The sequence below is a fragment of the Glycine soja genome, chromosome 10, assembly GCF_004193775.1.
Source record: "Glycine soja cultivar W05 chromosome 10, ASM419377v2, whole genome shotgun sequence".
Taxonomy (NCBI): Eukaryota; Viridiplantae; Streptophyta; class Magnoliopsida; order Fabales; family Fabaceae; genus Glycine; species Glycine soja.
Window position 1 is genome coordinate 3305493 of NC_041011.1, and position 144179 is coordinate 3449671.

Genomic DNA, 144179 nt, shown 5'->3' on the forward strand with positions numbered 1-144179 from the left:
ACATTGAATGCCACGTTTCACTTTTTTTCCCTTAATTCAAAACTTGGTAATTAAAATGCCGGCTTAAATGTTTTTAGTCTTATGAAGTTACCAAATTTTGATTTTTGTCTCTAGCTATAATTTTTTTTTTCTTCCTAAAGTTTAAAATACTTTTCTGGGATTCTACTATAAAATAAGTGAATTTTATTTTAGTTCCGGTAAAATATTTTTCTTTAATTTTTATCTCTTTAAAATTTAAAATAATTAATTAATTTTTATCTCTTTTATATGTTCATTTTGAGATAAGTAAATAACATTTATTTAAAAGATTTTTTTCCAAAAAATAAAAGTATCACATATGTTGACATAATACTGGATGTCATTTGAAATGGTTATTTAATCTTTCGTTATAATTATAAATATATAAAAGTGTTGTTACATAATAGTAGAGATAAAAAATAATTATTTGAGATTTTTTAAAGAATAATATCAAAGAAAAAAAATTATAATGACTAAAATCAAAACTCACTTATTCTGTATGCAGTGAAATATATTTAAGTCCTTAAAATGTTATATAATTAATTAAGAATTGGTCTAATTAATTCTTGTACGTACAACAGAATTATGTTATGGGAAAATTTGTTGGATAGTTTTATATATTATAATAGTTTTGATGAAGATGAGTCTTGTATTAATAATTAGAGGAGGAGTAATTAAATTATTTTTTAATTAGAATATTTATATTTTATTTTGATAAAAAAATTATGGGATCAATTTTTCACCTTGTCGGTTAGTCCAACCTATTTTTTTTCCTAATATTTTGACATTTTTCATTCGTGTTACTTAGTCAAATCTTATCTAATATAAAAGACAAAATTCCTTTTTTGCATTGCTCGCTTTTTTCTCACCTCTCTCTTAATATATACATGTATCTTTTTCTTTCTTCACCTTTTTTTTCCTCATCCTTTTGTCTGAGCCTAAGTTGATCGATGAGATTTAATTATTTGTCATTCATTTTAAAAGAGCTTACTGTACTTTAGAAAAAATTCCCAATCTAAAAGTTAGCATTGTGAGGTGAATAAATCTTTAAAACAATGCTATCACATACTCTATATATAAAATTCTTATCCTCATCTTTAGGTTCAAATCAACCCATGCAAGTGATGAATATGTACTAATAAATCTATATTTTTCTAAATCTATACTAATAAATATATATTATGTTATTAATAAATATATCAACATTTCAGATATATTTTATAAAACATAAACGTGGATATGATTAAAAAATAAAAAAATTACTTTTTAATTACTATAATGATATCAAATTTTAGTTTTAATATTTCTAAAAAAATAAAAGTTGGTTAGTTTCCTAATTATGTTTTAAAAAAATGAACACTTTTGGTATCTACATTAATTGTTATACATCTATTAAATAATTACATGTCACTTTTGACTCACTTATATGGGTTGAAAAAGTCCTTTAACACATGAGTAGTTAATGAATTTATGGGAAAAAATTAAAAAGAAAAAAAAATATAAGTACTCACTTACGAAACAAATAAAAAATTAAATTTAGATGTATTGAAACTAAGATTTCACATTTATATAGAATCCAAAAATATTTTACGAACTAAAATGTAAATATGTAAAATAATTATAAGGGTGAAAGACAGAGGAAAAATATATATCAGAAAAAGACGCATGCCATTCGAATAGAAACGTATAATATCAACATAACCCACTCAAAAAAAATATAGAAGTAGATCAATATAAAACAAGAAGTTCAAAAAACATGTTTTAGCATCTAAACAACCTATCGTATACGTCTTATCGTGGAACTCTAATATGTTCTTTTGTAATATATATATATATATATATATATATATATATATATATATATATATATATATATATATATATATATACACACACACTAAGAATTTGACTTCATATATATATATAGGGAAGTTTTAAAATAATTTTCTGACTAGTTGCTGATATATAACATAATTTAGTTAGCTCCTATAGTTATAGTTTTGACGTTATATATTTCTCGTTTATCGCGCGAATCGAAACCTCTCACCAAACCCTGCTAGAGTCAAATTCAACAATTTTGTGCCATACGCCTACATTTTTAAGACTCCTTCCAGAAGCAATACTTAGTCTTTTTATAGTTTCCAATCCAAATTTATTCAAACAACATTTTCTAAAGGAGTAACCATTTTTTAATATTTTAAAAGGTATACTGAGAAACTTTTGGCTCCAAGTAATATTTTTTTATATGCCAAAAAAGAAACATATATAATTAATAGAAACTTTTGGCTCCACTATTAAAATTAATACCACTATTTTTTATAGAAAAACTAACACCACTAATAATTTATTGAAGTAATTTAATGTCTATTTATATAATTTGCACATTAGTAAATTAGTTTTTTTTTCTTACAGAATTTGTAAATTCATTTGTTCTTTCTAATTTTGATCTTGAAGTTATTGAACATTCAACAAATAAATTAGCACAGGAAAGCATTGATTAAACTATAACAATCTCGCATCAGTTTAGTGCTTAATAATAACATTAAAGGATACAATTTAACTAACGAGATAACCAATAACAATATTGATTAATGGGGGATATTATCTTTTTTTTTATTAATATGGGGATATTATCTCAATTATTACTATTATGATATGGATATGTATATTGATTAGCTTTGTGTTAATTTAAGGATCTTGTGTAAGACAATGGATTAATTAGTTCATTTCTCACAATATAAAAGAAAAAGGTTTCTTTTCCATAATTAACATTGAATTTCTTTCCTCAAACTTGCTTAAAATAAATTGTTGCAACGACCAATTATTTATCAGTAACAGTTAATAGTAAATATTATCTTATTTTATCATTTTGATCATAAGCTTTCATTGATTAGTTTACTGCTAACTTAAATCCTATATAAGTATAACAAAGGTTATAGGCTCTCTTCACTTTTTTATTTTATAAAAAATAAGGAATTTTTTATAGTCAAAATTAATTTCTCTTTTTCATTGCTTAAAAAAATATTCAAATTGAAAAAATAAAAATTTCACAAGATAGTGATTATATAATAATATTATCTAACCCAAAGGATTGACTTAGCAACATACAGTTCCGTTGCATTTATATGAATGAGACCCAATAATTTATTTAGCGGGAGAATCTCTACGATGTGTAAAGTTCCTTTTAAATGACAATTACAAATCTTGAGTCGCGAACAAAATCAATCTTTCACTTATTAAAAAATAATTGAATAATCTTTTATCCAATACCAAAAAATATGATAATGTTATATTTAGTAATCAATATTATCATTAGAATCATAAGGATATGATGAAAAGTTTAGTGCGACAATTAATTTGTTTTAAAATTAAAATCTTATGTTAAAACTAAAATAAATCAGTATAAAAAAAACTAAAATCAATCAAACCATAATCTTTTCCCTATAAATAACGTTGATTTTTTTTTTTTTCATTTTATCCACGGAGTCACGGACAATAAGAATGCATTGATCCTATTATGCATGTTGAAATTAATTTTTTATAGTACTGTTATTTTCTTCTATTGATTTTAAAAATTAAATTTTTACAATTCTTTGAATAAAAAGATATTTTTCTTATTTTCACAATTTATTTATTTATTTGGTTTTTTCTAATTTCAATAATAAATTTTCCTTTTGACTAGAAAGTTGATTTCAAAATTAAAAATTGTAGGCGCTCATCCAATACTGTGATTTTTGGTAAATTTTGATTTTGAATATTTCTATGGCAAGGAAATAGTTCGTAAAAGAATTAGGGTATTTAAAAAAAAGTATTTTTTATAGGACACATAATTTTATTTAATAGGGTTATTCAAATGGACTAAGTCAGATTAGTTGACTGAAATAGCTCAATTAATTATGTAAATTGGACTCTGAAAATTGAAACACAGTATTAATTTAGTCTAACCTAACTAAAAAATTAGCTTGAACATTCAGGCTGGACTAACCATTGGCTTGATATTTAAATTATTTTTAAGCGTTTTATATTTTTATAATCATTTAGAGCTTTATGTATTTGAACTATTTTTTAAGTAATATAATTTAAAAATAATAAATAAAAGGGATAAGTATAAAAAAACATTTGTGTTGAGTTTCTTTAAGTTAGATTAAATATAGTAAATATGTCGAATATTAACACGTAATATGTTAATGTAAAAGTTTGAAAATATTATAATTTGATAGGAAATTAATTTTTTTTATATAAATGATATATAGATATTATTAACTTGACTGCAATTCTTTTCTCAACTTGTAATTTAATTGGCCCAGCCTAAAAATATATTAACCAACAATGGAACAATGTATGCAATGATACTGATTTAAATTCATGCATCTATATAAATAGAGGTGGAAAATTAGCCAATTACACCAATACAATGTATACAATAATAATGATATAGGGAAAATGACAAGATAAAATGAATCATTTTCTTATTTTAAATTAAAATCAACTTATGTATCATAATTTTCTTTAAAAATTCTCTCATCTAATTCATCATAAGTTAAAATGCATAGGCACATTTAAACTAATAAAAAATTTATTTATTTATTTTCTTATCGTATAATTATTTGTCAAAAAAAAATTAAAACTAGATCTATAGCAAATTTTGATTGAGTGTGCGGATATTACTTTAGATTATTTATAAATAATAAATAATATGAAATTGATCGATTGCTTCATTCATTACATTAGTGAATCTTTATTAAACCCAGTTTGAATAGTTTGGTAGGCTTGAATGGGCTGGGCTCATTAAACAAAAATACAAAATGATGAAAATTGATGACAGGATTCTTTGCCAATTTCTATTTCCACTCCCTTATTTTGCTTGTACACTACCCCTTGTCATTTGTTTACCTAATTTACCCTGTAAAACTTACTCCCTCGTCTCTATTCCGGAAAGCAGAGACCCTTGGCATTTTCCGATCGCACCAGAAACGCACAATCTATCTAGATGCAAAATTGTCTTCATATAGTGAAGGCCAAATAAATCGAATTCATGAAGACGGGAAAGAGACATACATATTTGTATAGGGAGAAGTGGAAATTAAAAGTACAACTAAAAAAAAAGAACCCTTTGTTTATATTTGTATAATATTCTAACAAAGTTATTATAAAAGAAATTATCATCATAATGATTTTAGAATTTGAGGTTTTTTTTAATATTTTAAAGTGTAGTTGATGGTATACTAAGAAACTTTTTGATAATTGTTGTGTATAGCTAAATTTTGGGATTAAATCATATAAAAATTGTTAATTTTTCTCTCTTAATTCTTCCTTTTTTATTTGAATAATTGAAATTTTAACATTATTTAAGTTTTTGTACAAAAAGTGTTCAAATTTATGAATTTATAGTGTTTGGTGAATAATTACAACAGAAAAACAAAGTAAAACCCAATAAAGCAAATTAAAGATCTAAAGATGCTCATTTAGCGTGTCTTAGGCGCTTAGTGCGATGAAATTACTCAACGAGCAGAACACGCTTAGTGCAAAGAGTCACGTGGAGAAATTTGATCGTGAAGTCACGTTCAACGCAAGTCACGCGCTGAGCGCGAGGTTACCATCATACTTGCTAAGCGCGACAATCGAACTTAGCACGAATGTTGCATGAAATCTAAGCTGAACTACACTTATAAAAAGAGGAAGAGGAAAAGGAGAAAAGACACATAGAATATTCAAGAGAATACAATTTCTTGCAGAAGACAAAGGCTACAGGAGAATTAACCATTAGAAGTCATTGCTTCCCTCCATTCTCTTTCTTATCTACCCCCTTCACTACTCATTACCCTCTTGCAATTGTAAAGTCTCTCATGACAATAAGAGACTAAAACTCCTCTTGTTGTGAGCTTAGCAGGCAATTATTTTTATGTAAATATTCTTCCTATCTATTTAATTTAATTTCAATTTCATTGTTTCTCTTCTGTGCTTAATTTTATTGATTGTGGCTTGATCACCCATATTCATGATAAGTTTTAGGGGTAGCATTGGAAAATATTTATCTCTAAAAGAATTAGAAAAGAAAATCTAAATAATTCATATCTAAAGATAGAATGATTTTATTTAGCCTATTATACATATATGTTATTAATGCAATTTCATCGTTTTACCTCTTAAAGGAATTTGGGAGAGAAAACAAATAAAGTAAGTTTTTCACATGAGGGATCATAGTTAGAGTATATGAATAAATGCAGATGATAATTAGAATAAGATTGAATAAAAAAATTATTAATATTACATCAAGACTAGTTCTAGTAAGCTAGCCTCCAACATCTTCACATTATGAGTCAACTTCCGTTTCATTACTCCCCGTTTATTTTTCTTCTTTTGTTTATTTTAATATATTAATTTAAATTTATGTTCATTTTTTCTTAATTAGTTTGTAGCAAGTTATTTTATTATTCTTTTTGTAACTATTTAAACCAATTTATTAATTACTTGAAGATTAAATATACACCTACTTAAGTATAAATAAAGTTTTCCTGAACTTACACTCGAACTTACATTTTACTTTACTATTTATACAAATTGGTACACTTACCAATAAGTCAATACTTTTGATTCCACGCCAAAAGAAACATGTATCATTAATAGAAACTTTTGGCTCCAGTATTAAAATTAACACCGCTATTTTTTTATAAAGAAATTAACACCACTAATAATTTAGAGTCAATTTATATACTTTTTACATTAGTAATTATTTTTTACGGAATCAGTAAATTCACTAGTTCTTTCTCGTTATTGAACATTCAACAAATAAATCAGCACTGAATTTATTTTTTCCTTTATACAAACTGGTATTTTCACAGGATACATCTCACTCTGACTGAATTGGATATTACGAGTAGTACAAACTACATATCTAAAACTTTAACTCAAAATCATTTATTAAACTATAATAATTTTACATCAGTTTATCCACGTCCTTATTAATCACATTAATGAATGCAATTTAACTATTTAACTAACATGATAACCAATAACAATATTGATTAATGGAGATATTATTTCTTTCTATTATTAATATAGGGATATTATCTCAATTAGTACTATTAGGATATGTATATTGATCAGTTTTGTGTTAATTTAAGGACCTTGTGTACGACAATGGATTAAACACACCCCGATGTGTTTCATTCGTAATGTGCAGAGCATAGATTCTTTACAGAAACGTTAGCTTTTACTATCTACGATGTAGAACAAAGCAATAAAAAGTCTTTTGCCTTCCCGTACCAATAGTTTTGGGTTCCTAATTTTGACAGACATTTTCTAATACTAGGAAGAAAAATACTTTCCTGAACACTTTTTAAAATCATCAATTATCAAAGGTAGTGGCAAAAAATTAATTTAAAGCATTAGATGCGGTGATTATCAAACGATGGCCACAATCCTAACATGAACCATCTTCTCTCTTCGTTACATGAACCCTTCAATGTTCATCAAAAAATTGATCTGTGGGAAGTTTCATGTGTTCCTAATAACTACATTAAGTTGCTATGCTCAGCAGCAAGTCAGTCACCCATTCAATAAATACTGCTAGCTATCAATATAGAGTGACCAATTACCATAGCCATTGTTTTTAGCATTCATAATTCGAGTAATCTAATGTTTACAGAAGTAATAAAACTATGGAAAGACCTTCAAAAAAGCAGATCATATAGCAGCCACACAAAGACACAAAATTTCCATAGATTGTAGCCCAGTTGAAGCCTTTGATTTCTTCTTCTTGGATCCATTTTTGTTCACTTTTTTCTTGGGTTGTTCCTCTACTACCGGTTGTTTGTTCTGTACATATTCATGAGTGGCAGACAGTGGATCCACTTGAAAGGTAGGATCGTCGAGAACAGCAGAAATTCGATCTCTTTCACTCAATCTGATGAACAAGGACAACGGCTTACAATTTACAAATACAATTTCATATATCAAATGATAAGTTATGGGCAATGCAGTATTGAATAATGATGGGAAACACTCTCACACTAGCATCTGCCTGGATTTACACTTAAGTTTGCTGTCATTCTCGTAACCTGGTTTCTTTGATGCCTTCACCTCAGGAAGGGACTCTAAAAGTGAAGATAGATTATATGCCTTCAATTTCTTCTGCCACCTTTGTTGTTTGGTCTTTTTCTTTTTCTGACAGAAGACAGCATTTTCAGAAAATCAATAACACAGGACACATAAAAGTGATAAAACTAGAGGAGCACATATCTCTTAAACGAAACACGACTCAGTCAGTACAACAACAAAGCAATCAAATATTCAGGACATCCTCAATAAAGATTCGTCCAGAATATTCAAGAAAACTGGTAAAATCCATAAAAGATAAACCATCGGTTCAAGATAGTTCAAAAGTTTGCTACATTACATTGGAACATGAAAGTCTTCCTTTAAAAAGAAAAAAAATATAAAATGTTATTCTATTTTAAAATTTCTGAGTCTCAAATCCAGTGTCCTGTAAATCAATATTAAACAGGTATCCAGGTCATCTCATGCCAATGCATCAACAGTGTACACAACATTTCATCAACAATTACTTGTAGGAAGAGTAAACATGCTTTTTAAAATGAAACTAAAAACTCATCTGTTACTCATTGTTAGTTATATTAGTTGGTCAATTAATCAGTTTCCATTACACTCCTATGAATACATAAAGTTCCCTCTTGTATCATCATCTTTTCATATTAATCAATACAATGAGTTACTTTTATAGAATGTCCTCGTGTGTTCTTTAAGCCCTATGATGTGTGACCACATCAAAGGAGTGTTACTTGTATGTTGCATCACGATCAAAACTCCAATATCGTCCTAATATTTCCTTCAGCAACAAAATTACATGAATGCCAAATTATGACTGTGAGAGCAAGCATGTGTATTCAACATACGACAGAATGCCCAGTCTGTCCCTATCTAAAGTTGTAAAGTGGAGAACAAGAACAAGAACTTAGCTGAAAAGTCTTCAACATGTCCATGAACAATATAACATTTATTTAAACCAATGAATCCACCTTTATAAACCAAGTGAAGTTACTAGCAAATTTAATATATATATATATATATATATATAACAGAGGGAAAGGAATAATAATAAAACATATAATGAACGAAATAATAATTAAATAACAAATCAATTATAACAAATCACTTAAAACATAATACATAATATAATAAACTAAATAATATAATGAAATAAAATAAATAAAACAAAACATGTAATATGATAAACTAAAAAAGAAGAATAAAAATTAAATTAATATGTTTGAGTGAAGTTATTTTAATTTGTGATATGAAATTTTGGACTACTTTTATAATAGGTCATAAAATTTTAATTTTTTTTATATATATCTGATTAAATTTGGACTAATTAGTGACATACCAATTCAATTATTGATTCATTATTTTAATGCATATCAATTATTGGACCAATTTTTACATTAGTGATCCAAATCCAACATATAATGGCAATAAGATTTAAAAAGATTCCACGTAAACCATTACAAGTGATCACTCTTTAAACCAATTATTCTTTAACATCATCAGTGAGAAAGTAGAACTTAAAACCTAGTGCAAGTTACTTCTCAATATACTGTTCTGTTAAACCAATTCTAATGGCTTAAAAGGAGACAAAATGAGTGAACTTTTTTGTCCAGTTTTCCTCTTCATTATACTTCGCACTAAGCTATATGGTGATCTTCAACATATATACCCAATATTAAAATGGTGAGAGGCTAAGAATGAACGATTGCAAAATTCAACGAGCTCTATCTACTTTAAACCAGGACCCTAAAAAATGGACATGATGGAACATCGAAGTAGTTTGGGCTTAAAAGGAAATGCATATAGCAAGTAAATGGAGGACAAAGCGTGTGACTTTTATGCATTGATAATAACTAAGTCTTTTGACTTTGACCACTTTCATTAGTGACAAAACAAGTGTAATTATTTCTCTCTTCCAAAACAACACAAGCCCGGGGCATAAATGTATTTATCATCTTGTGAATTCTTTACGACAAAAAAGTGGGGCTTTCCCACAAATATACTCCCTTCATTTAAACACTGTTACTAGTACTAGTATCTTTTAAGGTAATTATATTATTCTACTGTATTGTTTATTGATATACCAATAACTAAGATGATTCATTTACCTTACTGCCTAATGCCTATTCTATTCTATTGAGAGATTTGAGGACACAAGCGGGGTCAAATTGAAAGGGAAATATAGGTTTATGAAATCATTATACATCAATTCTTATCTCAACCAATGTTAAAATGGCTTTTTTACGCTGATTTTTATTTGAACCAATGTAAAAATATCGTTTCTATTTCGATTAAGAAATAACCGATTTAAATGAGTTGACTTTAATTGCAAAACTTCATCATGTCACTTTCTACATCATTTTGTAAACAACCGATGTAGAAATGATAACAACATACAAAAAACATTTATGTGTGTTAGTACATGTGCTTCCATTAGTGAATGGACATACTTTTTAAAAAGAGGAATTTTCCTTAATAAAAAGGAAATGTAGATATAAAATACACATTGTTAAGACAAAGGACGAACTAAGAACCCTAAATGATTTGGTTTAACAAACAAATAGGTAAGTTTTCAAAGCTAAATTAAAAAATACATGTTTTTAATAAGACTACGACTTCGTTCTATTGTCTATTGAATAGACGATGCAACAACAAAACGTAGATTTTAATGTAATTTGCAATTGTAGTTTGAATATCTTTACAGGAAGCTTTATGAGCCCGTGATCTGATATATCTCAAATGTACACTTAAAATGCTAAAAAAACAAGGTCAACAAGGTATAAGCTACTGTAACTCCTAACAAGGTGTGCTTATAAGAAATAGAACTTGAACGTACTTTTCTGAATATAAAGTAAACATGCTAACTTCTAAAAGATTTCATGTACAAGAAAGGAGAGATAAACACAATGTTTTATCATATCAAAGTGACTAATTAGTGAAAGACATTTAATGCCCCCAACAATCATTTTCTCTCATTGAAGAAATAAAAATAAAGAAACTCAACAAAAGTCACGATGAATACCTTGAAGCCTTCCTATAAATACTAGAGATATCAAGCAAAAGCCAAGAGAATTTGCTGAAGTTTAACATTCATTTATTTGTCAGTTTGTATCGTGAGCCTAATTGGACCATGATACACACCCAAAGATATCAAGCCTAATTTCAGTCATGATCCTTTTCTTGGAGACGCTTTGCATATCAGTCCTTGTTATTTGGATATTCTTTTAGTGTGGATATATGTAATTGATCATAGTTGCGTTAAACTTAAGTATTACCAAAGCACAAAGTTAACTGACCTAAAACACTTTAACACCTATTGAGGATAGTCATTTTTCTTCCACCTTCTTTCCCACTTTGTGAAAAGTAAGAGCACAGGCCCTTATCCTATATAGGCATCATCCTTACTAAACCCTCATTATGTCTCAATCTCAAGTGAACTCAATATTTTTCACAGAATAATAATCATCTTGCTCCTAATGTGAAAGGAGTAAATAGGTGAGTAAACACAGTAACACCGTAATAAACCGAGCTAGAAAACAAGTTCTGTCAATCAATACCTTAGCTTTTATAGATGAAAAAATGATGTGGCAGGCTAGAGAAAATTGAATGAAACCAACTCCACTATTTATTACTTTCAAAATGCGAGAACATATTCAGTGCAGAAGTCTAAATTTCTGAAAGAATGTAGAAGAATGAATTAAACTTCGTGGTCAAGAATAATTACTCTAATGATCTAATTCAGCAGGAAGATTATAGGAAGAACTACACATTCCAATATCTATTTTCCCAAAATTCAAAGAACAAGCAGTACCTCAGGTCCCTATTATTACAACAAGATAGAGCAGAACCAAATAGAAAAAGAAATAATCAAACGGGAAGGGAAAGCTTTGGCTACAATTCCCTAGCCGAATTAAGGCACGGCTTTATTCTAGTAACAGATCACTAATAAACTAGAGAAAGACACTGAATTATTCTGTTGCCATTATTTTTACACCTTGGTCTCCTCTTCTTGCTCTCCCGAAATCTCCTCCAAGGATCTACCCTTGGCCTCAGGCACCAAGAAAGTGAACATGAAGCCTAAAATGTTAATCACACCCAACACAAGCAGTGAATTCCTCACACCAATACCTGCAGGGTACCCTGCATCTGCTTTGCTCGGGTCCTGATTCTGTGCCAAATATAAAAACCCGAATGCACCAACCATAGCCCCGAGCTTCCCAGATGCTGAAGATATTCCATGGCAAGTGGATCTAAATCTAGCTGGGAAAATCTCCGCCGGCACAACAAATGTGGTGGCATTAGGCCCAAAGTTTGCAAAGAAGAATGTGAGAGAGTAAATGACCACAAATCCAATTCTGTTCTCCCTAAGAGTCCAGTGATCATAGGGAATGGCAAGAGCAAACATGAAGATAGTCATAAAGAAGAATCCCATCAATTGGATGGCGAATCTTCCTATCCTATCAATGAAGGCCACAGTGAACCAGTATCCAGGAACTGTACTGCATAGAGCAATAAGAGTTTGAGCCCTTGCAATAAAGAAAACCTCCTCAAGAGCATTCATTGTTTTTGCCGGAGGAATCCAACCAATTGCGCTGAAGATATCCTTCTGGAAAAGATTTTGGCTGTAGAATGCAATGTCAAGCAAGAACCATGTGCTTGTTGTTCCGAGCAGATGCAGTCCATGGCGACTCATGAACTCCTTGGAGAACAATCCATATGATTTAGCTTGTGCCTCCTCCTCCTTCTTTGGCTCGGCTTGAATCTCCATGTTCATAACCTTAGACATATCTGCTGCAGCCTTCTCCATATTCTTGGCAACCAAGGCAGTGTAACGAGCGGTTTCTGGCATCTTGGATCGCGAGTAGTAAGTCATTGCAGCAGGAATTGCTCCAAACATGAGAATTATCCTCCAAACATAGTCTGCTTGTGGAACAGTCGAACCCAACGGATCAACCTCGTATGGTGGAGAATCAAACTTGGACTTGAACACAGATGCTATGATAATAGCAAACACACCTCCTGCCAAAATTCCAAAACCCTGCATGGCAAACACTGCAGCTATAAAGGCACCTCGAGTCTTCTTATTAGAATACTCAGACATTATGGTGGCCGAAAGAGGGTAGTCTCCACCAATGCCAAAACCAAGCCAGAAGCGAAAGAAGCATAGAGTTGTCATCACAGTCTTTGCATCGTGTCCGAAGGATAGACCCGAAGCAATGGAAGCTATAACCATAAGCGCAAGGGTCATGCCATAGACCTTTTTTCGGCCCATTTTGTCGCCGAGCCAGCCAAAGAAGAGTTGCCCTGAAAGTGTTCCAACAAAAGCTACACCATTAACTGCAGCTGACACATTGGGAGGCAATGAACCAGGCTTTGCAGCCCCATCAACGTGGTAGTAAATGCGACCAAGTAGCTTTGTGACTAGTGATATACAGAACAGATCATAAGCATCAGTGAAGAAGCCCATTCCAGCAATGATGATTGCTGTGAAATGATACCATTGTGTCTTTGCCACGTCCAGGGCATTCAGCACCTGAACTTGCTCCTTCCCCATCGCTACCAAGCTTTCCTTCTCTCTCCCTCCCTCTCACTCCTAAATGTTTACTTCTCTGCAAAAGTGGATGCAACAGATTACAAAGTATTGTGCTAAAAGTTCAAAAACATAGCACCAATATGCATATGCAGGGTCATTTTTCATTAGTGACTGCCATATGATGACCATGAACAGTACTAGAACCATAAAAAATACTAACTCAATCAGGCTGCGAGATAATCAATTATGTACAGATAGAATTTCAATTCTAGTTACACAACATAAGAAAGGTAAAAGCATGTTAAACAATACATGCAGAGTAATCCAGCTACAGCACCATGTGTTACCTTATATTGGAAAACTGGAAGGCCTTTCCAACCAAGTTGAGCGAACACGGTAGTTACATAAAAAATTAAAGCTATGCTAATTCAATTTTTTAATAACATAAAAGAAGAATATAAGATAGGGGCAATCAAACTAGTATTTAAGATATACCAAACTATACCCAATTATCTAATTAAGGTCGTACTCAAGATGCATACTAATATTTCTGAACAAATTTATTTTAATATGTATCCAATACGTTTAACAAAACGAAATACTAGTTCTCCACAACGTGACGAACCAAGGTTCGAATCCTCGCTGGGAGAGATGCCCACTATGAGTGCCCATCAGTACCTCAAATAGGATTGCCTCCGAAGGGGAAACGTATGAGGGAGAAAAAATGAAAAAGTATGCTTCAGATGTACCAAAATTCATTGGGAAAAATTGTAATCGAACAAATATGTCCTTTAGAAAGAAGACCAGGACATAAGAGAACAAACAGGTACAGGTGAATTCATATATGATAAACTAGCGCTGCTGCCACGAGAAAATGCAAAAGATATCACGATCTGAACTCAAAAAACAAATGACATACACACAAAATTAATGGTAATGTAAATATATTTGCTTTCAGTTTTCAATTTTCATGCAAAGACAATCATTAAATCCCTGCCAATATCTGCAAATCAATTCAGAAATCGTCTTGCTGAGTCATGTATGCTACGTCTAAATGGCACATCTATTAAATTAGGATAAGAGTAAAACAGAACATAAACAGGTAAATTCATGAAAAAACATGATATGAAATGGGATATAAAAGAAACATCAAGAGTAGACGTAGTGACATAATGCATGCATGGGGATGCGACAATATATAGAAGGATTCGATGCAACAAAAAGGACAAAAAGAATATTATTATGAATCTGACCTGCAGAGGTACGAGAGAAGTTGTGATGAATTTGGAGAGAGAAAGCAAAAGAGAAGAATTGGTTACACACTAAGAGGTGAATGGAGAGTGGCCAATGATTTATAGAATATAACAGAACATGGGAAAAGGAAAACCACACTTGTCCAAAATATTCGACAAGCATATACCTTAGCTTTTCGCGCTCTCTTCGCTCCATTCAACAGCTATTGTGCTCCTACGATGCCTTTTTCCTTAATTGCTCGTTGGATATTATTAACTCTCTAATTAATTTCTTTGCCAATTTTTTTTTTTTTTTTGCATTCACCACTACATAGTATTTTTACGTTTATTTCGGTGTGTTCCAATAATAATTCCTACACTCCAACTCACGAATAGCATAGTGTAACGTACTAATGTGCGTGCCATAATTGAAGTTTGCAAGCTGATTAAGGATTGGAAGAGACATTTTGTTTATATGTTTTCAAATACAACAGAGGTTTTTATCATCGTCACTATTATATACCAAAAAAATATTCAAGTTAATTAGATGATACCCTCGTGATCTCTAAGTATAAGATCTTTTCACTAATTCATATTTTTTAAGAAAATTGATTAATTTTTAGTAACATTAAATATTTTAGAAATTTCTATTATCTTTTCAAAATTACCCTTAAAATTATTGAGACTCATGTTTTTCTTTTCACTCAATTATTCATTATCTAATTAATGATTATATGCTAGTCTTATTCTTTAATCCTTATAAGACAAATAATGCATTTATCTTTTTAATTTATAACATTCATTGTAAAGTAATTAAAGATATTTCGATTAAAAAATATTTAATGCAAAAGACAACTTGAAAAAAGATCTTATAATGTAAGAGAAATATTAGTAACTTACACTTTAATGATTTTAGATGAATAAAGGCTTTTAAATAAATTTTTTGTTATTTATTAAAATTTATTAAAAATCATAAAATTGTGAATCTTTACTCTTTGTTTAATGAGTTTCATTTATGATTTTATAAAGTTTAACTATAATGATTTTATACTCCCTCTGTTTCTATCAATATTAAAAAAAAAAAACTGATTTAGTTTATATTAATAAATTTATCTTATAAATAAGAACAGATGAAGTAGTTTTTAATAAATTTTAACTTGTAACAAAATGCATGTTAATGATTAAAACTTAAAAACTCAAAATACAAGGGAATTTTGCGGTGTTTTGAAGAATGCCCTGCCGTGGCCAATTCACAGGCAGCAGTAGGCTGCAATCAGCACCACTATGGCAGCTACAATGGCTGCAACATCAAACTGCAATGCTAGTGTTCAAATGACTGATCTACTATGCCACTATAGCACGCCAAAAACCTCAAAAGCCAGAAGGAAACAGCAATCTATAGGCATCTAAACTCAAATTAGTTGAATTTATTTTCTTGTTCTGTACATAATTGCTACAACACTAACAAATCATGCTAAAATGGACAAGTTTAATAAAACAATCAACTAGCCAACAAAAACTTGTGCAAAGTAACATTTACGATATATCCTGACTGCCTGCCTTCCAATACCACAGGTCACCCATGCCTTCCATAAAACGTGAGTAAGTAGGCTTTGTTCACCCAAGATGTGCAAAATTCATAACTATGGGGACTAGAATAATAATATATACATTCAATGAGGAACCACAACGCACCAAGTGCCTATCCATTCAGAACCAAAGCAGATTTTACCAGGCGTTCACATTGCACAATGTATAACAGAAAGTTGGAGTGGCATTTTCAATCACAAGGTCAGGTCAGGATCATCTTCATAATCAAAATCTTGTTCACTTGAAGCCCTTGCTCTCTTTGCTTCTCTTGCCCCACCTCTACCTTTCTTTGGTTTACCCCTATGGTATACATGCAGATATTTTAGCTCACACATGCATACTTTACGTATGTGCAAAGATTTATGGGTCAGTATCTGTAAACTAAGCTATTATTTAATTAGTTAATTCAAATATAATAATGCAAAGATAAAATAGTTGAGTGCTTACTGTCCATTAGCATAAATTCCTCCACCTTTTGAACGACCAGGACCATAATCTGGTCTACCATCTAAGATAACAGAAATACAATGAATAAACAACAAAATTCATGCGGATCAAGTAATTGAAAAGCTTGCCTATATGAACTCACCATCTCGTCCAGCTGCAAGCTCTTCCGCCTATAGTAAACAGATGAAGAAAATGCATGTTAGTGTTACAAGTAAGAAAAAACCCTTTGTTGAAAAAATGTCGACATAAATAAATGGAACTTGAATAATTCGAATTGGATGAAAAAAAATAATCCTTCCAAAATAATTGAGATTGCACAGAATTATGGATGTACTTTAACCCAAAAGTGTCAGAAACTAATGCTTCCAAGTTTCACTCTTATTATCAAACAAAACTACTATGACCATTTTTCCTATCAATGATGTAAAAACTGAACAAGAGATGAATTCCAAGAGGTTATCTTTCTCCTATCCTTACATAGAAAAAAGTATATAGTGTTCACCAGGGCACATTCTTTTTTCTATTCCTGATTGGAAGCATATCACTGAATATCAGAAACATATTACTATTACATACCGCTGGCGAGGTCACTGAAGATAGTGAGAAGAGCCTATCTTCAGGTTGAAACTTTCTAGACCTTTTCAAGCTGCCATGAAGAAATTTGATTTACCAATGTCATGCAAACATCAAGATGGAGCTAAACTATGAAAAAAAATTATATCTCACTTAAAACATGTGAACACATGCATGCAAAAAAATTAAGTCATCTCTGACTCTGAGACTCTGATACATAAAAACACAGAAAGACATAAATTGATCATAAGAAAATAATCATGAATAACAAAACTGCACTGCATGAACTGTCCTTGCTTCTCAACATTTCAAACAATTCTATTTCATTATCCAAAATCTTGGTAAGATTCAATTACCAATGCATATAGGCAAGTCCCAGCCATTTTATGTGGAATATCAGCGATCAATACAAGTAACAAAAGTACCAGAGTCATGAGTTAGCTTTTCCCAACCATCTCATCAATGAATCAAGATTTCAGAACACCCATATTGAGGCCCAATAAATATGATCTGGTCTGTGATCAAGTATATAACAGATCACATACTTGAAAGTCCATCCTTAACACTTCCTATTTTCCTTAGGATACGAGAATCACAGATTCTGACAGAAAATATGTGTGCTATTTCTTTTCAGCAGAAATGAAATGAACTCGAGAAACTACGAGTACAGAAAGAAAAGGTTGTTTGATAGCAAGAAGTCAAAATATGGAATAAATTATTAGTGTCTAGAGAAAATAAAGAAAGACGGTCAGAGAGAAGAAATCCATACAGTGCAGTGTTCTTCGACGAAGATAGGAAGCCTTCAAATCCTTTTAATACATTCCCACATTGTCCAGGATCTTGTAAGTAACTCGTCTCCATATCATACACCTGTGTTAAGGGGAAAAAAGATCAGCTGCTGCTCGCTATGAATACATGGAATGTTCGTTTTACGAGCTTAACTTCACACTTTTTTTATGTAAACTTGACCAACTCAACCATGGGAATAGGGTTTTAGCCTCATAGGCATTGCACCAGAAGTGCATCACTACATGCCCAATTAAGCAAGAGACTTCATTTACATATAATTTAAAATAACGTGAAGTGCCCAATTTTAGGTTAAATAACATTTTTGCCCAATTATCCTATTGCACACGGAATTGGTTCAACCAACCAAACAATAAGCACACTTTTTAATAATTTAAAAACAAAAATTCACAATTTTAAAGGAACCAAAAAAAAAAGAATCATTGTAACCAGGCATACATAGTGAGAGAAAGTTTTCGCCCCTTTCGAAGGGCACCCAGACGCCAATGTTGAAAAATCTACCTGCTTTTCAATGCTGCGAAGCTCTTCGTGAAGTTTGGCTCTCCTACTAAGCAGAGACGCTAACATCGCGGACGGGTTCACCGTACCCTTTTGCCCTAAGACAAAACATTGTGTTACAGGTTTAATAACCCCAAAAAATAATCAATTCAATCAGAGAGTAACGGATATAGAGGGTTATTACCTTCCGATTCCATGTTCGAGAGAACGAATTGCTTGAGTAATATGATAAAGAAGAAGAAGAAAATGAAACCCTAATTCCTCAATTGATGCCTTGTAGTTCTAGGGTTCAATCTCCAAAGTCTATTTTCGCCTGCGCTCGATTTCTTCGCAACTCGGAGGATTAACCAATCATATTACGCCAAGTCAACAACTGCTATGAGAGTTAAAAATAAAACGAGTGAATAAAGTTGAGAAAGACGCGAGGATTAAATCACCAGTGGATCCAAGTCGAGCACTCCCACAGACGGTGGAGATTTATCGCTCGTGTGTGTCAAAGTTTTCAAAGATTGCAGTAGTGTTGATTATTTATTTATTACTGTAAAACTGTTTTCATTATTTAATTAAAGTAAAAGAACTAGCATTTATAAATTTTGAATATAATAAATTTTTTTATTTAATAAATTTATTAAACTTAAGAGGATGATTAATTATACTTTTCTTAAAAGTTACTTAAAATATGAATAAATTAATTTTATATATTAAAATGAGTTTTTTTTTAAGAATTCAATTAAAATATATTTACAGCAGTGTGATAAAATCATTAAATTTTATAATAATTATTTTAAAGATTATATATAAGATAATTTTTAATTAGTTGATACCCTAAAAATAATTATAATGAAAAATATGAAAATTAAATTCTTTACTTAAAATTTATAGGTAGTTACTACAAAGATTCAAAAAAAATTATATCATAAATTATTTCTTTCAAATATCATTCAAATTTTCAAATAATTTATTTTAATTTTGATACATTATTACTGCATAAAAGAAAGGTTTATGATGTTCATTTTATGTTTATTTTCCTCTCATTATGTCTATTGCATTGCAGATAATTTATTTTAGTGTTCGATAAAGAGACATGATAAATTCTTTTTTATGAAGACAAAATAAATTATTTATTCATCATAAACGCTGCCTATAATAATAATGTTAACTCATTCACAAATTAAAAGAATACTTTATTCTAAAAATTAATACTTTGTGATAAATAATAATCAATAATTCAATATTAGTAAGATATTAGTTTAAAATAAAAATTTATTAAAAACAAATTGTTAGTATTACCTATCAAGTATAAAATACAGAGAAAAAGTGTTATAGAGCATATTCATTCGATGATAAATTATACTATATGATAAGTTTTTTATTTTTAAAATAATAATTTTAATATAATTCAAGTGATGATTTATGATTGAATAACAATTTTGTACTGAAAACTATTTTATAATGTCAATATATAAATATTAAATTTTAAAATATAATATTATTATTTTAATAAAATGTAGTATTTCATTTTTAATAACATGCCTTTTGCAATTGTTAAACTAGACACATGAAAATTTTATGATGTATTTTAATATATTTTCTTTAGAATAATTTAATAGCACACATGGTAAGATACTCACAAGTAGGAAAATGATTCTCAAACAAGGGTGTAGGCATCTTGATAAAAAAAAAAAGATAAATGATTGATAAGAAAAATGTTTAAATATGTTTCAGAATATACATCTGATTTTTTGTTTTTAGTCCTGTATAAAAGAAATTCATTATTTTGAGTTTTTAATATATTAAAAATTTTGTTATGAATTCTTGTCTTTTCTTCTATATTAGTAATTGACATAGTATCGTATATCACTTGTAAAGGGAATATCATATCAAAGAAATTTAAGAGCAGTTTAACCTTAGCATCTGAAAAATGAAAAGAGTTCTCAACACGTGATCTTTGGACGAAGAAAAACTTAAATGAATAAATAAATTAAGGTGTAAGTTTGTCTTTATAGCGATTGGAAGGAAACAATGCACTGGAAGATGGATATATTGTTCATAAAAATGCTTTGGACGCTTGATTCTTATAAAGGCTCTGGACAAAAGTTCATTTTAGCGCGTTGTACACAAGTTCAACTAAAATCATTTTTAGCGTCTGAATGTGTTTGTAATTTCAAGAACCAAATCTAAAAGGTGTTTTCAAGAGATACACAATTTATTAACAATGGATCATTATTTCTAGAAGGCTTAAATATATATTTTTTATCCTTGTCACTTACTGTCTGTTTTTTCATCCTTTGTATTTTTTGTAGTTCCTGCAAATTAGGTTTGTTTTATTTTTTATTATTGTCGTTAGTCTCCGTTAAAAAATAATGAAGATGTGACAAATGGAATAATGGTATCATTTTTATCACATGATGATGTCATCCTATCACATTAGTATAAAGTACCACATCATTATTAATTTACAAGACGCAAAATCAAAGCAAACATAATTTATAGAGATTAAAAAAAAAATAAAAAATGACATATTTGCATGAATGAAAAATATTTAAATCTCAAGTTAAATATTAAAATAAAATCTCAAATTATATATTAAAATTTGTGCATTTAGTAATTGACACACTTAACACTATCAAGCTTTCGTAAATTCCTACCATGAAAATTACTGAGTGCATAGATCAATTGGTGTGTGGTTGTTTCAACTTAACCAAAGGACTCACGTTAAGTTTTGAGTATGCAACTGCATTAAATACTCGAAAGAAGAGCTTTGCTTCTCACAATGATACTACTAAGCTCAAACATGATTGTCTCCTCTTTGGTCTAAACAAAAAAACTCTATCAAGAAAAAAGACTAATCATCATTGTTATTATCATCACCACCATTATTATATTGTAGTTGAGACAACCACTATTGCCATTATCCTTGTCACCACCATTATAGTCGATCGCCATCATTGTCATTACTACTACAGTTGTCACCACAACCATTGTTATCATTGTCATCAACACTGAGATCATTATTTCGATTAATACCACCATAATGTAGATCACCACCATCATTATTACTTTCACTATCATTGTTGTTGTCATCACATTTGCTTGAAAGTGGTGAAGGGTGAAAAGTGTGAGAAACACAATGAATGAGTGAAGTTTGAAGGAAGATAGGAGAGAAACAAGAGGCAAGAAAAAGAGTTTGAATGTAAAAGGGTGTAGAGATTAAGATGTGAATAAATTAATATTCAAGCATTTATTTATTTTAATATGAAATTTTAAACTTATATATTCATGCATATTTTATTTTAATATGCCATTTTTTAGACTGACCACATGAAAAAAAAATAAACATAATTTATACATACTAAAATTAAAAAAAAATGTTAAAAAAGGATTAAAAAAAGCATTAAATTACGTGAATAAAATATATTTAAGCTTTTTTAGAATTATAAATTTTACTAACGATTTTATTAATTTCTACAACAGAAAGTGTATTGAAACTTAAAAAAACAATACAAAAACACATTAAAACTGTTTTAAAAAATTCATTACAATTTTTTTCCTCTATACAGAAAAAAAAAATCATTACAAAAATAGAGAGAGAGGAGTGAAAAACCGAAAACGTTTCATTCATTTTGTTAAAAAAAAAAAAAAACTTCATGAAAACTGAGTTCAAGTGCATGCATTTAGACTATTGATTTGACATCCATATTAGACTAATATATCAACGTTTTTTTTTATCGGTGGGAAATAAATATCAACGTTTTATTAGACTAATATGTAAAAAAAAAAAAAAACCAACGATTTATTTGATTATTAATCCGATTAATGAATTATAGATCATTCTTCTATTTTTTTTTTTTATAAATCACTCATGCAAAGTAGAGATGAATTTTTTATATTAGATTTTTTGTTGCGGAGACTTTTTTTACTAGTTTAAGGTACATTTTTTGAAAAAATATTATAAAATATGTGTTTTTGTTACTTAGTATTAGAACTAGGTAAATGGGCTCAGACTCATGAATCATCTGGTATCATATATGAGTTTTGTTTTTTTAGCCTATTTAGAAAATGGATTTTTTAGTCCGTTCTGCATAACCTTCATGTTAAACAGATTTTATTCACGGGCTTCACAGGACCCAAGTGTATTTTAACCTTTACTAAATAAATAAAATAATGAGTGATTTAACAAACATGAGATGTTTTAGCACTTAGACTTGTATTGTATTATTTGCGGTTAGACTTGTTTAAATTTAAACTTTAAACTTCACCTAATCTAAACTTAAGTATTTGATAATTGATATTACTTGTATTTATTTTATATATATTTAGAATAATTTATTTAAACAATTTATGATTTTTTAAGATTTTTAAATGTGTATGAATGCAAGCTGACTCACAAATCCAATAGACTATGCGGGATGAGTGTAGATTCAAAGAAACAAATTCATTTAGAATGTGGGCTTCATCGGCGGGCTTACTCGCATGCCATCTATTCTTAGTATAACGTTTTATTATTTTAATATTTTTAATGGTGAAAAAATGGAATACAGTAAATTTTTTTTCAGACAAAAAGAAAAAAAGCAACAGCTGTTTTATTTCATGACAGGTATATTTTCCGTCTGTGTAAGGGGTAAAACTCACCACATGTAAGCTCAATGATTAAAGTGGGATAAAATTACAAATAAATTACTAAAATTAAGTAATTTTGAAACATATTGTTGATTTTGTCATGTCATTCGAAAGGTCTCTTGTGATTTTTAATGTCGTGTATTTTTTTTTTCTTTTTTCATGAAAGTGACTTATTCCCGTTAAGGAGTGATTTGAGACCTTTTATAAGAGTTGACCTGATTAGAAGATTCTGCAATTAATCATCATGGTTATCTCCAATGATAAGTGATATTATTTGAGGGATTATTGTGTCTAATAATTATGACTAGTCAATGCCTTAGGACCGAGAGGTATATTCTTCTTCTTATTGTTGTTGTTATTATTATTTTTTAATTTATATATATATTGTATTATTATGAGAACAAACATTTAAATTTTTATTTTTTTAAAATCAATTTGATGAATATATCATATTCATTTAATATGTACCAAAGTTAAGATAGAAAATGTACCAAAAATATAATTTTAATAATATTATTAAAGTTAATTATATATTATATTTAATAAATTTAGTAAATTCATAATTAATAATTATATAAGGAAAAAAAAGGCTCTTTATATATTTATAAATAATTTATATATATTTATAATACATTATTAGCATTATTATATTACTTTTTTTTACTTATATATACATATATTTACTGTTTGTTTTTGGTTATTTTAAAATTATTTTTTATAAACATAATAATTTAAAATTAAAATTTTTGAAATATATATTTGAATTTGAAATCATTTATGTAAAATAATATTTAAATTTAGAAATCAATTATTTATTTACATATGTACATTTATCAATAATTTTTTATCTATAATATTAAATTAGACTTGCTATTTTGTTTGATTTTTTTTCAAACTTATTTTTAATAAAAAATAAAAATAATAAGCTTTTAATGTTTATTTTAATATACATGTCCGTACAACTAGCTATTTTTTTTAAAGAAAGGTATTTGGTTTTTTTTCCTTGAATACACTTTCTTTCGTATTTTTTTTTGTAATGTACATCACTTTACAATTTAATTTTCAATCTACACTAATTTGGATTTTATGCTTTGACTCACACCCACACTGCGAGAGAGACCTGACAGCTATAAACTTAAGTGAATACACTCTTTCTCCTTTTAGTTTTTTTTAATTTAAAATATTATAAAATATAAATATTATATTATATAATTTTTTAATTGGTTTTAAAATTACTTATTTATTAAATTAAATTTTATAATTTTGTTTTTATAACTTTTTTAAATAAAATGATATTATTAAATATAATTATTTTGTTTTTATTATTTAATTTACTAACATATCTCCATCTTAAGTTTTTCCTTAGCCAAGTGTAATTGTTTAAGTATTTTATTGATAATGTAATATAATTTTTTTCTATAAATAAATTAGTAAACAAAAAGTCTTATCCTTTTTAATTAAATCTAATGAAATAAACAAATTAATTATATTTAATAATATAATTTTATTAAAAATAATTATATTAGAAAATTCAGATTTTAAATAAAAAATATTAACCTAAAAAATATGTTAAGTAAATTAAATAATAAAATAAAAATAATTATATTTTATAATATCATTTTCTTTTAAAAAATAAAAAATTATAAAATTTAATTTAACAAATAAGTATTTTAAAACCAATTAATATATATATATATATATATATATATATAATATTTATATTTTATAATATTTTAAAATTAAAAAAAAAATAAAAAGAAGAAAGTGTATTCAAGTTCATCTGAGTTTGCAGTTGTAGATCTCTTTGGCCAAATTCATTTGAAAATGGTGTGAATCAAAACACAAAGTTTAAAGTAGTGTAGATTGGAAATTAAATTGTAAAGTGGTGTATATTGAAAAAAAAAAAAAACAGGAGGGAGAAAATGTTTTTACGAAAAAATACCGGTATTAAATTTTATAGCAATTAACTTTATTTAAAAAATAATTTTTTTGACTAAATCATCGATTGAGATGGAGCCTTTTATGGAAATCGAAATTTTATGGGTGTCTTTCTTTTGGAGAAAAAAAATTCCTGTTACTCAGAACAAACTATTACCATACATATATTACCACTCTTTTGTTATTTTTTTTTATATATTATCAGTATGTTTAATCGTTTTTGGTTAATTTAATTTTTTTTCCAAGGAATTGAATATTTTTATTATTGAAAATGATTAATAATTTATAATTTTATAACATTAATAACATTCATTCAGTGCATATAACCTGGGTCAGGTTTAAGGTTCAACGTTCAACCTTATTTTATTCATTTATTTATTTGTCTTTTTGGCATTTTTGCAAACAAATAAAAGCGAGGGCAGTGGTGCTTCATTTCCAGCTTGCGGGAATTAATAATAGTCACAACACAAATAATATGGGGAGAGCTCCTTGCTGCGAGAAAATGGGATTGAAGAAAGGATTATGGACTCAAGAAGAAGATCTGATTCTCATCCATCATATCAACACACATGGCCACAAAAATTGGCGTGCCCTACCCAAACAAGCTGGTAATTAACACTAAAGAGTCTTATTAGCACATTTCTAGTTAGCTAGTTCATGGTTGATGAAATTAACAAAGGGAATTAATTCAAATCGTTTCTGTACCTTTATTTTTTTTTTCTTCCTTTTTGCAATCTCCTCTTGTTTTAATTACCAATAGGGCTGTTGAGGTGTGGAAAGAGTTGCAGACTCCGGTGGATAAATTATTTGAAGCCAGATATTAAACGGGGCAACTTTACCAGAGAAGAAGAGGACATGGTAATCCAGTTGCATGAAACGTTGGGGAACAGGTATCATCTAACTATATACCTATCTACGTATTTCTTTTTGGTCTCTCTTAAACTGCATAGTTTTAAACTGTGGATGTGATCGTAGTTGCGCTTGTGGTCATAGTTGCGATTATTGTCCATGTGATAATGTAGATTGTGGCTGTAGCAAGTATTGCGTGAAATTATTATATGATTACACTAAATGTAAATGTGAAAAAAATATAAATTATTTTAATTATTGATATATCTTTTTGTTTTATAAGATTGTGTATATATATATATATATATATATATATATATATATATATATATATATTATTTTTTTTATCATTTTAAGATTTCATATTATTTGCCACCATCAGATACTCCCCAAAATCACACACAACCTCTGCCATTTGACCATTGACATTTAGAATATATAGAATATTGAAGTTTGAACCTTTAAATTTTTTTTACAAAAAGTGGTTTGGAACGGTGGTAATTGTGGTTTCCTTGTGGCTCCATTGTTCATACATTGCGGTAATTCATGTGATTTAAATCCACACTACAATTGTGGGTTATTGTTGCTGTGGGTAGATCAACGATCGCAATATTCTGGCGTCTGCAATTTAGAATCCTTCTTAGTACATTTTGAGCTACATATAAATCATGAGTACACTGTTGACACGAATTATAAAGGTAGTAAAATGATATATCAAAATAAAAAAAAATAAAGGTAGTAAAATGTGTAACATTTGTTGAGTTAGTATGAACCGACTTAATGAAAAGTAGAGTTTAGATTTTAAATTTTGACTTTGAATTAAATGTGGATTTATTTTGTCGGATTTGATCGATCAGTCTAATTTGGCCTTGGTCTGCAAAATTTTTACTAGAAGGTGAAAAAAAAAGGCTTTTACCATACTTGAACTATATTTTAGGCGGCATCTTTGAAGTGATATCCATGAAACACCATTTTTTTTTTTATAGTTATCATATTGATTTTGGACTTATGGTCTGGTGGTGAACCCTCAACACCATATTATTTCCCACCTCAAGTTGTTGACAGCAACAACGAAGCCCTCAATAGTCAACACCACCATCCCACCTCCGCTCTGAAACAACAACACCAAGCAAGACCTTGTCGGGAACACCATATCTAAACAACCCTTTGAAAAAGTCGCAACCTTTTTCTAAGAGGAAACCTTTGTGGCATGAAGGAGTATGTCTCGTCGGAGGATGACCATGAGTTCTCTAAGTTTTGTAGTGTGAAGGAAGGAGAAGAAGAAAGGAAAAAAAATAAAGAAGGGATTCACCGTCACTGGAAATCGCCTCTGAGTGGGATGAGCGGTGGCGATTTTGGTTTCCGATAGAATCGAACGGATGAGTGAGGGAGAGGGACACAAAAGAAATAATTTGGTGGAGGTGGGTATAGGGTGAAATTGTGCTCTAAAGATTATCCAAAAGCCATCAATAAATGGTACAATAATAATTGTACATGGTGAACCACTTGTTACAGGGGATCCACCTTAGATATGATCCAATATTTTAAAATAAGTTAAGTTTTTCTTTACCTTAGCTGCTATAACTAGAGACGACAAAATAGGCTACTCAATCCATTAGTGTTCAACATAATGCTAGTTGTGAGCATTTTAGGCCAGCCCAATATATATTTTTTATTCTTTGTTCATTTTATTTAACTTAAGACTATTTATAACACCAAATCAACCTTTATAACAAAATGCATAACACCCCTTAAAAAAGAACCTAGTTTTGAGTTTAATAATCCAAATGAGGCACTAAGTTGGTAATTATGTGCAATAATTTCTGAATAATTAACAATGCAGATGGTCAGCCATAGCAGCAAAATTTCCGGGGCGCACAGACAACGAAATAAAGAATGTGTGGCACACCCACTTGAAGAAGAGGCTGCCCCAACAGGCAAAACAAAAGCAACAGCAAAAGCTATCTTCCTTGGACACCCTAAATTCCAAACAACAACCCGTGAATCTTCCCACAGAGGAGAAGAAGCCACTATCTCCCCCACAGTGTGTAAGTAGTAGCATGTCAACCCTCACCACTAGTAGTGACACCACCACCAACGAGCATAATAGTAATCATCATCACGTGCCCATGATGAATAACAGTACTACTGCTCCTGAATCGCTGGACGATGATTTCTGGTCTCAAGTTCTCTCGGCTGATAATAATAATTCCGATGCCACCACCAGTTTTCCGGCCACTGGCACCGCGGCTGACGGGAAGTTCCAAGGGGTCCATCCATCAAGTGTGTACAATAATGTGGACTATTGGTTTGATGTTTACATGGGAGCGCAGGAATTTCAAAAATTTTGATGTTGCATGGCTACTCAAGTACTTATATATGTTGTCAATTAGTTTAATGGTTTTTTTAAGACAAATTAGTTTAATAGTTAATAGTTAATTACTTATAAATTGATTACCTTGTTAGTTTTTAGTATATAAGTTGAAGATAATTTTTGTTTTCATACATTTTTCTCATTTTTATTACTTTAATTTCACATTTATTTTAAATTATTTGCTTCCGTCCCAATATATATATATATATATATTGATCCTCACAGTGAATGAGTTTTGAATTTTTTAGGACGTTCCATTTTCTTTTCTTTTCTTTACTTTTCATCTCTTCAATTCTCACTATTACAAGATCTATTCGTAGTTTGAATCCTTTCAAACAAATCTCATCTTTAACCACCAATGATTAGTTCTTTGCTTTTCTTCAATCTATATATCCATGGATTCTTTATCTAAATTTTTGCAATCCTTTCATATGTCTTTGAAAGCCCCCAAATCAATTTTTAAAGCATATTTTAAAATATTAGATGTAACAAGACCATAAATATTTAAATTAGAGCGAAAACAAAAACTCCATACATGGCATGTACAAATGCAGATCTGGTTTCACATTTTGTGTGTTTTTTAATTCTTGTGATGTATGTATCAAGATAAGGCGCATATTGTCGTCTTCTGAGCGCATGATGCAATATGTTTCCTGGATGGTCCAAGGTAGAAGAAATTAACAACATAGTTAGTGGACTTCTAGATTATATTATATTTGTGTTCTGCTTTATCGGAGTAAATAGGATTTTTTTTGTCATATTATTATTATTATTACGAAATATACATTTAGCACTCTTTAAAGAGATCAGATCTAGTATCATTTAATCCGATATCATTTTGATCAATAACGTTAACTTATTGATGACCAAACAAAATTTGAGAACGTTAAATTAAGAACAATGTATAACTCGTGTTAAACAATGTGTCTTAATCTTTCCCTTCAAAAAAGGAGTATACTCTAAAATTTTGCATAAATTTTGCCTCCTAGATCCTGTCTTTGACAGTTTGGCGTCCATGTGTCACTATTTGTTCACTTGTACGTACTGATAATATTCTATGGGAAAAACAGAGAAAATATAGCATGAATTAATGATGTTAATGTCAATCATTTGTATGCTGTGTTTGCACTTTGCATGCGCTGGGAAAAATTAAAAAAAAGGATGTATTTGATCTCTTTTCATTTTATATTTTAAAAAAATTTAAAATTTGTTTGTTAAAATAAAAGTTGTTTTTATTTTCTTGTCATCACCATCTCTGCTCTCCAATCCTTCCGCTTCTTCCTTTAGCAAATAAAAAATAAAACATGTTTGATGGATTTATTTGCAATTTAAGTTTTGAAAACTATTTCAAAATATTTTTTTAAAATAAAATAATTGAAATATATTTCCTTGTCAATCTTTTTTTTTTCTTGTTTGTTATTTTCCATAGAATTCTTAAGCTTCTTTTTCAACTAATTGACCATAAAGTTAATTAGAGTCTAGACCGATGTTGCTGAAAAGCTTCCATGGTGGCGCTATGATGAAAATGGCAAAAATTCCTAAATTTGTTCGCCAAAAAATGGAAATGGCGTGGCAGGTTTTTACCCTGCACAAGTGTTCAAAGGAAGCTAGAGAAGAGATTTGGACACATCTTTGAGAGAGAGAGAGAAAACGAAGGCAACCCTGTAATTCCAAATGTTGGTCTATGATTTGGACACATCAACTAGTAGTAATGCTATAGGAACAAGAACATTGCTAAAAAATGGCCAATAGATTTGGCTTTGTAAAATTTCAAATATTGTAATTTTGAAGTGAAAGAAGGGGAAACTAAGATAGGCTAACATGTACATCTAAGAGGCATATGACAAAGAATCGAAGGTCAGGATTCATCATTATATTGCTCGTTTTTTGTACCATGTCAGCTTATCATTCAACCTTATTAAATTGAATACCTTTCGAGATATGATTTCAGCATTTAGTATTTATGATCCAAATGGTCCAGCTCCTAGTTATCATGATATTAAAGTTTCACTCCTCAATAAGGAGCTGTAATACACTAAAATTTTGTTGAAGGACCATAAGGAGCAATGGAATAAACATTGTTGTTCTATTATGTCAAATGTCTGGACTGACTGAAAGCAACATATATATTATGCTTGATTATTTTTTGGTGAGCTCTCCTACAGGGACAATATTTGTGAAATCCATTGATGGCTTTAAATGTGTGAAGACAGGTGAAAAGTTGTTTGAATTGCTTAATTTCTTTATGAAAAATATTGGAGAAGAATACGTTGTTTAGGTTATCATGGTTCATCGATAATGAAGCAATTATGTTTTAGCTGGTAAGATGTTGGAAAATAAAGGACCACATCTTTACTAGACTCTTTGTGTAACCCATTGCATAAACTTGATGGTTGAAGACATTCAAAAGCTTCATTTAAAAAAGGAGATAATTCAAAGGGGAGTTGATCTTGTTGGGTTTATCTATAGTCATTTTAGTACCTTGAGTTTGTTGAAACATTTCACAAAAAAGATGAAATTGGTAGACACGTGGTTATAAGATTTGTACATCATTTCTATCATTAGAAATACTTCATATAAAAATGTTTTTTTTTCTTTCTTAAAAAGAAAAAGACTTCATCAAGAGAAAAGAAATTTGAGAAAGATATTTACTTCTAATTATGAATGGAGTAAAAACAAGTTGTCTAAGCTAAGGGGGAGACAAGCAACAAAAGTTGTCCTTATGCCTTCATTTTCTAAATCATGTGGTTTTTACTCTCAACTTCATGCGCGGCTCCTCTTGTTTGAGTACTTTGTTTTTTAAAGGAAGCAAAAGATTAGGAATATCCACTTTTCTAGACTTTTTCCCCCCTTCTTTTTGGGAGATTAGAAATGACGAACCTGAATAGCATACCTCGTGGAGTCGTCGTCATGACTTAAAAGAGAAGGGTAATTTTACTTGTACCTTTTTTTTATTATTCTTTGCATCTCTCTTTTGATTTTTTTAATATTTTGAAGATTAATTTCTAAAATGTAGAAAATAATTCTAAAAACTAATTTCAGAATAAACTTTGAAAAAATGCCGAAAAAAATAACAAAAAGCATGTGTTTGAACACATTAAACAGCCTAACCAAATGTCAATTGGGCTTTTCTCTTTCCACCCTCTATTTGCTAAGTCCATGTTTAATTGTATATCATGTCACAAAATGCAAACACAACCAAAACAGAAAACATGTTTTCATTTTGTTAATTTTTTTTTAAAATTTAACACTATAAAAATATATTATTATTGTAAATACAAGTTACGTTTATTAAAAAATATGTAAATTTGGTTGGGCTAAATTTAATTCTTAATAATATTCTTTCGATCCCTAATTATAAGATATAATTAATTAATTAATTTATGTTTATTAAAAATATTAATTAATTTGATTGTTAACACAATTTTTTTTATAATTATAATATTTTTTTCAAAATTATCCTACCTTCTATTGGAAACCTACTAATTTTTTTTCAATCTCGACGGGGAAAAAGAGAAAATAATTCAAGGTATTTTAGTTATAAAATAATTAATACACACAAGAGATAAAACAAAGTCTTATAATAAAAATCAAAACAAATTTATTGACTATATCTTATAAATAAATAACTGTGAAAAGATGTGTATATGCTAGTTTAATGTTAATCAATTATTTTAATATGAATGATTTGAATAGTGTACCTTGAAGAGGACAACATATTGGGCACTGAGACCAAATTGGCGGAGGGCTGGGAGGGTGATGACCCGACCAGCGTTAGGGTTGTAGAAGTGAGCACGCGAAGGGCGAGCAATATTCTCCTGAAGCTTCAAGCTACAGATATTTTCCTCAATCCCGTTTCCATGTCGCCTTTCTCTACTGGGTCTTGGCTCATCTTCTTCGTCTTTGTCTTCCTCTTGTTGTTGTTGTTCTTGCCGTCATCTGGAGACTGAAGTTTCTCTGCTATGTCTTCGTTGATGCCGAAGGATTGTGCCAAAAAGTGCTTACTGAAGCCACTTAGCACGCTTCCATCTTCACCTTCCCCCTCCTGCTGCTTCTCGTGGTGTTGTTGCCTATGAAGCAGGGACATCCGAGTCGCTTGATGTGTCCGGTATCCGACATGACACTGACATCAACATCGACGTCCGTGTCTGAATTAAGTTTGATATGTTTAACTTAACAGATGTTCACATGTCCGTGTTCATATCAGTATCGATCCTTCATATATTATTGCATTATCTATGCAGGGTGCTCTAAATCTGGCTTCCCACCAAGGTAAAATACCTTAAAAAAAAAAACAACTCATACCTTATTAGCTAATTAGTATATAAAATATATTGTAAAATAGTTTTTTTTTTTAAGTATAGTTTTATTCTATAGAAGATTATGGCTTGATTGGGTTCTTGGACATGCCCACCCAACCAAGTGTCGTTAACTTTGTAGCTTTATTAAACGGTGTAACTATTATTAATTTGTTCTCATAAATTAAAAAGTTAAATATATGAACCATGGCAGTAATTCAAAACTATCTAATTATATTTATTGGTAGTTTCTTAATTAGATGAGTTATTTATTTTAATTTTATGTTTTCTTATAATTTTATATAAATTTAAATATTCTATACAAAAATTCAGTATAATATTAAGGTTATTAAAGTAAATGTTTAATTAAATTAATTTTGGGATCCTATAACACTTACAAAAAATGTTTTTTGGTATAATTTTATTAAGTAACGTACTCATAAATAACTACATATCCTCTATTCGAATGGAAAAAAAAAAGTGAAGAACTATTCTTATCAGAGACGTTCTAAGAGTGTGAATAAATAAACAAATGAGATGAATTAATTAGCATGTCTTTCTTTCTTCATAGTTAATATAGTAAATTAAAACGAGTTAATTACCCTGCGGTTTTGATCACTAACGGCAACAAGAGCTTCATCGCCAGTGTTATAGATCCAGAAAGGAACACCAGGAGGAATCAAGAGTATGTCTCCTTCATTGAAATGGTGCCTATCTTGTGGCTGCTGCGACCTTGAGCCTCTTCTCCGCCATCTAGATTGTCTTCTGGCTCCTCAAACGTTTCAGGACATCCCGGAATTGCAAGTCCAATTGCTCCCTTCCCTATATACCCCACACACATCAATCATCACCAAATAAAACAATCACACTATTATCAGCTAATCTCTTTAGTTATAATTGTTAAAAGTTCATCGATATAACTTGTAAAGATAGTCATCAATCTTATACATATAATAACAATTTGTGATTAGATATATAGATAATATTATTATTAGTTCTATAAAGATTAAATTAGTATTTAATTTGTCCTTTAATTCATTTTTTGATTTGATTCTCTATTTTTTTAGTTCAATTAAATCTTCTAATTAATAGATAAAAAAGAAAGATAAAAAACTACGTTGAAAATTAATCTTCTAATTAAATTTTATAATTAATAGATTAAATTAGTATATAATTACATTAAATACTGATGTAAATTAATCTTTCTCAAAATGAAAGATAAAAAGTTCAATAAAACTTAAAGAGATTAAAAATGTATTTAATATATGAATTTTGGATAGTGTACCTTTTAACCACATCAAAAGTTACTTCAAATTTAAAAAACTAATCCAAATTATTAAAATAAATAAATAAAATAAACACAAAGCCAAAAGACTTTCTCATAGGCATGACAACTAAATCTAAATTATTTGTAAGACCCACCTCATAAAAAATCCACTTTGACTAGGGTTAAAGCCAAGTATGAATTTTCCCCTACTTCTAAAATCGTGGTCAAGGTCAAGATCAAGCAAGGATTTAAACCTTCAATCCTCCATTGTTGTACCTGCCCAATACACACTCATACACAAGCGTCACACACACCTAACACAATATACATTTTCGCTCTAAACTGACGGATTTAGTATTTTCATCCATGTCTTTTTTATAAATCTGACCCTAAACCTAATTCAGATTGAAAGAGTCAAACTCACTCTCACTTTCACCCTGTCTCATTGACATATCTACTTCTTTACTCCGGTCACATGATCAAATGAATAGCTTATTAAAGTATTGCCGACATTAAAAATTTAAATATTTGATCGACTTATGCATTTGCTTTAGAATGCTAGGAGTCTTTTATAACTAGGACCTTAGAGTAAGATTTTTTTGTACTGAAAGGGTTAGAGTATGATGTTCGAATACAAATCTAAACTAAGAATATCCTATAGTTTAAATTATCATAAATCCAAAACCAAAAAATATTATTTCACTCTCGTGCATAAAGTAAAAGTCTGCTGATTTCTATTTTTCTATAATGACTCATATATATAATATAGAAATTCTAAATATTTAAAATTTCGAAGGACTTCTTATTAGCTCAAGTACTATCAAGCCTGTTGTCATCGATCACGTTCATCAATTGCGACTTATTAAACTGGGAATTTCATATTCGTAACCTTTGGTTTTTTTTTTATTTTTTACTTTGCACAGAATACCTTGCCTTATAATTTATCAAGACTTCCAAATTTTCTGTAAAAAGCAGCTCAATATATCTTCTCAGTAGGCACATTGTTGTAAATTAGAGGCTATTTCACGTATTTTATTAATTTATTAAAATAAGTTAAAAATATATTAAAAAATCAAATAAATATATGCATATCAAATTGAAAGATAATTTAATTTAGGTAAGTTGTGCTGATCTTATTATTTCATAAGAGGATAGAACACAAGAGAGCTCTTCCCAAAAAGACGATAGAACACAAGAGGTGCTCAAAATATTAAGAAAATATTTTAAATTAATTACTTCCGTTTATTTCAAACAAGATTTATATGGAGATCAAATAATTCCCCAGTAAACATATAATCAGTATTACTCATTTAAAAGTAGATAAAAGCTAGCTTGCCCACAAAAAAGAAAATAAACACAGAATAAAGACAAAACGTGAAGACTGACATTTTATTAAGGCGATTGAAAGGTACAACGCCACTCAGATATAAACATAGGCTCGCTGGGATGGTACATGGGCCATACTTTTTATTATCATACAAAATTTATTTATTTGTTATTATTTCATAAGATGGCCTCATCCTCACACCATCATGCTTGTCATTTATGCGACTTTAACACGGGGTGAGCCTTGTTGAGACTCAGGGTTGACCAAAGGACCCCAATTTCCTTCATACTTAAGCTCAGACACTTGACTCTGTCGAAGGTTGTAAGAATGGGCAAGAACCTCTGAGGGAATTGCCCTAAACACATCCTTCAAGTAGCTAGTGACTGCGTTGTGGTGTGTCTTGAATACTATGTATTCGAATCCTTGTTCTCCGGCTTGCTCCGCCACCACGAAGTTCTGTGGTACCACCAGCAATTGTCCCCTCCTAAGCTCACCGTCGAACACTGCATTCCCTTGGCAGTTCACAACTCTAACCTTTCCTTGTCCTCGAGTCACATAGATCACACTGTTTGCATTCAGATTCCAATGTGGAGAGTAAATTCCATTCTGCATGGATATAATAACATGTGTTACGTATCATCATCATCATTATTATTATATATTATATATTTACACCGATATTTTTATTAAAAGTAGTAGAACCAACAAGTAACTATAATTATTGTCAAATAAGTCTTCATTGACATGTTAAAGTAACTCATAAAAAATCAATGCACAATTTTAATACATTACAGTTCAACTACCCCTAGAGAATCACTAAAGAATTACCCATATCAAATGATATTTTAATGACATTTTAAAGGAATCCAACCCTACAACATACTTATTGACATTTTTATATGTCTTCTAAATTATTATATCATATGATTTATGACATAAAGATTTTTCCCTTTTGTGCTTTCTTTTTATTTCTTAATTTTCTCAAGATAGACTAATTGACAATTGAATATCCACGGAAAAATTACTATGGTAGATGTGTAAGTATGTACGTATATTAGTTTCATGTTGATTACTTAGTAATATGAATGAGGTGAATTACATACCTTGTAGAGGACAACATATTGGGCACTGAGTTGGAATTGGCGGAGGGCTGGGAGGGTGAGGCTGTTGAGGGTACTAATGCGACCAGCTTTAGGGTTGTAGAAGTCAGCGCGTGAAGGGCGAGCAATGTTCTCGTGAAGCTTCAAGGTGCAGATATTTTCCTCAACCCCGTTTCTTGTCTCGCATCCTCTTTCACGTGGTTCTTCTTGTCTAGGTCTTCTGGGTTGTGTCTTTTTCGATCTCCATTCGCGGCTCTTGCGAGGTTGATCTTCATCTTCATCTTCGTCCTCGTCCTCGTCCTGGTCTTGTTCACGCTTTCCTTGGCTTGGTCGACTAGGACGAGGTTTATCTTCATCTTCGTCCTCGTCCTCGTCTTGTTCACGCTTTCCATGGCTTGGTCGGCGAGGAGGGTGAGAGGGAATTTGTTCATCTTCATCATCTTCGTCTTCATCTTCATCTTCATCTTGTTGTTCTTGCCACTTGGGGCTGATAACGCTGAGACCTCCTTCCACTGTCACGATCTGCTTCCTTTCGTCGTCTGGAGACTGAAGTTTCTCAGCTATGTCCTCGTTGGTGTTGAAGGATTGTGCCAAGAAGTGTTTGCTGAAGCCACTGAGCACGCTGCCACCTTCTTCCTCTTCCTCCTGCTGGTGTTGCCCCTGCTTGCGTCCACCATGACTTTTCTGCTGTTGTTGTTGTTGCATGGTCTCTGGGTACTCTATATCTGGGTTCCCAGCAAGGTAAAATACCTGAAAGTGAAAAAATTAACAAGTGAGGAGAACATGGTTTTTGTTAATAGTAAATGAAATTGAATTGATAATTACCCTAGGGGTTTGATCAAGCTGGTTATTGAAGTTAGAGGTGTCAAGAAGACTGATGGCAACAACTGGTTCATCGCCAGTGTTATAGGTCCAGTAAGGAACACCAGGAGGAATCACGAGTACGTCTCCTTCATTGAAGTGACGAATCTTCTGGTGACTGTCCTGTAGCTGCTGCTTCTGCGACCTTGAGCCTCTTCTGTTTGATTGTTCTTGTGGCTCCTCAAACGTCTCAGGACATCCTGGAATTGCAACTCCAAGTGCTCCTTTCCCTGTACATCAATCATCACCAAACAAAACAATCACATTTTTATTTAATCAGATATCTTAGTTGATATATATAACTTAATAAAACTTTTAAGGTGATTGATATGTCAACAAAGTCATTCTATATATAATAATAATAATTTGTAGTTAAATAATCATGTAAAATTTACTATAGAGATACTATTTACTTAAATCATTATTATCTTTAGTAAATGATCTATGGTAATGTGATGTTGAAATTTGAACAAGTGCTGACAAATGGATTAATATACACTGAGAAATGCTGGTGATACTCTTTCTGATACGTGTGTTAGAAGCACTCCTTATATATGATTACCTTGGGCGATGATGATCATCCGGGGATAAGGCGAGTAAGATGGCAAGTGGAGGCCATTGCGGTTGAGGGTGAGTTTGGAAACAGTGACACCGGCGCATTTCAGCTCAGGGTGTTGAGAGTTCCATGTTTGAATCAAACCACCTTCGGACTCAACGCGGTGGTCGGGTTCCAACGCGTTGAGGTTGTTGAGTTGGCACTCGTTGAGCTTGCTGGAGCTAATAGCAAAGCATGCACTCGACAAGAGTAGCAAGCAAAGGGAAGAAAGAGAGAGAGTGAAGGGCTTCCCCATATTGAACTAAGGAAGTGTTAATAATTAAGTTTGAAGGAGTTGGTGAATTGGAAAGAACATGAGGAGTGGTGATTTATAGGTATGAGAGGAGAGTGACTGAGGGACACGTCAATGAATAAGGGTTGCTGAGTTTGTGACATTCTTCACCTTGCATGGCTATTGTTTCCAATTTTGTTACACCTCATACATAAGCATGCATGCTTCGTTTATATTTGCAATGGTACAATGAACAACACCAAAATTGGAGGCACTCTGAATGGTCCCCTCCTACAGATTCTCCGCGTCTCAAAGTCTATCCTCTTATACAATATGAGAATATCAGATCAATATTGTTCTATTCAGTTCATCATGTATATTTTTATACAATTTCGTTTATAAATGAGATAAGCTGATTAAAAATGTGAAATAAAATAAATAATATTACAGTAAAAGATAAAAGAAAAAGGTTATAGAAACTGTTAAATATTTTTCTTATAACCATTAGTATATATCATCGATCTTTCATATGATGCGTTAATTATTAAAAAACAAATCCACAATATATAATCTTTGCCTGAATCCTCCAGCATAATTGTCTCTGTAAAGATATATATTAAATACTATGGTGTGTTAAGAATCCTTCTCAATTTGAACTGTTTTACTGTGCATTTTGTCAGTACTATGATCTTATATTGTATAGTAACGGCGCCTCCTCTTTTCCCACTCAAGACTCAACGTTTGTAAATAATGATTTTTTCTTCTGCATTAAGTATATTTTCAGTTGAGAGATGAATCCTTGAATAATTATAACTATATACAAATTTTCTCTTTTATTTTTCTCTCTTTTCTTATCATATTATTTAGTACATTTTAATATTTCTCCCTTTTCTTTTTTATATCTCTCTCCCCGAAACAATTATCTTTTTAAAATTCTCTTAAAAAAATTGAAACAGATAAACAATTATTTCTTTAAATTGAAGAAACATTTAGTAAGTTTAATTTCATGCATTACTAGATAACTAGGAAGAGCACTCAAAATATTCACAGAGGATGAGAAGGTGAGTACACGTATAGAGGGTAACAGCTCTTCTGCACGTGTGCATATGCATGGCTATCATATGATATAAATTACGTACACGTGCCTCCCTTATTTTATTCGGATAGTGAATTTGGGCTACAGTCTAAAAAATACAGAGGCGTCGATTTTATGCGTATATATATACGATTGATCGGTGGATCTAGCTATCTGAGTAATGTTTGGATTACAGGATTATATAAGTGAGAGACAGAGAAGCATGAATAATTGATTAAAGACTGGGACCATGTCTGAACTATTTTATTCAATACAAGAGGAATAAATTAATGTTAACAGTGGATCACAAATTTAGTGATAATTTTTCAAAATTATATATAAATTACTTCGTTACTAATTTTATTTTTTCTTAAAAATTCACTTAGAATTATTCATATATTGAATTTTTTATATACGATTAAGTTAAATACTTTAAAAATAATTATTCTTCATACTAATTTTATTTAACTTAAATAGGATTACCTCCTCTTATGAACGATATCAACCCTTGTTAAACTTTAAAATAAAAAACTTTAACAATATTTTATGCTATCGATTACATGATGAGCATGCATGTTATATAGTTGATAGACACAAATTTTACTAGATTAAATATTTTTTAAGTCCTCAACGTAAGTGTCCTTCATTAAAAAAATTTACAAACAAAAAAATCAAACATAAATTCTTTTAATAAATTATATTATTGTGTGCATCTAACAAGATCAACATTCTATTCATATAGAATACTTTTGATTAATTTCTTTCATAAATGAGATAAATGGATATACAAAAATATGTTAAATAATATGACGATAAAAGATAAAAAAAAAAAAACAAATATACAAGTTGTTTTCCAGCTTGTTTTATAAACATAGTATCGTGTTCGTCTCTTTTATGAAAACAAGTAATTATACTACGTACGTTGTTGAGAATCCTTCACAATTTGGACTATTTTATTGTACAATATCTCACTATATATGCAAAAGATCTTATAAGCAAAGGCGTCTACTTTTTTTTTTTCCTCTCATCCAGACTACTTGACATTTGTAAATGATGAATTTTTCTACATTAATTAAGGACACATTTTCAGTTGAGATAAATCCTTTTTAGATAAGTGATTATTTTGATTATTTTAGATGAGTGATTACAATTAATTATATACCAATTTTCTCTTTCATCCTTTATTTATTTTACTTTTCTATCTTATCATATGATTTATCACGTTTTAAATTTTGCATTTTCTTTGTATTATTTTTTCTTTTATCTTTCTATATATCTTTTTTCCCTAAACATTTATCTTTTTTATATACTCGTATACAGTACAATCGCACTTTAGCGTGCAAATCCGTTGCTATCATATCATATTAAACTTACACGTGGCTCACTTATTTTATTTGGCTGGTGAATTTGAGCTATAATTAAGTCAAGAAAACATATAGAGGCGTCGATTTTATGCGTATATATACGATGATCGGTGGATCTAGCTATATAGTAATGTTTGCATTTCAAGCAGTGCGGATCCACACTTATTTGGGTTGTACATGTATATTTTATTTTTTAAATAAATTGTCTCTCCTAACTTAGATCTAAATCTATCATTATTTTAGGATTACATAAGCATATGCAGTATACTGAACAGTGAGAGAAAGAGAAGCAAGAATAAATCTTGAAAGAGTACGATCATGTCCGAACTATTATATTAGAAGAGGAATTATAATTATTGTTGGATAAATATTTATTTTACTCTTTTCAAAGTGGTAAGGATTCACAACTTGATTTTTAAAAAATGAAAATTTTGAATTTAATTTTTAAACGTATAAAAAATATAACAGATTGATTCCTAAAACATAAAAAATTTAAATTTAGTCCCCTGAATATATAAAAAAATGTGACAAATTGATTTTATTCTTAATTTTCTTATGTTATTTCTAACCTATATGCTTAAATAACACATTCAATGATAACATGAGAGTTGACAATTATCATGTGATTGTTCTTTTTTAATTTAGTTTTTAAACTTAACAATTTATTATCACTTTAACATTTGAATATAATCAATCACTTATCAACATTTTGGTATCTAAGATAACTTATTATCATTTTAATATTTAAATATAATCAATTACTAACATTTTCATTTCTAAGCTTAACTATGTATTTTCATTTTGATTCTTAAAAATATTTTTAAATTTTTAATTAAATCTCACATTACATATAATTATTAGCATACTCATCATCATATCCTCTTATTTTCATTTCACATCCTTCATTTTTCACTTTTCTCTTAAATAATTCATCTTTGACTTTATATTCATCATTTGTATTCAAAGTTGGTTATTTATTCAATTAAAACATCAATTTTAATAAGAAAATGACATAAAAACATCCTTAAAAATTATTTAATTTCCATCTTAATAGAAGTGAAAAAATGTTGTAATATTTATACTGACATGCAATATGAAACTTAATCATGAGTTTAAAAAATTCAAAGAACACTAACCGGAGACATTGAGTCTGTGGATTCTCTCCCAGCAGCAGGAACAACCTTGCCCCTGTTATATTCTTGCGTGGGGATGAAACCACTGAATCCCAACGTGATTTGCATGGAAGAATTTAAGAATGAAGATTTAATTTAACCATTTGGAGTGTCTCCATAAATTTCATTCAGTCTTGAACTAATTCTGGATGTACTTGTGATTATACTTTATGATGCATCCTGGTAAAGGAGTTTTAAAACTGCAGTAGGCTCAAGGTGTTTTGTTTTGGAAATTGGTTCCAGAAAATTTTGGTTGAGTTTGTTGCCGAGTTCTGCAATGGAATATAATTAATTTTAATTAACTTCCATAAGCAGATTCTTATTCCTTTCACTGACAAAAATTTCTTAATCCAGCAACCAGAATTAAATATGATTATTAATCATTTTTTATTCAGAAAACTTGATGCACCCTGATGCATTTTCCATTTTGCTGATGCAACCAATTGTCTGCATTTTGACTACGTTATTTGTCTATCTCAAGATAAACAAGTTATCCCCCAAAAATTATCTACAACTAATAGAAAAGGACGAGAGGTAAATATTACAGAAGTAATGTTTATATATCATTACTCAATATTACACAATCATTCAGTCAAAATTTTCATACAACCAATTGTTGGTTTTTACAATGAAAGTCATATTTATCATTTTTTTTGTTGATTAACAGTGTAACAATTTTTACACTGACAATGAAATTAATCTCAATAAAAAGAATGCAAGACTTCAAATAAATCAAACTCACTGTGGTTGAACTAGGCAACTAGCTGTAATGTAAAGTATGTAACATAAAATCTTCTATTCCATTAATTCATGGCTTTGTGTCCCAAATGTTAAAAAAAAAAACCCATTAGAAACATATGGATATGCAAAGAATCAATTCTAGCAGCCGTGAACTAAAACCTTTTGAATCTTTAGCAGTGAGTAAAAGGGGTCTATTCTGCCAGCAATTTCATGTTGGTATAACTGAGTGTGAATGTACAATATCTTCAAATCAAATTGCTACTGTAACAAGAAGAACATTGGAACAGTGGTTCTAGCTGTAAATCTATAGAACATTTTTTTCTTCTTATAGGTTCCATTTTCAACTGTTATCACTATCTTCCCAGGTTCACTGATGTAAAAGGAGTTTCTAGTGCTGCTACCATCTACACTTTGGTTTTGCAATAATACACTGTATGAGCCTTCATCATCTGGAATGAACTCTTCCTTGTAGGACACATTCCATCCCACCACAGTTACATCCCACATTATTGTCACTCCAAGCTAGACACATTCCAAAATCAAATTACAACAAATAAGCAAATTAGGTCAACATGATAAATAATAATAGAGTTTAATGTATATGTACTAGCAGTAAAACAGTTTTACACTGACATCCAATCACAAATCATCATTTTAATTACTTTATGATAAATGTGAACAAACTTATCATATATGATGGGTTGTAATTAGATGATTGTGTACTATAGTGCATAATCATTTTTCTCATAATAATAATACTTTTACGTGCATGTGCACAAGTGCATTCAATTTGGAACCAAAAAAAAATCATGTATATACCTCTTTGACCGGAAATTCAACTTTCGAAACCGTACTTCCTTTGATTTTATGCTCTGAAACCTTATCAGAAGGTGAAAAATCTTCATCATTGTTCCTCCTTACACCACCATATTCAGTTGGAAGGTGCTCTGGGGCTATAAACCTTCACAAATGACAATGTTAATTAACGGTGGTTGAATTAGATAAGATTGAGAGAATGGAACCTAAACACTTACTTAAGAAGTGTCTGTGTGACCTTCTGTGGCCTAGCTAAGATGAACTTCTTTTTATTTCTCTGATTCATGAACCTTGAGAATAGCACTTGAGAAGTGTAGAACCAAAATGGAGCATATACTATAATCTGCAAAATTAAATATAAAAAAAATGGGGGAAAGAAAAATCAATCAGCATTCTGCAGTTTCAATTTAGATTGAAGACATAATAGCCAATATGCTCTATTATACATTTATAAACTAACATTTTTGTGAATGATCTCAGGGTAGTAATTCTGAAACAAAATTAGAGCCCTTTTGCTGAGTGAGTTGAGCTCCTTGGTTCCTTGCATTGGTGTGTTCCTCAAATCAAAAACCTGAAGTACAGAGTTCACTCCTCCTTCCCTAAAGCAAAGCTTCTTCACAGCCTTTTCAATCAATTGAATTCTCCACCTCAAATACTTGTCACATTTGTTATCTGATCCAAAGGTCTTCTTATAGACGCGCCTGTCTTTGAAAATCCCACAAACATGGTAACACACAGGACGACCTTCCCTATCTTTACTGCACAAGAATCCTGCATTATTATTTCCAAACTCAGCCCCCAAATCCTCATCAATGATCCTATCAACATTGTTCTCGCGCCGCCACACAAGTGTCTTCTGCAGCATGTCAAATGCCTCACTCACCTTGAAATCCTTGGCCTTCAAGAATTTCCTCAAAACAACATCAGTTCCCTTATGAGCCTTGCTTGGCAACAAAGGAACGCCCCAGAGAGTAATCTCTCTAATCTGTTCCCTTGCCACTACTATTTCTTGTGGCGCAAGTTTCTCATGATCTTGTTCTCCTAACAGATAGTTCCCAAGAATGGCATCCTCAACCTTGCAACGAAACTCGAGCAATGACTTCTCCGCCTTGAGCTTGATCTCAGCAGGACTCGGGGCTGCGTCTCCCAAAGATGTGGCCTCAAGATCATCATCATCATCTTCTTGGTCACAATCATGATCTTCTAATTGGTTCTTCTTCTCTAATTGGACCTTGAGACTCTTCTCAATATTGTTGGTGTTCTTATCGAAGAAATTGAAAACTAAGGGCACCCCAACAACGATTTTCCCATTTTCATCGTTGCAACAACATTCATTGGTGTTGTTCATGGTTGCAACAAAAATGTTGAAATTAATTCTTCTTCTTCTCCTCCTCCTAGATTAGAGCATTTGGCAGAGGGAGGGAGGGGGTGGAGAAGGAAGAGAGAAAAAGTGGCATTTAGATTTACATTACATGCATATGCATGAGAAGGCCTTGTTAATTTGTGACAACTCAATAATGTTGAATGATGATGGGTCACTTTCCCTCAAATTGAGAATTCTCAACCGTTAGTTTGTTTAGGTGAGTGGCGCCAAATATAGATCACAAATGGCTTGGTTTCTTATTCAATGGCAAATATTGCTTTTTGAATGATTTAAACCAAGTTGGCATGGCAAGAGGCACACGGACCAACCTCGGTGTAATCACAACAACCATCTTTGATTTCTTCTTTGCAATCTTAAAACCTGCCTCAGAAGAAGAAAAAAAATACAGGGAGCAACTTTTTATATATGCACTAGCTTAATAATCCGTGTCTTGCACACATGTTAAATCTTAATTATGGATTGACCCATAAAGTTATTTGTCTCCGACATTTCACCTTTATCAAACACTAAAATATAAGTTCTTTTGTTCGATCATCGTTGCACGCATCATTCTTCAATATCTATTGTTGGTTTTTCAGTAAAGGCTTACCATTATTCTGTAAAGGCTTACCATTAAAAGACATAATAAGGAAGAAATTATGGGTAAGTTCATGTTTCTTTCTTTTTTTATTATTATTTCCATCTCATTAATTTTATTACATATTTCTATTTGTTTCTTTTCTTTTTGTTTTCATTTGACCACACCTTACATATCCCAATATTTAAATATTTTTTCTTTCACTTTTTAGTTTTTTTTAGAAGATTTTTAGTGTTTGATAAAGGTGAAATGTCGGAGACAAATAACATTATGGGTCAATCCATAATTAAGAAAATTACAATATATTTACACCAAAATAATGGTAAGCCTTTACAGAATAATGGTAAGCCTTTACTGAAAAACCAACAATAGATATTGAAGAATGATGCGTGCAACGATGATCGAACAAAAGAACTTATATTGATTATAATTATACTAATTAAATTAAAATAACATAATTAATTTAATTAGTTTACTTTAAAAGAATCTTAATTACCTCAATTAACACATATTAGTCATAACTACCTTAACTTTAAAATAGAATATATACATTGGTCAAAATAGTCTATTTAACAATATTTATTTTTATAATTAACATCATATTTGTGTCCGTAACGAGTAACACCGTTGGTTATTGTAAAAGAAAATAAACAATTTTATATTATACATATAATACTAAATTTGGTAAGTTGAATGTTATTAGATAATGAATTGTTTACAAAAGCTAAAACAGTGAAAGAAAATTTTAAAACATTTAACAGTGAGATGGTTATTTAATAGGGTTTAGTAACATGAGCGGTAGGATAAATTGAGTTTAAAAGATTTGTTTTGTAGCAGAATAAATTGTATGCAAGAGGAGAAACCTAAGTTATTGTATAATAAAAAAACTGTATGTAATTTGTATGAAGATTAGTTATTAATTATGATCCGCCAATAGAGAAAAGGAAATTATATATTTCATAAGATATCAAAGGTACCAAGTAGAGTACACAAGAAAAGATCCCGTTACAAAACCAAGAAAGGAATTATTTGTAATCTCTTATCTTAACTATAACTATGTCCTGGTACAAAAAATCTTGTTGTATCTAAAACACTATTATTCATCCTTTCTACATATATCCATATCCAAGCAAAAAAATGATGAATATAAAACACATATCCCATCAGAAAACACATGCAAGATGCTTAATGATGTTGTTGGCAGATAGACCAAGCATACGAAGAATAAGAAAAGCTTCTCATTTAAGTTGCATGGTACTATGGTGAGCCATTTCTACTCCTAATCATGCATAATACTTGATTGAAATTTAACTGCACCTAAAAGACAAATTGTTATCATTCTCCTCATGTTGAAATCAAATGATTTTTATTTGAATAAAATGATAGATACATTGAGGAATAAAAGGAAAGAACATGTTAAGTATCATATTGAGTTTTTGGGTTTAAAATTCCGTAATGATTAGTTTAGTTTCATGATCATAGGAAAAAAAGACATGATAGTTTAGTTTAAAAAAAAAAGTTATTATACAGATAAATTCTCATCATAACATAATACTAATATGCAATTTTCACTTGACAGCAACTTGTGTTGGTGATAGACGTCACCTGATTAATTTGTATTTGTAAGCATGAAAATATCAGCTTGAATGGAATGAGGAAGAGTAATTATTTTATTCATTGTTAGTAATATTATTTTAGGTATAATACTTACCAAAATATTGTAATTGTTTCTTAAAAATTCCTCAAAAATGATCCCGTAGTCAGAAAGTCTACATCAAGAAAAGAAATGTGGTTAATTTTTATCCAAATATATAGTTTACAAATGATATATAGTTATTTATACCATGATAACATGGCAATGGGGTGGGGCGGAGACGGGTATTGTCTCCTCAGTTCCCGACCCCGACTCCCCTACATATACCCGTATCCGTCTTGATACTTGACGGGTTAAAATTTGTTACCTCATTTCCGTACCCGTTGGATATCGGGTATCCCCGTCCCCGGTTTAGATTTGTAAAAAAAAAATTGTAAAAAGATTATATTGAAAATCTGATTAAAAAAATTGATTGTTACACATTTATTTTTAACTACTTGTATTTGCAGTGCATTTGTCTACAAAAATCATCAAGAAAAGAATCTTAACTTATGTAAAAATTATAAAAAAAATTAACAAGTAATTAATAAAATTTTAATAATTTCATCATCGGGACGGATACAGGAAAAAGTCGAGTAATCTTCGAACCTGAACCCATACCTAGTCAACTCGGATATTTTTCATCAAAATCGGGACGGGTTTGGATGAATACCCACAGGTACGGGTTACGGGTTTCATTGTCATGCCTACACCCTGGCCATAGGTTTTGAAAAGCTTCTTTAAAGACAACATTGGTGGTTGTCTTTTAAGGGTTTTCCATCTTTGTCATATATTAAAATCTTCAGCCCTTTATTTACTTTGTCCTCTAGAAAATGTCACATATAATTGTTCATGACTAAATATAGGTCTAGGCAAGTATAAGTCTATGTTTTTCAATTGTTGACCTTGAGACTTGTTAATTATCATAGCATAAGAGACAATCAAAGAAAATTTTCTTCTCACAAGCTTGAAAGGTCTTGATGACTAAAAAGAAGATAAAGACATTCATGGAATGTAAACTAAGTTTTCAATGTTTTTTTTCAAAAATGATGTGTGCTTCAATAACATGATTTGCAAGTCTTGTAACTATTAATCTAGTTCCATTAACAATGATAATAATAATAGTTATTATTATTATTATTGTTGTTGTTGTTGTTGTTGTTGTTGTATAATAAAATTGATTTAGAATTTATATTTGTACAATAATTATATTTGGAAAAAATAAAGTATAATAAATTAATTATTATATTATATTATATAAATCAAAATATGTATAATTTTTAATGATTTAATCTAATTGCATATATGTAACTAAGTGATTGAACACAAGTAGTTAATGTATTGAAATTAAAATTGAATTGTATGAGTTTTATAAGTTCAATCATTGACAGAAATAATTTTTAGTCAAGTTTTACTGACCTCCTGCTGAATTCCGCATTAGTCAACGTCTCTTTCCCTTGATGAACTAGGGGATTAAGACAAAAATCTAATACATACATGTTGTAATCACCTAAATTACTATAATTATTTTATTTTTATAAATTGATAGTAGATTAGTTTGAATGGTCAAATAAAAAAAATCACATTGATCATAATTTCCTTAATTTTATGTATTAGAATAAGAATATATATTATTCACAAAAAAAAAAGAATGTATATTAGTACTGCAAATTAATTTGAAAAATAAATACTTGTATTATTAGTTTGAATTTTTTAATCAAAAAATTCTACTAAGCATAATTTCCATAATTACTATAACTACTATAAATATAATAATTACTTTAATTATACATTTTAAAAGAATTTGTTTTTCATATGCTAACTTATTTAAATTTTCAAAGATAATAATGCGAGATTATCATCCTATAATATATTTATGTCACGAAATTAATATAAATCTTATGAGATTTTTTAAAATTTGAAAATTGAATTAGACTATAGTATTATAAATTAAAATGTGATATTAAAAACGTGATAATAGAACATTGTCATAATTATAAAATAAAGAACTATTAAAGATTTCATGTTTTAATTGATTAATTTAATCAAAATACATATACCTGTTATAAGTGTCTGTGTTACTATAATTAAGTAAAATAACGTATTTTTATGAATTAAAAATAAAAATAAAAAAATAGAATTTAGGCATGAAAAAAATGAATACGATGATTTTAACCGTGCACCATATCAGGCATTAACCTTACTAATTTTGACCTGCACGGTATGCACGTACCAGATGTTAAAATATATTATTTTTATAAATCGGAAATAAAAGAAATGCTAAACTATATAATCTGCTTGAAAAACAAAATATATAAATTGGATGATAGAGTTTCTAAAATTATAGTTCTCTTCAACTAAAGAAGTGACGAAAGCAAAAAATTTAGTCAATGGATTAGTATACACTTGACCAACAGCATGAGTTTAATTAGTTAATATGATATGGTCAAATATTATAACTTTAAACTCTCTAGTTATTTAAAAAATAAAACATAATAAGCAAAGAATTCGTTCAAGTCATAAACAAGGCCACTACTTTAGGTTGACATTTCAACAATTGTTTCTTTGCAAATTACTTAACAAACTTGGCCTCTTCTTTCATTTAGTTCATAAAGATGCTTCAATTCTTATGCCTATTTGAGTTTTAGGACTATACATCACATATAAGAAAGTAATAGTCAAGGCAGAGAAAAAAGATCGATGAATAAAATATAATTCAAGAACGAAAGTTTGGACATCTAGCTACCGTATTCTACATACATAGAATGTGAGGAAATCCCATTTACAATAATTTTAAAAAAGAACCAGACTGGTATTAAAAAACATGAAATTGAAGAGGGGAGAAAAGAAGAGATACACACATAAGTTTGGCCACCTCCAAACAAGAAATAAAAATGCAACCAAGCTCTGAATGCTCTGTACATAGCAGGTGGCTTATCAACTGTACCCTGTGGATGAAATTTTAGAACTCTCGGTATTTAGTCAAATCAAAGGTGAGAGTTCTCGAACAGCTGCAAAAGACGAAAATCATGGGTCAATACATTGGACTTATGCTATCAACATAATGACTATTTAAATCAATTAATGATATCTCAAGAAATTTACCCTCTTTCAGAGTCTCTGTAAACCCCAACTAATGCTTCGGCTTTGTCATAAAAGGTGTCTTTCAGTGATATCACAATACTCTGGAAACCATTTCCACCATCAACATCCTGACTAATCCTTGCTCCTTCACAAGATTTTGAACGAATAAAGCCAGCAACCTTGGCAACATTCAAGTTGTCCAACGCAGCATCAACTTCGTCCAATATAAAAAACGGGGAAGGCTTGTAACTGAAACAAGAAGTAAGTAGGGAACCATATTAATGGAACAAGAAGATAAGATATCAGCAAAATAGTTTTAGGCTTATGTGAGATGTGTCAGTATATTGCTTAGATGAATTTTTGTTATTAAAACACAAATTCAGAGTAGTTATAAAATATTCTTGTTCTAATCCAAGTAGTAGTACAAACAACTCCTACCTATGGATGGAGAATAGCAATGCAAGTGCAGCAACTGTCTTTTCCCCACCAGATAGCTGCTCCATATCACGGAAGCGCTTTGTTGGGGGCATAGCAGTGTATTTGATGCCATGTAGAAATGGATCATCGTCATTTTCCAAGTTTAGGTATGCTGTTCCACCCAGTGGATGTGTGTTGCTCTTTGTAAGTTGTTTGTAAATTTTATCTATATTACCAGATATATGGGTAAAAGCATCCATGAACAAGTGGTACCTGCATCCAACACAAACTTTGGCTTCATCAGAAGACAGATAAGATACAACGAGTTTCTTTCCAAAACAAGGTCCAAAACAGACGGCAAAGAAAACTCCCACATATCTCAATATAAACTCTTAAGTAACTAGAATAGAAATCAAAGATACACAAAGAAGTCAAATAAGGAAAGCATGTCAACTTTTTCTTTTTTTTTTTTTTTTTGGTGTCTGGGGGGGTTAACAAAAGGTTATAGTTTTCAGAATTAGAAAGATTCGTAAGGGAAAATGTAGGGCAACACATGTTCAGCAGAAACTTATCCCCAACCCCTTCAGTGAAATTATCAAATAATCAAGTTGACCAGGAGCTGATTGACCTTTTAGTGGGAATTTTTTAACATAAGATCATATTTATGGATTTTATGTAAAGTTACCATCACAATTAACATTTGATCTTAAAGGATGTTACTATCACTGTTCTGAGGGATCATAAAGGTTCTTCTGAATTCTATTATGTGATGCCAAAATAGTAAAAGGTGGAAGACAGTGAATGGGTGACCACCCCCAAAATGCTATATAGTAGCATAGTAGATTGTGACTTGTGAGGCAGACCCTAAAGCAAGATATGATCTACTATCTAGAATGAAAATAATTGAAAAGGAAAAGAATAAAGCACACAAATATGCGTGTGGAGTAGCACATTACAGCATTTACTCAAATTTGATAAATCACACAATTTAGTATAGCATCATCTGTTACGCCTTATTTGGTATGAAGGAAGGAAATAAGTTGGTGTTTGGTAGGTGAGACTTAGAGGAAAATTAGTATTAAAACTGGTGGGACCCACTATAATATTTCTCACTTTTTTCCACTCATCTCTCCATCTCTCTCCTCATCTCTATTTCTCTTCCAACCAAACACCTTTTAATTTTCACTTTATTTCTCACTTATTTCCATTCATCCTTTTTATTTTGATCCACCCTATTTCTCTCCTCTGCCAAACAGGGCATTAAAAATCACTCTTCACTTATACAAACAACTAGTCATTTCATTTTTTCTTTGCATGTTTTCTGATGTAATTTTAAGACTTCTTAATGTGTCCACCTAAACCGTGCACACTATAAACTATTGGCTAGGTACTAATGTTATAAATAATACAAGTAATGACAAATGAAACAAAAATAGCTTTACCTTCTCTGCTTAACCTCATTGAATCTCTGTGTTTTTTCCCTCTCCTCTTTCCTGACAGCTTCAAACTCTTCAGTTACAGCTCTTTCTTTTTCTAGCAGAGCTTCATATTGGTCCAATGCCTTCAAATTTGGTGCTGTTCTTTCAATCTCAGATATCAAGGCATCAATTTTTTGCTTAAACTCTACCTCAATTTTATCCCTGTCTGAGTGTCTCCTATCTTTCAGTGCCCTATTTAGTTGATCAAAGTCAAAAGATGGACCTGGTACTGAGCTATCAGTATCCATAGGATCCAGTATGATCGGGAGGCTAATCTGTTCTAGTTCACACTTTTCTAATATTTCCTGCTTTTGCACATTCAACTGATCAATCTGTGCCTCCTGTAAAGACAATAAAGATGTTGGCTATCTATATTATGCAGTGTAAGTTACACAAGAGAGAAGAACTGTGCCCATCTAACCTTAGAGTGTATCAGACGATTAAGTTTGGATATGTTTGTTGTGGCTGCAGAAGCTTTCTTCTTCCACTCTTGGATTTCCTTTTCACAATCTTCTGACTTTGATTTCCACTCTACAAGAGTAAAAAGAAAAGAGAAAGAATAAGATTCCCATGGAAGAAAATTGAAGTAATAGTGGATCTGTGTTCCCATCAATTTCAAATTGCAAACAGCAAAGGACTACCCAGATAACCAAGCTTTCACCCCAATAACACCCCAAATCCACAAGGGGAATAAAAAGATAGCAAATCCAAAGAAAACACAGGTTGCACCAAATATACCTTTAGCTTCTTCCTTAAGTTGATTAATCTCTTCCGTAGCATTCTCAGCTGCTAACTTCGCTGCAGCCTCTCTGTCATGTACACGTTTAAAATCTTTCTCTAAAGCACCAAGAGAAGATTCCAATTCTTGAATTCGTGAATTCATATCCCGATTTTGCTCATACTCCAACCTGTAGAATATTTTCCAAAAATACAAACAAATCAATTCATGAGTGACTAGCTAAATAGCAAATAAAACTGAAAGTTGAGCTCCAAGTATCTTCTCTTTTTTTCCTCTTCATCAACTCTCTTAGGTAATTGAAAACCTTCTGAACATAAAAGGAGATGCAGTACAAGAAACTTTGGGTAAGTGAGAACACTATATGCAACAAGGACCATATTCCATATCACTTAACAAAAAGTTCAGTTGAAGAACTAATTTTGATGCAGTACATCAGAATTTACTCTTGGCTTTTCCACCACAGAATCAATGATTTGATCCACATGGACAAACCAGCAAGAGTTATGAATCTAAAATTACTAATGTGAAATAGATCTTAACAACAAAATAGGTAATAGCTATTAGATAGACATTTGCTGACCACCCCACTTAAACAGTGAAACAAATATACAGACCTAGTCTTCAATATATAATCCTCCAACTAGTATTTCTATCCCCAAGATAATATAGTAATTAGATTTTTGTAAAGGAAAAAAAGAAAGATAGCTTAGCATCCTAGAATTGGTTGAACTTCAACAGTTGCAGCTTTCTTCTTTCCTCTTTCATTTCCAACAATCTTTTTTTCCTCCAATTTGATGGCAGTTTGATAATGTAATACAGTAATAGTTGTTGGTATTTAAAACACTTATAGCAAAGCACATACATATTACTTGTTTGCAAGTTCATAAATGCATTCACACATGTAAAGTTATGTACGTCAAGTTAACAAATAACAAGGTGTAATTAAAGTAAAAGAGAAGAAGGAACACACTGATATTTTAATTTTGAGAGTTGGCTACTCAGGTTCAGCCTCTCCTCTGCTATACTTTGAGCAGCCTTGAGTCGATTTTCTTCATACTCACGGATGTTTGCAACCCCAACTGACTTGCTGAAGTCTCTGTATATCCTGTCAGTAATTTCATTTATCCTCTTCTCAAGCTTACGTACATCTGCATTGCTCTTGTTAACAGCATCATTTAACTGCAGAGCATAAACACCAAATAACCAGTTAAATATAGAAGAATATTGCTAAGAATGAACTAAGGATATGTAAATGCCACCTTCTGCAGGTCTGGACTGATGCATTCAATTCTTTCTTTGATGGTCTTTTTTTCTTGGCTCAAATTTGAAAGTTTATCTTCAATGCTTCGCTGGAAAAATTAAAAGCATAGAGATAAAATACTTGAAATATTCCATATGGAACAAAAGACATAACTTCAAACACACAATCCTTAATTAATGTTAACTTGCCTTTAATTGGTGCATGTTTTCAAAAATAAACAACAAAAAGTGCAATTTTAACTATTTTTGCAAGGACAGAATATGACCAGTTAGATTTCTCATGCCTACAAACAAACTACAGCCTCTTCCCCTAGTTACTTCCTGCTAATTAATGCTGATATTTTAATGCCTATGATTATTAAATTTTAATCTAAAAACTTATGAAACAATTGGATGAAGTTTGTGCTACTAGAGTTTGGGTGGAACTTATTCATCCTCAATATAAACTAGCCAAAAATCCAATAAACCCTGCTTTACTTGGACATTTATTGTATCCTAGTTAGAAATTAAAAGACTTGCAGCTTCCAAGTTTGATTGTACCTTTTCAATCTCAGCATATTGAATTTTCTTCTCAAGTCCACTAATTTTTCCAGATGCTTCAGACTCTTTAAGGTGCATATCTCTTATTGATCCTAGCTCTTCCAATTCTGATTCATACTGCTCTTTCTTTTTATTAAGTCCTGAAAAACAACATGATTATTGCAAGAGCAAAAGCTTTGAATTAAGTTTTAAAAAAAAATGATAAAAACCTTCAATTTTCTTGTCATCCCACTGTTTTGACCTTGCTTCCATTCCACCACTAGTGCCCCCAGTCATTGTGCCAGATTTTGTCAACAGAATTCCGTCCACAGTTACAACTAAGCAAATCAAATTACATAGAACAATGTTCACTAATTTTCAATCTAACAAGCATGATTGTATTAAATGCACCAGGAATGCATCACAAGCATAATAAGTACACAATAGGATTCTCCTGAAGCCAAAAGGTTTGTTAGATAAGAAACAAAATTACAAAACAACAAAGAAACACAAAGTGCAAAGACCATAGAGTCAAGTAAAAGTTATAAACTGGGTGCCAAAAAAGTAAGGAGAATGAGAAGCCAGAGGGGAAAATACATGGGGATCAAAATGGAACAACATCCAAGTACTATCATTAAGCTCTAATGGCATGTCAGTAAGAAGGCAAAGAATCTGTAGATAATAGAAAGAAAAAAGGTCTTGTTACCTTTAAACCTCTCACCGCTCCAGCTTAAAATTTTGGCCTCCTCAAGATCATCACAAACTAGAGTATTCCCAACAGCAAAGAGAATTGCCTTCTCCAAGGAGGGATCAAACTTGCACTAGTTAAGTAGAAAAGCTTAAAGCACTTCAGCTTAGAGGTGTATAATTAAGTGGTTTGACAAAAAGCATGAAATTAAACTTTATGATGGGGTATTCATGAGAAGGAAAGAAGAGAAAATACATGAATGATTTATGCTCAATGCTTAATAGACCACCTAATTATAATCCAAGAATGCATCTGTCCCTATAGGAATTCATTAATTCAACAGTATGTCAAATAGCATTTTGATGAGACATGAGAGGAAACTACTGAAAAAAATCTGCAAATCTGAAAAAAAAAAACTATATATCTTATTAGGGAGAGGATTTGATTTTAGTGAGCTACAGGAAACAGCACCGACAACAGAAGCTAAAGCATAAAGCAATACGCAACAAGAGGGGTGAGGACAACGTAACAATAGAAAACTGTTAAAAACTACCAAAACCAAGTGGCCAGCAAACTCTGATGATGTTAAGATGACAGCAGCTCAATGCATCACAATGACAGACATGGTTACTCCACCCACAGAAACAGCCATTTGCATGATTTTGTTATCTAAGGAGATTGCACATTCCTTTAGGATTTTGATCATACAATTCAAAGGTGGTATGAAGCATACAACAACCTTATTCCACTGAGTGAGGTCAACTACATGGGTCACACATCGCCATTCACCTCAAAGCAGGAAGCATGTAAACCAAAAATATTTTATAACTCCTTTGTGCCTTCCCAGATTCAGAAATTTTCAAGCAATGTGGTTAACATCAAACATTGCTAATTTTTTGAATTAGTCAAAACTCAAAACTCAAAACAATAAAATCACGATTTACAAGCTATCTACAGAAGGTAAACTTCAAGAAAACTTCGGTTTATAAGAACAAATTTAAATAACAAATTTGCAAACACGATCAGAACCAAATTCTTCAAAGTAGCCACTGGAGAAAAAAGGATATTGAATCACGTCAAAAATCAGTTTTGCTGTACCCCGTAATGTGCGCAATCTTTCCATTATTGGCTTCACCCGAACTGATTCCAGAGGAATAAATGTCTGGGGAGGAAGCCTCTGATCTTTTAAATACTGAAAAGCAAAGAAATCAATATTCCAATCAATATCAATACATATAACAATAAGAAACCAATTATAGAGCTTCAATATTCAAACAGGCAAAGTTGCAATTTTAACACCAAATTCTAGCTATCAAGCAATTATATTTATAGCAATCTGGTCAGTGCAACCAAAGAGCAGTGTCAAACATAACATAAATTCCACTGGAATGACAGATGCAGCAAGTGAGTTCTAGTCATCAAGGATGAAAAGACAACAAAATGAAGGTCCACCAGTTAGAAGGCACCAAACAAGCTTAAAGTTTGGGCCTCAGTTAAAAAGGTGCTTTTTCGGAAGTCCATAATATTTTTTTTATTTTTGTATTTTTTTTCAGAGCTCAAGGAGTGCTCCTACGCATATACATCACTAAATCAATTAATGCTGCTTTGGCTTCTTTTTTTTACTTATTCATGCTGTGTGATCACCAATATTCAAATCAAAAGCAACAAAAACCCATCAACAATAAATAGAATATGATCTCTAAAAGATGACTTGGCAATCATAAAATCAAAAGGATAAGGCAAAATGGCAAAAAAAACAGAATATTAGGAAAACTTATTAGGACCTTGATGCATTCCTTCCCAGTCTTTTCATTATCAACTACAACTGCATCCATAAATTTACCCATAGCAACAGTAACAGCTAGGTTATACTTCTTCTGTGTTGGTCTACAAAGATCAGTCATGCGACCATGAACTCCTTGAAACAGGCGTTTTAGAGTCTCAACAGCCTGAGACAACCTAACATCTCTCTCATTTTCATATCTATCAGCCTTCAATTCACGTAGTTGATTTTCTAATTCACCAATTTTTAACTTCAAATTTTCATATTTTTTCCTGCAGATCAAAAGTAGCACACGCCATTACAAAAATATCATCAGTAAAGTACTTTAGCGCAGTGGGAAGCTTTAACAATTCTCAAAAAAAAAAAAAAACATTGAATAACATGTTAATTTACTTGGAATCACGATGTTTGTCCTGCATCACGCGTAGTTCTTTTTTCAAGTTTTCAAGGCCAACTTTATTTTTTGCAGAATTATCAAGAATTTTTTCAAGCCTTGCTCGCATCTGTTCTTCCTGCGAATTCAGTTCAGACTCCCTGTTTCTTAACTGTTGAAGATTTTCTTCCAAGTTCTTTTGAGCTTCACTATCAGCGTTAAGTTTCCTATCTAGAAGCTCCTTTTCCTCTCTAAGCTTTGCAGTTTTCATTCCAGCTTCCTCTTTGCTGTAATGCAACATTGCAACATCATTATTACAAGTTCCAAAACAGAAAAATGTAATGACAAATGAAAACTTAACATGCATCATAAGTGATAACTACTAAGTACTGACAAATAAATTTTTAACTGCTCAGGGAGAACAAATTGGCTACCAGAAGACAGAATTGATGAAATTCAGAGCAAATTATGTAAAAAATATATGTTTCTTATCAGGAAGTTCCAATTGAGAACACATGGCCAAACCTGCTAATGAGAGGCAATTGGTCATTGAATGAAATACCATATACGAGCAACACTATCTACACAATTTTGGCTGATATTAGTCAAAATCACCATGAATACATGTTCCAACTTCTGGCTAATGACACTTGCTTTCCTTTTCCTTTTCATTACTACACTATCCAACTAATGCACAATTTTAACCAACATAAAATAAAGGATTTTCCTTCAAGTAACAGAAAACAATAAACAGAATTAACAAAATAGTTTTAACTTGTACCCTAACAATCTAGCTCACAAATTATCTCAACAGATCGGCATAATCAAATAACATGAGTACACGGTATATGTGGCAGACATGATTTTAAGTGCACGCCAAAACTCAATAGCATTAAAGTTTTCTCTGAGCACAATGCAAGTATTCTGTTTCCCAAAAAAGGGGAAATATATATATATATATATATATATATATATATATATAAAAAGAGAGAGAGAGAGAGAGAGAGAGAGAGAGAAAGGCGGCAGTAGGCAAACAGCTACAGCAAATAAAGACTCACATGCGAAAATATTCTTCCAAGTCATTGCCTTGCAAATCAAGCTCGTCATCAACATCTCGTCCCTTTTCCTGAAGGTCTGCCATTTTTGCTGTAAGATCCTGGATGTCATTCTGTAGTAATGCTATATCAGCATCATGCTTCTTCCGTTCAACCTTTTTTTTATCAAGCTCTTTCTTCCCTTTTTTAATTTTTGAAGTTATACGAGTCATTTCCTCCTTTAACTTCAGAAGCTCAGGTTGCTGCCAGGAGGGAGGAAAACCAGAGAAACAATCCCATAAACTATTCAGTGTATTTAAGAGCATAACAAATACAATCAACAATAGGATTACAGGAAAACCTAAAAGAAATTAGCTAGATGATTTTCAGATACTCCCAAATCTTTTATCTCTATTTTGTGTCTAAAGGAGTTGTCATCCTTACAGCCCTCGCTGTTCCCAGATTAACAAAACCATTTTCCAAATCTTAAAATTGCAATTTTCAACCCAGTTTTCTTCAAAACAAATATGACCAAAAGCAGCAAAGTTCAAAGAGTAAAACATAGAATCAACCTATGTAAAAAGTTCAATGGCTGGAGTTGATAATAGTATGATGACAATGATCTTAACTTATAGTCCCCCCACCCCAAATGTAGAAAAAACACTTACACTCTTGTCAAGCTTGTTGCCTTTCTCAGCAATTCTCTTTTCACGTAGTGCAATCTCTTTCAGATATTTAGCCTGCTCTTTTTTCTTTTTACTAGCTTCACTTTCAAAGTATTCTAGCTCTTTAACAACACCTTCACGGCTTTTTTCCTCATCTTCAAGATCCTTAATTGTTTCAGCATAATCGTTGTGTATATTAAACAACTTCCACAAGAAATGTTCTCCCTTCATAGATTTCTGCAAGAGAAAAACAGAGATACTTGAAAACTTCACCTTCCACAATAAGTCTGATGACTGATAGAGAAAATGCATGAATTGTTGGTAGTTGCACAAATGACTCCTAGTTGAAAATGAAGTAGAACTGTAGTCCAGGAATGTAATCATATCTTTTATTCAGTTGAAAGTAAAAAAATATCTATAGTTACTTGATCAAACATACTGTAGTGATATAGTTAGCCACCAATTCCAACCACTGCAGGGGTTGTAGAAAACTCAGGTACAAAGATTATTTATCAAAGAAAGTAGAAACTATACACTTACGCGCAGCTTAAGCAATTTCAATGAAAGGGGAAACAGAAACAGGAGACACGTAAAGGTCACTCAAAGCGGAACCTATAATTTGTTGTCAGTAGCCTTTGGATCTTCAAGAGAAAGTTCCACTTTCAATCAACTATCTCTATCAAGTATCAAACCCAGTCAATGGAGCAATGGAGGTGGGAAGAACTCAGAAAAGCAGTGAAGTCGTGGAAGTGTTGATGTAAGAAGGGTGATAGAAAACTGAAGGTGAAACTTTTACTTTTTTTACTTCTTATAGTTAATAGAAGTGAGGGCGAGCCCTGGTGCAGCGGTAAAGTTGTGCCTTGGTGACTTGTTGGTCATGGGTTCGAATCCGGAAACAGCCTCTTTGCATATGCAAGGGTAAGGCTGCGTACAACATCCCTCCCCCATACCTTCGCATAGCGAAGAGCCTCTAGGCAATGGAATACGAAGTTTTTATAGTTAATAGAAGTGCCATCCTGCCATGGTCCAATTAGCCATGTGGCAGAAGAAAGTACAATAAAACATAAGCTTAAGGCTAAACCAAGCAAATGAAACTACATCAAACTAAAATAGGCCAATTGGAACCACGGGCAACCTACACCTACACACATAAACAAACATAAATTGAAACAGATCCCATTACCAGTTCTTGTTGCAGGCGGAGATGCTTCTCTGCTTCTTCCTTCTGTTCTTTCTTCTGTTTTCTCTCCATAACCACTGTCTTCTTTTTCTGATAAACAAGCGCTGATTTTTCCTCAGCAGCACCTTTCTCCTCCTCAAACTGCTCATAGTCCCTCTTGCACTCATCAGAGCCGGATATCTGCTCCACCAGTGCAGTGAGCTCTTTGGGATTCTTCGATGCAATAGACTCCACATCACCCTGCACAATTTAGCATTGTCAATTGAGACCTGTAACAGATATAAAACATGTTTGGATAAACTTCAGTTCAGAGTTTAAAATCTAGGAAGCATAGACACTTCCGATGAATGCCGTGCACACGTGTCGGACACGTTTCCAACACTCCTCGGACACCATGTCAGACACGTTTTTGTGGTGTCCAATTTTTTAAATTTTTTTGGGGGGCTTGGACACACTGCGGACACTTCTCCAAACAGTTGGACATGCATCGGACACTTCTCTGGACACAGTGGACACTTCTCTGATTTTTTTTTTATTAAAATTTTAAAAAATCAACCTAAAAGATTAGATTATAAAAAATTCTTTTTAAAATTAGCCTATTTTGATAAACTCTTTCACGTAGCATTCTGCCTTCTTCTCTTCTATTCACATTTACGGTTTGCCCCTTTTGTACGACATCATCCATTCACATTCTTGAGTACGCCTGTCACTGGTTATTTTCCGCTCATCATTGCCTCGTCAGAGTCTAGTCGTCTTGCTTGGCTGACTTCACGTTCATGGTCCCTCTATTCGTCACTTCATTTTGTTTCCCTTTGTTCATGCATTTTTGGTACACCCTTTGTTCGTCTTATATAAATCCTAATTATCAATTTACATTTTTGTCATGTTGATCATATATATATATAGGAGGGGATCCACTTCCTCCAAGAGTAACTCTTTTAGATTTACTCCTCATCCTCACCATTTATTTTCTTAAGATCTAGTGGTTGTAATAAGTAACTAATCTTAATCATTAAATCTCAAGAAAATGAATGATGAGGATGAAGAGTAACTCTAAAAGTTACTTTTGGAGTAAGTGGATCCCTCCATATATACACACACACAAACACAAACACACACACATATGCTGTGTCCCCATGTCCTATGTTTTAGATTTTAGCTGTGTCCTGGTGTCTATGTCATGTTCTGTGCTTCATAGTTTAAAATAGCATTGCTTTAGTGCCGGAGTAGAGTGGCCCCTGGCGGCTACAAGTGCCACCATAGTGAAGGGTTTCAGTGTAACAGCTGTAGCGGACCAAGAAGCAGCTGTAGCAGACAGGATAGTGGTTCTGTGAGTTGTTTCCAGAAAAGCCCTTTGAATAGATAATTAGGGCTTTTTTAGGGGGCTATTCTTGGGATTTCAATTTCCAAAATGAAATGTACAGCCATAATAGTAGTGAAAATGATAAAGAAGAAGGCTTAGATTTTAAAGATGATGATTGATGATTCCTATCTAAGAAACCTAGTATTTGACCTTTGTTGATATTTAGTTGTATGTTTTGCTTAAGATCACTATTATGACTTTTTATTGTTAATTATGAATTACGAATGCCATGATTTTTAGAGTATTTTTTATTTATTTTTGGGAATTTATCTTAGTATAGTGTAACAATAGAAACTATCGCACTCTAGCATTTTTCAGGGATATAAAAATAAAACAGTGCTTCTCCATAGAAACCTATATTCACGTCAGCTTTTGGAGAAGTAAAACAATAGAGCTTCAATAAAAGTTAATTGCACAGAAATGGGGAAAAGAAACGAAGCAGAACCTGAAAGACCAAGAAATTGCGAGCTTTGACGAGAATGCCTAGGGACTTGAGTCTGTTGTTGTAGGTCTCCCAATTGACGAGGGATTCGTCGATGCGGTACTCGCTGGCGCCGGCGCTGGTGATGGTGCGGGTGAACTTGATCTCGGTGGAGTTGGCGAGGTGGTAGACGAGGCGGACGAAGGCTCTGCGGCCTTTCTGCTCCTTCTCGCGGTCGTCGAAGGCGTAGATGAGGTCCTTGAGCTGCGCGCCGCGGAGCTGGCCAGTGCGGACGCCGAGGACGAAGCTGATGGCGTCCATGAGATTGGACTTGCCGGCGCCGTTGGGGCCGATGATGGCGGTGAAGTCGTAGAAGGGACCGATCACTTGGAAGCCCTTGTAGGACTTGAAATTCTCTACCTCGAGGCAGTGGATTTTGCCCGGGGAGAGTAGCGACGGCATCGTGAAGTTCGTGAAACCCTAGGTCGATCGAAGGTGCGGTTCCGGCGAGAGTGGAGTGAGGTTAGGGTTTGGAATTGAATTGGGGAAAGGGAAAATTGGCGGGAGAGGAAACCCTAAGAAAGAGTAGAGTGCGTCGTTAGTCGTTACGTAGCTAGAAGGGAAGAGAATGACTCAAGCAAATCCCACTCTTCTCAGGAATCTTCGCCGCTTGCTCGCGTCATCGTAGCTCTTTAGACTTTTGCCTTATGATCGTTGATGGCGGGATTGAAAGTGGATTTGATATAACAAAAACAAATTATTTTTGTTCTTACTCCACTCTACTTTTAAAATCTTTTTTACTGTGTTACATGATTTAGTTCTCGCCGTTAGATTGAACAACTAAATGTTAACGTTTTTTTTTTTTTGGGTTGTAAATATGGACGCAGCGACCATTAAAAATGTCATTTGTTTTTATTTGAATTATTTAATAGGAGTTCATTTTTTTATCACTAAAATCCGTCAAAAATTATTACACTCTTTTCTGCAATGGACTTGAGTATACGAACTCCAATACCAATACAACAGTGACAACATACATCAAACACAACCCTCATTTTTCTTTTCCTTTTTTCTCTCGTCTCGATCTCTCAAGAACTAGACAAACCACGATTTTTCTCTTTAACATGCACAACATGAGAATCCATTTTCCTAATTTCTCTCAGATATGGATTTGTCAAATATGATTTTTTTATCGCAGGTTGAAACTGAAATCTAGATTTGGATTTGTCTAATATGGTTTTTTTTATGTCATTATTATTTTGGGTTTTGGGTGATTGATTCAATTGAGAAGTTCTTTAATGGGATTTGTTGCCTAAATTGGGGCTAGGTTATTCACAAAAGTATTAGATTGTAAGAGAGAAGTAAACTTTGGAGGTTTTTAACCGCAAAAAATTGTTTAATACTTTTTCTAAAATGCCATTCAAGTAATTTCTAGCAGTTTATAACCGCCAGAGAACACGACCAATCCTGATGGAGTAAGCCATGGGTGTCCCAAACCAAGTCTCTAATGAAAAGAGTAATTGTCTTTATTAATAGTTATAAATATCTATCTATCATTAAAAAACATTTTTTTGAGAAGATGAAAATCCACACAAGATGCGTCTCAAGTATACAATAATTTATGACCACCAGGTACTTGAAAATATCCCAGATCTAGTTACACTCGTACCTCCCAATAAAACTATAACAACCATCCATATGCCCCAAAACATATCACTAAACCACCCCTACCACCTCCATAAAAAAACAACCCTCTTACAAATACACATTCATAGTGTTGGCTTCACCTCACATATGATAAAATACATTCACTTTACCTCGGTCTCTGCAAAACACATTGGAAAAATTCAAAGCTTCATACATATCCCATCATCCGTACAACACCCAGGACATTACCTTCCAAAACCAAGCAGACAATTTCCACGACCCCACTCCAAAGTCAGCCTCAAACTTACAATCAATTATCCATTGTAATATACAATTAGTATGCATTTTTCTTCTCTTCCTCGTTTTTGTTTCCTTTTTCCCATCTTGTCCAAATTATTGAAAGGACACAATCCAGATGTTGCTTGTATTTGAGAGAATCAAATTGCATGCAGAGGTATCATGATCAAAATCATGCTTAAAAGAGTTACCAGTGTTAACCAAACTTTACGATCCATAATTCATTGCATGAACTCAACAATTCATAGTGTCCTCAAATAAACAACCCAAATTAACTTCCATTGTGTGGGTGAATAAAAAAACAAATAAGTAAAGAGACATTGGAACATTGTCATGTTCAAAGGATTTTAGTTTAGGTCAAAAGTTGTTCCAATGGAGAGTGAGAGAAGGGGGGGAAGCAAATAGGTTGATTGAATAGGCTGGTGGATTTAATTATTATGTTAGGGTCAATACAAAATTCATTTCCACATTCGTGAGCTTACTACTTGGCCTTTTTACAGGAAACACATAATGCTAAACGGGATAATCGGTTATAGTTTGAAGGATATCACAAAAGTTCAAGTCACATATTATTTAGAATAACTCCCATATTATTTAGAATAACTTTGGCTGGTGTTTATGTATCATTTTGTGATATAACAAGAGATATTGTATGGACATGTATTTTTCTTTCTTTTATTGATGCCAAAAATTATAATTTTTGAAACAAATACTATAGTTTTAAAACCATGACAAATCGTATTTTAAAAAAATTAGTGCACATAAAATCAGAAAGGGGTATATGTATAAAAAGTTATATTAAAAATGTTTTTATGCTTGATTTGAAAAAAGTTCATGTAACAACACAAAGAACAAAGTATTTAAAAGACAAGCATACCATCATCTTTCATCTTTCTCTTATTCCTTGTCCATTACCTGCGGGTCCCAACAACACAACCCTATCATGTATTTCAAATTATCTATTAGTTATAATAGTCTTATAATGTATTTCAAATGTATATTATCAACTAGTTAGCTTGTATGTATTTTCTATTCTGAGTCCTAATAAAATATAATAATAATGTAAATTATATTAAGATAATTAATATTAAAAAATATATTTTAGTAAATTTTATATTATTGTTCTTGTGTTGTCCATTGTTAATCAAACAATGCACATGATAAAAAAATCGTCTAATAATTCTAGTATTTGTTCTATGTTGTTCTCGTTATTCTATTACATTTTTAATGTCTTAAATTTGATATATATTAATGTATAAATGTAGTTATATAACATGTTGAATAAAATTTTATATAATATGTATATGCTGAAAATAAACATTGATATATTGCATAAATTAACTTTATATAATACAAAATGCATTCGACAAATTCTTAGGTATATGTATTTTTATTGTGTTAAAGTATTATTATAATTGTTATATATGTGAGTGGTTGTACCATATATTTTTAATAAATATAAACTAAAATTAATATACATGTCATATTATAAATTAAAAAATTATAATTTAGTCTAAAAAAATTATAATTTCTCTTATAAGGATGACACGCTAGATTAAGAGATAGTATACAATTTAGATAAGTGCAAAAATTAAAAAAAAAACAAAAAAAAATTGGGAGCTTAATTAACTAATTGCTAGATTTTTAAATCCAAAAATATTTTTACTTTAAGTGAGAGAATGTCTAATTAACAAATATTTAGGGCTAACTTAGGCATAATAAATGTTGAAGATAAGGATAATTTGAACATGGCGATATCTCTTTAACTATTTAATCCTATATTCTTTAATTATTTAAAACATAAAAAAATTGATTTTTTTCATGGAAATTTATGCACAATGATATTTTCTAATGTTTATTTTATGTTATATTAGTTGACATTTACTGTTAAAATAATTGCTTTATATTTGTTAATTGTTTGATAAGTTATTTCTTCATATGTTTAATGATGAATAATAAACCACTATTATGTAAAAACTGTTTTTTTTCATAAAAAAAAAATTCAAACCACCCCACTAATATGTTTTTGGCTTTTTTTAAAAAAATAAATGACTATTATTTAAAAATTGACGTTTTTTAATTTTAAAATTCTAAACTACTATTATTTAAAAACTTTCATTTTTTATTTTAAAAGTTCAAACTACTATTCTTTAAAAAATTTAAAATGCCAAACTATTTAATATTTTTTTGAATTTTTATATTTTAGACTATCTCACTACTCTCTTCATTTCTTAAATGAACCACTATTATTTTAAAATTGTCAAATTTTTTGAATTTTAAAATTCTAATATACTATTATTTAAAAAAAGTATTTTTTAAAATTTAAATTTTCGACGTATCACTACTATTTTCTTGCTTGAATAGAAACCTTTCATGTATATTTCATTGAAAACCCTATGTCAGTAACAACACACGATGAAGTACAAGATTATGTTTTCCACTACGAATATATACTGAGACAAAAGAACATGGAATTATTAAATCTTTTAAAGCTGCCTTTTATGTACTTTGTTCTAAGGGTAATGGACAATTGGAGGCTATGAAGAGAAGAAATTTACACGTGGTTGATAAAATTAGAGCAGGACATTGCTAGAAGTATACATAAAATTAGAAATAAAATAAATATTAATAGTCAAGTTTTGCTTCTCTGAATAAATATCATAGCAAATAAAATATAAATATTGTAGGTTAGACATGGAAGATTAATAGTCTCAAATTTCTTTGCAAAGAAGATGATATGATACCTTCTTCACACAAAAGGAGCAAGCTATGTCTCGCTCTTATCGCAAATGAAAGCGGAATTCGTACTTCCATATGAAAAAAAAAAAAAAAACTTAATTGATAGACCAGATAAGAAGCAAAGCAAATAACGGGAAGAATAAAATAATTAACTGGAAAAATAAAACTATATATATTGATCTCTAGGTCACAAAAGGATGTCCGGTGAACTATATGTAGATATTTTACTTAAACGCAACCCTTCAACAAAAAATATACAAATTTGAATTAGGAGAAACACAATACTCAGTATTGGGTATCAACAATAAGACAATTTAAATATTGCAAATAATCTAAATCCAAAACATTGAGAAATGAAACATGGTTACCATGACGCTTTAATATGAAATGAGACGTAGATTGATGGAACTAAGCAAAGGTCCCTGTCTGGTGAGTCAAAAGCATCAGGTGGTGGAGGAGACAATAAATTTGAATAAAAGAGACGGTGAAATGGCAGGAAAATAAATCTTTTATTTTTGTAGTATCAAATGAAGATTATCTTAGTAGATGTAAAAGGAAATAAGAAAAAAAATACTTTACAATTCGTGCAGTGATAAACAAAGGTAAAAGAAAGATGAAAATATATCATATATGTCCTACTTCCATCTCCATAGGTTATCTTGTATGGAAAAGAAGACTCATTTGATCTTCTATATTACCTTGTCACTAGTTTCAACATCCGCTTCCTTGGACCATATTTTCTTGGTTGGACTTAGATGTATTGTTCCACTAATGTATTTCAAAAAAATAGTAATTAATAATGTATACAATATACATACGCCAATAATACTGAAATATATATATATATATCCAAAGTTTTAGCCAAGAGGAAAGAATTCTTTTAGGTTTCCAAAAGTTTTGGCTAAAACTTGGGGAGACTATAGATTATCACTTCTTCACATACAACAGTTAAAATTTAAACCTAAAAAAATGCTCATTTTTTTTTATCCACGCTTCTTGAAATTAAGAAAAAAAAATTATTTATCATTTTCTTATAAATCCAATATTGTTTCTTTTAAAAGTCATACTTTTTTTATTTGTAGAAATTGAACATGATACTAAAAGATTTAGAACACTCATACATTCTGTTCAATCAACTAACTCAAATAGACCCCACATGTTTATTATTAATTATTTTTTCATTTTTAAATTTAAATTGCTTTGAATTAGTTATGCACATATATATATATATATATATATATATATATATATATATATGATTAAAATGTAAATTTTGTCTCCTATTTTTCTAAATTTATGATTTTAGTCCCTTATTTTTTAATTGAGACATTTCATCTCTCATTTTTTAAAATTTTGTAATTTTAATCCCCTTAGTCAATTTTAAACTTGTTGATTATTTACTTTTTAAATTTTTTAATAAATTAAGCTTATTATTAATTAAATAATTATAAAAAAAATTATGTGTATAATATAAACAAACAGTTGTTGGTCAATATTTATAAAGTACATAGATCAACATTTAAAATTGACCACAAGGAATAAAATTGGAAATTTTTTAAAAGTGAAAGACAAAATATCTCAATTAAAAAGTGAGAAACTAAAATTGTAAATTTTTTAAAAGTAAAAAATGAAATGATCTCAATTCAAAAATGAGGAAACTAAAAACATAAATTTGAAAAAATAAGAAACGAAAAGTGCATTTTACCATATATATACGTGTGATTTTATATATTTTATTTTAATAAACAAAGTAAATATTTAATTGATATTTGAAGATGATATGCAATACTGTATTATGTTAGTCAAGGAATATAGGCATATAGCTCAATTGATTAAATACCATATCTAAATTGTTATAAATTTTCTAATATTTTCTTTGATTCCAACACGTAAAAAAAAAGCTTGTTATGTTATTACATATTTTGGGTTATTAAATTAGTTCTTTAAAGATATTAATTAAATGTGATAAAATTTACTCATAACATAACAAAACTAAATCTGGACATGTGAATATACAAAGTGAAAATTAAAACAATTAAACGCACGGCCTTTGCGATACGATCGTGGACATGTTTTATTCTTCCTAAACTTGAGGCTTTGTTGGTAAGACAGTACGAGATGCTAAATCTGTCGTTGAACTATGAAAGCGCAATTCAAAGATTGAGGATGAAATTCCTGCATCTTGAGCATTGTCCAAGGCAACATGTTGAATTATAATTATGAGATGAAGTCTCACATCAGATAGAAGTGAAAAGGTTGAATATCATATAATTGAAGAGAAAATCCATAAAATTTTGTTATTTACTATTTTATGCTGTTATGAGCCAAATCTTGATCCTTTGAGTTTGAAATCTCACCCCCACAACATCTTCTCCTCTTCTTAATTTTGAGAAAAAAATAAATTATATATTAATAGTGTAAAATAATTTTATTTTGTTATCTGATAAAAAAATTCCTAGGTTTGTTTCACTGCATAACTATTGGATTTTCTGTTGTGTGCTTGACTGCTAGCCTTTAACATCAAATCTATTTTGTGCTGCTTTGTTCAGCTAACATCATGCTCTTTTCGAACTTTGTATATAGATTAAATATATTTGATTGTTTGGCAATATCAAGTGTTTAGGATAAGAAGTGTATTACTTTCTTTTGCCTACACCATATGCAAGGGGTCTTGTGCGTTTTTGGACCACTAAGTGTTGGGAAAACATCATTGGCATTTTCTTTTGCCGTTGCCTTGCGTCAAAAATTTGTGTGCATATCTCTTGGTGGAGTCATGAGGCTAATATCAGAGGTCATCGTAGAACATATATATGTTGGCAGCATGCCAGGGAAGCCTTATGGATGGATTGAAGCTTAAACCACACTTAAATTTCTTAACATTATAGGGTCTGATTTGTTTGACATTTGAAAATAAATGTGAGAACTTATTGATACATGGAGTGCTTTCATATTCTTGTTTGCCTTTTGTTTTGGTTTTGTCCTAGTGGATGAGACTAGAGATCAATCAATATTAGGACGCATGGAGATTGAATCTAATTACTATTTCAAATGCTTCTTATAACAAGTATAGTGTAGTAAATATAGAGATGAGAAAAGTTTGACTCGACTTTGACATGATATTTATTTTTTTATTCGAATTCGATTAGGTTTAAATTCATAATCAACTCATTAGTTCAAATCACATAAATCAACAATTAAATTTTTTAAATTCTATCCATTTTAAATTTTCAATTATTAGTATATTTTAAACAAAATGACTATTTTTGTAAAGGGAAAACTGAATTTATTCTATTAGATTTTTAGGACCACAAGATATGATTCCAAAAAAACATAATTATAACTAAAATTTGCATAAATAAAAACCTTACATATATTAATAAAAAATCTAATGAGCTATATAAATATACTGAACTAATTCATGAATTCAACAAGTTGAATTATACGATTCAATTTATTATCATCCTTATTATCCAATATGATCAGTTTGTGTTTAAACAACACAGGAACAATAATCAATTTTACTTCATAAAATTATGTTAACACCATAAAAAAAATAGAAACAAGTATTTATAATTTTACCTTTACCATAAAAATTTAATTAATTATTTACCCACCATAAATTTATTCCAATCTACTATTAGTCCATCAATGCTTTTCCACAAGCCATACGAACATTTGTGAAGTACGGTTACTTCCATTTAATTTAGGGTGGTTTTCTGATTCAAGTCAATCCCGGTAAACAAATTTACGATTACTTTCGTTTAGTTTACGTTGGCTTTCCTGAAGAACATATATGGCCGAATTTTTCGTGTTCGACATTGCTGAATCCCTGCTAGGGAAGCTGGCTTCTTATGTTCATGAAGAAGTTTCTGGAGCATATGATGTGTATGAGGATCTTCAAGGGATCAAAGACACCTTGTCAATTGTGAAAGGTGTGCTGTTGGATGCTGAGGAGAAGAAGGAGCAGAAGCACGGGTTGCGGGAATGGCTGAGGCAGATTCAAAACATGTGCTTAGATGCTGAAGACGTGTTGGATGGATTTGAGTGCCAAATTTTGCGAAATCAAGTTGTCAAAGCTTCAGGCAGCACCAGGGTGAAGGTAGGCCACTTTTTTTCTTGGTCTAATTCTCTTGTTTTCCGTCTTAGGATGGCTCGTCAAATCAAACATGTTAGGCATAGATTGAACAAGATAGCAGCTGATGGGAACAAGTTTGGTCTTGAGAGGATTGATGTTGATCACAGACTTGTGCAGAGGAGAGAAATGACTTATTCACATGTTGATGCTTCTGGGGTGATAGGAAGGGAGAATGATGTGGAAGAAATTATCAATCTTTTAACGCAACCTCATTCTGGTGGTGATGGAGATAATAAAAGTGTGTGTGTTATTCCCATAGTGGGTATTGGAGGTTTGGGGAAGACCACACTTGCAAAGTTGGTGTTCAATGATAAGAGGATGGATAAACTTTTCCAATTGAAGATGTGGGTGTGTGTCTCTGAAGATGACTTTGACATTAGGCGGATAATTGTTAAAATCATCAATTCTGCTTCAGCTCCAACTAGTGCTCTTGTTCACCAAGAAAACATTAATAACTTAGATATTGAGCAGTTACAAAGTCGTCTTAGACAAGTGCTTTCTGATCAGAAGTATTTACTAGTGTTGGATGATATATGGAATGATGACCGCCCAAAATGGATAGAGTTGAAAGATTTAATAAAAGTTGGTGGAATGGGAAGCAAAATCTTGGCAACAACTCGAAGTAACTCAATTGCTTCAATGATGGGCACTGTTCCCTCGTATGTTTTAGAAGGCCTTTCTATGGAGAATTGTTTATCACTCTTTGTCAAATGGGCATTTAAGGAAGGTGAGGAAAGAAAGTATCCAAATCTAGTGGAGATGGGAAAAGAAATTGTGAAAAAATGCCGAGGCGTTCCATTAGCTGTGCGGACTTTAGGAAGTTCTCTGTTTTTAAATTTTGATTTAGAAGGGTGGGAATTCGTAAGAGACCATGAGATATGGAACTTAAAACAAAAAAATTATGACATTTTACCTGCTCTTAAGTTGAGCTATGATCAAATGCCATCCCATTTGAAGCACTGTTTTGCTTACTTTTCCCTTTTCCCTAAAGATTTTGGCTTTGCTGGTAATCAAATTTCAAATCTTTGGGTGGCACTTGGATTACTTCGATCACCAGTTGGAAGTCGACATGTAGAGAATGTTGCAAAACAATATATTGATGAGTTACGCTCAAGATCATTTCTAGAGGATTTTGAGGACTTCGGCCACTTTTACTATTTCAAACTACATGATTTGGTGCATGATCTTGCGCTGTATATTTCAAAAGAGGATCTTCTAGTGGTAAACTCACGTACTCGCAATATACCTGAGCAAGTAAGGCATTTATCAGTTGTTGAAAATGATTCACTTCGCCATGCTTTGTTCCCCAGGTCCAGAAGTGTGAGAACTATACTATTTCCCATTCATGGAATCGGTGTTGGCAATGAAGCTCTCTTGGATGCATGGATAACAAGATACAAATATTTACGGCTTCTAGATTTAAGTGATTCCTCTTTTGAGACTCTACCTAATTCAATTGCTAAGTTGGAACTTTTGCGCGCTCTCAAGCTTGAAAATAATTGCAGAATAAAAAGACTTCCTCATTCTCTATGCAAACTCCAAAATTTGCTATTTTTGTCACTTAGAGGATGCGTGCAGCTTGAAACATTGACTAAAGGATTAGGGATGTTAATCAGCCTTCAACACTTGCATATAACCACAAAACAATCTATTCTGTCAGAGGAAGATTTTGCAGGCTTAAGCAATGTTCACACTTTGAGTTTTGAGTATTGTGACAATTTGAAGTTTTTGTTCAGACGTGCACAACTCCCTTCCCTTGAGGTTTTGCATGTTCAATCATGTGGGAGCCTAGAGTCGTTGCCTCTTCATATTCTTCCTAAACTTGAGGCTCTGTTGGTAAGACAGTGCGGGATGCTAAATCTGTCGTTGAACTATGAAAGCGCAATCCAAAGATTGAGGATGAAATTCCTGCATCTTGAGCATTGTCCAAGGCAACAGACATTGCCTCAATGGATTCTAGGAGCCGCTGACACTTTGCAGACATTGTTAATTATAAATTTTCATAGTCTTAAGATGCTTCCCGAGTGGCTGACAACAATGACTCATCTTAAGATGCTTCATATTGTTAACTGTCCTCTGCTGTTGTGTCTCCCAAGTGACATGCATTGCCTCACTGCCCTTGAAGATTTGAGCATAGATGGTTGTCCTGAATTGTGTAAAAAATGTGAGCCACAATCTGGTGAATTCTGGTCCTTCATTGCTCACATCAAACACCTTTCCATTGGAGAAACAAGAGAAGGGCACCTCCTTTTTCGAATGCTGTCAAGGCTGCGGTTGGATTTGCGTGGTTAGTAAAACTAAAATGTTAGGCACAAATGCAGTCATGACAGAGGACACTACACACGGAACCCTCCACCTTCAGCTTCTTGACGTTACTGTAAGCTATCCACTACTATGAGCCAAATCATTTTCCTTCGAGTTTGAAATCTCACCCCACAACATCTTCTGTTTTTCTTAATTTTGAGAAAATAGACTATGTACTGATAGTATAAAATATACTGTCATTCGATTACAGTTTTCATGTATGGTTAGTTTGTTGACTGCACAACTCCTTGCTTTTCTGCTGTGTGCTTGACTGCTTGCATTTAAATCTATTTTGTGCTGCTGAGTTCAGCTAACATCATGTTCTTTTCGAACCATGTACACAGATTAAATATACTTTATTTTTGAACTGCATATATATTTTGCATTTACATTTTACGTTCCGTAGAGAACAACCTATTTAAATTCTGTACATACACGTGAAATGTGACATTAATTGCCACCACATATTTTTAGACATCACAAATTCCTTCGAATATTCTTTTTGCTTATGTAAAATACTTCTCTCATTTCATCACTTACTTTACCCCTTTACCAGTTATTTCGGCCTGCGAAAGGTTACACCGGTGCTGGAAGTGAAACCTAATATTGATGAGATGGCAAAGAGTCACAAAGCCTGAACTTTTGTTCTGAGAAACAGTAACTAGTTTACTTTATGCATGCCTTAGTTTCTTCTAGTGGATTTTCCTTGAAGCACAGATGAGCAATAAATGTATGATTTTTGGGATGATGGTGTTATTATGTGGAAGTCCTCTGCATGTTAGGTAATTTGCTAGCTCTTCCCAAGCAGAAATTTGAAGCTGTCTGTTAAAGCTTGAGTTCAACATTGTTGTATGCTAAGTTCTAACAATTGACCAAATTTTGGTCTGTTTTGTTAATGGTCGATGATGATAAAAGGCTGCATTATTAGAAATAATGGTTTCTGATATTTTCATTTTGTTGGCTGCTCAATGACAATGATAAAGAGTTCACATGTCATTTGAATTTCAAGGGCGATAATCTTTGATATCTGTAATTTTTTTAGTCAGTTAAGTGAGTTATGAAAAAGGACGTTGAAGTGAAACTTGATTGAATCACAGACACACACAAACGAGTTCTTGTTTTAACTCACTCAACTTTATTTCCTTTTCATGGATCCTCTGTTGATATTATGGATTATCACTTCTTCTCAAACGTTCATTCTCGATTTGGGAGTCATGTATTGCCATCATGCTAGCTATGAATCATTATGGCAATTGCATGCATTACTACGATATGTTCTTACATATTTTAGGTCATTCATTTACTTTGTTCGAAGATCTTAAGTCTGGTATAAAAAAATTTACAAATAATCTTATAAAAACTTCAATAAAAAAAAATCTCTTAAAAACCAAAAATATTACTATATTTATCTGTTGTCTTGATCCAATTTTTTCTAAGATCATCCCTGCATTTTTATGTTTAAAATGGATTTCATCATTACACTTTTTTTTTATTTCTTTACAAAGTAACTCTTCTCTCCAATTCAACTACTTAATTAATGGATTCCACAAAAACCAATGATAGAAGACTATCCAAGGAGGAAGAGTTTGGCTTGGGTGGGCTCAACGTGGATGGACCAACCACTTAACTAAGGAGTAAGAGATTAAATTTTAGTCATATACTAAGATTTATTTTCGTTTTTAATTGTATTTTGTGCCTATTTTTGAATTTGCAATAGATTGCGACCTTTTATTGTTATTTTTAAATCTTTTAATTATTAGATTAGTTATTGGGCCTTGGACGTATTTAAAATAGTGTCTCTCTTAATTCTTGTGTAAAACATTAAATTCTTATCAAAGAATCTATTCTTTGTTGTGAATCATCTTCAACTTATCAATTTTTAAAAATCTCAACTAGGTTTTCCATTTTGTTGATGTTAAAAATTAGATATGTAAATTAGGAAACATTTAAGAAGGAGGGAGAATTTTCATTCAAATCTCATGAAATAGGTGTTGCCCTTGGTAAAAATAATTTTAACCCTACTCTCACTTCTTCAAAAATGAGTTCTATTAAATGTTTTAAGTGTTTGGGAAAGGATCATATTGCTTCCTTTGAGAGGGATAGAGCACCAAATTGATCTCATGTCAAGAGCTTCCTTACCAAATAAGCTAGCATATAGAAGCAATCCGGAAGAGACATATAAGATCCAAAGGCAAGTGGAGTGCTTGGTCGAAAAAGGATGGGTGAGAGAAAGCTTGAGCCCATGTGTTATGTCTATCATCCTGGTCAATAAAACTCTATCTCAACTTCTAAGGTACTTGGTAGGTAAGAATTTGAAAGCTTGGGATGAATGTCTATCTCATGCTGAATTTTCTTATAATAGGGTAGTAAACTCTACTACTTCTTATTCTCCTTTTGAGATAATTTATGGTTCTAGTCCATTGTCTCCTCTTGATTTGTTACATTTTCCTAACACTTATGCTATGATGAATAGGGATGTGCTTTCTAAAGTCAACTTTGTTAAGAGTTTGAATGAGAAGGTGAAAGTACAAATTGAGAAAAAGGTTGAACATAATGCTAGATGTTCCAATAAGGGGAGAAAGGAAATCTAAACTTCAAGAAAGGGGAGATGATCCTTCTCAAGTTTTAGAGCGCATCAACTATAATGCATATAAGATTTGATTTATCACCAGAACTATGGTGTGAGCAACACTTTTAATGTTCCTGGCTTCTCTTTGTGATATTGGTACCTTTGACATCTATTGTAGGGCTAATTCTTCCTTCCCAAGCAAAGAAGGGAATGATAGAGGACTATCCCAGGAAGAAGAATTTGGCTTGGATTGACTCAACTAGATAGAAGAAGAAATAAAGAGTAAAAGAAACAAAGCTCATAAATTTTAGTCAAACTTTTAGGATAAGATTTATTTTCGTTTTTAACGATAGTTTGGACTTATTTTTAGACTTGTAATGGGCTACTACCTTTTATTGTTATTTTTAAGTCTTTTAATTATCATATTAGTTATTGGGCCCTAGGGCTTACTTTAGGATTATTAGTAGGAGTTACAAATATACTTCTTAAACACTTTGTTAAGAGTTTTTTTTAATGAAATTTCATACTAAACATCGTCAAAATAGTGGCTCTCTTAATTCTTGTGTAAAATCTTAGTTTCTTATCAAAGAATTTTATTTTTTGTGGCGAATTATCCTCAACTTATCAATCTTTCAAGATTGTGGTATTGTTCTTTCCATCTTCTTTTCTAATTCTGCTTTTTTTCTTTTTATTTTCTCCAATTTCAAAGAGTCTCAAATAGATTCTCAAATTTGTTGATGCTAAAAATTAGATCCGAAAATTAGGGTTTCATCAGCGCTAATCCTTACAAATGTAAAAAAAAAAAAAATAGCATTGATGCTTGATTCTTAAATTTAATGGGCAGGATTTTTTATTAAGGAAAAAAGAATATAAATATCTAGGATGGAGACGACCTAAATGTGGGAATATTGTTTATAATAATGCAAAATGTTAACCAAGAATTTATTTTAATCATGTGTATAAAAAAGACTTTATTAAAAAAATGTTATATTTATTTTATTGATTCTACATCTTAAAAAGATTAATTTCATAATAAAAAGCATTACCCCTTATCCTTTCAGGATGAAAAGGGGGTACTGTTTGAGTTTTATGGGTGCAAGAAACTACTATAGTGGCTGTGGTTGGGCCATTGCCCTTGCTGGTTTTTTTTATTTGCACCGATGACAAAAAAAAAGTCACATGACAAGTTTGCCCCTAAAATATTACATATTCCCGAGAACATCCCTTATCAAACAAAAGAACCTACGAATCGCATGAAAAGCGGCATTGAGTGAGAGTGCTCCCTCTCCTCTCTTCTCTTCTGTTCAAACAATGTCGCAAACGTTGCATGCTTTCGTCGCCAAAAATCTTGGTTAGTGTCTCACTTCTCTCTGCTTCATTTGTTTAGCTTAATTTACAAATTAAACACTAGGGTGTTTTCAATACGCGTTTCAAGTGACATAAATTTTTGTCCTTTTTCAATGAAATTCGTAGCCTTATGAATTTACGATTGAAAGCTTCTTACCCTGTGACTGTTTTCTTCTTTTTGTTGCTGTTCTGTATTTAATGATTTCTTAACCCCCATCATGTGTGTTGTTACTTGTGTTTCTAATCTATTGGCGTGGCTATTAAGGGCTTTTGAGGCTTCATCCTTTTGGGGAAAATGATATTTTGAGTTTGGGTTTATGATAGAATGTTGTTTGCGTTGCTGGTTTTGAAACTGGCTCATATTGCCCACTATCTATTTGTTGAACAGTAATGTTATATCTACACCAGGATTTCTCTTGGTAATTGAGATGTTAATGAACATAAACCATTAGGCAAACGATAAACGAGGGGAACTATTGAACTAATAATTTACATATAAGTAACCATGTGTAGATCCCTTTGGTCTCAAATATAAGTAACAAAAACCTCTTATATTTTGTTTCAAATATAAACAAATCTCAACTAAAGAAGTCTTATTTAATGAGACTATCCTCAAAATACTCTTCATTTAATAAGACCAAAAACTTTTTTTTTTATGTTTGATATCAAATTCCAATGGGGGTACTTTAGGGGAAAAAATTGTTTTTTAATTGGGAATAACACAATTTAACGAAGTTAAATAATTTCCTTAACAAGTGTGAAACATGTCTTTTTTTTCTTCTTATAATCAAGACCGGAGGGAGTATAATATTACTACTTGTTCAAATGATCATTGTGAGTAGTAACTGGTAAGCCGTGGCAATTGTTCACTTCTGTTATTAATGGAAGTGCTCTTTCTCCAGTGTAGGATTTTCATCTTAAGTACTTGACTACCTTATTTATTTTGTTTTTAGTTGAGTGGGGGGTGGGGGTCAGGAAGGGCTTATGACTTGTTAATGGGCTTCTTGGTATAGTATGTCAAAATAAGCTCTTTTTAGTTTATTTCAATAAATTTCATGGCCAAATTTATAAGTTATCATGTAATAAGAGCTTATTGAATAAGTGCTTAACTAAATTGTTTACCCATACAACCCTTTGTCCATGCAATGTTTTCTTTCCTGAATGTCCTATTTGTCCTGCATTTTGCAGTTGTTGATAGTTTTTATAGTATACATCATTTTCCATCATGGTTATCAACATTCTTTTTGCGAAAGTAAATAATCAAAGTGCAGTAATGAAAATGTTAGTCTTCATTGACAGTAGAGAACAAGCTTCATGTTGTTGATGACTCTTTGAGGGGCACTCACCAAAGTTAACATCTGCCTCTCTCTTTTTCTTGGATGATTGAACCAATGTGGATTTGCATGTTTTATCTGCAAGCTGCTTGTAGAATAGTGTTAAGCCATAATGATTGTATCATGATTAGTTTGTTTCTAAGCTGGCTTTTCTAGAGTTGGCTCCATGTTAATATTCAGAGCTTGAGTACTTGGTGTGTTATCATGGGTTTATTTGGCTTCAGACCATGTTTTGTGTCATTTTGCCCTTTAATTTTTTTAGGAGTATTAGGAACATACTCTCTAACTCACTCTTTGCTTCTGGTTAGAATTTATTGGAAATTACAAAATCAAGATTCAAGAGCATCACAAAATTTTGTGTTTTTCAATAAATTCAAAGCAATAGGAGTGTGTTAGAGAGTGTGTTCCTCTATTTTTTTTCTTCCTGTTCTCATACTTCTATATGTGATGTCAAATTATTTTGGTGTTATTGAAGGCTGTGGAATGGCAGAAGGCAAGTGTCTCCCATGTTCAGGTGTTTCTGGAAGAACTGCTGCTGTATATTCCTACTCTTCTCTAGGTCATCACAGAATTCATTCCCGTGTCCAAGTTAGAGGACTAAAGTGTGGCTTTAGGGGTGCATCTTTTGTATGTGAAGCAAAGAGGAACCCAGATTTCTCAAGGCAAAACAAGCACGGGTCCTCCAGAAGCAGAAATCGGAACAGTGATGGGAGAGACAGCTTTGAGAGCTTTGACGACGATATGTTTTCATTAAAAAATGGACCGCCTGTGTCTCTTTCAACCTCAGGAAAATTCCAGGCCACTTCAGCCCCTGGTCCTAGGGAGAAGGAGATTGTTGAGCTATTTAGGAAGGTCCAGGCTCGGCTGCGTGAGAGGGCTGCTTCCAAAGAAGAAAAGAAAGTTGAAGCCTCCCGAGCGCAAAGTAAAGAGAACAGTACTGTAGATTCGCTCCTCAAACTACTGAAGAAACACTCTGTTGAGCAAGTGAAGAGAAGTAGTGGGGGAGGCAGAGGAAAAGATTTTAGTTCGGACCAAATGCAAGAAAGTAACCAATATGATGGAGGACGAAATGCTAAAATTTCTGATTTGGATAGTACTCCTAAGGATGAGCCCCAAGAGGACAATGTCTTCTCCTCCTCGGTAGCCAGGCCTCGGTCAAATTTCCAAAGAAGGTCTCCCGTTCCTCGTGTAAAATACCAGCCTGTCTCTAACGATGAGGATGATACGGATGTAGTGCCAGTAGGTAGTGAGGATACAGAGAACAATCAGGATCAGATAGATTTGAAGCTTGATGATGAAGCCGAGTCTGACTCTGAATCTGATGTTGATTCAAAGGATGAGCTGTTCTTCCCAAACATAGGGATGGCTGAATTGTCTGAGGATGATGACTCCGAGCAAACCTATACTGATGAAAGTGTGGAGGAGCAGCCGGTGGCTCAACATGAGGATTTTAGTGCACTGAAGCTGTCCGAATTGAGGGCACTTGCAAAGACTCGTGGCCTGAAAGGATTCTCAAAAATGAAGAAGAGTGACCTCATGGAGTTGCTAACTGAGACCTGATTCTGATGGATGATATACGAGAAGAAAAAGGGTCAAAACAACACATGCCATAGTAACATAGATTTTTTTTCTTTTCTTGTTTTTGACTTGACATTCTATCTGATGTTTCTTTGTGTTTTTTTTTTTTTTTGCCACTCTAATATAATTTTTCCAAGTACTTGAGGTTGAGATTTTGTGAAACATTAGAGTAATCATGATATCTTTGCCTCGGAGAATTTTTAAATTTGTAGTTATATTCCCGGGATGATATCTTGTAGCTTTTGGTTATTGAGAGATTACATCATTGTCCTAGTATTTTGTTTATCTCCGTTATTCTTTTGTTGATGAAATTTTTGGTGGTCATTCATATAATGCATGTTCAAGCATAAAGTCAGAAGAAATATCCATCATGGTTTTAGGTTATGAATGTACACCTCAAACCTTGTTAAGAACTTTGGTCAAGGTGGCTCAAAAAGTGTCTTGGCCCATGTTAGTTTATTTCTTAATGATTTTGTTCACAGCAAGCACATGGTTTGAGCCTTTGAGGCATCAGGCATGATTACCAAATACCAAAAGCCGAAGAAAGCATCTACTTTGCCTAAATGGCCGTTTGGAATCTTAGTTACACGCAGAAACAAACAAGTCATTAGTCTGTTGTCGTTTTGGACCTTATTTCTTGTAGTTTTTAGTGAAAGAATTATGCTTTCTTTTGCTTAGTTTGCAGGATGGGCTATGATTCTCTTTTCTTTCTTTCTTTTTTTTGTGACAAATATTAGTTGTTAGTTTTGTTTGAATGTTAATGAAAGAGATTCAAACTCAATCAACAATTTTTTCCTCTTCTCTTCTCCCTTCAATCATCATATCAATTTTATATCTCTTATATGATTGTCCCTTAATTGGTTTGCAATTTTGATTGGATTAATTTTTAGATCTAAACCTTGTTGAGTGTAATTCGGATTTAACTAATTAGTGATTAGTTGATTAGGGTTATGAGTGGTTTCCAATAGTTATAAATATATGTACAGATGTTCTAATTCTACCATAAAATGAGTAAAGAAGAATAAGTACGCTACATATTATTATTATTATTATTTTCTGCTTTATTTTTTCTCTCTCTCTAGCGTGCTATCAAACTAGTCTCTAAATTCAAAGAAATCAATGCTGTGAGTTTAACTTGTACCAAATTTAAGTTGATGGGATCAAGTAAATTAATATAAATTAAAACAGGGTTGAGTGTAGCTTCTCACAAGGTGATAAATCAAATTCAAATTTTTGTTAAGAGAATGGTCCATGTTTAATATCCAATCATGTTTCCTATAAGATTGTCTTTAAAGAAATATATTTATAGAAAACCAAGAGAAATAAATAATGCAAACTTTTCCCCTCCAAAAAAATAATACAAATTTTTGTTGTGGTTTTGAGGGGAGGGGGTTTGGGATTTATTATAGGATGAACTGATAATTATTAACCTATTAAATTAATGAGAATCGTATATTATGTACAGATCAGGTGGAGCGACAGAATTGAATTAGATCCATCTTGAATTAATATTGGAACATGATTTGAGACATTTAAAAGATTTTTTTTTTTGTTTGAAGAATATTATATGGTCAGAAAGCAGATTTGGCATGCAGTACTTACGTTCAAATTGGGCAAAAGTACAGGGGTCAAATTTTAACTATTAATTATAACCTCAAATTGTTATTAAATGTTATCAAAAAACTCAACGTGTAATTTCTTGAATTAATAAAATAATTTTGTCAAACATTCTTAGTTATATATACGTGTATGTGTAATCTTCTTAAGAAAATGAGATCACTTAAGCATTGGACTTGCCTATCCATCGAGCTAGCTATGGATTTTAGGAGAATTCTTTGGTTTTGTTAGCTATACATGACCAAACAACTTATTACATTGTCGGCAGCATCTTATTATTATTATTATTATTTTTAAGGAGACAACAAGTAGTTCAATTTAAGTACATCTCCAAAAGTGGACTCAATCTCAAAGACAAGATCCCAAAAGTGGTCGAGTTGAATGTTTTTTAGTGTAAAAAGGCTGAACTTGCTACTCAAGCGAGTAAGTAGACCTAACAGTATAATTACTCTCAAATTATTTATTAAATAAAAAATAATTACATCCTTTAAATTAAATTATATATATATTCCTCAAACTATGATGATGTATATTGTGTATTAAATTAAAAACAAACATTACAGATAAGTTTAATTCACGTAACCTTTTCTTCTGAAATAAAATTGATTCTTGAAATTGTAATAACCATCGAACATTTTAATTCCTGATTTTATAGAACTATAATTTTAAATTCACTTTAGTCACATTAAAAAAAAACAATTCAAAACATTATAACGAATGGTATTCTACAAAATTAAAGATTAAAATAGCCCAATCTCACATACCAAGAATGGAAATTAATATACTTTTTTCTCTTGCAAGGTAGGGTGGGATGAACATGCCCATTTCATTGATGTGATGACTTGTTTATAGGCCCATAATGATTATTATCCAAGTCTGAAACACAGTACCATAATTATAGTTTGGACTGGAGCCCACAATTCAACTCCAACTTTCCTTTCCTTTTCTTTGGAAACAGCAGCACGTGCATGCTTTCTGCTTGCTTCCAAAAGCAGCTTCCGTCAGAAAATAAAAAGTGAGAATATTTAAAATTTCACATGTTGAGTGACCCCAAACCATAAAATTTTAGCTATCTATGAGACTTGTGGATTTTGGGTTGCTGATTTTGTGACTAATGTGTGCTTTTTTCTATCCAAATTTAATCCATCACATGGTGAAAAGGAGAAGGGGAAATGAATCCTTTTTATGATCTACTACTATACTACAAACCATGACGTATACGGCAAACATGATAGGTAATTAATTAGCAATTCATGACATTAATGTTAAGATCTTAGTCAGCATAATCACGGTTGACTTGTGAGTTTTTAGGGTGAATGAGAGTTGTGCTTGAATGAAGGTTAGGATTAGATTAAACACTTCTTCATTGGATCCAAATTTGTTAGCTTCTTCTCACCTAAAAAACAAAACTGAATTTATGAGGGTTTTTTTCTATAGGGGAAGTAGGTAGGGACTTTTTCGTGCAACTTTATGAGAGTGATATACAGCTCAATATATATAAGCAAATGGATAGAGCAGTACAATGAATCGTAATTATTATTGGAGAAATGATTATTAAACATTATGTGAGTAAGGAATAAAAACTTTTAAAGATTTAGTTCTTACGAATCTCGAATGTGAATTTTTACACTTAACAATATATATATTTTTTAAATATTCCCTTGTACATGCTAGAGCATGGGAAAGATTAATTTTAAGGATTTTAGCTTTTTGGGGGAAAAAAAGTTGTATGTAAAATAATCCTGTACTATAAATTCAATAAATGTGATACACTCTTATTAAGTCGTTTTAGAGACAAGCTCGCTTAAATAAAACATATTTTATACTAGTATGCATTGCCTTAAAGTGTCTTAATCATTTAATCTATTTCTTAATTGAAAAAGATATGTTTCACTTGTTAACATTTTTTAATTTAAAATTGAAAATGATAACGTATAATTTATTTTTGTTGCACTTTTTCGTTTTTCTCCTGAAAATTTGGATTTTTCGTATATTAGAATAGGATGATGACGATAACAAGAATAATTTATGTTAAGTTACAACATTTTATAGCATAACTTTCTCATAAATATGAATATGGATATTTTCTTATCATCCGGATATATATATAAAAGTCTGACATAAATAAGTTATAATCTTATTGTTATCTAGCCAAATTAATGTTGTAAAATGTATATTAACAATAAGGTAAGTATCAAGTTCCATTATTATTAGTAATTTGTGAGTCAACTCTAAGGTCTTCACTATTATTCATTTTAAATTTTCTGAATATTTTAATCACAGAGCATACCTATAGAAAAACATTGACAGAAAGGAAATATATATATAGAGAGAGAGAATAAATAATCAGTTGATGTGTGATAAATGATACTAGAAAGAAAATAGCAAGGATGGAAAAAAGATAAAACTAAAAGTAAATATATAGATATGGTTTTTTATAAGGCATATATATAAATATGGTTAGACTAGCCTATATAATGAGTGCAGTGCTTGCCCACTTTCTTGATAATAAATGAGTAAACCAAGGAAAGTGGAAACCAAGAGTTGCCCAATTCTTGTTGTGTTTTTTTATTAAGACACACAGGTGGCTAGATGATGAAACAAGCATGTTACTCAAGTTTCAAAGCTGACATTTACACAGAGGATATGCTATATTACTCATATAAAGTTAATTAAATAAACAGATTTCACACTCTATTTAATAATTTTCACGTATTATTTATTAAGATTTTGTAAATTATATTTTCTTCCTCCTAAATTAAATGTGGTCTTAAATTATTTTGCACAGATAAAAAAGTTAATAAATAATAGATGAACAAGAATAATAATTTTATAAAATTAATTTTATTAAATAGATGAAAGATAATAATAATAATCTTACATTGAAACTAAAGTGACATGTATTAGTTATTAGGAATATTATTAAAAAAATTAATATTGTATTAAAAATTTAATATAACATTTTTTTAAAATTTTTTTTATTTAAATATGTTAGTTAGCAAAAATGTGTTAAATAACTTATTATTGACATTTTTCACATAACGTATTGAACTAAACATTACATTGTGATTCAGTTTTTCCCATAGCATAGTAAAGAAAGTGGGTAACATTGGCCAATCAATGGTATTTATCTTTTAGCATAAGTTTGAAGCATGAGCAATTTTGAGAATCATTTTAAAGTAACCGATGGTACAATGACACCCATCTTTAACTCCTCCATGTTTGTAGAGAAAAAGATGAACCTGTCGAAAATGTCACGGAATATTATCGGCTCACATGTTTGCCACAAAATGTCACAGTTAAATGGTCTCAATTTGAACACGAGGTGTTGGATCCCTATTGGCTGGGATCTAAAAAGCAAGCTTGTTTTTTGGTTGAAAAAAACACTCCTTTAAAGTGAGGAAGTTTCTCAACTCAAATGCATGCATATATATATATATATATATACATTATTATTGAAGTACTTCTTAAATTTATGTCACTTTAATTTAAGAAGGGATATGTAAAACCTTTTTTCACTTTAGAGGAAACTGTTGGTACCATTTAATAGCCCACAAAGATTGCTTGAAGGACTCAATAATATTAATGAACTTTAGTTGTTTATTCAATCCTTAATGCACTATTCAATTTGAAAGTTGAATCCAAAGAAAATGGGAAAAAGAACTCAACTTACAATGGTTTTACTGCTATCACATGGCTCCACTAGAAAGAAAAGTTACCTGTTTGCTTTAGCTAACTAATTTGGTTGTATCATAGTCCAATAGTACCCAAATGGAGTTGTTATTTTGTCTCCATCAGCATACTATCCATATCTATATATGAAAAAGGTTGGTTGTATATAAGACCTTAGTTTTTTTTGTGGCTTTTTAGTTTCTTTTTCTGCAATCTTAAAGTGAACTTTTAAGTTTTAACCATCTTTTTTTTGTGTGTGTGTGTGTGGACGAGAAAATTGATTCCTTTTTAAATTTGTCAATGTCAAGGGGTCAGTGCTAACGGATACTGAGATTTATTGAACAACATTTTACAGATGAAGTTAATTAATTAATTAGTTTGACCAAGCTTGATAATTAATTATGAAAAAGTGGAAATTTTGTCAATCATTTGATTGAAGTTGGTTGGTTTTAGGTAGTCCAGAGTCCACAATCTACTAAAAACAAAGACACTCATTTAATTGTGGCTTGGAATCTTGACCGTAGTTTTAGACTTGGAATCACCAGTTTCAGTATGGATGCATGTTTTTGAGAACGATCTACATCAAATTAAAAAATAATCTGTAAAATGAATAATTTATATTTATACGCATAACAATAATCAATTCGGAATTTCACTTGCTAATACAAATAGATGAAAGCTACTCCATAAAAAACTATAATATATGTTCACAAAAAAAAACTATACTATATAGTTGTATTTCAAAATTATAAGTTGTCCTTTTAATTCCATGCTTAAGTTTTGATGATGAAACACGAGCATTAAAGGTTCATCATAGTAGCAAAAAATTTATAATACGAAATTTTAGTTTCAGCATGTGCCCTTTTTTTTTTTTGAGAGATTTCCAATATGCGCTTTTGATATTATTTAATTTTTATTTATTTACCTTTAATAATTACGTCAGTTGTTTCTTGCAAAATCTAATTACTTTCATGACCAAATTAATTTTTAAAAATTTAATTTTCTTATTTAAATGTATTTATTAATATACTTATTTGAATTAATTTTACATATTTTTTTAATTTTAAAATTTATATTCTCAAAATTTGTCGAAATTTAATAATATTATGCAGTAGGAAAAACACTATGTACACTAGTGTTAAAGAAAACATCAACATATCTTTCTTATCTTCCACGTCCCTCATGATGAGAGGTGGATATATAAATTGAACTAATGTATGTATTTTATAGCTTTTTTTTTACGGTATGTATTTTATAACTTAATTAAACGCATAAAGTATTATTTTCTCCTCGAACAATAATTTCTCTTACCTTTTCAACGCAACTGTCCAAATATGCGAGACAGCGTATCATATAGTGCAAGTACTTGAGATTTGCCACATTTTCCACTTTTGCTAAATGAAAAAAATATGTGTGGCAAAAAGAGGGATTTTGTTTGGGCAGAAAATGCATTGTAGTCCACTTATCCTTCTTCATCCAGGAAAAATAAAAAACCGAGATTCCAAATTTTCATACTGAATTTGAGGTAGAAAATAGTATGCAGATATGGAATATTGTAACATTTTTCAGCCAGAAAAATAAAAGTAATGAAGAAAAAAGAATACTATATTAATTATTATTATTATTATTATTATTAAACCATGAAGGATAAGAATGTCCTAAAAAGAAAATATCAACAAGAAAGAGGAATTATCACTCAATATTAATAAAGAGTAACAATACTACACATTATCTAATAGTACCTTTCTATACAAATTTTGTTTGTTAGATAAAAATTATGTAGGTCTTATTAATAGACATGTGTCTTACTTTTTATTTGGTAAATTCTATTTTCAAACCAGTGAAATTCATATAAATTTTATTAATAACAATATGTTAAAAACAAAATATTGGAAAATTTCTAACTAATACTCCTGTAAATCAATAATAATCGTGCATACTTGACTTGGCATATTCACATATAAAAAGTATTTCTTTTTATTAAAAAAATCTTGATTTTGTGTTATGTTTGTCCTCAAATATGTTATTATAAAACAAAACGTCTAATCTGTAACATGCTATTACATCTCAAATCTTGTTTTATCTCAGCACTGTTCATTAGTAGTATTTTCTTAATTAAAATTTGCCACGAAACACAAGAAAAAAATTGCAACCGTATCCGTATGGCACATTATGGACCCACCAATTAACCCATTTTTATGTTTTTTTTCCCCTTAAATTATTATTATTATTATTATTATTATTATTTTCCTAAGAAAATTTCCCTTGTTGTTGGACCCTCTCCTTTCTCCCAGGCTTTCAGACAGCTTTGTTGGGAGAGAAAATAAAATGCAGGGACGAATGAATGAATGGAGGAAGATGATGGCCTTCAACGACAACCATTGAAATTCTAAAATCACATGTTTTTTTTGGAACCTTCCATTCCATTCCTAATGGTCTGAGGCTGATCAGGATCTGTTTTCCCTCTCCCATTTGAGTTTCAGAGCCATGCATTTAGGTATGTATGAATATTTAATCATCCAAAGCTTCTGTTTTTCATCACAAAATGTAATTTGTTTTAATTTATTTCTTCTTTTTGTATGGATTTCTGAGGTGCCCTTTTTTGCTTTTGATTTATTGGTGGATCGAATTAGTTCTTCTATCACTTATACTCAAAATCTGAGCTTTGGATGAATGGGGGTGCTCTGAATTTAGATATGTTTGATGAAATCTCCTTAACAAGTTGGAAACTTTCTCTGTGTTATTGTTAGAGCTGTTTGTTAGCGATTTATTGGGTTGGCTAATGGAAAGGTGCATGCTTGTCATTTAGGTGTCGGTGGAAAATCTGGGGTGAAGTTGTCTAAAAGAGAGGGTGATTTGGAAATTTTTTATTTCTGTGGTTCCCGGAAGATGAAGTTTTATACTTTATATTTGAATTAGGGTCTTTTAAGTGGACGTTGTTGTCATTCCATGATTATTTTACTGGAATTTTTGAACCGAAAATTCTTTCTCCTTTAGTTGACTTTGACTTGTCTTGCATGCATCATTTTCATTGGGGATAGGCCTATGTTACTAGTTCCACAAAGGTAAGGTGGCATGTACCCTTTGCTTGGTCAATAATAACCTCTTTGTAGTTTTGTACCTGACCCTTCTTCCTCCATTCCATCTTCCTATGGTTTTTTGTTGCTGTTGGATTCATCGAAGTTTATGTCTAATGCCTCCTATAGTGTGATATTCAAATAGACATATGTACAAGAATCATTAGTCATGATATGTTTTTGCGTGAAGAGAAGCTTGTGTTACTACATCTGGAATATTTATCAACATTTTAGTCTACCATGCACTTGAGTCCTGTTTAATTGATTTAAATAAATGAATATATAGGACTAAATAGGGGGACTATCTTATACATTTAAGTCATTTCCCAGTGCTTTGTTTAGAATTCTTTTCTGGTTTGTGTAATATTAGTTTATTGTATGTTTTTTCTTGAGCAGGTCAGACAGATACTACTTCTGTGAAATGTCTGATCAACAGCATTTCTCGATTCATTCATCTGGTTTCTTGTCAAACAATGAAACCTATGCCCTTTCAGAACATCTGTAATAATATGGTTGGGGTGTTAAAGCGCTTGAAACCGGTGCTTGATGACATTATGGATTACCAAATCCCTTCAAATGTAAATCTATGTAAAGAGTGTGAGGAATTGGATATGCAGGTTAATGAAGCTAGGGATTTCATTGAAAAATGGAGTCCAAAGATGAGCAAGATTCACAGTGTAAGTAATCCCATGTATTCTTATAGTCAAACTAATGCCATTATCCAACAACTGTATTTCCTGCTTGTTTAAGATCATTGGCCACTTTGTTGCTATTTGAAAGTTGAAAAAGACAATGAACTTCCAATATAGGCAATACCTCTGCCATTTGTCTTAGTTGGGTGAAGGTTAATTGCAATGCTTAACTGTTATGTTGGGATTATTCTATTTTCAGGTTCTACAAGGTGGTACTTTGTTGATCAAGTTACAGAGCACCTCTCTAGATATCTGTCACATGATAGTTAAATCCTTACAGTCACCTCCATCTGCATCAGTTTTGGCTAATCTTCAGGTATGTGCAAAGTTGGAGGTTACCTCTCTATCTCTTTTTCCTGATCATTATTCTGCTACACCTCCAAAAAATATAATTAAGAAAAAAATTGAAATCATGTATTTAGGAGGAAAAGTCATTGTCAATTTTCAGGTGTCTTGTTGATCTATTTAAGCATGAGACTAATTTCTGGCAACTTTTCAGCACTATATCCAGGAACTTCAGTGTTTCAAGAAGGAAATGGCTATGGTCTTCATAGAAGAAGCACTAAGAAACCAAAGAGATAATGTTGAACTTTGCACGGAGCATCTCAAGGAAATTATTGAGTTACTTAAATTGACATCAAATCAGGAGCTCTTAAGAGAAAGTATTGCTGTGGAAAAGGAAAGGTTGAATGCTGAAGTCAATAAAATGAAGGGGGACTTGGAAGAACTTGATGATATTGTGATTCTTGTCTGTAATTTGCGTGATTATGTGATGAAAACTGAGTGTCCTGTAGTCAAGAGTGGTCTGTTAATCCCTCTATACTTCCGCTGTCCTTTATCATTGGAACTCATGTTGGATCCTGTCATTGTGGCTTCAGGTCAAACATATGAGAGGCAATCCATCCAAAAGTGGCTTGATCATGGGCTGACTGTTTGTCCCAAAACTCGTCAGAGACTTACTCCTACAAATCTCATTCCTAATTATACTGTCAAAGCTATGATAGCAACTTGGTGTGAGGAAAATAATGTCAAACTTTCTGGTAACTCTGAGCAAAATAATTCTGCCTGTATCACATCCCCCTCGGACCATTTATTGCCTCAAGATTTAACTCATGATTGTTGTGTTGAGTCTTTACCTAGTAGCAATTCCATTTCAAGATCAGCTCTGCAAACTGAAAATGCATTTGAAAAGCAAAAGGGTGATAACTCTTTAAGATTGTGCGAAGAATACAATGGATGCCAGAGTGGAGCAATTGAAAAGTGTGAGCAACAGTCCCCATATACTCACAGCAGAAGTGAATCATTTTCAAGTTCAATTTCTAGTACTGATTGTGCGCATGCAGTTTCAAAAGAGGTGTCAGGGATATCCAATAAGCTTCAAAATGTGAAGGTACTGTCTGGAGAAATCACAAAGGTGTGTCCTCCTTCTCCTGGTAACAAACAATCAGGGATCTCTCCGTGGTTATCTGGAGCGCAATTTCAAAGCCCTGGATCAAATGTGGGAGTGTTGGAGAATGGAAATAATAATAATAGTCATTCAAGATTTGATTCCCATCCTGTTTTCAACTCCGGGTCGGATGAATTAACCACCTCATCTCATGTTATTAGATTGATTGAAGACCTTCACAGCCAATCAATTGAAACGCAAACTGCTGCTGCAGAAGAATTGAGGCTCCTTACAAAGCATAACAAGGAAAACCGTATCATTGTTGGGCAGTATGGGGCTGTTGCACCTTTGCTTTCACTGTTATATTCAGACTTGCAGGTAACACAAGAGCATGCTGTTACAGCTCTGCTGAATTTATCAATTAATGAAGACAACAAGGCCTTGATCATGGAAGCAGGAGCCATAGAACCACTTATCCATGTTTTAAGTACAGGAAATGATAGTGCCAAGGAGAATTCTGCGGCAACTATATTCAGCCTCTCAATAATTGAGAACAATAAAGCAAGAATTGGCCGTTCTGGAGCAGTTAAAGCTTTGGTGGATCTTCTTGCCTCAGGAACTCTTAGAGGAAAGAAGGATGCTGCTACTGCTCTATTTAACCTGTCAATATTTCATGAGAATAAAGCTCGTATAGTTCAAGCTGGAGCGGTGAAGTTTCTGGTTTGGTTAATGGACCATGCTGAAGGAATGGTTGACAAGGCTGTTGCTCTTCTGTCAAACCTGTCAACAATTCCAGAGGGCCGATTAGAAATTGCAAGGGAAAGGGGCATCCCCTTACTAGTTGAAATTGTTGAGTATGGTTCACAGAGGGGAAAAGAAAATGCAGCCTCCATTCTCTTGCAATTATGCCTTCATAGTTCTAAGTTCTGTACTCTGGTTTTGCAAGAAGGAGCTGTCCCTCCCCTGGTGGCATTATCGATATCCGGTACACCAAGAGCAAAGGAAAAGGTGTGGAGCTTATCCTCCTTATTGGTGGTTAACATTTTTATTGTCTGTGAATATCTATCAGTCAGTTTGCTGCATTTTCCTGAAGTCTTGTCCTTATCATAATTATGCACTCATTTTGTTGAAACTGAGGGCTGCAATCTAGTTTTGTAACATTACCTCACGAGTTTAATTTTCATGCATTATTAGTGTAAATATGGTCAACCTATCAGATGCTATCTTAGGTATGACTGTTAAGGTAGTTATATTATATAAGTCAACAAACTTATTATACATGACGATATAGGATTGGATGACTGTGTATCAATGCATTTTAATTAAATTCTTTTCTCAATAGTGCATTTCTCCATCCTAATCCCCTTTCCCCCAAAATAATATTTTCCCCTCTATCTGAACATGGAAATTTTCACTAGTAGCAACTTACTATAGGTATTATGAGAAACTTTGGTGGTCCTGTCATGACATACAATGTCTCTTGTAATGCAAGCATAATCTTCTGAAAGGTGTATGAAAAAACGCTGACACGTACATGTTCATGCAGGCACAACAGCTTCTCAGCCATTTTCGTAATCAACGGGAAGCAGCTACTACTGGGAAAGGGAAATCATGAAAATAGCCAATTTTGGTTATTCCATTGCCCCTTTGTCTTGCCTAAGTAACAAACATGTGATAGCTGCTGTCTAGTAGGCTTATAGGACTTCCATTGCATTCTTTTGATATTTTTACTCGTATTATTTGCGAAGCTGTCTTGTTATCTTTATTTCAGTGCCTTGACATTGCTTATTCTCAAGTTCAAAAATGGGATTGGAACACCATTTCTTCCCCTATTGTCAGGGGTATAGTCTTTTCCAACTTTTTGTTTTGTGTGGACTTCTAATTTTCATTCTTACTTTGGTGGAGATAGGCTACTTTCTGAAGCTTTAGCTTGGCAACATGTAAACCACAATGTTATTCAGCTATGTGGTCCCAAGTCAGTGTTGTATATATTTGTACATATACTATAGATTTTTGTGATCTACTATAAATCATTGTACCTTACACTGCTCTTCGAGCTTTGTGATCTACGGTTTCATTTTGACCTTTTGCATTATCTTGCCATAGTTCATAGGCTATGTTGCAAAATGTCGTGGAATTGTACCTCTTTCTCTTTCATCTATATTGCAGATGTGATAGAACGGACAAAATCACCGACACCGTGCAACTGGAGCAATTGGGTTTGGACTGTTCATGGGTTAGTTTGGTTCAGGTTTCAAAATTCAATCAATTTGAATCAAATCTGAATCAAACCAATTCAACCAATTTGATCTTAATCATTTTTTCTTTTTCTTTTAATTGACAAAATGTTAGTCGTTAGTTTGTTTTTATTAGGGAGGGATTCGAACCTGTCATGTCTTTTTTTTTCACCAACATGTCAACCTTGTATCTTCTCGATCTTAGTTTTTAATCATATTGATATTTTTTTAATCTTTAATAGCTAATTATTTATATTTAATCTTTTTTTTACTTTATAATATATCATACTTATTTTTTACTTAATATGTGATAAAATAATCACTTCATAAATTTTTTAGCTATGTGTATAGAGTAACACAAATGGGAAGAGGAAGAGGAATTTTTTCTTAACTGGTACTCTACTTCGAGGGGATTAGTCTCATTGTTTCTGACATCTGGTTGTGGGATATCTTGCCATCAAAAGTAGAAGATTATAAGAACAAACTGTAAAGAAAATAAGAGAGAAGACAAAAGTAGAAAAATAAAAAAAAAGTAGGCACTAAGATAAAAAAGTGTATTAATATGAAAGTTAAAAAACTGTTGATATGATTATCGTGTTAGGTTTAAGTTGAGAAAAGATAAATCCGAACAACGAACAAATTGTAATGTATTTGGGTTGATTTGATTTTGAAGTAAAAGAACTCAATTAACAAAATTAATTAGTTTTTAAATTATTGAATTCATTGAATCAATGATCCAATTAATATCCACCGAAGCAAAAACAAAACGATCCAATTAATATCCCATTAGAACTTCTAAAATATCCTCGTAATAATAATGTACTAGTTCTCACTACGGGTATACCTATTGGGCCTATTTGTAATCACCAGAGCAAACTATTGGGCTTATAAACCTTTTTCCATTCTGGAGGTTTTACGACCATGATTTTTCATCCAATAAAACGTTGACATAATATTCAGTATGGGCTATGCTTCATATTGTGGCCCACTATTGCATGGTTCACGTAACATAATACGTAAATATTATTGACCGAGTCAAAGCGACATGCAGATACAGCCAAGAGCATAAATACAACTATACAAGTAAATGTCGACACCAAAAAAAGAAGAAAATAATGTGTTGTGATCCTTCTTCCTTAACTAGGGGGAAACTGTAGAACAAATAAAATTAGGCTTGAAATTGTGTGTTAGAATTTTTATTCTGTCACCACCCATCTTAAATAGTGGATACGTTAATTGATATATCTTTATAAGTGTCAACTAAGTTAAAAGGCCAAAATCAAGAAGTAAGCAATAATATTAATTTGTAAATTGCTTATAAAAAAATATTAATTTCTTACTTGAGATATTTTTATCAAAATTTTGGCACACTTTTCCTTGAAATATGAACTTTCCTAATTAGCACAACCTCTGAAGATAAAAGAAGCAAGAACTAAATACTCCAAGGTCTCATAAGTCAAACAGTCGTGGAATAAATGAATAAAACTTTAATGGATCCCCTGATTTAAATTACTTTATTTGATTGTTACCAGAATAATTACTTTATTTGATATGTGTATTAGAATTAATTAAAATTTCAATTCCAAGTTCAATTTGATGGAGTTGAAATATTATGGATCTTATTCATTATATTTGTTGTCAAAATAGTTTAACAACCATGTTGTTATTCGTGTTCCAGTAACATTGCCGTAATATTTTTTATTGATAGACATTAAATAAAAAGGTGTCTATTGGTATTTAAAAAAAAAGTCAAAAACTGATACAAAAAGGGAGAAAAATCATAAAAAAAAATTATATTATAAAATCAATTGAAAAAAGAGAATATAATAAAAAGAAGGGATCCCACTTACGAGTCCTGAGTGAAACCTGCAAGGCCCACGTGCACACTTGTGGCCAATGTCTGCTAACTATTAGAGTGACAAGACCTCTCTGGTCCCACTACCGATGTTATATTAGTCTTTCGTTTTCATTCACGTGGCACTCTCGGAACCCTTGAATAAAAATTTTCATTGAATAGAAAAATAAAAAAGAAAGAAAATAGTTAATTTTCTATTAATTAATTATACCATACAAAGATATAAATTTCATAAGCTAATAGTAATATTAATATTATCATTTCATGATTTTAATACATTTGATAAAAAAATATAATTATTTTATAACTATTAAATTATAATACTATTTCGTCAAATAAAATAAATATTTATTTGTGTATGTGAACACTTTTTATTTATTTTTATCACATATACAATAATATGTTTGATTGCATAACAAAATAGCCTAAATTTAATATAGTGCTCCAAGTATAATATATTTTTGTTCAATTTATGACCAGCTCAAGCTCAAACCAATGTCCCCACTGGAATTATAGCACAAATGTGTTTAGTGTTTTTATTTTTCTATTGGCGCCAACACAGGAAAATAGATTTTTTTTTTTAATAAGAGTAAGAAAAAAAATACTATTCGTATAAATTTTTATTTTCAAGGTGTAAAATTTAAGAGTTGTCTTTTAATCATGTTTTTTTATCTATTTTTTAAACTTAATATCTTATTTAAAAGAATCAAACATAATTTCACTAGAAGTAACATGTTGTTCTATAAATTATGTGGAAGAATTTATTCCCTCAATTTTGGCTGAATGTTTTTAAAATAGATATATAAAAAAATAAAAGATAAGAAATAAATAATTACATTTTTAAAAATATTAAATTATTATATTAAATATTACTTATAGTATAAATTATTTAAGAATAATTTGAATTTTCCTACCACTTTCTTTCTTTATTTCTTTCTTCTTCTTCTTTTTTTTATAGAAACCTAATTATATTATTGAAAACTGAACATGCATGTGAATACTACTTCTCTCTACTAATCTTTTAATTACTTTTTTTTTATATAATAAGTATTAAACATGGTATATATTTTCAAGTTATTAAATATCATTATTTTTTATTTAATATTTTATAAGATAGACTCATTAGTCATTATTTAATGTTAAAATAATAGAATTTAAAATGAAAAAAATGTATTATTCTTCCTATCCAAATCCCATTTCTGATTTCTTCACATATTGAACGAACCACTGGGAATCAAACACATGACAAACTATCATATCTCATATCTGTCAATTCCAAAAACCGAATTCCTTCGTTCCTTGCCAGTTGCCACCAAGCATTTCTTTCAAGAAGTGTTAGTAATTCAATCTTTAACACACACAGAATATATATATATATATATATATATATATATATACTGTTGATTAACATTTCAGATCTCTTGCGATTTGCAAAACACACACTTGCTCTGTCGACAATGACTGGCGAATCAAGATCTTCTTCATCGTCACTGAATTTGGCTCGATTAGGGCACATAAGAAATGTATTACTGGAATGCTAATAACAAAAACAGTCTCTTCCTAGACTTTCAAAGAACCAATTAAGATTGAAAATTTTGTGGGACTCATGTCATGCTATTTCTTCCTCTCTCAAAAGAGTTTTTTTTTTCTTTTCTGCTTTTTTAGAAAGAAAAAAATCTCTATTTTACTTTTAGTGGAATTGAAGTTGTAATCTAACCTATATAAAATATATGCGAATCAGTACTTATAAAGAATTTCGGCATATGCATCAGGGGTTAGTTTTGTATATTGCTGTCCCGCAAACATATTTTGGTTTGTATACTATTGAAAAACTATAATGTTAACAAAAACCTATATTCAGCAAATTTACAGTTATAAAAATAAATGAATATATTAAATTTATATTAAAATAAATTTTAATATATTATTAATTAAAAAATGTATATATAAATAATTAAAATTATTTTTATTATTTTCTTCGTAGGGAAGCATATTGCGAGAAGTTCCTATTCATATCAAAATTTGGAATTCCTATATATATTCTCATTAGGAAAAAAAGGTCCTAAATTTGGAGTTCTAATAAATTGAAATCGTCCCAACGGGGCATTTTGAAATGAGTGTGTATGAGAAGTTGCGATCCAGGAATAGAACCAAGAAGGATTCAGATGCACCTGGACCGTGGTAATCCCACTCAATGGTCAGATCAAAATTGACATAAAGAGTATCTGAACATTACCTTACATTCAGGGTATGTTTAAATGGAGAAAAGAAAATTGATGAAGAAGGTCCTAAGTAACAAAATCGAGTAAAAAGAACTATATTAAGTACACATTCAAATCATCAATTAAACATACCCTCCTCGACTTGCTTCTAGCTAGACCTATGATGGCATGATGATTAGAAATTTAGAACTGTTTTTGTTCAGACATATAGCTGGATATAATGGAGAATTTAGCGCCACAAAGGTGGTAGTCAATTTCATAGGATTCTCTTTTAGTAGTAAGAAAATTAAAAATTAATAGGTCTTCGTTTTATGATGATCACCCTTTTTTAAAAAGAGAAAAATAGGAGGGGTTCCCTTAATAGAACATAGGATATGAGTTTCTTACGTTCCTACAAAAGTTATTAAAGAGTAAAACAGAAGATTAACTTAGAACATTAAACATATAAGTTATATATTTGATGAAGATCAAGGAGATTAAAAAGAAGTGGTCGAATGTCAAATCGTCCATTGGTAATTCTCAGGAATTTGATGACTATAATTAAAAGTTATCCCAATTAGAAATGTTCACAGGTTGAGTTGAATTAGATTTGGTTAAATTTTATTATTTGATCAAATTTTTTTGAGTTGGATTTGTATAATTTATGTTACATATCCAACCCTATTCAACTCAATGATAAATAAATTGAGTTAATTAAATTATGATAATATATTTAAAAGTGGTCAAATTATAATAATATTTGTTTAAAATTTTATAAGTATATAATGATTAAATATATTTGAAAGAGATCAAATTATGATAATGTTTTACTAAAGAATTAATGATTTTAATGTTATAACAATTTTTTTATTTCATATAAAAATATTGTATTAGTATGAGAAAATATAAAAAAATTAAAATAAAGATAAAAATAACTTAAAAAAGAAGATTGGTGGTTTAAGTTAATAAATTATGTGAGGTATTTGTACGGATTTCCTTGTGGGGGTAGATTTGGTAAACATGCCTAGTATGCCGAATGATATTGGTTGATTATATTCAGATATGAAAGACATTAACTATTTTTGGTTTATTTAGTTACGTATACCACATATGGATTTAGCAAGGTGCAATATGTTTTAATGTTACTTCTTCATGCAAGCTGGAAATCAAGGGGTACATTTTTTGGGGTAAATAGGGATACAATAATTTAAATTATGCAGCACATATTATATTCTTCTATGACACATCCTAAACGTTCTTGTGTGAAATTTTTCAAGCAACGAATAACGACGAAAAAATTTCGTATTGTTGTGGGGCACTATATATTGTTTTGGATGACAAGCCTAGTCAATTACTAGCATATTGTACTAATTGAAGCAGCTAGCAAGGAAAACGAATTATTAAAGCAGTGTGTGTGAGAGAGAGGTCTCCGAATCCAATAGCATGCACACATGTCTTTTTGACATATGCATGCCAATTGAACAATACGTAGAAGTAATATTATTATACGGTAACGCTTGCTTGTAAATTGTAATGAATTTTGTTTGCTTTTGGAAAGGTGTTTTTTTTTTAAATAATTAAATTCGTATCCGAAAGCGTGGTAATAAATTGATTTTTAAACGATAAAAATATAAGTTTAGTACATGTGTAAAAAGATGTTATAAATTCATATTGACATTAAATTTATAAAATTATTTTATCGTTAAATTATAATGTTCAAAAATCAATTTAATAATAAATTATATTTAAAGATTAATTTCATATTAAATTATAAAATTATCTGTAAAATTAATTTATTATACTTTTTATAAAATTGATGAAAAAAACTTATTTATTATTACCTCACAGTATTAGCAGTAATGAATTTGAGTATTTAGCGTTCTTTTTCTTGAGTTAAGAGAAAAAGGAGTTGAAATTTTGTGGTGCAATAATTGTGTTACGCAACTGGATTGGATCTGCAAAATACTGTTGATAACGTGAGAGGGAGTTCAGAGGGGGCAGTGGCTAGACCCTTGGATTGGAGAAACACTCTCTTTGAAGTATTAATCAGAAAGAGCAGTCACTAGCTTAAATCACGCAGTTATGGGGAAGGTAAACTTTTTGCGCAGCTTTACTGTCCCTTTTGGCTTCTATTGCCCGATCTGTTTCTCTCATACTAGTACCAGTACCAGTACCAATTCAGAACACTCATCAGTAAGTGAGTGTTTGTGTGTTCATGTCCTATGACCTACAAGGAACACTGGCCCATCAGTGAAATTTGGGGATATGATATCAATCATTGTAAATAGAGTTATCAAACTTAATTAAAAATTACTTTAGTTTTTTTTTATATAAATTTTAATTATCAAATATAAATATATTATGCAAGAAAAAGTAATATCCTAGTATCTAACACAATATAATTCACTTGACAAGACATGATATTGAATTTGTGAAAGATAATCTGATTCTGATGTCATATATTATACTCTTGGAAAAAAAGACAATAAACTTTATATATAATTAAGTCTCAAATCATGAACTAGTCTTAAAATTAATTCAAAGACCAATGATTATCTTGGGATCCCATAAAAAAAGATAGAAATCCTTGTTACGGCTTGAACCAAAAATATACTATTACTTAGCAAGATTTACATCCAAAATCTTGTATTAACTGTAAGTAAAAATTATAATTTCATAAGTACAATTATAAATTAGTTGTTAATAAATTTTATAAATATCAATTTAGATTATTTTTTAGTATCACCTCAAGAAGAGGAATATTTGTAGCATATTTGATAGTCTTAAGTGGTCTTTAACAAGCTAAGCCTATTCCTGCAAAGATTTTGATGTTCAAGCCAATATTTATATAGGTAGAAGATGATATAATGCATCGAATCAGAACTTAATTATCCACATTCAAGACTCAATAGGTTTACTTGTATTAATTAATGTATCACCATCCGAACTCGTGTGGTTAACACCATCCGATCCTGACCTAACTTTGATGGTAAAAACATTCCTTGATCGACATTGAAGTTGGGGTTGGGTTTTTCCACTCTTAATTGTAGAAATGGGGCTGGATAGGGATTTAGGGATTAAACTCATGTCTCGACCTTACCTTCAAACCCACCCACTACATATACTTTTTTTGTTACGATTTTTTTGTTAATATAACATGCACGCACACACACATTTGTATTTGAGTCAAATCATATATTTATTTTTATAATTATTAAAATATATAGATTAATTGTTTTAATAGTTAATAATTTAAATAATAATAATATTGATTAAATGAAAAGCTTAAAATTATATATTCTAGACGTGAAAATTCTTTCTATTTCTTTTCCTCCCCATTTCTTTTATTATTATGATTTTGAAACAATAAATGAAGTGAATATCATACATATTTAATGTACATTTATTTTTCAAAATAATGGAAGAAATAAAAGAAAAAGAAAATGGAGAAAATCTTTTCTGGCGTAGACTACTATTAGTCAGTATGTGTGTTTTACTAATTAGTGAGTCTGACATGAGTCTTGAGCTATCTCTTATTCACTATGCATATGTTAACATTTCGGTGAGACTGGGTCCAATCCAAATTAAGTGTTAGAATTATAGATTATAGACTTCTAGCTAGATGTTGTTATAATTTCAACAACGGCTATATATGCAAATTAAATTAACAACCTTAAGGAAATTTTAAGGGAATCCGATGGATGGTAATTTGCATTAAGAGTCTATTGTCTTTATAAACTATGATCAGCAAGACAAGAGCACCGTTACATCATCGAACATATTGGAATGACATAAGCAAAATTTATAACCACAAGCACTGTAGCTCGTATTCAATAATTCGAGGCAGTTTGGTTGAAATGTTCCACCTTAGAACACGTTTATATGGTATGAATTCTATTCAAGTACGTTCTCGTACATTTAACATAAATGACCAAACAATGCTAGGGACATCCTTCAACTCAACCAAAACCTACCTCCAATATTTCGAAGTTTTAAAAAAATTAAACTTGAGCTCTGATAACAAATAAAAAAGTAAGAATGCAAACATGGGGTACGTTATGTAGTTCTGATTGTACTCAATTATTTAATTTATGGCAGTTCCTCTTTCCCATTAAGCTCATCGCACGCGAGATGAACTTTGAGCATTGACAAATCCCATCTCAATGGTAAAAGAGAAATATCAATTTCAGCATTGATTTCGGGCATTGATTGCCTTCAAGATTATTTGAATGACAAACTTTTATTTATTTATTTGATCTAATGACAAAGCTTTATTAAACTATTTGAAGTAACAAAATTCCCGTCAATCGTGAAGATTCGTTAGATTTAGTGGTTTATTTGTTGCTTGAATTGATAGGTCCCCCTATAAATTTCTGTCGGGCAGCAATTAAAACAATGAGAGATCATTTTAGCTCAAATTAATGAGACGAAAATGTAGATGTAGCTAATTGTTGTACAACTACATGCAATTTATATTAGAAGCATGACAAATAAATTTATAACTTTAGTTTTTTTGTTTTTAATTAGTTTAAGAGTTTAATTATTTTTTATATATATAATATGAGGTAAGTATTTTTATTTTTATACCGTTAACTAAATAAAAATTATTTTAGATTTAATTTTTAAAATAGTTATTACAGCAGTTGATAATTTTATTATATATATAATAAGTCATAATTAAAAAAAATAAAAATATTTACAATATCAATACATTATTATTTTTTATCTACAATATATATATTAAAAGTACCAGAAGTGCTAAACAATTACAAAATAATATCAATACATTATAATTAAATTTGTTTACAATAATGGTAAATGAAAAAAATAGCTGCACAAAACCGGAAGAACAACATAATATTGGTTAGAAAAAAGATTGGTAGACACCAATCATTACTTAACACTTAGAAAGGAAAAAGAGAGAGAAAAGAGGGAATAAGGTGTATCATGAGTAATATAACATGAGAAGAAGATAGGAGAAAAAATAAGTGTTTTTTTATTATAAAATAAGTGTCAATAGTGTGTATAATTGATTTAATTGATTTTATAAGATGTAAGGTGTTCACGTCTAGTTTGAGATAAATAGCATAAGTATATACTAAATCAAAGTAAAGTATGACGAAAAAGTTTTATAAATATTTCATTGAAAGGTATACGATGAATAAAAAAACAAAAAATAACCACCTAATAAAGACATAAGCTATCAAAGCTACAAAAAATAACCACAAGCTATCAAAGCCTAGTCATCAAGAACGTGTTGAAGCTAAATGTGATACTTAAACACACGAGATAAAAGTTTAAATAGAATTTTAATTTTTAACCATAAATTAACAAGGCAGAAGACACCACCAAAATTAAACATGCAAAAGTTTAACCATTAAGTGGAAGCCTAAGAAAGGCAAAACCTACAATTGAGCCAAATTAGGCTAAATAAAAGGAAAAAGAAAACAATCAAAGAAGAAAATAACCAAACACTTTGAGAATAAGAAGCTACAAGAATAGCATAATAGGAAGAAAAAAACAATTAATGATTCTTCACGTTCCGTTTAAAACCAATCCATCCAAGAAATGCAATATCGGCCAGAAGTCAACAAAAATGCTATTTAGAAAACCTTTGTGAAAAAATAATAAAACTTAAACTCAGGTAATATTATGGATTTGATAAATATATCAAATCGTACAAGTATTTTTTTTAAGAGATTTGTTCAATCTTAACAATTTATATACTTTTTACTTATTAGACTATGAGCAGATGATCCGGTTAAATAACAATGATTAAGATATATAGAAACTTGGTGATGAAACACTATAAAGGATTTTTGTTATCAAAGGTCTAGATTGAGGAAAAAGTTTTGAAACAATAATAATGAACGTTGGAGTTTGACTTTATTAAACTACTTTTTCATACACACATAAGATGTTATAAATGTTTATCATTCATTTGTTATCATTTATCACCATCTCATTTTTTTTTATTTCTCTCTTAAAAGAGTTTAAAAAAATGTTGTACAAATAAAAATTGCCTTCTATATGAATTAATGTAGTATGCAGTAGTATATCACAATTATATATCTGGGCAAATTTCTTATGCATGTAATTAATGGCAGAAAAGTAAGGAAAATCTAATATTATTTGCATGCTCAATCGTAATTCAGATGGAATTTTCTCGATCAAAATGGTGGAAAACTGTAAAAAAAAAAAATGTACATGTTGGGTTTTTCAATCCCAGGGGCAAACATATAATAACATAGTTATGTCATTTATACGTGTGTTTGCGTGAAAAAGAAGAAGAGAGAAGCATGACTATGACTAGCTAGTTTAATATGGAAAATGATGAGTATGCGGTTTCGAGGATAGGAGGTGGAAAGAGAAAAATAAAAATAAAAAGATAGGTATAAAAAAGAAAATATATGACAATTAAGTAATGTGTGATAAAAAAAAGAATGATAAAACAAATGAAATGAAAAAGATATAAAGTACTACTATATAAATAAATATACCGTCATATTAATTTTAAATAATTTGTACAGTACCTTTTTAAAAAATAAAATAATTGATAAAGTACTAGATTCACTCAACACTTATAACACGAGTTTTTTTTTTTTTTTACAAACACACGCACATTTAATTAGATGCTCCAAAAATCTTTATAGATTTTTATTTTTATTTTTTAATATAAATATAAGTGAGAATATAACAAATTCAGTTATGAATAATAACATTTGTTCAACTTTTTGAAAAATTAAGAATATTCTTATGGAACAAATTTTGTCTGATTAACTTTACTTTGCTTAACTTACAAGCATCAGATTTTATTAATTCAACTGCTAATTTTTTTTTTTACGAAGTAGGCCTAATCTGTATAAAAAAAGGTTGATTAAGTGGACCAAATCTATAAATTTTCATAATTTAAAAATTGCTTTTTTACTTAATCAATCAATTTGTTTCAATGGATAATATACTTTTAACAAATAACTATGTGAAATTACATATGTATGAAATTTCAGTTTATTTAAAATTTGACATATATATGTACCATCATCGAGATGATATCATATAATTTAACAGTTAGATTAGTCAAATTTATAATTTAGAAAAAATTATTGAGTATTTATAATTTATTAATTTTAAGTATGTGGTTACAGCTTGTTGCGTTGACATTTTTATCAATATTAATGTTTTCTTTTTCCTTTCTTATTTTTTTATAAATATGTAATATAGTATAATATTTTTCATTTACTTATATTCAAATAATTTACTATACATTAAGAATAAAATGATGCAATCAAGTATTAACTAATTTTTAAATAAAACGAGAAGTGGTATTTAAAATTTAATAAAGTGTTATGTTAACTGATTAATTTATTTTTAAATTATTAATCTAAGGGTTAGATTTATAAAATATAATTTTCATAAAAAGTTACAAGATGATGTTAATTACGGAGTGAGTCTCCTCTCTTCTTTTCTCACATTTTAGTATAAGGTCCAATTTAATTCTTGATTAGCATTCATTGCCATATATCTATAGCTTATTAATATCTATAGTTCCACTGATTTGGTAATTGTTATATATAATTAAATATGTAACATGTTATTATGATTTATGCGTAACTGTGATGGACTTTATATATATATATATATATATATATATATATATATATATATATATATATATATATATAGAGAGAGAGAGAGAGAGAGAGAGAGAGAGAGAGGTTGCACGAGGTTTTAAGTTTTAAACTGATCGTTATCGTTATTATATATATAAAAAAATTCTGATTTATAAGTTATGATAAGAGTTGAAATTTCACTTGGACTATTTCTGTGATCATAGTCACTATGTATTAAAAACATGCACCTCATGAGTAACCCCTAAAAAATTATATGTAACTGCAAGCTTGGAAGCATGCATTTAGACCCGTGTGTTTAATTCATGTATGCAATTATCTACAATGAAATTGGCATGCACAGATACAAATTTAATTAACTAAAATCATATATATTAATTGTTCTTGCACGAATATATATTCTCAAGAAAATAGAAGCCGAAATCATAAAATTAACTACAGAAAATGGCTTCTCACAAATAAAATATAAAGCAATTATAAGAATGAAGCAACATTTCTAGAATTACTTAATATGTTGCTAGCTATGCAAAGTGGAAACTAGCTAGGATTGTTAGAATAATCATTTGGGAATCAAACACAAACAAAACATAAAGAAGTTGTCCTCGTAGAAATGGTACGATGTTAACAGCATTCACCTACCACTTAATAAACAAATCAATGATGACACAACAAAGCTAATGCTTTAATCGTATAGTCCTTATTTTACAATATATTTTAAGGGAGCCTCCTGTGTCAATCACTATGTACACTGCCTAAAGTCTAAATTTAACGAAATAATATATATCAAAACATGATTAGAGGAAGGAATAGATCCTCTATGTCTCAAAGTGATACATAGCGTCTTACATACCCCACTAGAATCACATAAAAGGGAAAATATAAAGTTTCTCTAATAATCTCTCTAGCATCTATCCTGTGTCCTATTGGGCATAATTCACCTAGCCATGGCCAAATTGAGGTACAATAGGTGCCTCTTCATGATCAGAGGGATTGTCAAAAATTATTTTTAATGCCAAAATAATCAGAAAACCCCAAAGGAGGAACTAGAGATGACCCAAACTATAATTTTATTAGACAGACAGGTTTGTCCGCTCGATGAATAGATTATGAATATATATATATTAAGGATCTGTCGATGTACTTTCTCTCTAACTCACTTTTTTTCCCTCCAAGAGTTGCTGACCTCCTTTATATATTCTCTTACCGACAAGTTAATTTGCCTAATTAAGCTAGGTATTTGATTCCAGGTAATAGTTTTTTTTTATTCATAAAAATCAATAGATAAAAATAAATAAAATTTTAACAATCGCTCAATGTTCAACTAATTAAATTAAACTTTTCAGTTAGCTTTCCTCTTTAGTTACTTCTAACTAAGGTTAAAATTTAATTAAACACACCCAATTGTTACTAATTCAACACTATGCATGCACATTTGCAGGAGGGTACATACTTACCAATTTGGGTGCCATAACCTAACTAAAACGGAAACAAGCGAATTGATGACATATTATGATCAAGAAAGATTATTTTTTTTGGTTAATTGAAAGTCTTCGTAAACTGGTGAGATTAAATAGGATCATGTGCATAGGTCACAAATAATAATAGAGCTTAGTCATGGAGGAATTAATTACATTGTCTGCCATTAATTTCCTTTTTTTCGACATTTCCCTTCAGTTGAAATGACAGCACTACTGCATCTCTCTCTCTATATATATATATATATATATATATATATATATATATATATATATATATATAATAAACAAATATATATCATCAATCAAATTGACCAAGGTAACGGTCAGCAGTTAGCTATGGTCTCGATGGGGAAAAATCCCAAAAAAAACTTGTCACTTGTCAGTGATCTGAAGCACACAGCTGATATGATCAAAGCCTCAAGGGATACATGATTCTTCTCCACACAAAACAAGGAGGCAGTAAAGCAGTAAAAAGTGTCAAACTTGGAGGAAAAAAAACAGGGAACTGAGAAAAAGAAAGAAAAAATGAAAAATGCTAATTAAATTTGTGTACACGAAACCATTAATGAGCACCAAAATGAGACACATATAGAAGACGAAAATAATGTGGTGGTCATGAAGATGTACGGAAGTGACTCACCACTACCTATTCTCTATAGCTTCAAACAATTAACCACTTGGAGCATTGAATTTCTAGAGTGGCCGACGAGTAGTACACATAATTGAACCATTATTCAAAGTAATAATTTACGAAGAAAACCAAAAAGGTGAGACAAGAGATCGAGAATGATATATGAAGAAAGAGATGTATATATAATCTGCAAGTCTAATTAAGCTTGAGATATAAGATGATATATAGAATATAGAAGTACATACATTGATACATACATAAAGAAAACTATGAATAATGCGTTGCTTTTGGTTCCTCACAGTAAGGATGATGGCTTCCTTGGTTGTATATTCATTCATTCACTTCCACTACCTCTTTTTAGGTACCCCCACCAACAGTCTTACTCTCAGTACCACACTGTGTTCTTTAAAAGCAGGTTCATGATATATTATATATCCCACAACAACATCGATCTTTAACCTTTTCTTGTTGCTGCCAGAGAAAACAGGATAAAAACTACAAGCACCAGTAGTCTTACATGGACTACTACTACTTAGAAAATCTTTCAGCATAAAAATCATGAAAAGTTGAAAACCCTAATTTAAATTTAAAATATACTACTTAAAGTAGAGATCATAAATAGTGACCGGAAAAGCGTTGAGAAGAGTGGGAATTTTCCAAGGAATGATGACAATAGCTGAATGGCGCGGCCATTGAGAATTGAATCTCATTGAGTTGCACCTGGGGGAGGGAGGTGGTGGTGGTGGTGGTGGTGAAGAGGTAGAGGCAATGATTGTTGTAGTTGTTGTTGTGGTGGTGGTGGTGGTGGTGGACGCTTTCGTTTCTTCTTCTCATAACTGATTCCTCTAGCTTTGGACTGAAGTTCACGAACCTCACGAAGGTAGAGCCTCACAGCTCTTGCTCCAAAAGGGTTGGTTTCAGGTTTCCCTCCGTTTTCTTCAAAAGCTGCCCTAAGACGACCTATGAGTGCATCAAGGCTACCCCAGGCTTGTCTTAGAGGACATGGACATGGTGCTGGAGGGTTAGGGTGCCCATAAAAGGGACAGATCGGAGTGTGCACTTTGGTCTTGCCAAATTGGTCCAAGTACCTACACATCACATTAAAAATTCAACAAGAAGAAAAAAAAGAGAGATCAAGAAAAAGGTGCATGACATGCTATGTTCTTTTCTTATAAACCCAGCAGTTAAGGAGTTAACAGATATTTTTATCAGATCTTTTTTCATACATACGAATTTTAGAATCAAATTCCTGATTACATATTTAAGAGACAAGATTATGTATTTTTCATAAAGACGAGAATGATAATTAAATTTCAGACTACATGTTCAATAAATAAGATTATCTGTTAACTGTGTCATGATGCGAGAGGTTTGTATGGGATGATATGTGTAAGATGTGTATGTGGATATGTACCTGAGAAATTCAAGGACGTGTGCACCGCTGCACCTGGAGAGGGAGAGAGGGGGTCGGTGATTCTTGAGGTACTGGCCAAAGGTGTTCCAGTCACGGCGCTTTTGGTTCTCGTAGCGGCTGCTGGTGGTGGAGGAAGCAGAAGGGGAATTGGAGCTACCAACTAAGCTGTTGCTGGTGGTTGTTGCGGTGGTGGTGGTGATGTCAGTGTTACACGACTCCATAAATTCTTGAATTGAATCCATGGAGACAAGCTAGCAAAGAAAGTACTTGAAACCCTTTGGCTTTACAGATCCAAAGTTGTTTTTGTCTCAGGGTTCTTGTTCTAGGGTTCCTAAGACAGTGACCAGAGTGAGTGAGTGAGAGTGAGGGATGAATGAATGGATGGATGGAGATTTGTAGGGATAAAAGATTACTATACTTATAATTTGGGAAACAGTGGAGGAGCAAACGCTGTTCTCTAAAAAAATATATTCTTTTTAATGTGTTTGTTGCATTTTAGAGGTTTGTGTTAAGGAATACAACTACCTTGGAAGAAAATGAAAAGGAAAGAAAGAGGGAAGGAAACAAACTCTGAATCATGATTGATATTACATATTTCTAATTTTTCTTTTGGAGAGAGAGAGAGAGTGTGTGAATCTCCAAGTGGTGAAGCACAGGAAGATTTTTCTTTTTTTTTTTTTTTATGTTTGAGGAGGATGTGATAAGATTGATGGGAGTGTGAATGGACTGTTCCTCTTTACTATTTGCAGTTGCAGTTTTCATATATTGAGTAATACTAAGGCTACCCGGGGCAATATTGTTGTGTTTTTAGCTAGTTTTTGAATTCAGAGATTGCCAAGATTTTGGTTTTTGTTTTTCCTTAAAAGGGTGGTGCAAATTCAGACTTTCATCACTTTTATATTAATGCTTGCATTAATATTCTTCTTTGTGTTGGAAGTAGATATAGATATACAGAAAACAAAGGGATATAAGGGTGCTAGGGCTTTTGAAAAAAATAGGAGAGTTGTACAATAGGTTGTGAAAGATGGATGATAGAGACAGAAAAAAGTTTGAAGGGTAAAAAATGAGGTAATGACATGATTCTGTTTCTCGACACTATACGTTTAACTTTGAATGACAGTTCCTTTGCTAATTGACCAGAATGCCCCTATTAATTTCCTCCTTTTCCATTGTTGCTAAAGAACAGAAAACTTTAATTTCTTACGCTGTTGTGTCTCTCTCTTTCTTACTCAGTATAAGGTAATGAAATTATCGCGTACGTGCAAGAATTTTCCTTAAAAAAAACAGTCAACAATTCTTCTGTATTTAAATTTTCAGTTGCACACTAGTGTATCGTGACCGAAATTTAGACCATACTTTTTCCCAAAGGAAATTTCGATTATAGTATAAAAATGATAAATTATGTGAAAACAAAACTTTTGCTTGCCTGTAAATACAATTAAAATATACCATGTGTACAATTTGATATATTGGATGCTGCATATACGATGTAACTTATCTTTATATCACCATTGAGTGATATAGGATCAATTGTAAGAAGTGTTTTTGTTTAATCAAAAGTCTTGATTTTGAATCTTAAAGCAATTGTATTAATATTAGAAAGAATAATTTTCCTGTACATTTTTAATGTAATTAAATAATTGTAAAATCATATTGGAATTTTTTGGACAAAAATAATATTTTCTTAGATCTTGATTATAAGTGGAAAAAAATCATATGTATGCTAATTTAAAATATAAGTAAATATTAGTTAATTTTATCATATTTAATGGAACTATTTTTAAATATCATTCATTTAATTCAAATTATATTTTTAATTATATATTTTTATTATTGAAATCAAATTTTAGTGAATAATCATTTAGGAAAAAAATTAAACGAAATTAATAAAACTAAATGATGTTACTAGCTTTTTAATTAGCAACCTACCCTATCTTATTAAAGAAACTCCATTCACATTCCATAAGCCTTTTGCCTTTTAAATTTGTGTCATTTTTATTTATCATTTTAAGCAAAAAGCTTGAATATAGATGATAAAAAAACGATTGATATTTTCAGATTTACTTCCTATATAGTATTTTTTTAAAATTATATATCACTCAATTCGTAAATTTAATACACATATGATCAAGTAGATAAAAGAAATAAGAAATATCATATTCATATATAACAACTTATGACAACACTTTTTATACTATTTATCTCTCCATCATATCACTCACCACACCTTTTATCATATTCTTTCTCTTATATGATCTTCTATCCCTTTCATATCTATATTAATTGTTATGTACGCATTTTAGTTGTGTAAGTATAATTGTTCAGAAAAATAACATTGGCAGCTGAGTCAATTAAACAGCTGCTTTCAACTTTTTACTCTCTCAAACACTTTCCTTTTAAATGAATTCTTTCGATATTAATAGGGGTATGATCTTCTATCTCTGAAACACTTCATTTCATATTTACATGTGCATCTTACGGATACAAGATTTTATGTCGCCACCGTATTAAGACATTAATGTAGTTCACCTAAAAGGAAAAGGAGAAAAAGAAAAATGACAGACAAATGTGGTTACTTGACAAGGATTTTAATTTTCCTAACATCACACGTACATTCAAGTGGGGGCAATTGAATGATTCGCTCTACGATATGGAAATTTTTGTCTCTGATTATTTTTTAATTCTTGCTTGGCTGTCCATGAAAAATTTCTAACTATGCACTTTGACTGTTTTTGCCTTTTAACAATTTTTTAAAACATAAACTACAATAAATTCCAATCTAAAGTGTTATATTTGTTACTCTTTCCCTTATCAGTTTCAGTCATAAACAGTACCCAGATTATTTTATAGGAATATATTCTTTATCCATCAAATAAGAAACGTAAACCCATAAAATAAGAAAACAAGCAAGAGACATGATTTCAAAATTATATGTGGAGACATCTCAAAGTGCCTTGAATATTTTCGAGGACTCAAGAAGGAAATAAACATACCAAGAAAAGCTTTAATTGCCGGGTGGACCATTCTAGCTGGTTGATCTAAGAATATGAGAGTATCACATTTTTAATTCTCTTAAACTAAAGTAAATGTAACTTTCAAGCACACTTGACAATGCATGAAAGGCCTTTCACATCATAATAGATAATAAATTCCATCAAAACAAATCATGCAGACGTGTTTATTGTTTAGTAATTCTTTGAAAATTGTAGCTCACACCCATGAAAAATTACTTTTATGACTTAGCTTGTGATTGTAAGTCATTTTAATAAGTTTTACAGTGTATTTGATAGATATACATGAAGTTAACTATTTCAAATAATTTATAAATTTTTTTGATAGATATACATTAATTTATAATTTATTTGATTAGTTTATAATTCTATTTAATTAAAATATAATTTTATCATTAACTTATCATTTTTTTTCAAATCTTATTCCCATTTTTTAGAGCATTTTTCCCCTCACTTTTTAAAATGCTTCAAATTTTAACTCTCCATTAATTGATTATCACTTTTGTTATTTTGTTAATAAATAATGTGGTATTATTTATCATTGATATGACACTGCGACAATATATATAACACTAATATAAATTAATGATGTGACATGAACGTGTTAATAATGTGATGACATATTATTAGAGACAAAATGTGTATAACATTATTAAAATATGAAAACAAAATGTGTAGTATCTTCAAAAAAATATAAGGACAAAATACAAGAAAAATACCAAATAATAAAAATATTGATATTTGTTATCTTTTAACTTTCCTAAATCATTTTAACCTACAAACACTAAGTATATTCAAACTAAATCATGTTATTGTCAATGGCAAACCATCATTTGACCTTCGGTAATCAACCAACCACTCAAAGTCATGAATGCAAGCCTCCTTACACAACAAATAACATAAATTCTTCAATTACCAATATTCATTTAATTCTGCAAATATTTTAGAAAGAAGGAACTAAATGAATCTCGCTGAGAATCAAGGAGTTCATGGTATTTGTTGTGTAGTGGAGTTTGCATTCATAAAGTTGGATGGTAGGGTTGGGTTACAGACAAGAGGTCAAATGATTTTGATTTTATGATTGATAATGATACGATTTGGTTTGTGGGAATGAAGTAGTTGTAGGTAAGATTGGTTTAGGAAGATTCAAAGACAACAAATGCAAACATTTTTATCATTTATTATTTTTCTCACATTTTACTTCCTTATTAATTTTCACAATATTGCAGATTTTGCCTCCATAGTTTAATAATGTTACACATTTTCCCCCTAATGAGACGTCATCAATTCATATTAAACTTACATGTATTATCACATTAAGATAAAAGTGTCATGTTCATGGTCAACATTGTCACGTTGGTGAACAACATTTCCATGTTAGCTAGCAATTGACTAATGAAACTTATGGTCATTCATAGAGGGGCAAAATTCACAATAATTCTAAAAGAGGAAAAATGTGTGAAAAAAGTTATAAGTTGAAAATAAAATGCAAACCCAAAATATAAATGTTTGGTAAATAAAAATTATTCATTTATAGCATTTCTTATAGCTTATCATTCTAGGTTTAAGAATTCTTAAGTAACTTTCATTATCTTTCATCTTCCATATTAAAAAAAATGATCAGTAAAAAAATGAGTAGTCACAAAATATAATAAAATAAAATAAGTCACTTAACAGTCATATTTGACTGAAAACATTAACCAAACAAAAGTATAAGAATTAACAATATGGTCAAACTTTTACTTAAAAACTAAAATCAAATTAAAAAAATAAAGACTAAAAATATAATTAATCCTATTATTAACCATGTGTAACCAAATTCTTAAAAAAAAACGTGTAACCAGATTAACCACAAGATGCATCAAATCTGAACATAAAATATATTGCATAAATTGACACATGTCTAACAATCAATTAAGCCCCAAAACACAACACAAAATACGCAATAGAATAAATAGTACAAAACTCGATTAGCTCCTCGTTGAGTTGATTAAATCAAGGAATTTAACAGTTGGTTAAACAATATAAGTAAATTATTGTAAATTCTCTTATCTTTAATTCTTTATATTATATATATATATATATATATATATATATAATTCTTTTATATATATATATATATATAAAGCCCCTCATTGATTAAGACATATGCTCCACACATTTACATTAGGCCTTACTCTCACACCAGAATAACCTAAATAAGATTAACTTAATTGACACTCTACTCGTTTGTGAAAGAGAGAAGCTTAATTATATAATTGATACGATTGGGAGAACCCTGTCTCACTTATATATGGTGGACATCAGGAACTTTACTTCGAGTAAGACCTAGCTAGCTAGCCCTGGTATGTATACATTCTGAACCATTGATCAAGTTGAAGCAAATTTAATATAGTGGTCATCGATCACAAGAAGATTAATATGTTCCAAAAAATTAACAGTGATCAACAGGGTGCCATAGGGAACAAGTGTTCCAACTACTAGCTAATTATATTCTCTAAGAATTAGGCAGTACCATCTCTTTTTTATTAACCAATCTTTGAATACACATGCCTGTGAAATTCCAGAAACTGATCAATTGGATCTAGTATTTATATTCTACCTGTGTTTATCTTGTATTTCCTTTTTTTTCAACACAAAATAAAGAATGAATATTTAAATTAGTATTTGAGAATATGCAGGCAGACCATTTTGACTCCTAAAGAGACTTTTAAATTTTTTTCATTAATTTCTGACTTTATAAAAGTCAATCATTTACAAAGTTAGGGATTAACGAAGGAAATTTATAATCTCAAAATCTAAAATGTATAATTTATACAATCTTAAAAAATAGTTTAAAATTTATTTTCTTTAGACTAAAATGTCTGATTTGTATTATCTCAACAACTAATTTAAGAATTTACTCGCAAAGAAAAACATAATATATTCTAGGTGCTGTCTTGTTTTGCAGCTTCTTTTCAGTGTTTTCTTTCTCCCTAGAGGTTGGGTGACACTTCTACTTCACACGGTCTTCTTGTCTCTCTTCACAAAAACTAGTGAAGAAAGGACGAACACTAACAGATATATTGTTATCAAAGTTATGTGGATCATGATATTCCACGGATAAGGTTAAGATTTGATTAAACTTTAAAGCAAAGTATCACAAACTCATTTTTCTTTCTTCATTGTGTTAGACATTTTTACTATTGTTTCTCTGCGGCAATATTGATCCAATTCAAAAAATAGTTTAAGTATATAATGATTAATCATTAGATCAATTTGAGCTAAGAATACTTCAAAACACTGATTATGAAATATATTTTTTTTATAAAAAGCTTTTTAATGTACTCTTCTAATAACTTTTAAATACTCCTACTGTTAATGTTTCTTTAATAAGACTTTTATTTATTAATTCTTTAACTTGCAATATTCCTAGGACAATATTTAATAAATTAAAACCCAATAAATAGTTGATAACATGGATAATGACAGTAATTGAAAGATGCTAATGGGACATAGCAGGATCATGCATGCATGGAAAAATGGCAATGACAGTTGTAGAATGCCAACATCAACAATATCAGTATGGTGAAGGTGATTAAAGGGTGAATGGACTTCTCGTGTTCAATTTTTAAGTGATTCCATGTAAAATTTTGTATTTATTTTTTGTCTTAAAAAAACTACTCGTTTCTTTTTTTTATACGGCAACTTTGAAAGATTTTTTATTAGTTCATTTAAAAGTTTAGAATAACAATAATTATCATCTTTTCCAATTATGTCTTTATTTCTACTCAATTTCTAAATAAATATTTTACAAACTAATTATAAATGAGAAAAAATAATAATAATAAATTCATATTAAAAAGTTATAAATAACAGTATTAACACGTGTTTATTATCTTTCAAAATTAATAAATATAAAGAAACGAGTTAATATTTACAAATAAAAATTAAGGATTACCTAATGCCTGCAAAAAAAGAGATAATTCAAAATTTTCATGTGACAAGAACATGCAAAAATTTAACATGAAAATGACCATTTCTTAATATATCAAATCTTGTTAGAGATCATTCATTATTTTGTCAATATCTTTTTAAAATAGAAAGAAAAAAGAGTAAGATTGTTGAGAAGCTTGAATGTACAGATATTTAAAACCTTAGAAAATATCTTAGTTTCGTACTCTCTTTTTTTATAGGCAAAGTGAATATATTATATATATATATATTGATGTTGGTACCAGCAGTACCGCAACTATACAAATATAAGTAATCAAAGTCTATGTGTATTTAATCGTACTTAACGTAGTAGTAATCGTAACATGGTATGGGTATTAAATCTTAAAAGACAAAATAAAAATATGATTTATTTCAGCACATAAGAACTATAGCTATTTCCTTTTCTTACTAATATACTAAAAAAGAAATAAAGGAACAAATAAAGACATCCTTTCTCGGAAAAAAATGAAGAAATTCTACAATAACAATCTATACTGCATGGGTACATCTAATACAATTGGAACTCGAGTGATATTGATGTTATATGTTAGTATGTCCCCTGTTCAATGATTTTTTTTTTTCTTTTTATCTACAACTATTATTAAATAAATGAATAAATAAAGAAAAATCAACCATCTTGAATGGTTATGTTTCAAAACTATCTTGAGTGGTTGGGTCTCCATTGGTTGATGTATTTTAATCTTGGGCCTATGGCCCTTTTCCTAGATGGGGACCAATACTTGGGCCTCACCCATGAGTTTGATTTCGATAGGCTTTTAGTCTTTCTTCCGTCCCCAAATCAAAAGCAACAAATTAGGAAAATTTTTTGGCTTTAGGTTTTGGGTTTTGGATTCAAATATGTTTTCTGACAAAAACAGATATTTTGCTTTGGGTCTTTATGTCATCTTCGTAGTTGCTTTTTGTCCATTAACAATTAAAATTTTCAATCTAGTTAAGGAAATAAAAAAAAAATCATGTCTTCATAAGAGTTAATTAGAATGGGGGCAATAAAAAAGAACTAATAATTTTGATAGATCCTGCCAGATTGGTATAAGTTATGTTAACTGAGCCTATTATTTAGGAATTAGGATATGTTTTGTAATGAAAAATGTATTAATTTTTTGTTTTTGACGCGTGAAAACGTTGATTAGTTAATGTATACAAAAGCTGGCATATTGCTTGACTACAGTAATGACGATAATAGAAGAGGAATTTACTTACTCCAAAAATAAAGCTTTTAGAGTTAGTTTTTATTCTTATTATTTATTTTCTTAAAATTTAATGATTGTAATAATATTAATCATTATATTTCAAGAAAATAAATGATGAAAATGAAAAAATAACTCTAAAAGTATTACTCTTAGAGTAAGTAAATCATTTCTCATAATAATAAAATAAAAGATAAATATTAGATAATTTTGATTGAGAGACTAATTTAAAGTTTTTGACAATTAAAAAATAAATTATATACAGATACTTGTGGATGAAACCAAATGTTAAGGACATAGCTTTTTTTTTCTTCTTAGAAAAGACTTAAGGGGATAGATGAGTCAAGTAAGACAATATCTTCCATTTAATAGGTTTTAGATTTAATTTTAATCTTTCACTCCTCTTTTTTAGATGAGATAAATATAAGTATCTCTCTAAAAGCATTTTTTTAAGTCCATAGGCTTTTCATGTGTTAGACTAAGACATCATCTAGTCATGGCAATGAAACTCATACTCGTGAGTATCTATCTAAATCTGTCCTGATTTTGATGGGGAATAATTTGGATTCGGGGATTACCTAACTTTTTTTAATCAGGGTCGGGAAAGGGGATGTCACTACCCGTCTCATACCCATTCTCATACTCGTCTCGATGATGAAATTATTAAAATTTTATTAATTACTTGTTAATTTTTTTTCTTGATGATTTTTGTAAACAAATGCACTGCAAATACAAGTAGTTAAAAATAAATGTGTAACAATCAAATTTTTTTAAATCAAATTTTCAATATAACTTTTTTACAAAAAAAAAAAACTTTTTTATAAATTTGAACCAGGAATGAGACGAAAACGGGGATACCTGATACCTGACGCGTATGAAAATAGTATAACAATGTTGGAGAGTCGGAATTGAGGACTGGGGAGACAATACCCGTCCTTGCCCCGCCCCGCCCAGTTGCCATGTCCTCCTCTTAAATTTTTGTAACATAAAAAAAAAACCCTGAGTGGAACCAAAATAAGTGTCTTAAAAACCATTTAAGTAGTATCTACGTCATTGAAGGAGGCAGAGAAAGAGAGGATTGGCAACAGGGTATTATCCATTGTGAAAGAATAACAAATATAATGTGAAAAAGTATTCAAGTGATTGCGACTTTGTGCGTATGTTACCAACTTGCCAAGAAACTGAAAATTGGGTATTTTTCTTTAGTGTACCACGTCAGGTTCCACTTTTTAGCGGGCCATATGGTTGGGCTCGAAAGAGAAAAATAGGCTACACCATATCCAGTACCTCACTTTTTATTTGATTCTCTGCCCTTTTTACAGGGGAAAGTAACAAAAGAATATCACTAAGGTCAAGCCCCAAACTTCAAGGAAGAGAAGAGATGCTGTGACCCGTAGAAGAAGGTAAAAAAAAAAAAATGGTTATGAGGTCCTTATTGCTTAATTAAAATAGGAAAGTTACGTTTTAAATAATCGCGGCATTGTAGTGCTGAAATGTGAAAGGTGTTGCTTATTGCGCAAGCCAAAGGGGAGACCGTTTTTTTTCAGAAATAATGGGGGAAATGCAAATAGAAAATTAAACTGGGCCAAAGAACAGGATGGAATATTTGCCTGTTTCAGCAGGGAGATATTTCGTATGATTAACCTGTATCATCTGTTTTTTTTTCCAATGAGGACAACGAAAGTTTAAAGATAGTTTTTTTTATTTTATCGATAGGCATTTAAAATAGTATTAAAAGATTTAAATAATTTATGTATCTTATACAACCAATTGAACTAGATCTTTTGACAATTTAAAGATATGCTTTAATGTAAATTATCTAAATTATCACTAATATATAGACTCTAATGAGTTGTATCTATTCTGAGTCATACCTCATTTGATTTCCTTGATTTCTCTAGTCAATATTAATCAATCACCAATTAATTTATTTAATTATTTTTATCTTATAATTATTTCAAGAGAAATTGAAAAGAGAGAAGTTGAGAAGAGAAAAGTAAAAATGCTAAAACAATTTTATTTAAGGAGAAATTATAAAAGAGAAAAAAAAATGTGAGATCCACCTAAAAATCTCTTCATTGGTGAAGAAAAAATAGAAAAGGAAAAAATAAAAATGTGAGATCCACCAAAAATTACAATTATAACCTTCTATTTTTTCTCTATCTCACAAAATTTAATTTATATATAATAAGGACAAATGAATCTTTTCAATAAAAACTTATTTCTTACTTTCTAATTTTCTATCCAATCAGTCAACTAAAATAAAACTTAAACTTTTTTTTTCTCTTCTACTTCTCTCCCATTTTTTTTAATCCAAACACTAAAAAAAGTTACCTTTTTTTTTTTTTTACTTATTCTCTTTTATCTCCTTATTTCTTTCTACTTTACTTCTTTCCTTCTATTTCTCTTTATCCAAGCAAAGTGATAATTTGGCTCGCCTTTGCTACTTTTCATGACATACTTCTGTGTTTTAATGACAAAACAAATGCTCAACATTTAGGGATAGTTCTTTCAATGTGATTTTTTTTACGTACATAAAATTTGAAACTAAATATATATAACTTAAAAATCAATCACTATCACTAATATATAGATGACATGTATTTGTTTTCTGATGATAATATATATATATATATATATATATATATATATATATATATATATATAACAATTTTTCCCAATAACCTATAAAGTTATGGCTAAATATATTTTTATTTACGTTTGATTTTTGATAAATGTTTCTTTCGTATTTGCTTCCTGTTGAAATTTTTTATTTTAGATTATTTAAGTGATACATGTTCGTTGAATATTTTGATAATGCGATTTGTGACAACTCAAATTTAAATTTTTTGACGATTTTTAATCGTACAAAACTTTTTAAATATTAGAGAACAAATGTGAAAGGAAAAATTTATCAATGATCAAATACAAAATTCGAGTATATATCAATAATTAAAAACATATTTAAACCTAAAATTATCACACTTTCTATTCCTTTTCTTTTCTCTCCCTTTCTTCTTTAAATCAAATATCCCATTATTATTATTATTATTTAACATATTTTTCTTACTTTTTTAAATTCTCTCTAATTCACATCCGTATAAAGAATATAAAATTCTTCTTGGGAATAAGATATCCTATTTACATCTTTTTTTTAATGCACGACTTTATCATTTAAAAATATTTTATTTTACAGAAAAAAAAATTTATATTAATTTTTTATTTTTAAATTTCAGCTACTTATACTTTTAAATTAATCACTTTAATTTTTTTTTGTTAAAATTTATCTTCTTACTCTAATTTTTAAATGGTAATTATTTTTAATTAACTCCACCTTTGCATATTGATTTAGAATATACTATTATGAGAGTGATTTAATCTTCCAGTGTGCTCTTTTCAGCAAAAATCACAAATAATTATTAATTCTTTCTTTTAAATTAATAGTGTATATTTTTTTTCTAATATTAAATATTTTCTATTTAACATATGTTTTAAAAATTCTTCATGAATTAATTCGTATATTTTCTGAACATTTTCTCAAATATTATTATTTATAATTTTATTTAAATTTAAATACTTTTATAATAATATACATAATTGTGTGCCGTGTGCATATATTATATTATGATTTTTTTTAGAATGTGTATATTATGAACTCAAGATATATTTTTTTATCCGAAATCGAACTAGATACCAAAAGTTTATAATAATTTATATATATTATTCAATCAAATAATTTTGATTCTTGATATTAACTTAAGATTGATGATACACTTTGGTTGATTTTATCTATAAAGATTGCAATTCACAAGATATTGATGCAATGTAAGCAATAATCGTGATCTCTTGATCTGAAATCTCTCATCAATTCCCGTTCCTCAATCGTCGCCCTTCTCAATTATTTATGTCTCCTGTGTTGTCGAACGTCTTTATCAACTGAAAACCAGATATGATATGAAGGATGAAGCAGTGAATATCAATTCCCTCACCCCTCAATAATGAAGATGTCTGTAAAATAATTAGTGCCAATGGAAAATATATAAAAACATATTTATTAGGATTTGATTCTGATCAGCACTGTGGGAATGATTTTGTTAAGAAAGACAAATACGCTTCAATGATTTATTTTTTGTTTCGAATAAGAAAGATGAAAATATTTTTAATACACGCACAGAAAAAAGCAAATCTACAAAAGTAAAAAATCCAATATCCATGTTGGAGAATGAAAGAATCTCTGTACTCGTGTATGCACTAGGCAGCACTTTTTTTGTGTCAGTTCAGTGTTCAGGTTCGACGACAAATAACTAACGCACAGTATAAGATGTATGTAAAATCATGAAGAATGGATATGTATAATGTATATTAAACATTTTTTTCTTTTAATAAAAAGTAATAAAAAGTTTAGGTGAACTAATTTTTATAAACTCTTTGTTATTCAAAGAAAGTCTCACGACTCAAAATATATTCAAACGAGATTCTTATATTAGTAAAGGAATTCGAACTTACATCTTCTTAAAATATTATTATGTCTTATTATCTTTAGCACACAGACCATGCACAATATTTGATATTTAACATGTCTATACATTTTGATATTTGATATTTAGCAACATTTGATATTTGATATGTTTATACATTTTTTTTTCTAAATCTCATTAACATTTATTCATATTTGATGATATATATTTTTTAAATATTATTAAAAGTTTTTAATAATATTTTTTATTAAGTATTAGATAAAAAAATATTATTAAAGATCATATGTGCAGTAGTATTTATATATTTTTACTAATTATAACAACTTTCTGTATCATTTAAAAATATTCTTGAGCACACAGTTTTTGTTGAATTTGAAGATGAGATCACGATGCATATGTTTTTAATTTATTCGACTGTGCAGTGCGCAGGAGGAAAATGAATAAATTAAGGAAGGTTTTATATAATCACAGGATTTTACGAGTTAGACCAATTAACTTGCACTTAATTTTTCAAGTTTCTTTCATCTAAAGTTCCTTTCTTCAATAGATTCTCTTGCTATGTCTACTCTTTACATGCTATGCTGCATTATGCAGAGGGAACCAAAACCTGAATAATTCATTTGGGTACGGTGTTCAAATTTGTTTATGTTTATTTGATTCATAAATTTGTTTATATATGTATTGTAAATTAACAAAATATGGATTCTTTTGATGAAGGCTTAGGGGGGAAAAAACTTTACAAGCGAATGTTTAAGTAGCCCTTACAATTTATGTATTTCTGCATGTCAAATTTGTGTGGTTAAGAGGTATTTATTGTGTGAATAATAAATACGTTTTAACCTTAAGTTGTTGGCTATTTGTGTAAGGTTTTTTATGGTACAACTTTATATATATATATATATATATTTTGCTGATTAAAAAATGAGTATTTCTGCATGTCTTTATGCCTTTTTTTTTTTATTGTTAATTAACATGCATTTCATTTTTCGCTTAACAAATGATAAGAAGGCGATTAGACCCTCAGTCGTATCCTATCCAATAGAGTGCCACTAATATACTAGGGAAGTCAATAACGACCTAATTTAAATAATCACTATACTAATTAAGATTAGTTTTTTTTTTTACAGCATCGTTAAGATGAACTTTTTAGGTTGTGTTTAGAAAAGTTGAACGGGGAAATCAAACGTTTCAATGTAAAACGTCAAAGTAACCGCCTAATTGCTTCTCCGTTACGTTTAGATTAACGCTTACACAAACACACAATTTTTAACATGTGCCATTTAAAAAAAGAAAAGAAAAACAGAGGATCTGGAAAGGGAAATTATTTCTATTTTCTTTTAATATTCTACTAAGAGATACCTAAATGAAGGTTTAAAGTTATACTAATAATAGGTAATTTTAAGAGATTGCTTACATTTGAAAGAGATTGCTATATATATATATCTTCAACCTAGCTAAGAAAGATACAATATTGTGTCTAGTTACTGTATCTTGATTAAAATGCATGAACAGACGGAAGATTCCCGTTGAAAATAAGGAACCAAGAGTCGAGCCTGCCGAAAATAAAAATTTAAGCTTCATTAATCAAGCATTAAAAGGTTTCACATTTATTGTTTAGATTTAGATACTTTGAATCAAGATTGATATTTAAAAGTGTAATTATTAAAATAGATTTTAATATTGATGTATAGTAAAAAAAATGGTATTTTTGATGGCAGAAATCCGTCAATAAACTTGGAAATCTATGGATAATTTAAAATTTTCGACGGATCAAAATTTATTAAAAAAAATTATCGTTAAAAAATTAACCGACAAATTTTTATTATTTGTGGAAAATATATGTCTAAAATTTATAATGGAATCTTTCCGTGAGAAATTACTGATATTTCCGTAAATTTCCCTTCTGTGCATGAAGTTGCCAAAGTAGACCAACAGCAACAATATGACTAATAATCTTAAGCTGTCAAAGTCAAACAAATATTACTTAAATAACATAATTATCAGTACTCTAAAATCTAAAAAATACTTGAGGGATTAATCTAAAACAGTGCACAACAACAAACTAAATGGATGTGCCTGTTGCTGCGGTGGCTGCTGCTACTGCACTAGTGGCTGCGGTGATGGCAGCTCCTCTTGTTGTGGAAGTGTTTCATCCCTTAGTGGTGCATTGAGGTCCATAGTTCCCAGTACTTCTAACCCTTGAATTGTAGCAATTGCAGTGACTGGACTTTCATGGTTAAAATGAGGCTTAAGAACTGCAAGAGATTCCTTGACTTTTGATTGCTGCAAATTAATGAATATAGGATCAAATGTGACAACTTTAAAAATGTGATAATAAATAATTGACAATTCAAACCAAAGATTATTTGAACTTACAAAGTGTTCAAGCTTCCTCCTGAGATCTTCATTAGCAGCATTTTGAGAAGTACTAGCAGAAGTTGACCCCTATCCCACCAAAATAGATGCAATGGAAAATGCAAATAAGAACAGAGTATAAAATTTGGAAGAGAAAAAAAAACTAAAATATATTTTTTAATGCTCATTTTCAATTTGATTTTTATACAAACACTATTTCAATTTAGTAAAAGAGTTTCCAATTCAATCCCCCCTGTCTATAGTTATTACTATTATAGCATCATTGGTTGGGGTTGTAACAGTGGTGTAGGGACCAAGTTAAAAATAAGTGCTATGCACAATAGAGACCAAAAATACTATATTTCAGGGTCCTTATACATGACAGTCACTTTCAATTTGACCCGTCATTCACAGTAACTTTGCAAAACTTTTTAATTCCTTTTTAAACTTTTGGTGCTTAAAGCCACAGTTTTAGTCATATGGTTCATTGGCAATGGAGGGGGGCTATACCACAAGATCGTTCTATGTGCCGCGTTTGTAAAGATTGTGCAACTAGCATTATTCTTAAATTAACTTAAAAATACAACTTTCAACACAACTATGCTTAGTTGCTAAACACAATCAATCCTTCATACATCCTAATTACCTTCTACAGTTCAAAAATATTATTAAAATCAATTCTACCCAACTTTGAAACCAACACATGCAAAATAGCTTTCTAACATGTTCTCAATAAAAATTATTTAGCCGAGTTTTTAAAGGCTAAATTGCTCTAGAAATCGAACAGACATTCCACCCTTCGTCTGTGATTAGGACCTATCAATTTGTGACATGAATGATGAGCTAAATACTTGAGACTGGATGCTATATTGTTATAGCACAGAAGTTTCATGTTCATACAAATACCATAACATTATAAACAAATAGCTTTCATAATATATTGTGTGTAATATGACTAGAGCATTCAGGGAGCCACAAGTTTCATGATTGATTGTATAATAGTGACAAATAGTAGTATATATTTCAGATTAGTCTATAAATCTTCGATAAGACAAACAATAGTATATATCTCTAATAAAGTGTTTCAGTTTTTATTTCTCCCTTCTTTCATCTCTACTCAAAACGTAAGACAAATAGAAATTCTAATCATCTCTACTCAAAACATAAGACAAATAGAAATTCTAGAACAATGGATACTTGTATGTGGGATCGACAGAGGACATGCGAATGAGGGTTACAGGACACGCAAATGTGGTCGTGATGAGTGAATAAGCCAGAGTGACTAAGACGGCTAGGGTTGGGTTGTTTTGTTTTGGGAAATTTTTATTTTCCTATGAAAATTAATCCATTGGTAATTGGAAAATTTTTAACAAAATTTAATCCTTCAGTAAATTCTGTTGGTAATTTAAATATTTCTGACGAAATATTTTTCGTGGGAAATATTCCTTTGGAAATAATGATTTTTCTTGTAGTGTATATTTTTTAATTTTAAATTATTTTTAAAGAAATTTATTTCACCACATTAATATTCTTTATTTATTAATTTAGCATTTGCGTTCTCATTTCATTACACGACTTGGTTTTTGTCGCCTATTGCTATACAACAAAACCACTAATATAATGTAATACTTAAACATTACAAATTAAACTGTTGTTATTTCACTATTTTTAAGAATGAAATTAGGAATTTTCTTTAATATACCATGAAAAAGGAGGTCAATTAGAAAAAATACAATCAAAAGTAAAAAATTAATTCCCCATCATGCAAAAATATCTATTCATTAATTACTTTAATCCTAATTCCTAATTTGATTTTTTCAACTAAAAATAATTTTGATTTAACAAGCAAATATCTTAAATTTGAGTCAAACTAAATTTGACTAAAATATACATGATTCACTATATCAAGCATACACGTAATTTGTTTGTAATTAATGCATTATGTCCAATTTCTCATGATTGTATGGCAATAGAGCTTAGCTTGGAAATATAAGCTAAACAAGTAATACCTAACTTGTGTAATTGCTAAGTGGTTTAAAAAAATTACCTTTTCAAGATGTTTGATGCACAAGAGAAAGTCATCAATGATTATTAAACTTGCAATTGATAAACTCTCGTTAATTAACGTTTCTAGAAAATTAATCATTCTATGGAAAGATAACCCTTTTGAAACTTTAGCTAGGCTTAGCAACGGGGTCAGCGATTGGACAAGATATACAATATTTCATGGATGGTTCTGATTCGGTAAAGAGAATATGTTAGAATTTTAACCCTTTAAAACGGTGGATTTCGAATTCTCAAGAAAGTTTCTTTTTTTCAATAAAAAATAAACGGCAATTGGCATGAAAAAGAAAAATAGATGACCCACCAGAAGGAGAGTTGTGAACACACTACTAAAAAAATGAGTTTTAACATCGTCCTATTAACATCGGTTATTTGAAAACCGATGTCGTTAAGCACTTACAACATCGGTTTTCAAATAACAGATGTTAAAACTGAATTTAGTATGATTTTAACATCGGTTATTTGAAAAACGATGTTGTAAGTGTTTAACCACATCAGTTTTCAAATAACCGATGTTAAATTAACATCAGTTATTTAAAAACTGATGTCGTTAAGCACTTACAACATCGGTTTTCAAATAACCGATGTTAAAATCATACTAAATTCAATTTTAACATCTGTTATTTGAAAACTGATGTTGTAAGTGCTTAACGACATCAGTTTTCAAATAACTGATGTTAATATAATTTTTTAAATTATTTATATATTTTAAAAAAAATCATATATTGCGTTATTAATTATATTTTAATTAAAAAAATATAATAATTAATAAACAATAATAAATTCAAAAGGTAAACATTTAAAAATTAAACTAAATTTTTAAAATGAATTTCGTAATTTTAATTTTATTATTTCATGATTATCATTTAAATATAACACATATTTATATAAATTATTTGATATTAGTTAATTTGAAAAAAAAATTGTTTTTAATAATAGAGTTTAACTTTTATAGAATTTTTATAGAATGTTAGTAAAAATAATTATATAGTAAAAAAATTAAAATTTATTATTAATATATTATTATTTAATTATTATATTTGAAAAAAAATGATATTTTTATTATTTTTAAACAAATTTTTCAGAACAAAAATAAAATTATTTTCATGAGACATGGAAATTATGTTTTAAGTCTTTAAATATAGAGTTAATTATAATCCACATGTAATTTATTTTTATTATATTTGTCATTTTTTTATTATTTTTAACTTCATTTGTTAATTATGTGAATTTTTTGTTAATAAATTTTATAAAAAAATTATTTAGGAAAGAAGAAACAAAGAAAAAAAATTATATTTAAATAGTGATGAATATTTTTTGTCAAAAGTTATTTTAATACTCAATTAAATATTTTTTTTTTAGATTTACTTAATAAAACTTTAAATTTTAATTCACGAACTAAGTTTGAAAACATGAATAACATATTTGGTCTGGTAACCACGACACACTCAAATTTAGTATGATTATCATTTATGAAATGATTATCACCGAGTTCTTATTATAAAAAAGTCATCCTTATTAATATTTAATATTGTATTAAAACTTAAATTTAAAATCACTAGTTAAATTAAAACAATCTTATTAATTGATTTATATACTTAGTAGCAAACAAAAATTGTTACAATTTTTTTATAATATCAATTAATTGAAAAATATTTTGATATAATTTTTAATATAATTATTACAGAAATTTACGATACTATAACTTACTGTCAAAAAAGTCATAAAATGTATGCATACATTATTTATTTGATTAAAACGTATTTTTCGTTCTTCTAGTTTTTAAAAACTATAGTTTAGTAAAGGTATATCCTAATAAACATTAACAATTTTAGGACAAAATGAATCATAAGATAAATTCATTTTCTCTCTCGTGTGAGGATGGAAGAAAGTGACTATCATATATATATATATATATATATATATATATATATATATATATACACGTCAATCAATTAATGAGTTAAAAAATAATAAAGTAAAAACACAAGATAATGAATCTTAATAATTTTCAGAGTAATTTTTAAAGAATAAAACAAATTATTTAATCACATTTCTCAAAAAATTTGAATGACATAAAGAAAATCTCGTATTGTATTAAGAATACAAATAATAAAATTTAATGATGCTATTTTAATAATGTAAAATAATTTAATTTTATTATTTAACCATAAATTAATATTGATATGATTTCTAAAATAATTTAAAATTCATATACCATATAAAATTATGTACACAGCAAATGCATAGTAAATTTTCTAAATCATAATAGTTTTAGAAAAAGTGTATTAGATAGTACCAACACTCCAAGGTACATCCACGCATCTATATAAACTCCGAGTTCATGATTTTTGTTTTTTTATTATTTAATTTATTGATTTATTGCTAGCTGCGTGAAGTGCACCTAACTAACGGGTTGATATGAATTTTATTAAACTTGGGGAATATACTATTGGGATTTGAAATGTTAAAAATGCTTATTTGATATTTGAAATTAATCATAAAATTGAAATTAGATTTATTAATTTAAATTTATATAGTTGAAACTTGAAAGTCTTTAAAAATCAAAATTATAATTTAATATCACGATTTTATCAATTAATAAAAAAATATTAATTTTAATTATCTAGCTGAAAGTCTTTAAAATCAAAGTTATAATTTAATATCATGATTTATCAAATAATAAAATAATTTTTTCACGTTCTTTCTAATTCTTACTTATGTTTGTTTCAGATTATCAAGAATTGATTTTGAAGAAATATATATTACATTAAAAATTCTTGTAAACATTTTACTAATTTTTAAAAAGTTTTTAAAATTTAAAAAAGGTTATCCTATATTAGGTTCAGTTGGGTCTACGTTAAATAAGACCCGAAACCAATTATAAAAATCATGGTGTCCAATTTTTGTCAAACCAAATTCTTAAATTGGGCCTATACGTCATTTCTCCTGTAAAACCCTAAACCCTCAAATTGGTCCCACAATTACTCCCACAATTACTGCAAGAACTCAGGTGTGTATTCGCTGCTCTCTCACAATTGCCGCCATAGAACAACCTTCTTCAAGCCAACATTCCATTTCCAAGAAAAGAAAAACCACCGCTTCCTTCCAGTTACGCTCTTCCGATACGCAGTTTCCCGACACTACCGTCTCGCCGGAAGCTTCCGTCAGTTCTACCGGCACGGTTGTTTCCGGCGATTTTTGCTCCGATCGCTCTTGCTGCAGCTCCAGCCACTTTAAGGACCTCCACTCCGTGCCGTCAGATCTGCAGGTTCGCTCCTCGAAATTCTGAATTATTATTATGAATTGTTAATTTACTTTCGTAATTTTCCGAGTTATAACCTGTCCAAATTTTCCTGTTTAATTTCTTTATATCTATTTATTTATTGATATTCCTCGCCGATTAATGCAGACCAAGGGTTTCCAAACGGTAGAGGACTCAACCAACCGCTACTTCAAACCGTTCAGGTTTTTATTCTACTTATTTTTTGTTCGAGTTCTTTCTCATGTACGCGCACACGATCAATCTTCTAACGAAACGTTGCCACCGAAACACTGCGTATACATACATTTATTTTATTTTATTTTATTTATTTATTTGCTTCGGTTTTGGTTGTTCAGTGAAAGTAGAGTAAATAATGTCATTTGTAGATAGAAAAAAAAAAGGTCAATATCCTATTATAATTATAATTTGACATATACGTGATATGGTGCAGTAAAAAAATATACACTATTTTTTTTTTGGTGCTGATATATATGATGCTGATATATTCTTTAGTTCTTTGAAAAAGTGTGGCACTTGCGTACATATTTACAAAATCTTTTATGGAAGTCTATCCTGTAAAAATCACATCTTGAGTTTTTTATTGCTTAATTAATGTAAAAAGTCACATCTTTAGTTTTCTTTATTTAATAAAATCTATTTGACTTAACTATCAAGCACGATCAACTAGCATGACACATAATTTCTCATTTTAACGAGTGATTTCAAGCAAAATTATCTTCCAAAGATACACGTAGGAAAATTATATTTAACTCTGACGAAAAATAATTTACTTAGAATTACATTAATATTTAAATTATTAGTGAAAATAAACTTCTTTAATTTATTGTTATAACAATTTAAATAAAAAAATTTCTTGCTTGTTAACATGAGATTAAGTAATTTATTGAATATGTTATTTTATTTATCACGAAATAAATATTTTCTTATGAAATAAAATAAGAATTTTTTTCTTCTTCTTAATTTCTTCAAAAGAATGGTCAACCATCAATCTCAGCCAAAGATGTGTGGGATTTTATAGTTCTTGGACACTAATCGAAATATTATGTTAGCCACGTAAGTAAGAGTTTGGGTGCAAACAACACTGTATCATTTCCGCCATATTATCCTTTATTCTTCTTCAAAGTTTGAGTGTAGCATTCATATTGATATCTGTTTTTCGGAATGATGATTGATGTAGGTGTTCATTCAGTTATTTATTTGATTCTTGCTTTCATTTTGGATCGTGCTGCTCATCATCACAGGTACAAATGTTTGTTACCAATGAATATTTTTATTACGTGTTCACTGCCATTAATGACAATTGATATATGCTATATAAATTGTGTTCATGATGAGTGAACCTTAGATTCCCGTTTGAGATTGGATGCAATGATTCTTGCGGATAGTTTGCATTAATCATTGTATTTAATCTTGAATTGTCCGTTTGGACAGTTTGGGGAGACTGATATTTTTATGGTAGATTCATGTGTTAAGGTTAAAATTATTTTGTTTAATTTGATGAAATTTCGGTAATGCATTTCTAGTTGTTCTCTGGGTGCATACTTGATTATCGGAAAATTAATTTCACCGATTTCATGTTGTGTACTTGGAGACCAATGCGAAATGCTGCCAAAATTTTGTCAAATTTAACAAAATAGAATTAACCCTGATGTATGAAGCTACCATAAAAGACGGTCTTCCCAAATGGGATAGGGACACACCTATAATAAAAAAGTGAGATTTTCATGCATCGAATAACTTTGAGAGTATGACCGAGTTATTACTTAGATGGATCGAAGTTGGATGAATGAAAGTCGCATCAGCCCAGAATATGAGGAAGGCGTCGAGCAATTCTTACAATTTGCTTCAGAAAGAGGTCAACCGGATGAAGATGGAAAATATTATTGTCCTTGCATCAATTGTTTGAATGGAAGACGACAAATACTGGATGACATACGAGAGCATCTGTTGTGTGATGGAATTAAGAGGAATTATACGACGTGGATATGGCATGGTGAAATGACAGACATGCAGAGTGGGCAACAATCCGAACCGTTTGATGTAGAAATGGGAGATCGCTTGGAGGATATGATTCGTGACCTTGGACAAGAGTCTTTTCAGCAAGCACATGCCCCTATGTATGATACATTACAAACTGATTCAAAGAAACCTTTGTATCCGGGGTGCAAGAATTCGTTGACGCTGTTGTCGGCAGTTTTAAGTCTGGTTAATATCAAAGCCAGATATGGGTGGAGTGACAAAAGCTTTAGTTCACTGCTTCAAGTAGTGCACGACATGCTTCCAGAGGAAAACACATTGCCTAAAAGTTACTATCAAGCAAAGAAAATATTGTGTCCCATGGGTATGGAGTATCAGAAGATTCATGCTTGCCCGAATGATTGCATATTATACAGACATCAATTTCAAGAAATGTCGAAATGCCCTAGGTGTGGGGTATCACGGTACAAACTCAAGGATGATGAGGAGTGTAGTAGTGATGAAAACTCAAACAAGGGCCCCCCAGCGAAGGTGTTGTGGTATCTTCCGATCATTCCAAGGTTTAAGCGTATGTTTGCTAATGGAGACGACGCAAAAGACCTTACATGGCATGCAAATGAGAGAAACTGTGATGGAATGCTTCGTCATCCGGCTGATTCCTTGCAATGGAAGAAGATAGACCGTTTGTATCCGGATTTTGGCAAAGAGGCAAGAAATCTTAGGCTTGGACTAGCCACTGATGGAATGAATCCATATGGCAGTTTAAGCACGCAACACAGTTCGTGGCCAGTTTTGCTAGTGATTTACAATTTGCCTCCTTGGTTGTGTATGAAACGAAAATACATGATGTTGTCTATGATGATAACGGGCCCAAGACAGCCAGGAAATGACATCGATGTTTATCTCAATCCCTTGATTGAAGACCTTACAAAGTTGTGGGACGAAGGAGTTTTAGTGTTTGATGGGTTTCGAAATGAGACATTTAATTTACGTGCAATGCTTTTTTGTACCATTAATGATTTTCCAGCATATGGGAATTTGAGCGGTTACAGTGTTAAAGGCCATCGTGCATGCCCCATCTGTGAAGAAGACACAAGCTACATACAACTGAAACATGGAAGAAAAACAGTTTACACTAGGCATCGACGTTTTCTTAAACCTCATCATCCTTACCGACGATTGAAAAAAGCATTTAATGGAAGTCAAGATCATGAAAATGCACCGGTACCGTTGACTGGTGACCAGATTTTCCAGCGGGTTCAACACCTAAATACAATATTTGGAAAGGTCCAAAAGAAAGACAAAAATAAGACTTGCATATGGAAGAAAAGGTCGATTTTGTTTGATCTTCCGTACTGGGTTGATCTAGATGTTAGACATTGTATTGATGTTATGCATGTGGAGAAAAATGTATGTGATAGTCTCATTGGGACGCTCCTTAACATTCACGGCAAGACAAAAGATGGTTTGAATACTCGTCAAGATCTAGCTGAGATGGGTATTCGAGCGTCGTTACATCCAAGGTCTGATGGTAGAAAAATATACTTGCCTCCAGCTTGTCATACTTTGTCCAGAAAGGAAAAGTTCAGTTTTTGTCAATGCCTACGACGGGTCAAAGTTCCACAAGGATACTCTTCAAATATTAAGAGCCTTGTGCATTTGAAGGATCTTAAGTTGGTAGGCTTAAAGTCTCATGATTGTCACGTCTTGATGCAACAATTGTTATCGGTGGCCATACGAGACATTTTGCCTAACAAAGTCAGGCTTGCCATAACTCGGCTGTGCTTTTTCTTCAATTCTATATGTAGCAAAGTTCTTGATCCTGTGAAGTTAGACGAACTGGAAAATGAGGCTGCTATTATATTGTGTGAGTTGGAGATATATTTTCCGCCTGCATTCTTTGACATCATGGTTCACTTAATTATTCATCTAGTCAGAGAAATCAAATGTTGTGGTCCTGTTTATTTGCGGTGGATGTATCCGGTTGAGCGATACATGAAGATCTTAAAAGGGTATACCAAAAATCTACACCGTCCTGAAGCATCTATTGTTGAAAGGTACATTGCAGAAGAAGCCATTGAATTTTGTTCAGAGTACATTGAAAAAGCTAAACCTGTTGGGCTTCCCGAGTCTCGGCATGACGAAAGAGTAAGAGGTAAGGGTTCAAGAGGACTGCATGTCATCACTCCAAGTGTAGAAGATTTGCAACAAGCTCACTTGTATGTGTTGAATAATAGTAATGAAGTTTTGCCATACATAGTTCGTCATGAAAATTTAGTCAAACAAAGTAATCCAAAAATGTCGAAGAACTCAGTGTTGAAAAAACATAACAAGACTTTCCTAGATTGGTTTAAACACACAATCTTGGCTGATGATAATGCTTCTGAAATGTTGAGAAAGCTAGCAGATGGACCTAAAAGAAATGTTATAACTTGGCAAGGATATGATATAAACAAGTATTCCTTCTATACAAAAGCACAAGACCAAAAAAGTACAATGCAAAACAGTGGGGTTACCCTAAGGGCTGAATCTCAACACTTCGCTAGTGTACATGATGACAATCCTTGTGTAGCTTTCATCCCTTACTTTGGTTTCATTGAAGAAATTTGGGAGCTTAACTATGTCAAATTCACTGTCTGTGTTTTCAAATGTAAGTGGGTTGACAGTAATACCGGTGTGCGGACCGATGATGTGGGATTTACGTTGGTGGATCTTAACAAACTCGCATACCAGAATGATCCTTTCATTATGGCAGAACAAGCGAAACAAGTATTTTATGTCGAAGACCCTTGTGATCAAAGGTGGTCAGTGGTTTTACATGGAAAAACAATAGGTGTCAATGTTGAAGATGATTATTCATACATTGATACTTATGTTAGTCCTTTGTCCACACAATTGTCACCTAATGTCATCGGAGAAGAAACTGACGATGTTCATGCTAATCGTAATGATCACGATGAAGGAGAATTAATTAACATCGTCTAATGTAATTTTTTTTTATTTTGTACTTAATTTCAATTCATTTAATTACATTCATACGCATTTATTTTTTATAACATATTGAATTAATGTTTTTTTTTTCACAGCCAAATGGCTACACAGTCAAACTCTCCTCCGCCTCCTCCTCCTTCTACTGGTGTAACATCGCATTCGTCGTCACCACCATTGAAGCGGACTAGAAAGGCCTCACGCCTAAGATTATTGGCGACTAGACCAGTTGGGGCAGAGAGACCCCTTGTCCATGTGGATCCTGTTACTGGCAAAGCAGACGGTCCCCACAGCAAGAAATTTAGAACATATTTAGGGATCGTTGCTCGTGATAAGGTGGATGTCACATACGAAAATTGGAAGCATGTCCCTATTACTCAGAAGGATTTGATATGGGAGGATATTCAGGTATCATGTATTATTTCATGTTCCATATTGTTTGTTAGCCAAATATTTGAATTTAGTATTAATAAAACCTAATTTACTCTTTGTTAGGCTGAATTTGATATCCCTGAAGCATCTGATTTAAGGACAAAAAAGAAAATACTTCAGACTGTGGGGGAGCGGTGGAGACAGTTTAAGTCTGATTTGACGTCGAAATGGGCACTTGCAGCTGACAAGGATAGTGTTGATGACACTGTATGCAAAATGTACGGCATTAGCAAGGAGAAATGGACCCAATTTTGCCAGAGCCGTAGAGACCCTTCATGGGAGGTAACTAATTTGGGATTTTCATTTTTTTAACTTTAAATGAACTTATTATAATACATTGTAATCATGAGTTTCATTAATGTTTCATTTTTACAGAATGTTCGAAAAAAAGCACAAGCTGTCCAAAAACAAAACACTGCCCCTCACGTGATGTCTCGTGGGGGTTATGAATATTTAGAAAAAAAGTTGATGGATGAGAAGAGAAAGAAAAAACTAGAGGAAGCAACTCAATCCGGAAGCACTGACACCGTCATTGATCCTCCATCTCCCATCAAACGACACGTGAAGTGGAAGCTAGCCCGCACCAAGAAAACTGGTGACATGACATCTGAAGCAGCAAAGGAAATTGCTGACAAGATTGTAAGTCACTTTCAATTCATAATTGTAATTATTTTTTTTATTGTGTGATTAAGTATAGAATAAATGTGTTCTTCACAGGATGCGCTTGAGGAGCAGGCCTCACAGGTTTCTTTGTTACCCATGGACGTTATGATATACTGACTGCTGCCATTGGGCGACCAGAACACCCTGGTCGTGTGCGTGCTGTAGGAGCCGGTATAACCATCAAACAATACTTTGGATCAGCTTCAAGGACCTCCTCCATTGCTCCCGAATACCTGCAACAGTTGACGCAACAAATCAAGGACCAACTAGAGGATTCAATCACAGAAAAAGTCACTCGACGGCTAATGTTATCCCTCAGCCAAATGCAATCACAGGGACTCGCACTGCCTCCTGAACCTGATGTTGGTCCTTCAGCTGCTCGTGTCAGCACAAAGGAGAGTTGTGTTGATCCCTCAGGGAACGATCTAGACACCGGTGACTCATACAAATGTGGGTTGTATATTGAAGAATATCTTTCTCGCCTGGTTGCCCTGGGAAGAGTTTATGAGGGATCTACAACAATTCACAACATTCCTTTGCTGCATGATCAAGTTAAGGTTGGTGTTGAGGAGATTAGAGATGTAGATGCTCCCATTCCTGTACCCACTAAAGAGGTTAAGGTCGTGGGACAGGCTCTTAACACATTCCTTGCTTGGCCGACACATCTAGTCAAGCGTTTATCAGAACAGGTATTTTAGTGTCATTAAATGCTTATTTTTCCAATTAAAATGTTTACTGTGATTAAATTATGTCAATTAATTATGTTGGATAAACAGGGAGCTGTGAGACCCGCGAAACCTGCAGATAGGCCGGATGATGAGGTCGATGATCCGCTATATCTAATGACATTGACCATTCCACAACTTTTTCTGAAGCCATTGCAGGTTATGTGGGATGCTACCTTGTTTGGCCTATTTAATGAAAACTTTCCCTTGTACATAAAGCATGAAGATCTGTCTGAAATTGCACATGGTGGTCAATGTCTCAGCATATCTATTATACAGTTGTGGATTCTGTAAGTCAATTTAGATTATTGTTAGTTACCTAATTTATTGTTTTACCTTCATGCATAATTTACTTTGTGTTAACAATAATAGGCATATGACTGAGACAAGTATGCGAGCTGGGAATATCGATGTGTATGGATTCCTCGAGCCACAGTCTATCCAGAGATCTGGCCAATCACAATTTGAATCAGAAAATTACATTAAGAACTGGATGCAAAATTCAAAACGAGATGTGTACCTAGGAGCCTACTTGAATGGGTAACTTAAACTCAACAAATGAATTTAAATAATGTATAATAGTATAATAACATATATTGGTCTCCACTGCAGTGCACATTGGCAAATGGTCGTCATTTTGCCTAAGGAAAATGTTGTCATTTGGTTTTGTTCGTTGCATAATAAGCCAGACAACTACCTCAAAGGCATAATTAATAGGTCAGTGTTGTTTTTTAATATATTTGCATTAGCATTAGTCAGGTAAATCAAAATTTTAAATGTACAATAAGAATCTATGTTTGTATTCAATAGTGCTTTGAAAGGACTTGACGATACTCAACAAAGTAAATCCAAGACTCCTGCTAGGTGGATTGTTGTTAAAGTAAGTTATTTAAACAATATGTTTTCACTTATATTTTAGTATTGTGTAGACTAATTTGTACTGAACGTTGCATATCTAAATTTCATAATGTATTTAGTGTAATAGACAAAAAGGAAGCACTGAGTGTGGGTATTACGTCATGCATTGGATGTCAACTATAATCTTAGGAAATTTCCAGAATAATTGGGAAATGGTAATTTTTAATTCACCAAATTTCATATTATTATGATTGCTAATATATTATTAACTTATGTTTTATTATATCATGCAGTATTTCACTGATCCTAGACCATTGGAACCAGAAAGATTGAAGGCGCTTCGCAACCAGTGGGCAAAGTACTATTTGAAAGTGAAAAATGAAACTTAGGATGTTTAGACAATCTTGTAATTGTAGTTTATATTTACTTACTTAATTTACAATTCATGTCTCAACATTAAATATGTTTTAAATTCATAGTAATTAGTAAATTTCTTATTGAATTTTCTGGTAAAAACTGTTTCAAAACAGAATGAAAATTATATGTTGTGTGGTCTGATTTTAAAATTTGCAGGTTATTTTTGGGATTTATTGAAAAAACAGACATCATGTTAAAAATAAATTTCTAAAACAACATCGGTCTTTAAAAAAACTGATGTGAAATGTTACTTACAACATCAGTTTTTTTAAAAACTGATGTTAAATGTCACTTACCTCAACATTTTTTAACATCGGTTTTTAAAAAAACTGATGTTGTAAGTAACATTTCACATCAGTTTTTTAAAAACCGATGTGAAATGTCACCTACAACATCAGTTTTTTAAAAACCGATGTCAAATATCACATTTAACATCGGTTATTTTAAAAACCGATGTTACATGTCACTAACAACATCAGTTTTTTTAAAAATTGATGTTGATTTATAGATTTATAACTTTTTTTTCTTCATAATTCATATCATATAACATCGCCTATTTAAATAACCGATGTTAAATATCACTTACAACATCAGATTTTTAAAAAACTGATGTGAAATGTTACTTACAACATCAGTTTTTAAAAAACCGATGTCACATGTCACATTTAACATTGGTTATTTAAAAAACCGATGTTAAATGTCACTTACAACATCAGTTTTTTAAAAAACCGATGTTGATTTATAGATTTGTAATTTTTTTTCCATAATTCGTATCATATAACATCGCCTATTTAAAAAACCGATGTTAAATGTCACTTACAACATCAGTTTTTTAAAAAACCGATGTTAATTTATAGATTTATAATTTTTTTTTTAATAATTCGTATCATATAACATCGCTTATTTAAATAACCGATGTTGTATTTATTAGTTAACATCGGTTTTGAAAAACCGATGTTAATGATACTACTTTCCACATCGGTACTTTCAACATCAATTAATAACCGATGTTGAAAGTCTTAAATAACCGATGTTAAAACCTTATTTTCTAGTAGTGACATTATAAAAATTTTACCTTCGAGGTTCTAGGTTTCTAACATGGAGGATGAAACATGCAAATATTTACTAATAGATTATATATATATATATATTTATATGTGTGTGTGTGATATTTTAACTAACTATATAATCATTAAATAATGTTTAATTTTAACTATTTATATATGGCTATATGACTGATGTTTATAGTAGAGAGTAAATAAAGAAAATAACATCTAAATCACAAGATTAAACATGCAAACTAAAAGTCAAAATTCATAATCATAATAAATCATAAGTTCGTAACACAATAGACTAATAAATAAAATTAAAAAAAAATTAGAAAAATTCAGAAAATAAAATATTGATTAAAAAATTCAATAGTGGAAGAAGTCAAAGAATAAAATTAAGAGAGAGAGAGAGAGAATGTCGCTAAATTATAGCCAAGTGGAAGAAGCACGTGGTGACGCCAACACAATACACATTGTGTGCATCCATTTTATTCTCTCTTATTATAAAACCCGAAAACGGAACTACACAATGGACATGCCATGTTCTAAAATTCTGAAAATCCTAGTCCCTCATGATCCTTGTTTTCTTTGCACTGGTTTGCATCACCATGTCAGATTCACCCTAAACCCTTCAACTAACAAGCCACCTGTCGTTGGGCAATAGGCACAATCAGTGGTGTAATAACTGGCAATGACAACAATCTCAGATCGAATGTTGGGTACGTAATTTTGGTGCTCCAACCCTACAAAGGTGCAACTTGCCCAGGGATCCTTTCACATGTAAAGTCATGTGATCTTCCGAGACAAATTGCATTTTTAACAAAAATGATTATCAGATACTTAAAATGAGATTTTTTTTACTTGACTCATGTGTGTGAGTGAAAGGATTTTTATTATGAGAAAGTGAGAAGAGTGAGTTATGCCCATTGGATCAAGTATTGAAATATTAGGACTAAAAGATAAAGTCATGTGACATTTTTTTAAATCATGTGATTATTAAATAATTTTGAATCTTATCCATTTATTTATGATTGTATGCTTTAAATTTATTCTTATCTTTTCATATAAACACACTTCTTTCACTTTATTTGTCACACACATACATGCATTGAAATATTTGTTTTTAAATTTGATATTTAGAAGGAATTCTATATATATATATATATATATATAATAATGCAATGAACTTAATGTGTGTGTTAATATTATTATTGTATTTTATCTTTACGCTTCATCATTTAAAGAATGATGAATCGGGGAGATCCAGTTAGCAAAACAAACAATGATGGAGAAGTCAGCTTGATTTTTTTTTTTTAGAAAAAAAAATGTTGCTTAGTAAATTTTTCTTTTTTTGATTTTATTTAAAGATGAACTTAATTAATCAATTAGTAGTAAAAATCTTCATTATTCATAGTATATAGAATTGTTATCTGTCAAATAATAATTCTTGTTTGAACCAAAGTAATTATTTGCAAAAGAATTAGAATGAGTAGGAGAATAATCAAGTTATTATAGTACCCAACCTCTTGGTTCACTCATGCAAAAGATAGTACGTGTTTGAACATACATTGTAAATGTGAATTTTCTCGTCTAAGTTGCTACAGCTTGTGCGTCATTTATGTTTGAACACTATTTATTGCTTCGGGAGCGGGTTTCCAAACACATTAATAGTATAATTATATAATCAAATATTTATCATATTTTATAATTAATACTTGACACTTTCTGTAATTTTTTTTAAAATATTTAGCACTTGTAAATAATAAAAAATTATTTAAATCTGTTATTCTTTTCTAACTATAATTATTTAAACATGTTATTTTTTTTATTAAGGGGCCGAGTTTCATTTCACTTGAAACAAAAACTGGTTGTTTTAAATATGTTATACAATTATTTTTATAATAACGTAATTTATTAATTCGTAAGCCCATTTTTTATGAATTTTCTTTTGTTTATTAACAATACAACACACACAAAATTACACAATATATTGCATATTTGCATTTGCCTCGTTACATCCAAAGCAAAATGCAATGAATATAAACTTCCTATATATTTAATTGCGGAGTTTTTTAATCCTTTTAAAATTTTCCGTCGATTTATATCCAATATGTATAAACTTCCGGGCATATTTAGGCGAGGATAACATATATTTAATTGCGTATAAAAAAATTATATAAGGTCAAAAGACTATACATATATATAGAATTCCTTCTAAAGAGAGAGAGAAGTATTTATTATTGTTTTGTGGCCAATTTACATTAAAAAATAATCTCGAAAGGTTAACTAGAACTGTATCCCTTAATGAATAAATAAATATGACAACAAAAAAGTAAATTACATTTTTTGTCAGCTAAAAGTATTTTAATTAATTAAAGATCACAGGTAACTTATATTAATTAGTGAAATTTTATAAAATTACACGAATTTTCTGTTTTTTTATTATTTAGAATAACCTTTCTTTTGGAGCACATTAATTATAGTATTTTTTTAAACAATTAAGGGATCAATATATAAGAGTAAATAAAAAAAGAAATAATTTGTTTAATTTTACCAAATTTCAAGAGTATTTAGTGTGATCTACTCTAATGTATGTATAAAAAATGACAATAGAAAATAATTTAGAAAGCGAGGAATTAGTGACAAATTATAGACAGTAATTATATATCATATATAAATTAACAAATGGTACGTACATATTAAAGGATCACTATCTTCCTCTACAAATGCTAAATATACTGTATAACCTCCCCCCACCCAAAAAATAATACTAAAAAGAAAAGGCCTAATTAATTAACAACACTGGAAGCACTTGAACAGCAGACCCCAACCATGGAACAACCGATCCCAATCCAAGCACGTGACTTGCCCCCTAAAGCCAAACACCATCATCACATCACACATCAACAATTTCCCCTAATTTACTTGAGATATATGAAGCATAATATATGTATATATATGTACACATTCCTTTTTTTTTTTTTTTTTTTTTTTACTTTTTTCCTTTTTCTTTTCATAACAAGACCACACTATTATTATTATCAAGCTCGAAGAATCTCATTCCATCCAAGTTTGATGCCACGCCATCATTGAAGCTATTTTCTTCGAGGTCCATGTCCCATAAGAACCCATATCCATTATTATCATCACATTTGGGACTAATTTGAGTAACGGTGCTAGAGTTGTTGGTGTTTGTTTCCCTAGAGAACTGAAGGAGACCCATCAAGGAGTTGTTGTTGTTGTTTTGGCTTTGGTTTGGAATATGATGATTGTGATTGTGATGATGGGTTGCCATTGAGGAAGAGAATGGGGCAAGAAATTGGTTATACCCAATTGATGGTGTGGTGTTTTGGTTGGTTGGAGATGACGAAGCCAAAGTTAGGGATGGAACTGTGCTCTCGTACATGATGAGTTTGGCACTGTTGTCTGCTTTGCCCTTGTGAAACACTCTACACAAAACCCAGTCCTCCTGCAATCAACAACAATAGAATTTGACCTAATTATTATTGCCGAAAATAAATGTGAACCCAAAACACACGCCTAAAGAAGCTTTATCTTCACACCAAAATTACGCGGCAAAGACAACCATCTATTAACGAATATATATATTCTACTCTATCCAATTCCATCCTCACATACATATACTCTTTCCCTCTTTCATCTCTCTCTCTAAAGATGCTCAGCCAATCACACCCCAGCTAGCTCCAACGTTCACACCTCATTAATTAGTACAATTTTTTTTGTGATAAAAAAATTTAGATAATGAATTAGATCTTGGGCTCACCAAATTAGGACACATCTATTAAAGGCTCAAATAATATTTATAGATTATTGACTAACAAAATACTCGTATTGATACTAAAAATCAAATTCATATTTTTGTGGAATATGAATTCCTTTTTTACCAAATGGATAAACTTTTATTGATATTAATTATTATAATATATTTTAATAAGTCTTGAACTTTGTTAATTTAATTACCTACAACTACAAGTTTGTTAAAGATAAAAACAAAAATAAACAAATAAATTAAATTTCTAAGATTGGTCCTTTATTATAAAAAAAATAATTATCAAAGAATATTAGTTAATTCGTCAAAAGTATTTCAATATTTTGTGGTATAATTTACATATAATCATATCCTCCAAGTATGTTATTAGAGTTTTGATCTCTACATAAGTCTATGCATATTAAATAATGTATCAATAGTGAATAGGCAATCTCTTATAGATACTGTATTAAATTTTGAGAAATAGTAGTTCTTTACTCTAAGTGGAGACAGTGGGGATATCCAATTTACTAAAAAAAAATATCTAAGTGTTTGGGCTGATAAATAAAACTGCAATCATAAGCTTTGTATTTCTTACGTGGGAAACTTGCACCTGCCCCACTATGCCCTGATCTCATTCACTTATATTAATCAAAGACTGTCATTTTTAATTAAGTGATCATTTACACGATTGTAAATGCGTGAAAACTGAAAGATAATATTAATTAACATTCATTGCACGTTTGAAAATTGAGGCAAATAATATAGGAGAGGTGAAAATCATCAACCTTAGGTGGCAAATGTGGCGTCTCCAAGCGAAACTCATGCATGATCCAACCCGTTTTGATGCCATTTGGAGCCCTGTTCCTGTAGAACACCAATGTCTTCCTCATCCCTACAACCTCACGCGTGGCAGGGTCAAACACCGTACGATCCTTCCCCGTTGCTTTCCAGTAGCCAGATGTCGTCGCGCGATTGGTCCGAAAGCCGGTTGCATATTTACGGTCACGGAAGCTGAAGAAGTACCATTCGTTTGCATTGAGCTTAGCCACCTCTGTATAGCACGCATGCATGAACACATGGGTCAGTTTTTGGTAGCAAATGGACAAAGCATGACTAAGGTAGGTATATATATATTAAGGATAAAAATGTATGGTTGATGGATATGTATTATCATTACATGAGCAATTAATTGTCTCCGAGAAATATAATTATGATGATGATGATAATAATTAGGTCTTGTGTGTAATCACCATCATATGTCAGCAAGCACATAAATGACATGCAATTTTCAATTATCCAATCCAGTAAGATAAAGATGACCAAAACACGGGTGTTTGGAATAATATGTTTACCATGTATGTGTAAATATGTAATTGCGTAACCTGTGTGGTTTCTCACTCTTCTTTTTAACCCCCTTTTACCCCACATGAATTTGTGGATTAAGTGATTAATTTACGCAAAAAGAACAAGCACCATTCATTTATAATTAAAAGGTGGCTTTCTTTCCTTTTAATTTAATTATTGAGTGAACATATATTATATGTACTATTGATCATATCATACGAGTTATTTTATTTTATAATTATATATTTATATGCATAAGAATCTTAACAAGAGACAAAGTCTCTTGGATAGTAAATTATATAATCATGCATGTCCAAGAAAAGTGAACTGAGCTATGAATTCAAAGTTTAAGAATATTCTTAAACAGTTAGTTTATCAATCTATACACGTACCTAGAATGTTGCCTCTCATAAAATAGTCAATCTATACACTTAAAAAAGTTTGCAATCTAACTTCTTCTTTTTTGTCTCTGTTTAAAACATAATATATACCAAACTAATATCATGTATGCTATTAATCAATGATTGAATTATTTGAACGAATATAAATAGGTGTTTTGTTCAGTTTATTTGTAAGAAATAATCATTTATTTTTATTAACAACATTAGAGAGACTTTATAAAATAAACCATTATTTTTCTCAAGAAAATATATTCCAAACATACTATAAGTCAGATATATGTGTGCATTGTAAGTGTAAAATTAAAGTGACAAACATTCTATATATGTATTAATCAGACCTATTAATCCATGCAGAGGGCAACAATTAGCTAGTGTATTTGTTTTATCCGTTGGATTGTTTTTTTTTTTTTATCAGCAAAAGGGTAAATCTATTAATAATTAACCAGGTACCAGAAGTGATAATTTTTCACTAATTATCAGAAAACATGGCAGTGAAACGCATGATCGATCGGGTGAATAAGCAGAGAGCCAAACACACAATATGTTGTTATAAATAAACAGAAGCTACTCATCTCAAATAAATAATACTATCTCTCTCTTTTTTTAAGTTTTATTTATCTATTAGAAAAGTAGTTAATTAAGGAAACATATAACATGAACAATATCGTAACACAAAATAACTAAATGAGTGTTACTAGTGATATTATTCATTTGTAATCTAGCTAAACAGATATAATCAAACAATCCTAAATAAGGCCCCGACGGACTCATGATGAGCAAAAAGCCAAAACGTTTGTATATGGACAAATACTGGTGATGGATGCATGTGCATTTGTGTATTTATAGACATATATACATGCATGGAGCCACTAACAATGTTTGGTGTCAACCATTTTGATGCTGGTGGTGTAACTAACGATGCAATAGAGACGATATTTGCACATGAGAAGGACCATCATATGTATAGATATAGCCCATGCATGTAAATCATATTTGTTTTGAAACCAGAAACAGATTATTGCACGAGATAATCAAGAGGAAAAAAATAGTATTGTACAAAAGGTTCTTATACCTCAAGATAGGTATATCCACCACCTCGATCTTTTGTATAAAGTATAAAAAGAAGAATAATTTAGAAATTAATCCCACTGAAGAAAGTACTGAGAGATGAAACTACAGTAATTCTAGACAGAATATAGAATACTGTGGAAGAATGTAATATCAATTTTTGTATCGGCAAAAAATAAAAACTATTTAATGTACTGTGAAAGAATTAATTAACCACAGAAATATGATGCTTGGTGAAATTGTTTTGACTGAAGAAAGAAAATGATAGGAAATAATG

General features: G+C 30.7%; 13 protein-coding genes and 1 long non-coding RNA gene across 16 annotated transcripts in view; 6 read left to right on the plus strand and 8 right to left on the minus strand.

Moving 5' to 3' along the window:
* Nucleotides 1-7704: 7704 nt before the first annotated feature.
* LOC114370217 lies at nt 7705-10519 on the minus strand. The gene is made up of 3 exons (XM_028327509.1): nt 10508-10519; nt 8030-8184; nt 7705-7924 (listed from the first exon to the last, which is right to left on the minus strand). The coding sequence occupies exons 1-3, from the start codon at nt 10517-10519 to the stop codon at nt 7705-7707; spliced, it is 387 nt and encodes a 128-aa protein (XP_028183310.1).
* A 1278-nt stretch (nt 10520-11797) lies between these two features.
* LOC114370239 (inorganic phosphate transporter 1-4) lies at nt 11798-14979 on the minus strand. The gene is made up of 2 exons (XM_028327535.1): nt 14872-14979; nt 11798-13694 (listed from the first exon to the last, which is right to left on the minus strand). Exon 2 carries the CDS (start codon nt 13637-13639, stop codon nt 12074-12076), a length of 1566 nt encoding a protein of 521 aa, XP_028183336.1. The 5' UTR covers nt 13640-13694; nt 14872-14979; the 3' UTR covers nt 11798-12073.
* Nucleotides 14980-16247: 1268 nt separating this feature from the next.
* Nucleotides 16248-19130, minus strand: LOC114369746 (chromatin modification-related protein MEAF6-like). Of its 2 annotated transcripts, XM_028326994.1 has the most exons (7): nt 18950-19126; nt 18769-18863; nt 18230-18330; nt 17464-17533; nt 17030-17057; nt 16888-16948; nt 16248-16740 (listed from the first exon to the last, which is right to left on the minus strand). In XM_028326994.1, exons 1-7 carry the CDS (start codon nt 18960-18962, stop codon nt 16635-16637), a joined length of 474 nt encoding a protein of 157 aa, XP_028182795.1. In that variant the 5' UTR covers nt 18963-19126; the 3' UTR covers nt 16248-16634. The 2 variants fall into 2 exon arrangements, with proteins under 2 accessions (XP_028182795.1, XP_028182796.1); XM_028326995.1 differs by lacking the exon at nt 17464-17533 and having other exon boundaries at nt 18950-19130.
* A 6594-nt stretch (nt 19131-25724) lies between these two features.
* Nucleotides 25725-28683, plus strand: LOC114369465 (transcription factor MYB30-like). The gene is made up of 3 exons (XM_028326696.1): nt 25725-25931; nt 26084-26213; nt 28016-28683. Exons 1-3 carry the CDS (start codon nt 25799-25801, stop codon nt 28521-28523), a joined length of 771 nt encoding a protein of 256 aa, XP_028182497.1. The 5' UTR covers nt 25725-25798; the 3' UTR covers nt 28524-28683.
* A 6790-nt stretch (nt 28684-35473) lies between these two features.
* On the minus strand, nt 35474-38303 carry LOC114369464 (glycinin G4). The gene is made up of 4 exons (XM_028326695.1): nt 37962-38303; nt 37364-37629; nt 36542-37288; nt 35474-36044 (listed from the first exon to the last, which is right to left on the minus strand). The coding sequence occupies exons 1-4, from the start codon at nt 38248-38250 to the stop codon at nt 35655-35657; spliced, it is 1692 nt and encodes a 563-aa protein (XP_028182496.1). The 5' UTR covers nt 38251-38303; the 3' UTR covers nt 35474-35654.
* Nucleotides 38304-42610: 4307 nt separating this feature from the next.
* Nucleotides 42611-44839, minus strand: LOC114369738 (patellin-6-like). The gene is made up of 4 exons (XM_028326984.1): nt 43855-44839; nt 43613-43737; nt 43398-43539; nt 42611-43100 (listed from the first exon to the last, which is right to left on the minus strand). The coding sequence occupies exons 1-4, from the start codon at nt 44740-44742 to the stop codon at nt 42837-42839; spliced, it is 1419 nt and encodes a 472-aa protein (XP_028182785.1). The 5' UTR covers nt 44743-44839; the 3' UTR covers nt 42611-42836.
* A 4824-nt stretch (nt 44840-49663) lies between these two features.
* LOC114372524 (structural maintenance of chromosomes protein 1-like) lies at nt 49664-62748 on the minus strand. The gene is made up of 18 exons (XM_028330122.1): nt 62017-62748; nt 60212-60448; nt 59032-59265; nt 58388-58626; nt 57350-57616; nt 56958-57228; nt 56241-56365; nt 55192-55301; nt 54716-54823; nt 54507-54646; nt 53966-54055; nt 53677-53885; nt 52706-52875; nt 52389-52498; nt 51932-52308; nt 50511-50762; nt 50094-50321; nt 49664-49999 (listed from the first exon to the last, which is right to left on the minus strand). Exons 1-18 carry the CDS (start codon nt 62452-62454, stop codon nt 49951-49953), a joined length of 3654 nt encoding a protein of 1217 aa, XP_028185923.1. The 5' UTR covers nt 62455-62748; the 3' UTR covers nt 49664-49950.
* A 7628-nt stretch (nt 62749-70376) lies between these two features.
* LOC114370873 (disease resistance protein RGA2-like) lies at nt 70377-74120 on the plus strand. The gene is made up of 2 exons (XM_028328275.1): nt 70377-73187; nt 73671-74120. The coding sequence occupies exon 1, from the start codon at nt 70469-70471 to the stop codon at nt 73100-73102; it is 2634 nt and encodes an 877-aa protein (XP_028184076.1). The 5' UTR covers nt 70377-70468; the 3' UTR covers nt 73103-73187; nt 73671-74120.
* Nucleotides 74121-76925: 2805 nt separating this feature from the next.
* LOC114372335 (rho-N domain-containing protein 1, chloroplastic-like) lies at nt 76926-80227 on the plus strand. The gene is made up of 2 exons (XM_028329834.1): nt 76926-77034; nt 78840-80227. The coding sequence occupies exons 1-2, from the start codon at nt 76995-76997 to the stop codon at nt 79922-79924; spliced, it is 1125 nt and encodes a 374-aa protein (XP_028185635.1). The 5' UTR covers nt 76926-76994; the 3' UTR covers nt 79925-80227.
* A 7256-nt stretch (nt 80228-87483) lies between these two features.
* LOC114372310 (U-box domain-containing protein 3-like) lies at nt 87484-92475 on the plus strand. Its single transcript, XM_028329807.1, has 5 exons — nt 87484-87728; nt 88705-88985; nt 89200-89316; nt 89500-91395; nt 91934-92475. Exons 1-5 carry the CDS (start codon nt 87719-87721, stop codon nt 92000-92002), a joined length of 2373 nt encoding a protein of 790 aa, XP_028185608.1. The 5' UTR covers nt 87484-87718; the 3' UTR covers nt 92003-92475.
* Nucleotides 92476-106594: 14119 nt separating this feature from the next.
* On the minus strand, nt 106595-108391 carry LOC114370533 (protein LIGHT-DEPENDENT SHORT HYPOCOTYLS 4-like). Its single transcript, XM_028327914.1, has 2 exons — nt 107832-108391; nt 106595-107505 (listed from the first exon to the last, which is right to left on the minus strand). The coding sequence occupies exons 1-2, from the start codon at nt 108071-108073 to the stop codon at nt 107124-107126; spliced, it is 624 nt and encodes a 207-aa protein (XP_028183715.1). The 5' UTR covers nt 108074-108391; the 3' UTR covers nt 106595-107123.
* A 20966-nt stretch (nt 108392-129357) lies between these two features.
* LOC114370719 lies at nt 129358-134307 on the plus strand. Of its 2 annotated transcripts, none has more exons than XM_028328113.1 (4): nt 129358-129449; nt 133272-133581; nt 133669-133887; nt 133981-134307. In XM_028328113.1, exons 1-4 carry the CDS (start codon nt 129370-129372, stop codon nt 134290-134292), a joined length of 921 nt encoding a protein of 306 aa, XP_028183914.1. In that variant the 5' UTR covers nt 129358-129369; the 3' UTR covers nt 134293-134307. The 2 variants fall into 2 exon arrangements, with proteins under 2 accessions (XP_028183914.1, XP_028183915.1); XM_028328114.1 differs by lacking the exon at nt 129358-129449 and adding an exon at nt 132763-133171.
* A 1700-nt stretch (nt 134308-136007) lies between these two features.
* Nucleotides 136008-136367, plus strand: LOC114369968. The gene is made up of 2 exons (XR_003657744.1): nt 136008-136066; nt 136145-136367. It is a non-coding gene; the product is annotated as an uncharacterized LOC114369968 (long non-coding RNA).
* Nucleotides 136368-139953: 3586 nt separating this feature from the next.
* Nucleotides 139954-144179, minus strand: part of LOC114370321 (NAC domain-containing protein 21/22-like) — a 5699-nt gene continuing 1473 nt past the window's right edge. The window contains exons 2-3 of the mRNA XM_028327631.1: nt 141875-142140; nt 139954-140786 (exon numbers count right to left, since the gene is read on the minus strand). Of these exons, the coding sequence (XP_028183432.1) occupies nt 140331-140786; nt 141875-142140 (722 nt within the window). The 3' untranslated portion in view covers nt 139954-140330. The remainder of the gene's footprint in view (nt 140787-141874; nt 142141-144179) is intronic.

Excerpts from the sequence above, each read along its gene's own strand:
- LOC114372310 (XM_028329807.1), top strand. Across the intron at positions 88,986-89,199 it reads AGATGAGCAAGATTCACAGT|GTTCTACAAGGTGGTACTTT; the intron begins GTAAGTAATCCC and ends TTCTATTTTCAG. Across the intron at positions 89,317-89,499 it reads CAGTTTTGGCTAATCTTCAG|CACTATATCCAGGAACTTCA; the intron begins GTATGTGCAAAG and ends GCAACTTTTCAG.
- LOC114369465 (XM_028326696.1), top strand. The coding sequence starts at position 25,799 with ATGGGGAGAGCTCCTTGCTGCGAGAAAATGGGATTGAAGAAAGGATTA. Across the intron at positions 25,932-26,083 it reads TGCCCTACCCAAACAAGCTG|GGCTGTTGAGGTGTGGAAAG; the intron begins GTAATTAACACT and ends AATTACCAATAG. Across the intron at positions 26,214-28,015 it reads CATGAAACGTTGGGGAACAG|ATGGTCAGCCATAGCAGCAA; the intron begins GTATCATCTAAC and ends TTAACAATGCAG.
- LOC114370719 (XM_028328113.1), top strand. The coding sequence starts at position 129,370 with ATGATGATTGATGTAGGTGTTCATTCAGTTATTTATTTGATTCTTGCT. Across the intron at positions 133,582-133,668 it reads TGATATGGGAGGATATTCAG|GCTGAATTTGATATCCCTGA; the intron begins GTATCATGTATT and ends ACTCTTTGTTAG. Across the intron at positions 133,888-133,980 it reads GTAGAGACCCTTCATGGGAG|AATGTTCGAAAAAAAGCACA; the intron begins GTAACTAATTTG and ends TCATTTTTACAG.
- LOC114369464 (XM_028326695.1), bottom strand. The coding sequence starts at position 38,250 with ATGGGGAAGCCCTTCACTCTCTCTCTTTCTTCCCTTTGCTTGCTACTC. Across the intron at positions 37,289-37,363 it reads AGCTTGATCAAACCCCTAGG|GTATTTTACCTTGCTGGGAA; the intron begins GTAATTATCAAT and ends TTTCACTTTCAG. Across the intron at positions 36,045-36,541 it reads AATATGTTGTCCTCTACAAG|AATGGAATTTACTCTCCACA; the intron begins GTATGTAATTCA and ends ATATCCATGCAG.
- LOC114370217 (XM_028327509.1), bottom strand. Across the intron at positions 7,925-8,029 it reads AAATCCAGGCAGATGCTAGT|ATTGAGTGAAAGAGATCGAA; the intron begins GTGAGAGTGTTT and ends CTTGTTCATCAG.
- LOC114372524 (XM_028330122.1), bottom strand. The coding sequence starts at position 62,454 with ATGCCGTCGCTACTCTCCCCGGGCAAAATCCACTGCCTCGAGGTAGAG. Across the intron at positions 56,366-56,957 it reads CTGGGAAGGAATGCATCAAG|TATTTAAAAGATCAGAGGCT; the intron begins GTCCTAATAAGT and ends TTTGCTTTTCAG. Across the intron at positions 50,000-50,093 it reads TACAGAGACTCTGAAAGAGG|CTGTTCGAGAACTCTCACCT; the intron begins GTAAATTTCTTG and ends CGTCTTTTGCAG.
- LOC114370239 (XM_028327535.1), bottom strand. The coding sequence starts at position 13,639 with ATGGGGAAGGAGCAAGTTCAGGTGCTGAATGCCCTGGACGTGGCAAAG.
- LOC114372335 (XM_028329834.1), top strand. The coding sequence starts at position 76,995 with ATGTCGCAAACGTTGCATGCTTTCGTCGCCAAAAATCTTG. Across the intron at positions 77,035-78,839 it reads TTTCGTCGCCAAAAATCTTG|GCTGTGGAATGGCAGAAGGC; the intron begins GTTAGTGTCTCA and ends GTGTTATTGAAG.
- LOC114369746 (XM_028326994.1), bottom strand. Across the intron at positions 18,331-18,768 it reads TTCGCAGCATTGAAAAGCAG|GTGTATGATATGGAGACGAG; the intron begins GTAGATTTTTCA and ends CCCTTAACACAG. Across the intron at positions 16,949-17,029 it reads GCTTGCAGCTGGACGAGATG|ATGGTAGACCAGATTATGGT; the intron begins GTGAGTTCATAT and ends CTGTTATCTTAG.
- LOC114370533 (XM_028327914.1), bottom strand. The coding sequence starts at position 108,073 with ATGGATTCAATTCAAGAATTTATGGAGTCGTGTAACACTGACATCACC. Across the intron at positions 107,506-107,831 it reads CACGTCCTTGAATTTCTCAG|GTACTTGGACCAATTTGGCA; the intron begins GTACATATCCAC and ends TGTGATGTGTAG.
- LOC114369738 (XM_028326984.1), bottom strand. The coding sequence starts at position 44,742 with ATGAACAACACCAATGAATGTTGTTGCAACGATGAAAATGGGAAAATC. Across the intron at positions 43,540-43,612 it reads GTCACACAGACACTTCTTAA|GTTTATAGCCCCAGAGCACC; the intron begins GTAAGTGTTTAG and ends TCATTTGTGAAG. Across the intron at positions 43,101-43,397 it reads TTGAATTTCCGGTCAAAGAG|CTTGGAGTGACAATAATGTG; the intron begins GTATATACATGA and ends GAATGTGTCTAG.
- LOC114370873 (XM_028328275.1), top strand. The coding sequence starts at position 70,469 with ATGGCCGAATTTTTCGTGTTCGACATTGCTGAATCCCTGCTAGGGAAG.